General features: G+C 46.0%; 1 protein-coding gene and 2 long non-coding RNA genes across 5 annotated transcripts; all 3 read left to right on the top strand.

Moving 5' to 3' along the window:
• The first annotated feature begins 50,401 nt into the window (after positions 1-50,401).
• Positions 50,402-82,212, top strand: LOC137217816 (matrix-remodeling-associated protein 5-like). 3 transcript variants are annotated; one of them, XM_067724781.1, is made up of 7 exons: positions 50,402-50,550; positions 56,112-56,327; positions 61,632-61,761; positions 62,010-62,400; positions 66,238-71,229; positions 74,583-75,483; positions 79,170-82,212. In XM_067724781.1, exons 2-7 carry the CDS (start codon positions 56,122-56,124, stop codon positions 81,076-81,078), a joined length of 8,529 nt encoding a protein of 2,842 aa, XP_067580882.1. In that variant the 5' UTR covers positions 50,402-50,550; positions 56,112-56,121; the 3' UTR covers positions 81,079-82,212. The 3 variants fall into 3 exon arrangements, with proteins under 3 accessions (XP_067580882.1, XP_067580880.1, XP_067580881.1); XM_067724779.1 differs by lacking the exon at positions 50,402-50,550 and adding an exon at positions 53,538-53,676; XM_067724780.1 differs by lacking the exon at positions 50,402-50,550 and adding an exon at positions 53,770-53,884.
• Positions 82,213-83,291: 1,079 nt separating this feature from the next.
• Positions 83,292-89,863, top strand: LOC137217817 (uncharacterized). The gene is made up of 2 exons (XR_010940274.1): positions 83,292-85,247; positions 85,576-89,863. It is a non-coding gene; the product is annotated as an uncharacterized lncRNA (long non-coding RNA).
• Positions 89,864-105,124: 15,261 nt separating this feature from the next.
• On the top strand, positions 105,125-116,543 carry LOC137217839 (uncharacterized). The gene is made up of 3 exons (XR_010940291.1): positions 105,125-106,195; positions 109,146-109,268; positions 110,020-116,543. It is a non-coding gene; the product is annotated as an uncharacterized lncRNA (long non-coding RNA).
• Positions 116,544-116,895: the final 352 nt, after the last annotated feature.

Below are 116,895 nucleotides of genomic sequence, written 5' to 3'. Positions count from 1 at the left end.
GTTGTGGCACGTGGGCTTCAGTAGTTGCGGCTCACAGGCTCTGCAGCGCAGGCTCAGTAGTTGTGGCGCATGGGCTTAGTGGCTCCGCGGCATGTGGGATCTTCCCGGACCAGGGCTCGAACCCATGTCCCCTGGATTGGCAGGCGGATTCTTAACCGCTGTGCCCCCAGGGAAGTCCCTGGGACACACAGTTTTGAGGGCATTAGCCCACTGTGGCCCCCTTTGCCTGGCAAAGCAATAAAGCTATTCTCTTCTGCTTCACCCCAAACTTGGTCTCCAAAAATTAATTTGGTGTCAGGGCACGGAGGCCGGATTCGGCTTCAGTAGGAAACATCCCATCCACCAGCAATGATGTCCACTTGCGCCAACCAGTGGGAAATGAAATACTGGCTGTTGGAAGCCGGATGTTTTCTCTCAAACCACCTCTGTGGACCAGAAGGATCGGCTGAGAGATCTTAGGAGCAAAAAGGTGCAACTCAATCTTTCTGCCGTAAGATGGGTGCGTGCGTCATTTTATCAGAGGTAGAGATCCATCTTTAAGGCAGTCACAGCTTTGCAAATGTTCCGCTCCATGCTGCTGGCTGAAGAAGGGGTCGCTCATCCTCTTCCATGAAATCAGCCACTGCAACCAAGCTAACGGAAAGGCTGCGGTGGAAAGAATCTTTGATTGGGCTGCTGTGGCATTTCTGGCATGCCAGCCCTCCTGTGTGTATTGCATATTTTGCAGGGATGCCTTTGGCTCCCTTTGGAAAAGGGAGAGACAAAATTCCCTTCAGTTAGCTGGGAATCTGGGTGTCCACAGAAAACACAGACGTTTGTGCGAAAGACAGAAACCATCCCACGACATTCAGGCAATATTTCCTCCCCAAAGACTTTATTTTCAGAGCCAGATCTTTTATCGGGGGGCTGGGGTGGGGGGCGGAGGGCGCCGTGTAGCTTGCGGGATCTTAATTCCCTGACCAAACCTGGGCGCACGGCAGTGAAAGTGCTGAGTCCTAACCGCTGGACCACCGGGAATTCCCTAGGACTGAATCTTCTATAATTTCCTTGTTGCAATCAGAAGATCAGTGTCAAAGTGGTATCAGCTGCTTTACCTCACAGAGCAGTGGAGAGAAGGGAAGTCTTATTTAAATAACACATGTGGTCAGGGACGTGACCTGGCCTGGCTGAAACTCGTACCAGATGCCGCCGTGTTATACGATACAGGAAACACAGGGTCCTTTTTTGGTTTTGTCCTAAACTGTATGCATGGATTTAATATGATATGTGTTAGAAGGTGTATATATATAAACATATTGGCTCGTACACATTAGAATAATCCTGGCAGTGTGCTCATGTTCACATCCGGACTTGTTAAAATGCATTAGTGCTCCTACAGTAATACACTGCACTCTCAAATAGCCAACAAAATTAGGATACTCTGTAGTTTATGGTCATGAACATGATGTTGCCTCAATATTTAACCAAGGGCAAACGCGTGCAAAACCCTGTGCCTGAAAGACATTTCAGTTACAAAATAAACGAGTCGAGAGTGTGAAAAGTGCAGTGTGGCGAATGTAGTCAATGACTATGTGATAACTTTGTATGGTGACATCGTAACAAGACTTAGCATGGTGACCATTTTGAAATGTTTAGAAATACTGAATCACTGTGTTGTGTACCAGAAATAACATAGTGTCGTAAGTCAATTATACTTCAAAAACCCATAGAAAAAAATCGGATGAAGGAAGTCAAAAGGTACGGTTATAAGATAAATAAGTTATAAGATAAGATAAATAAGTACTGTGGTTGTGATGTACAACATGAAAAGTAGAATGAACACCTGTGGGGTCTTCTGTATGAAAGGTGTAAAGATAGTCGATCCTAAGAGTTCTCATCACAAAACGGAATTTTTTTCTATGTCTTTAATTTCGTATCTATAGGAGATGATGGGTGTTCACTAAACTTGTGATAATTATTTCACGATGTATGTAAGTGAAATCATTGTGCTGTACACCTTACACTTATACAGTGCTGTGTGTCAGTTATATCTCAATAAAACAGGAAGAAGAAAAAAATGCTAATTGGAGTAGATTTTTCTTACAGGGAAGTGTAAATCATTAAACTGCTTCCCCAAGAAAAGTGATATGAAAATAGAATTTCAGAGACAAAAAAAATGAAGAACTTCTGACCTGTTAAAATGAGCTTGTTCAAGTATTTTCATATGCATTACGGTGGGAATCCAAATGGATCCATTTCAAAGACTGATGAAATTTTCATGTCAATGTTCACAATTTTCTGTAAACTGTATATTTTACAACTATTGAGACATGATGAGGAATTTTAGAGGTCAACAAAAATTTCTGAGAAGGGATATAAGGTTTCAAAATTTACTTAAGACCACTTATTTAGAATCAACCAAAATAATGTGAAACTTGGTCCTAATTTAACAGCATGAATTTTACATAAGAGATATTTTTGTTTTTAGCTAAAAGAAGGAGCTTCTGAGCACTCTCATATCCTATTCAAGTACAGTTGTTTTTGTTTTTGTTTTTTTTTTGCGGTACGCGGGCCTCTCACTGTTGTGGCCTCTCCCGTTGCGGAGCACAGGCTCCGGATGCGCAGGCTCAGCGGCCATGGCTCACGGGCCCAGCCGCTCCGCGGCATGTGGGATCCTCCCGGACCGGGGCACGAACCCGTGTCCCCTGCATCGGCAGGCGGACTCTCAACCACTGGGCCACCAGGGAAGCCCCAGTTGTTTTTTAAATTGTACGTTATGTATGTAACTGTGAGACAATTTAGCAGAATAGTAAAAGAAGGAAACCTTGTTTTACTAAACTTAGCAGAAAATGGATATGGTTTAACTTTATTATTATGTCTAAGGCTAATTAACTAGAACTGAAAAAAAAATTGCTTCCCCAAGAAGGGGCAGGGTTACGGAACAGAAGAAACAGAGAGGAGAGAAAAGGTGGAAGAAAAAATTCACTTGATTTACAAGGGTTTAAGGCAAGAAAACTGGGGGGGGTCCCACAATGGACTAGAGAGATTACATCTTGCCAGTGGCTGGTTAGAAGCTACCTTGGCTTGGATCACCTGTCCTTTTGTCAAAGGTGAGCATGAAACAGCTCAGGGAGCGAACCATTCTGCTTGAGTGAGTCTAATGTTATTTTCAGATAAGCAGACTCAGCTTGCATGGAGAGACCATGAGCTGGATTTCAGGAAAAGCCCAAGAAGAGTCCACATTTCTCTTAGGATATGCCCGGGAGAGCCTCCCCAAGCCTGGAAACACTTAACCATCCCTTGCTTCCTTGAGAAAAGTCAGAAAGGATTATTGAAACAGATTGGAATGTTGAACCAAACTTATAAGTGTTCCTAAGCTGTGTTCATTAACCAAAAAGGATGCTGAAACAGGAAAAACAATGAACCTGGGAACGTAGCTATGATTATACCCCTCCACCCCCAAAGGGGAAAGGAGCTGTGAATATTTAAGAGAACAGAATATGTTGGTCATTGACAGCGAAGAAAATAAGAGAGAAACCCTCCAAGGAAAATACTTTAAAGGTAATTTTCTTGGAGGGCTGAAAGAAAAGATGCCAAAAAAAATAATAAGCAAACCAAGAACTCTTATCAGTTATGATGTCAGGTCTTTGGGTGACTGTGAAATGCATTTCTTCATCAGATGAAGACAGGGCTTGGAATTCAACACATCTATTGCACAAATACGGTTTGACCACCTAGTGCATATACGTCAGTGTGGGCAGAAGTTTAGTAAAAATGGAAATGTGACCTGTAGGAACGGGAAGGATTCCATGGATGCCTAAATCGTATTGAGAGTGTGATGCCTCCTACTTCGAGAAAGGAGATAGCTTTAAGGTGACATAGTGATTCATTTTCGCAGGCAAAATCCTGCAAGGACTCATAAAAGTTAGGTGGTAGACCAGATATCCCAGTTGGTTCTGCCCATGGAGACTGTACAGATTATGATTTTTGAGCAGGAACAGCTCCTTACCTGTTATCAGTGCCATCAGGGAAAGGAAGAGAATAGGGAATCTGATGAATGTCAAGGGAAAACTCTAGAGGTGGAAGATTTGAATTCCAGTTGCGGCCAAGTGCATCACAACTCTTCGGATGCAACTGGACAGAGAGAAATTAGGAAGTAAATTGCTGTGATGATCTCACATTCAGGGGTTACTCAAATTACCCAAAATGACATGATAGGGACAAAATTGGGAGTAGATCTAGAGTTAAGGTCTGGCAGAGAGGTTTTTCTCATGAAAGCCTGGAGACTCCTGTGCATTGGGAGCCCAAGATCCCCACACCAACCCCAATAGCTCAATGTAAGTGCAAAGATTTTCAAGTAGCAGATGAGGAACTTCCAAGAAAAGTTTCCCGTGGGGGAAGAAAATGCACATTGGAGGAGATGGATTCCCTGGAAATGTTTCTGTTAGGAGGGCAGTCAGATGTCGATTCATCAAACGTCAAACTAGGTCCTTTTGTGTATCCTGAGTCAGAAGCATGCTCCATGATTTTCCTAGAGAGTAAAAGGCATGGTTTTCAACTCAGCCCCGTCGGAGGAGTTTAAAGCACTCTTATTTGAAAGTCACTCCTCTGGTCCCAGGGAAATTCTGAAGCTGAGTTTCCTTCCTCTGATTGTTAGAGAAATTATATTTGGTGGGTATAAACTGGAAGTCATGACAATTCAGGCATTGTTTCTCTGTAACCGTTAGATGTATATTTTAACATGTATTTTTTTTCCCCTCCATGTGTTGGTTTAAATATAGTTGTTTGTTCTAAAGTTGGTGGTAGCTTGAAGGTAACTCACAGACTTGCTGCATCCGGCATGGGAAGCAGTCCTCCCCTGCATGCACAGAGAAGGTCATCCTTTTCCTGGCACTCGGTCCTGAACGGTACTCCAGGTGTGTGTCGGGCAGAGCCGATGTAACAGAGAAAACAGTTGGAGATTCAGGGAGGCGTCTGCTCCTCAGATATGTTGGGTCATAATCAGCTTGATGCATAGCAGTGACCAGAGGGTTCAAGGGGGCATTACCTTGAACGTCAGTTACTGCACTTTCAGAAAGCTCGTAGGACACATCCTGGGGGGCGTAGCCATTTAGTGTCCCCCTTCAGAAAAGTAGGGCTGTGGGCTGGAGTGTCCAGCCCTCTTCCTGCACACCTGGGAGATGCTTTAGGGTTGACCCCCACCATTCTTTGAAATCATCCATAACTCACACTTCAGAGTGCTTAACCCAAATGAAATCTGTGCATGTGGAAGCTCTAACTGACTACATACTGAAGCAGTTTCCATAGTAGGTGTGAATAGATGTATGACTGATAGATGATAGCTAGATGGATAGATGATAGATAAATGATAAATGATTGATGACAGATAATGAGAAGATGATAGAGATAGATGATAGATAAACAAGTAGATGATAGATAGATGATAGATATAGATAGATGAAATAGAGAGAGAGGTATAGATAGATTGTTTGTAGATACATGACAGGGATAGATAAATAGAAGATGATAGGGATGATAACTAGATAGATGATAGATATGGAAGGATAGATGGATGAATAGGTAGATGAATAGATGGGTGGATGAATGGGTGGAGAGAGAGAGATGATGTATGGAGAGATATATAGATGCATAGATATGGATGGATGGACAGATAGACAAATGGATGAAAAGAGATGGATAGATGGATGGATGGATGTATAGATAGATTATATAGAGAGATAGAGGATAGATAGGTAGATAGAGGATAGATAGATAGATACTTAGGTAATAGATGGAGGGATGGATGATAGATAAATGATAGGTAGATAGAAAGATGATGATAAAAAGATGATAGAGATAGATAATAGATAAATAGATAGATGATAGATACAGATAATGATAGATGAAATAGAGAAATAGGTAGAGATAGATAGTTTATAGAGACATGATAGGGATAGCTAAACAGATAAATAGAAAGATGATAGAGATAAGTAAATAGATGATAGATAGATAGATAGAGATTTTCTAGGTCTCCACTGTGCTGTTGTGTTAATTACTTTGGAACCATGGTCGCACTTATATTCAAACCATGCTTATTAAAATTCAAGACGTGAGAGCACAAAGGGTCATGCAGAGTCCTAGGAAGTACATTATATGTAGGGTTACTTTCGTCCAGAACTAAAAGTCCACCACAAAATGGCAGCACCCAAGTGTCCCCCAACCCCTCTGTCTATGACTCTGTCCTCCTGCATCATTGATCTGTCAGTGTCAATTCAAGGAGCATTTTATTAGAGAATCACCCACCACAATGAACAAAGCACAGCCCTCCCACCCGTGAGAGCAGCAAGTCAAGGGCTGCCAGGGTCCAGGCAGGTGTAATTAATTAGAGAATGTTACCCACCCCAGCACCCACCCAGAGAAAACCAGTGAGAAACAAACTCGTGGGTCATCTGGGCAAAAACAAATGCTGAAGAATGTAAAACACAGCCTACACGTGTCCCTATGTGCTTTCCCTTGCTCCTGAGGGCAGAAACCCACTCCAAACACCATAGTCAGGGACAGTCAGGGTCTTTGCAAAGCCTCCGTGTCCAGCCAGTGCTCACTCAGTTTTTTGAGGGGCCTATAACACAAGCATATGGTGGGCTGCAAAATCCATTTGCCCCAGTGATAGAAAATTATAGCGCTAAACACCCAGAGATGGCATGTTACTCAGCTCAGGCTGCCATAATGTAGTACCACACATGGGGGGCCCTTAAACAGCAGACATGTATTTACTCAGTCTTAGAGGCTGGAAGTCTGAGATCAAAGGGCCACAGTGGTTGGGTTCCGGTGGGGACTCTCTCCTCGGTTTGTAGATGGCTGCCTTCCTGTTGTGTCTTCATATTGTGGAGAAAGAGAGAGAGTGAAGGTATCTCTTCTTCTAAGGACACTAATCCTATTGGATCAGGGCCTCACCCTCATGACTTCATTTCACCTTAATTGCTTCCTTTCTCCAAATACACCTGTGCTGGGAGTTAGGGCTTCAACCTATGTATTCCGTAGGAACTCAAACACTCAGTCCATAATAGATGGAAGTATACCACGGTACACCTTCTGTGTGTTGAAAGTGGGATTTCCCCCCCCCAACCCCTTCATTAGCCTAACAAAACACTTTGTAAAGTTTTTGTCAGAAGTAAAAAAAAAGAAAAATCATCCACATCAGGTCGCCCACCTCAAATTTCTTTTGCAAATTTTATTTTCAGTTTCTTTCGTATGTGGGTTCAATGCAGAAGGCAGTCCTGTACATGGTTTTATTTTCTTTTCAGCTGTTAGTGTCTTTCCAGGCATGGCATGTGGGTCAGCGTAGCAGTTTGAACCCAGTAGGAATTCAAATTTAAAAAATTGTTGCTGGGACCTCCGTGGTTAAGACTCTACGCTTCCCCTGCAGGGGGCATGGGTTCTATCCCTGGTCGGGGAACTAAGATCCAAAACAATTGGTGCCCATTTGATTGGGTTTTAACATGAATGTTCACAGCGGTGTATGTGCCTGACTGTGGGATAAAAGTTGAGTCTGCACATGTGCTGGACAGAGGTATCCATGGTAACCATCGGTCACCAATAAGTAGTGGACACTAGTGTTCTTTCCAGGACCACAGTAGGAGCTCGGTTATGATGGGGTCAGATGCCCAGATTACCAGACTCACTTTTAGACATACTCAGCGCCGCTTGTGCTGTGTTTTTATCTGTCAGCTACTCTGATGGGCTTGCCAGCCTCCTGCCAAGCTGGGAGGATGGTAGGTGTAAATTTAGGGTAAACAGGTGATTCTCTTCAGGGGTCCTGGGTGTCTTTTGAATACATGCGTGGTGGTCCTTTATCCATCTCCAGGAGTTCTCCAAGCTGATGTGTGGCCGAGAGATTAGGTGCACAGAGCTGTCCTTCCGACCACAGGACGAAGCCGTGAATCTGGGGCTGGGGTTGGGTTGAGGAGTGGCTGCCCTGAGCTCCTGTTGGAGCCGAGGCCAGCCTCGTCCACCTGCACGTGGCTAGCACTGGGGGCTGCATCCTGCAGTCTGCCTGCCTCCTGGATGTCCTGGTCAGGGCCGAAAGGCCAGCCACGAGAACCCTGCCCTGTCTCAGCCACATCCCACACGTGGCTCTGTCCTGGGTTACCGTCTTTAACCTTTGTGTGTCTGGGTGTCTGAATGTGTATGTTTCTGCATGAGTCTGTATCTGTGTGTTTGTGTATGCACATGTATTTGTGTGCATATGTGTTCTTATGCAGGCATGTGTTTAGGTTTGCGTGTACGCATCTGTGTTTGTACATGCGTTTGGGTGTATGTGTACGCATGCGTTTCTGCATGACTTTATGTATGCATGTATGTACGCATGGGCGGGTGTATTTACCTGTCTGTGTGTATCATCAAAAGCAGTCTTCTCCTTCCCATCTCCATTTTTTCCTGCATTCTGTCTCACTCCCTAAATGCCGTTGCAAATAACAAGGAAAAGAACAAGCTCATTAAAATGTCCCTCGTTTGTGGAGTGAACTGCACATCTCAATGGCATTTGTTATTAGGTTGGGAACAGAGACTTTTGAATCCATCTCCCAGGACAGTTTGAGAGGTTTATGTTAAGATAAATCCTGAGTTCCACCACACCTTCAAACATATTTCCAACAGGAAAAAAAAAATGTTTACCCAAAGAAATGTCTGACAGATAAATGAGAACTTACTTCAATGCCTAGAGACCGTATCTCAAACTTCATGTAACAAACACACCCACAGTAATGTGTTCATGTATAAATATTACGGATGGGTGTGTGTTGGTAATGGATTTCCCTGCAGGACATTTTAAGATTCCGTTGGATATTTCCATGTGCACCCTGGTTAATCTAGTCTAAAGTGTACACTGTCTCATAAACACACACACACACACACACACACACACACACACACAGAGAAGCGTCCTGAAGCCCAAATTCATCACTTCTATCCATCATCCAGCTCATGGTGACCTCTGAGAAAGATAAGAAACACATACTAGGCACTTCCAAATTTTACATATGGTTAAACTCAGAGCCAGGAGATACGTGGATAGCTTTGTCCCATGGATAATATAACTTTGAATCATGCTCTCCTTGCAGAGATAGATTTTGGGGTAATGCAGGTCAGGTCTACAGGAGCAGAAGAAAGAAAAAAAAAAACGCATCATGGTGACAATTATTGTGAGCGTAGCACCTAGTCAGTGAGAGCTACAGAGGATGTGGGAACAGAAAAACCATCCCTAAAAATCACAAGACAGGAATGCGCCCTTGCCCGGGGCGGATGGTGGAGGCAGACAGCTCAGGTATTAGTCACAGCAGCGCCAAGATTTATCATGTTGGAGGAGGTTTGTGCTCAGCTCCGTACCTCTGGGCAGACAGCTGCGCCTTAGCCCTTCCAGGGGAGGTGATGTAATGGGTCCTGGAAAAGGCAGGCGAAGGTTGAGTGGTGTCTGCAGAAAGCTGGGAGGAGACCTCAGCCCCTTTTTCGGCTTTATCTATCACCTTCCTTTCCAAAAGCCCTCCCCCGGGGCGTTTGCATTGCCCTTGTAACATCTCCAAATGTCGCAGCTTCTCCAGGGGAGAAGATGTAGCCTGTTGGAAAATGTTGTTTTTGCAAATGCATCCTTTTTTAAGATAACCTCTTGGGGCCACAAAGAGGGTCTCGTCAGCAGTCCAGACTTACTCATCTCTCTGGAGGAAAAAAAAAAAAAAACCACTCAGGGAACTTTCCCAAAGTGACCCGTGGAGCATTTGGCATGCTTGGCCTATGGTAACTGCAGTGGGGCTATCGTTAAACCGTCTCTTGTCAAGTCACTTCCTGATGGTAAAGGAAGAGCCCACAGTGACCATTTGCACAGTTGCCAAAACCGGCTTCTCTTGCCGCCTCCTGGGGAATCTGCCATCTTCTGGGCTGTGACAGGCAGCAGAGGTAAAGAAGGGACAAAAGTGCCCCTCAACTCGGAAGTCTGGACATCTGGCCGTACCCAGGAATTCCTGGGGAGAGAGACGTCCAACTAGATCTCACTTTTTCCACTCTGGACGCACATCAGCTTGTCTTGAAAAAAAGCGTTTCCAAAAAGTTACGATAATTTTCTGGCTCACACCAAAAGCACAGGCAACAGAAGAAGTAAATAAGTAATTAAATGGGACTTCACCCAAACTAAAAACTTCTGTGCATCAAAAGACACTCTCAGGTGGCCCGGACCTAGATACACTACCAAACGTAAGGTAGATGGCTAGTGGGAAGCAGCCACATAGCACAGGGAGATCGGCTCAGTACCTTGTGACCACCTAGAGGGGTGAGATAAGGTGGGAGGGAGGGAGGGAGATGCAAGAGGGAGGGGATATGGGGACATATGTATACGTATAGCCGATTCACTTTGTTATAGAGCAGAAACTAACACACCATTATAAAGCAGTTATACTCCAATAAAGATGTTAAAAAAAAGAAAAGATACTCTCAAGGAAGTGAAAAGACAACCCCCAGAGTGGGAGAAAATATTTGCAAATCATGTATCTAATAAGGGATTCGTGTCCAGAATATGAACTCCTCCAAGGCAACAACAACAAAACACAAACAACACAATTTTTAAAATGGGCCAAGGACTTGAATAGATGTTTCTCCAAAGAAGATGGGCCAATGAGCACATGATAAGATGTTCAACAGCCATAGTCATTAGAGAAAGGCAGATAAAATCCGCAATGAGATACCACTTCACACAAAGCAAAACACAAACGTGGAAAATAAGAGCTGTCAGTAATGTGGAGAAATCGCAACTTGTGCGTTGCTGGTGGGCGTGTAAAATGGTGCAGTCACTATGGAGAACAGTCTGGCAGTTCCTCAAAAAAGTGAAACAGAATTACCATACGACCCAGCCAATGCTGGGTACATATACCCCAAAGAATTGATAACAGGGACTCAAATAGTCGTGTTCATAGCGGCACTATTCACAAGAGCCAAAAGGCAAAAGCAACCCAAGTGTCCATCGACAGATGAATGGATAAAAAAGGTGGTCTTTCCACACAGTATAACTCAGCCCTGAAAAGGAGGGAAGCAGTGACACAGGCTACAACGTGGCTGAACCCTGAACACACGATGCTCCGTCAGAGCCCTGACCAAGCCATGCAATCCTTGCTAGAGTTCGTCTGCAAACACACACGCGTGCACACACACACACACAAACTCTGCAAACACACACGCGTGCACACGCACACACACAAACACACACACATTTTTTCCCCAGGGAGAGGAGACATTCCTCTTCTGATTCTTTCCATCACTTACACCTTTATCACTTCATCTTGATCATTATTAGTACATTTTTACACAGACTTCATTCAAAGCGCACTCACGGCATTTGCAGACGTGCGATGATTATGGGATAGCGGCGGGGTGAAAATGCACTTGACGGTGATGTCAGGAAGTCCCACCCACTCTGCTTTCTTTGGATGTGGGTAATTCCATCTCCCCAGGGACACAGACAGGGCCAGGAAGTGGGAGATGCGTTGGGACTTTTTGGTTCTTAGGTCCTTTACTTTTTAAAAAAATTTTATTAGGGTTTAATTGATTTGCAATGTTGTATTAGTTTCAGATGTACAGCAAGTGAATCTGTTATACAAACACATCTATCCACTCTTTTTCAGATTTTTTCCCATATAGGCCATTACAGAGTACCGAGTAGAGTTCCCTTGCTGTACAGTAGTAGGTCCTTGTTGGTTATCTATTTTATGTATAGTAGTGTGTGTGTTTGTCAGTCCCAATCTCCCAATTTATCCCTCCCCCGCCCTTACCCCCGGTAACCATAAGTTTATTTTCTACATTTGTAACTCTATTTCAGTTTTGTAGATAAGTTCATTTGTATGTTGGGAATTTAAATGAGAAAGCTGAGTGGAAAATGGGGAGAGGACAGAAAACTTTGGACCCAGAGAACCTTGAAGAATGTGAACTCCTTGGGACCATCATGGTCTGTTTCTACCCAGAGTTGAGAGCCCCGGTGTGTACTGGGGTTGGCCAAGGATGCCTGGCCCGAGGGTGAAATATTGATCCCAGAAATCCTTAACAGTCCCATCGATTAGACGCATGTGCAGGCAGGGTTGATGGACACAGGAGCAGGATGTATCTAGAACATCACTATTGATAAGGCAAAGGTACTAATTTGCTAGGGTAAATACTACAGACGGGGCGGCTTAAACATTAGACATTTATTTCCCCCAGTCCTGGAGGCTGAAATCTGAGATCCAGGCATGGGCAGGGCTGGTCCCTCCCGAGGCCTCTCTCCTGGGCGTGTAGACGGCCGTCTCCTCCCTGTGTCCTCACAGAGTCGTCCCTCTGTGTGCGTCTGGGTCCTGATCTCTCCTTATAAGGACACCAGTCCTTTGGGATCAGGACCCACCCTAATGACCTCATTTTACCTTCGTCCCCTCCTTAAAGACCCCACTTCCAAATCCAGCCACATTCTGAGGTCCTAGGAGTTTGGACTTCACCGTATGAATTTAGGGGGACACAATTCAGTCCATAACAGGAGATCAGGGCATGGCACAGATTTTTCCCTCTGCAAAGCTGCCCATCTGCGTGGGGAATTTAGGTTTGTACAGACACACTGAAATAAACACTTTTTATTTTTGTCTCCATCAAAGAATGCAACCCTTCCCTCTTAATATCATTACGGGGGCCTAGAAGAATTATTTGACAGATGCCAAAGGAAACCAAAAACATGCTTTTATTCTTTGCACTTCCAAGAGAGTGTCCTTGAGTCTCCGTCAGTCCCAGTAAACGGAGGGAAGGAGAGAAAAGTCAGGGGGGAGAACTCACTTACCCTCCTCGCTCAGGGATACATCTCCTCCCGTGGTTACTGTCCATTGAAAGCTCGATAAGCATCTCTTGTCTCCCAGTTGGAGGGACTTGGCTACATGTCTCATTTCACATCAATAACTAGTTCACCAAACAGATAAATGGTAGGCGGACATAGTTTGCACGTGTATCTTTTTTTTTTTTTTAATATATATTTATTTATTTATTTTTGGCTGCATTTGTCTTCGTTGCTGCGTGCGGGCTTCTCACTGTGGTGGCTTCTCTTGTGGCGGAGCACGGGCTTTAGGCATGCAGGCTTCAGTAGTTGTGGCTTGCAGGCTCTAGAGCACAGGCTCAGTAGTTGTGGCACACAGGCTTAGTTGCTCTGTGGCATGTGGGATCTTCCCGGACCAGGGATCGAACCCATGTCCCCTGCATTGGCAGGTGGATTCTTAACACTGTGCCACCAGGGAAGCCCTGCACGTGTATCTTTAAGGCAAAAGGCAAAACGTCAAAAACACCTACTCCGGCATGGGTCTGGGAGATTGGAGCTGTATTTCCATGTTCTAGGAGAACACGGTCATGCCTTCTGCTGAGAGGGGCATGTCTCATAGGAAAATGGCAACTTGAGATTTAAATCCATCTGAGTTGGGTTTGAAACCCTGACCTGCTCCTACAGGACACTCCTTGTCTCTTTTGTGGGTAAGTTTTATCAGTTGCAAAATGGGAACTAAGACCCACCTCGTCAAGGGCGATGAGAATTATCTATACTTGCTGTGAAGCGCCTAGTAAACCCCAGCTTGGGTCATGCCAGACGCCCGCCTGGAGTTGCCGTTGCGTTTTTGCCCATGCGGGTAGGAGAATGTGGGCAGAAGCAGGTGGGCACCCGGGGTGAGTTTTTTGACCTTATAGCATCCTCAGATCTCCCAGAAATTCTCACTGCCTTTACAAAGTTTACACCTCAGTGTTTTAGATATGGATTGCCATCTTTTTCTAATGAAACATCTCATGTAAAACTTTAAAAAAATAATATTTAAACCTTGGCCTAGGGTGGAAAAGATTCATTCTCCCCCAGCTTTCTCGAGGTATAATTGACAAATAAAACTGTAAGATATTTAAAGTGTATACTGGGATGATTTGATATACATGGTGGAAGGATGGAATGCTTTCTTTTTCTTTCTTTTTCTTCCAGTTCTATTGATAAGATGAATTCTTTCATCACACACACACACCCTCAGTGGAGGTCCAAGAACTTGGGAAATATCTGCAAAACATCAGAGAAGGGCAGAGATGGAAGTTCATACAACTGCATGCCTATAGTGGGCACACCACAGTGAGCTTAATTCACGCTTTACAAAGTTACTTCAGAACAAAAACACTATAAAGTGTATTTTACCATAAAGCAGCCGCTAAAAGAACAATCACGTGCATTCATCTTATTATTGCAAACATTTTCTGTGTTTCTGTACAAACATATGAGCATAGTAATTTATTCAACTCATCATTTCACTTATCTAAACCAAAAACCTGCTAAAGCAAGAAAATAATAGGATAAAATCGCGATTAGATTCGAAAAGTAAAGTCTATGATTTACTTAATTGCACTTTAAAGTATTTAATACAACCTACTTTTTCAAAATTTGTTTTTATTGTTGGCTGCGTTGGGTCTTCGTTGCTGCGCGCGGGCTTTCTCCAGTTGCGGCAAGCGGGGGCTGTTCTTTGTTGCGGTGCGCGGGCTTCTCACCGCAGTGGCTTCTCTTGTTGCGGAGCACGGGCTCTAGGCACACGGGCTTCAGTAGTTGTGGCCCGAGGGCTTCAGTAGTTGTGGCTCGTGGGCTCAGAAGCTGTGGCTCACGGGCTCTAGAGCGCAGGTTCAGTAGCTGTGGCGCACGGGCTTAGTTGCTCCGCGGCATGTGGCATCTTCCCGTACCAGGGCTTGAACCCGTGTCCCCTGCATTGGCGGGCAGATTCCTAACCACTGTGCCACCAGGGAAGTCCCCAACCTGCTTTTTTATCCTCACCACTATACGAGTATACTTTCAATGCTTTAATTATACAGTTGAAACCTTTTAAAGCTTGCCATTTAAAATTGAAAATATTGGTTTAAGTTATAATAAACCTGAAATCAGTGTAATCCTTCTGAAGCAAGATGTCATTTAAATGTGTTCACATTTGTTCTTATATCTGTAATATTTTAGGCATGTTAACTTTTGTCTGTCTCTAATTAAAAAGTTAAAATTTAAAATAAAGATACCACCTACTTTGATTCTATAGGATTCAATGCTAGAAATCTTAATGATGGTCTCTTCCCTAAGTCTGACCTTATCAGTTGCTTGTGGTCTTAAAGACAGCTAGAAATACTCTTTTTCAGAGCCAAGCTGTCTTGACTTCCCCAGACTCTGGGTTCCCTTTTTTCCTGTGTCCTCACGTTGGCTTCATCCCAGCTGGGCTGGAGCAACCCTCCAAACTTGTACAGATAGAGAAAACTCAGATTGCAAGAAAAGAACACAAGGGTCTGGTCCTTTCTGATCCCCGAGGGGCCCCTCACTGGGGGGTTGCCTGTCATCAGGGCCAAATTTGTTTTCCATTTATGTTGAAACACAAAAGCCACCTGGGTTGAGTCTTTTGCTTCTGTTTTTTTCTCTTCCTCCTGAAAATTCCTTCCATTGTTCTGTCTGGCACTCTGCCCTGGAGGGAGACTGTAGCAGCCTCTCCCTGTCCAAGTCTGTCTGATTTGGGGCACCTGGAAGAGGCGATGGTCCTTCCCGTGAATTTGGTCGCTACAGCTGTTCACCACAAACGCGGGAAACCCATCTCCCCTCCCGAAGACTTCGGCTTTCTACTTCACAGGAGCACTCAGCCCCGAGGAATTACAGGGCTCCCTTAAATCTCTGCTGAGTCAAGATGAAAACAGTTCTGATACGGAACTTTCACGTCGGAGGCACGAAGGCTTGTGAATGAAAGTCTGAAGATCAACTTTTCACAAAATAACGCTAACCCTGTTTTCTCTCTGGGTTCCTTGAGTCTTATGCATGCAGTCTGGAGTTGCTTGTGGTTTTCCAGAACCACGGGTTATAGTGTTTATGGTATAATTTCCCAACACAAATTATATTACCAAGGAGCGCTGACATTTGAGTGGAGATATACAACTCAAATGATTCTGCGGGTGTTGTTGACGCCAATAGATGTCTTTCATAAAGTCCAGTGTTAGTGCCAAGGTAAGGGGGGAAAATGCCTTCTAATAATCATTTTATGTTGTTCCTGTCTTCTGCTAAGAGCAGATTTTTTTTTTCAAAGTTCTGCTCATTTTACCCTTTACATTTTAATGCTTTATTAAAAACACAAATATAAAATGTAAGCATAAGCTAAATAGATAACATAGTTATATATTAAATTACAGATTATCATTTACCAATCTTGCGCATATATATATAACTTACACATTCAATATGTTTACATAAAATAGAAATATAGGCGTACCTTAAACTGTAAATCTCTCTTGTGGATATTTTTTTCTTTTGTGGATTCTTGACGTTAACTAGATAGGCCCATATCTGCTTGAACTCATTCGTTTAGCAATGTATTTCTCCAGTCATCTAGGGAAATTCCAATGATGCTTCAAGTTTATGACGCGGTATCTTTGATTCCCCTTTTTTTTCCCCATAAGACAGGATCCAGGTGTTACTCTAAAATAAGCCCACGTGTAAGATTTCCACTTAGCATCAGGAAGTGGGTGGATTGTAAGTCTGCACTTGACCATAAACTAATAGAGATTCCTATACATTCACATTCTACCTCGGGAAAAGTTACAGTTATTTTTACATGCTGATAATATGTAAAAGTGTGCTTCTGTTGTTCACAATACAAAAACCGTGAAATCCTGTTGCCTGTGCTAGAAGTATATACTTAGAAAAAGAAGAGTTACTGATCATAAAAGTCTGCTAGATGTCTTAAAGAAAGAAGACCAACTAAAAATATGGTGACCCTTAGTGCTTTATTTTTTGTTTGGTTCACTGCTGTCCTCATTGGAGTCATAACCTCTGGCATCTTGGCTTTGACTTCCCAAGTCTTTCATCTAGCTATCCTTTCCCATATATTTTGTACAGAATACAATAAGGGGAGAAAAATACACATGCCGGAAGAGGAAGATAACAGAATTGCCATTTCCATCTTACCAGAGTCATCTAGAGCATCACCTGAGAAGAAATGGGAATGCAAGACAGCATGTCTTGGGTCTTACGTCCAGCAACAGAATCCCACCGTTTATAAAATCCGTGTACTGCCTGCCTAGGAATTACGTTTTTTCTCCGAGAAATGACTCATTTTATTACTATAACCCATGCATACATTTGTTCTGATTCTTGAATAGGTAAAACTATTTCTGTTTATACCTGAAGACATTTTTTAAAATAACGTTTTTACCAGCTGTGGAGTGTCTACAATAACATATTTATTCAGAATATCTGGAAAATGTTTCAATGGAAATTACGAAATAGGATTTTATTGTAAATAGTAGTCGGTGCATGAGGTATGACATCCTCTGTTGTGGAGTATGTTTTAAAGATCAAGAGGTGGGCTTCCCTGGTGGCGCAGTGGTTGACGGTCCGCCTGCCGATGCAGGGGACACGGGTTCATGCCCCGGCCGGGAGGATCACGGCTGGGCCCGTGAGCCATGGCCGCTGAGCCTGCGCGTCCGGAGCCTGTGCTCCACAACGGGAGAGGCCACAGCAGCGAGAGGCCCGCGTACTGCAAAAAAAAAAAAAAACTTGTAACAAAATAAAGTAAAAAGTGTATGGCAAATTTCTTTCTTACCAAACACTGATTATCGTTGTAGCCTTATCTAGATATCTTTGGTGCTCTTAAAGACATTTGTTAAAACTGAAGGAAAACCCATTTCCATTCAGATGCTCTGAGGGCCCAGTCCCAACATGTCCCTGACAAGCAGAGTTTAACAAGGGATATTTTCATAGATTTCCCTTCATTGCACGAATTCCTGCTGACATGATGCAGAACTAACTGGTGCCCTATATTTCATATCCTCCCCACATGGGACCTGTAAAAACTGGAAAGTCTAAGACTCAGTGTCAGTTAGCAGTTTGGGTAGGATCTGCCATTGTTCTCTCTTGTCACCCAATGAAAAGCGTGCTTTAAGGTTCCACGAACACAATGGCTCTTTTTTTCTTATCTGACACCACTTGGCTTCTCAACTCCAGGCCACATCCACCCACAGACAATGGCAAAACTTAGCATCGCAGAAACCCCAGGCTAAACTGTGTATTGAAAAAACAAAATCCCTTATCCCAGCTTCCGTGTAGCCGTCTGACCGGGTCTTTTTTGAGATTATGTACAGAAAATAACACTATTGTTTGACCAAGTGTCATCAAACCTGAAATGAATATTTATTACGTTCCGAAAGCTCCATTAACCGCTTGCCATTTATCACTACTCCAGGCAGTACTTTTGTTATCATCCCCATTTGCGAGAGGTGCGGCATTGTCATGGCAGTTTGAGTGGACGGCTACACTGTCCGTCGGTCCATCGTGTGTGGTCCAGCAGGGACTCCATCTGATGGCTTTGCTTGCGTAGAACAAGAGAGAACAAGTTCTATACTTGGATGTGGATGAGAGCCTCAGGCTCCCACTGGACTCACTGGGTCCCTGTCTCAGTCCCACGGGTGGTAAATCTCTGGAGACGCGAGTCCGATTTGGGTAATGACCCACGATGCTGTTTCTACTGGGCTGGTTCTAGGTGTGCGTCCGTCGGTGTATGGGTGGGTGGATGGAGGCTGGGCAGAAGAGGAAGATTCTGGTGGGGTCTACGTGGAGTTCCTCATATGGGCTGGACTCCCCATTAAACCTCCCTGAGCACCCCAAGGCTTTGTCTGTGAGGGACACATCTCTGCCTCCACAAACAGACTTTCTGGTCCCGATGAGACTTAGCTGCTATGTACCAGGAGGAAACATTTACCGCGATTAAACTTTTAATAACACTTCATTAAGATTATACCATCTGAAGCAACTTGGCTGCCAAAGACCTAGCTGTTGTCATAACCTTGGGGTCTATTTACAGAGGAAGAAGAATTAAACCAGGCTGCGATTCCCCTGCTGTTTTCTCTTCCTGGATTAAAAAAGATACTCTAAAAAAATAAAGTATTTCTCTGAGAATTAAATTTGTCGAAATGCATGTGCATTCGTTTATTGTGAACGGAATCCAAACATTGAATTTTCAGCATTCCCTCCTACTTCTTTCAGCTTTTGCCTTCGCGTCACCTTTTTTTTTTTTCCTTTTTAGTTCCAAAGGCACAGCCAAAAAGCACACACAGAAAATAATTTAACGTTTTCTGTTCCTAAAGTATTTTCATAATCTAAAGTGTCAGCGCCTTCCTTTTAAGTTTATATATTTCCACAAAGAAAAAATATATGCTCTTACTGGCACACGAAGATATGCTTAACAGTCATCATCATAATAAAGTACACCTACTCCACATGCCAGAGGGATGAAGAAAACAGATTCTTCTCTCTCCGGTAACCTTAGAAATGCGCTCAGTTATTTTTATGGCTTCTTTGAGCCAACTTAAAATGCAAGTGGTATTCAAGTTGCGTCGTTAGAATTCTAATGTTTGCGAAGTTTGTAAAACTCACGCCTGCTACCCCTATGTTGTCTTTGATCTCATGAGCCCCAAGCCGTCTTTCCCTTGGCCTCTCCCACTGCTTCTTTTCTGGGTCACACATAGGATGGTCATCACCAGCACCATGTCTGAAATAATGGTTCCCAGAACTCCACTTTCTAACCCCGACTCTGGGGTCACCATCTCCAGGGTCCTCCCACATCTCTAGGGCGCCGATACGTGGACGAGTCTGGTTGCATTTCCACGACTTACGGTCCACTTCATGGCTGAGAGCCATAATCACTGCCTTGCAAACACCCACCCACTCTTGGACAGCAGAATTCAACACGCAAGCGTGCTCAAATCCGGACTGCCAGTTCCCCATGAGCCGGGTGTGAGACAGGCTGGGAGCTGGGACCCTTTGCTGCAAGGCTTGCACCTGGACACACCTCTCCTCAAGCAGCAAGATACAAAGAAACTAGAAGGGGCTAAAAATAACCGCATGCATGCGCAGTTGGGGCAAATTATAGACAAAAAGATACAAAAAGACCAAAAACAACCCAACTGCCACTTCTGAAGAGCCGGGAGCAAAAGCAGAGGGTCTGGAGCAAAAGCAGGGCACTGCACATGCCCCCTGCACACAAGACCACAGAGGGGTGGGCAGACCCTCCAGCCGGACCCCTGGACACCTACCCACACCCCGTATAAGGAATCCGCTCGTCCCGCCTTGGGAAGCGAGCAAGGGAACCTGTTACCTTTTCCATGCTGTAGCAGGGGTCCCAATAAAGCCTTGCCTGCATTTGTCATCTGGCCTCTGGAGGCCTAGAACTGTGGTCAGTAACAGCTGTGGGCTGGGGAAACATCACACCAGTGTGCCCAGTTGTCTGCTGTATCCTCTTCCTCCCAGTACAGTTCTTTCCCCACTTTTTAAAATCATTGTTTTCCACGTCTCCCCGTTTTCTTAAAACCTCAATGATCCTATGCGAACGATCTCGACTTCAGTCTTACAGAGGAACAGAAATTCTCTCAGCTGAGATCGACCTCACCTCCCCTCCATCAAATCCACCCGCCTTTTCTCTGTTGCCTGCAACTCACGCGAAAGAAGTATCTGAGCGTATTAATGTTGAAACGCCTATATTTTCCTTCCCTGCTCTTGGCAACCCGAGGTAACACCCACAGTCACAAAGGGGTTGGTGTACTGTCCATGGACCCTCTCCTGGGTCATGTCCATCTTCATCGCCTGCTGCCTTGGGTGTTCTGTCTCAGGACTTGTGGAAACTCAAACTTTTGGGGGTGGGGCGGTGATCGTGAATGCCCCCTGTATTATCCACAACAAACAAGGATGGGTTTGGGGCATAGATGTCCCATCCTTGTGGGGGACACGGTCCTGATAACTCATTCTTTTTTAAAAAACTTTTATTGGAGTAGCGTTGATTTACAACGTTGTGTTAGTTTCAGGTGTACAGCAAAGTGAATCAGTTATACATACATCTGTTCTTTGTTGGATTCTTTTCCCATATAGGTTATTATTCTTCTCCCTTATTATAATATTTCAGATTCTTTTCCCAAGATTACAGAATACTGAGGAGAGTTCCCTGTGCTCTACAGTAGGTCCTTGTTACTTACCTATTTCATATACAGTAGTGTGTGTATGTTAATCCCAACTGATAACTCATGCTACAAGGATGCTGAGAGAGTTGCCAGTGGGACCAAAGTCACCTTTGTTCCTTTCCCTTTCTTCCTGGCTCACTTAACACCAGCTTCTTAGGACAACATCCCAAATAAACGACCTCACCCAGGTCCCTGGCTCAGGCTCTGTTTTTGATGGAACCCCAACCTAAGACATCCACCTCCACAGGGAATGCCTCCTTTTCCATCACGGAGAACAAAAACCCTCATCATTCCTCTGAGAGGAAGAAAAGGTTCACCTCAACACAGAAAGGCTGGGGAAGTCTTTTCTTGAGGCGTAGAACTAGGAGCTGGACACCTGTCAATCTTCCCCCCCGCCGCAACCTCCCTACCCCCTGACAACCACTTTTCTACTCTCTGTTTCTATGGGTTTGACTTTTATTTGTATTCCACATATAAATGAAAGTGTGCAGTACTTGTCTTTCTCCATTTGACTTATTTCACTAACCACATTGCCCTCAAGATTCATCCATATTGTCCCGAATGGCAGGATTTTCTTCTTATGACTGAATAATTTTCCATTGCATATATATATATATATACACACACATACATACCACATATATATATACACACACATACATACCACATATATATATACACACACACACCACATATATACACACATACATACCACATATATATACACACATACCACATATATATACACACACATACATACCACATATACATATACATACCACATATATATACACACCACATATATATACATACCACACATATATATATATATACCACATATATATACACACACACATACATACCACATATATATATATACATACCACATATATATATATATATACACATACATACCATACATCTACACATAGCACATCTTCTTTATCCATTCATCTGTTGATAGACACTTAGGTTGCTTCCATGTCTTGGCTAGTGTACATAGTGCTGCTATGAACATAGGGGTGCATGTACTTTTTGGAATTAGTGTTTTGTCCAGATATATGCCCAGGAGTGGGATTGCTGGATCATATGGTAGCTCTATTAATATTTTGAGGAACCTCCATACTGTTTTCCACAGTGACTGCACCAGTTTACATTCCCACCAACAGTGCAGGAGGGTTCCCTTTTCTCCACATCCTCTCCAGCATTTATTATTTATAGACTTTTTGATGATGGCTGTTCTGACCGGTGTGAAGTGATACCTCATTGTGGTTTTGTTTTGATTTCTCTAATAATTAGTGATGTTGAGCCTCTATTCATGAACCTGTTGGCCATCTATATGTCTTTTTTGCAGAAATGTCTCATCAGTTCCTCTGCCCATCTTTAGTCAGATCATTTGTTTTGTTTTCTATTGAGTTATGTAAGGTTATCTTATTTTTCTTGAAAGCACTGGTTTTAAAAATGAAAATTGCAGTAATTTGCAAACGACCTCATATTAGCTCATGGATAGGACACAGCTCAAATGCAAAATAAAGGGTGTTCCAGACACAAGCACTCACGGCTAATGGTTCCTATCCAAGCTATCTGGGAATTATAATGGGGAATCAGAACAATCTTGTGCCCTGGTAGAGTAATTGATCCTAAATTAAAGACTTAGCTGGATCCCAAGGAACTGTTCAAAATTGGCAAGCCACCTAAGCCCTGTATCTTTGTCATCATATTGAAAATGGAAATAGTTAGCAATGGTATGCACTCAAAACATAGTTACAGTTTCTTTTAAAACTTGAATATTGAGTTCGTGGCAACATTTGGGTTAAAGTTATGTTCAAAAACAAGGATTGTCTTCCGAAATGTGGATGGAATGAGAGGCACATATGCACGGCTCTGTTTATATATCCCTCACAATAATTAGTTGAACAGGCAGAGAATTCCTTTTCCAGATTTAACCTGCTAGACAGGACTCCAAGAAATAGAGAAAGTCCATATGCATTTTCATTCTTAGGGGATATTATCCTTTTGGAAATATTACCGAAATGTGGAGGAAGCAGAATTACTCCCTTCTGGAAAACAGGTGTATCTAGTATTACATGTTTTTTCCTCAATTGCCTATCTTTTACCACTGTTCTTAATTTTCTTACAATTTATGGAGCACTAAAGTGACTTTCCCTTCAAGATCGTAAAATATAAGACGACAAGATCTTTACCACTTTATAGGCATTTGCACACACGCTCGTGAAGAAAATGTTTTAGCCAGTGTTAAGAGTTCATTGACCATCTCAAGTCAAGACATTCGCGTACTGCAAAAAAAAAAAAAAAAAAAAAAGGTCCCAGTTTTTATGGGCCTAATATAAACCACCGTCATGGAGCGGAAGCAATATTGGGAAAGCTTTCCTGTGAGAAGCCAGCAGGCTCAGCGGCCATGGCTCACGGGCCCAGTTGCTCCACGGCATGTGCGATCTTCCCGGACCGGGGCACGAACCCATGTTCCCTGCATCGGCAGGCGGACTCTCAACCACTGCGCCACCAGGGAAGCCCGAGAAGCCAGCACTTTGAACTCCAGCTGTGACGTCTCCCTTCTCTTAAACTCCAAAACTTTTCAATGGTTTGAATTGACCCGAGGGTAGACTTTAGGATCTGTACAAGGAGAAATTGATTAAATGTCCCTCAGGAAATCTTTTCAGAGTAAAAATAGTTTACCTGGGATGCGGGATGCTGAAAAAGCCGGAGGGTAAGGACTTCAACATTGACATCTCCGGCAAGAACCCCGAGGCTAGCTATTGAGAACAAACAACCAAAAAGTCAGGACTGTGTCTTTTCATAAAAACGGAGACCTCTGTTGTATATCTAGTAGAAGTCACGTCAATCTTGCATGGAAAGACACTGGAAGATGCCTCTGATTGGGACAAAATTTTCCCTAGAAAAAAGAATTCCGGGTTCGTGCCAATGTACGTACAGTTGTTAAGACCTGAAGACGAATAACATTGGGAAACCTTCCTGTTTCTGGAAGAATTTATTTATGTATTTACACTGATCGAGCTCATTAATTCATTTATTGGCACCATATGCCAAGTTGTACTTTGCCCAGAGGGACTGTCAAGAAAAATTCACAATCACAACACTGGAAATGAAACACCAACAAAGCTTGTCTTGCCTTACAAGGACGTTCTGTGTTCCCAAATGATTGATTTTAATGGTTGGATGTTTCAGTGAAAAAGAAAATCCCTCGTTGACAAAGGTGAAACCACCTGGCTCCTTTCCATCTTACAAAGGTTGGAATAGATACTTTGGCAAGAGAAGGCTTGCAGTTTTCATGTTACAGTTGGTAGACCTTTTTGTTGAAAAATGGTGCCATAAAGTTAAACCGTCTGCTTCTTTTCATACCTGTGCAAGCTTCGCATTTTCTTCTCACGTGAAACACGTATCAAGCACACACACACATATATCAAAGGCAGGAAATGGATATCCAGTAAACATATATATACACACACATACACATACATGTACCGTACATCGCTTCTTGGTTGTTATATATCCTCAGTCACTTCTTGGCTCTGTTTTGGTCTAGAATTAATTACAAGCTTGGTGAGGCCAATCTAGGTGTAGCAGCAAACTTGGGTTTTTAGGGTAAAAATCAATAAAAGGGGTACAGCATGGTGTCAACCCTCTGATCGTCACCTTCTTATAAACGGACGTTTATCTCTGCTAACTGGAACCACCAGTTAACAGAAGCTTTGTGATGAGCTTTGGGTGACTGGGGTGTTTGGTGTCAGCCTCAGGGGATGAGGACAGCCCGGCGCAAATTAAAACTGGCCCTTGCCCTCTGACCTCTACCACGGGCTACCTGGCCAGCCTAGGGCTGTCAACTACTTCCCAGGGTGACATTTTCATCTTCACTCCATCTGCTTGGAGGGATCCAAGTGACTCCATGCTCCTAAGTTTCTGATGACCTTAGTACTGGGAATGACAGCAAAACTTAATACGTGGGGCCCCCCTGGTGGCGCAGTGGTTGGGAGTCCGCCTGCCGATGCAGGGGATGCGGGTTCGTGCCCCGGTCCGGGAAGATCCCACATGCCACGGAGCGGCTGGGCCCGTGAGCCATGGCCGCTGAGCCTGCGCGTCTGGAGCCTGTGCTCCACAACAGGAGGGGCCACAGCAGTGAGAGGCCCGCGTACCGCAAAAAAAGAAACAATACGTGAATTACTTGCCAATTCCTGTTGTGCAAACGTTCACCGCGGCTGATTGCAAGTCATCGGTGACTTGAGAACCTGCAAACAGAGCTTCTATTGGTCTGTCTGGTCTGTTATTCTACAGATTAGAGGGACCCAAAGTTGGCTGCACATTACCCGAGGAGCTCTCAAAAATCCTAATGCCCAAGGATATGGAGAAAAGAGAACCCTCGTACAGTGTTGGTCGGATTGTAAATTGCTGCGGCCACTGTGAGAAACAGTATGGAGCTTCCTGGAAATTTTAAAAATAGGATTACCATATGATCCAGCAATTCTCCTCCTGGGTATGTTTCAGAAAAACAAAAATGCTAATTTCAAAAGATACCTGCACCTCAGCGTTCATAGCAGCTCTATTTACAGTAGCCAAGACATGGAAGCAACCTAAGTGTGCATCAGCAGATGAATGGATAAAGAAGATGTGGTACATGTATACAATGGAATATTACTCAGCCATGAAAAAGAATGAAATAATTCCATCTGCAGAAACAGGGATGGACTTGGAGGGTTTTACGCTAAGTGAAACAAGTCAGAGAGAGAATGACAAATACTATATGATTACACTTATCTGTGGAATCTAAAAACTACAACAAATGTAAAAGAAAAAGAAGCAGACTCACAGTTACAGAGAACAAACTATTGGTTCCCAGTGGGGAGAGGGAAGTGGGGGAGGGGCAAAATAGGGGGAGGGGATTAAGAGGAACAAACTACTAGGTATAAAAGAAATAAGCGACAAGGATATATTATACAGCACAGGGGATAGAACCAATACTTCATAATTACTTTAAATGGGGTATAATCTATAAAACATCAATTCGCTATGTTGTACCCCCGAGACTAATATAGTATTGTAAATCGACTATACTTCAATTAAAAGAATGCTAATGCCCAGTATGAATTGCTGATCAGTGAAGTGGAATATCTGGATTGTGTTTGGGTGCCAGCATCTTTAAAGGTCCCCTGATGACTCCGAGGTTTGATAAGCTTTGAAATCCTCTGCTCCAGTATTAAGCCACTAATCAATTAATTAATTAAACCATTTTGAAGATGCTTGTTTGTTGCCTGCTTGGAAGTGACTGGGTTTTGAGGGTTACCCTTGAGGCCCTTACCCTGAGATCTTTGTACAAGGCGGTCCCCCCAGGCCCCCAGAAGCATCATCAGGAAAGCAACCCAGCGTAATATTGTTTATTATGGGCATGCTTGTATAGTTAGGGAACAAAATTAAATCTAGGGTTTCATATCAATTCATGTACTAGCTTCATGGAAAGTCATTTTTTTAAATTATTTTTTAAATTAAAAAGTTAATTCATGGTAGATGACATGTCATTATACATTTTCCAAAACCCATAGAACGTACAACACCAAAAGGGATCCCTGATGTAAACTGGGGGCTTTGGGTGATGATGACGTGTCAGCGTACGTTCATCAGTGAAAACAGATGTTCTGTCTGGTGGCGGATATGGGCGTTGGAGGAGCCTGTGGGCAGGGGTCGGGGAGCAAGGGGCTGTCGGAAATCTCTGTACCTTCCCCTCAATTTTGCTGTGAATCTAAAACTGCTCTAGAGAAAAAAAAAAAAGTCTTGAAAAAAAAGAGCTAATTAGCCTGATGCAAATTCAATATTTTTCTCCATTTGTAATGACCTTAGAAATAATAGCTGAAGAAAGAGTTGAGCTTTTCAATTACTTTTCTTCAACTTTGACTCTTTGGGGGGTTTCTTTGTTTGTGTTTGAATTATTTTTAACTTTCTCCATTTTAATTGAAGTATAGTTGATTTACAGTGTTGTGTTAGATTCAGATGTACAGCAAAGTGATTCTGTTTCACATCTTTCAGATTTTTCAGATTCTCTTCCATGACAGGTTATTACAAGACATTGAAGGATAGACAATGAGGTCCTACTGTATAGCACAGAGAACTGTATTCAATATCCTATGATAAACTGTCATGGAAAAGAATATTTTAAAAGAATGGATATATACGGATATATGTGTATAACTGAATTACTCTGCTGTATAGCAGTAATTAAAGACAACATTGTAAATCAACTATACTTCAATTTTTTTTTAAGGCATTGAATATAGTTCCCTGTGCTACACAGTAGGTCCTTGTTGTTTATCTGTTTTTTATATAGTTGTGTGTGTTTGTTAATCCCAAACTCAGCTGACTTAGATCCCAAGCACTAGGTTATCAACTGACTATGTACTTCTCTGGGTGAACTGTTCAACCTTCTCCCTACTTCTGCTCTGCTTACCAGTGAGCTCCTTGGGATTACAGATTACGGGATCAGTGTCTACCAGATAAAGCAAAGGTTTGCAGTCTGCTTGACTTCAATTCTTGAGCAAGTGTTTTTATTCAATATCTTTGGACCTTGTTGGGTTATGGACGGGATTCAATAAGACGCCATATGGCAAGGACTTGGCTCAGAGGTTGTATACGACTTATCTTCCTATTTGTGTTCCCTGGGCTTTGAGACGGTGCCTCTCGCTGGATGAAATGAACCCATTCTCACATCATGGGGTTAGATCCAAACCAAATATAGAAACACACATTTCCCCTAATGTTGATGGAATTCCATATGCAAGTATACATATACACACCACCTCCTTCATCTGCTACGTCTTACCAGAGTCTCTAAAATACTGCCGCGGAAGCCATTGGGGAAAATAGAATACTAGGAACCCGTGACTTTGGGATATAACCAGAAGGTCATGGTGGATCAAAGTTACTTTCCTTTTCAAAGAATCTGAAAAAGAATACATACCTATATACACGTGAATCACTTTGCTGTACACCTGAAACGAATACAACATTGTAAATCAATTATACCCAATTGAAAAAATCGAAAACAACACAAGAAATTAATTATTCCATCCAAGGTGAGAAAGGATGTTTAGCGTTCATGAACGACCTCGCGTCCTCCTTGGCATCCGGAACCTGACTGCTGGCAGCTTGAGAAGAGGAATCCTGACGTGCCTCTCAGTCTGAGGCATAAACGGAATCAAGCGGTTATTAGGATTAATAAGATCTGAGACAAGAACAGCATCAAAAGAAGAGTCCTTACGCTCAGAATTCCAACGTTTAGATGAGAAACAAACCTAACATCACAGAAGGTATTAAATACAATATGTTCCCGTGAGCGGAACAAGGAGCTGCTTCAGACGTGGTCATGAACTGTGCGGTCTGAGCTACCCGAGTACATTCTTTGCTTTTCAGAATCGTTGCAAGGAGCCAGAGAACAACCCCCGAGGGACAGAGTTTCCTGTTTAACTTTCTCGTCCAAGACAGGCTTCCTGGTAGCGAACTCTTTAAATAGCTCTGGAGTGCATTACTTGTATCCATTGATTGGTGCGTTTTCGTTGCATGCCTGCTAGGTGACGGGGGTTAACAAGTGAGTACAACCAGAGTACTGGAAGCGAACGGTAATTTAAAAATCAGACGAGTGGACATTTATAGACTGTGGTAGGTGCCACGGTGGAAATAAACAGGATGCTCGGAGAATGCCTAACAGACAGAGTGGGTTGGTCCAGCAGGTCAGGGATGGAGCTTCCGCAGAAGACGCAGTACGTCCAAAGGTCTCCAGCAAACGGAGCTGAGAGTGAAGGAAAGCGGTGTGACGGGAGGGCATGTGGAAAGGGGAGAGAGGTGCGGAATGAAACTGGGGAGGGAAGGAATTTAGCATCCTGGACATCAAGCCAACTATATCGTTCATTGTAACAGCCATGGCAAGCTGTGAAAGCTTTAAGGAAGGAAGGCTGCCTCGAGCACAAGGGAGTTTTGGAAAAGTCACTGCCTGAAGGGTGGAGAATATGGAACAGAGCCAGTCCGTAGGGTGGCCATTCAGGAAGCAAAGCGTCCAGGTGACCGATGATGGTTTCCTAGTGGTGCTGATGGGCACAGAGAGATGCAGGTCAAGGAGAGCTGTCCATGAGGGCCGCTGATGGATAAAACAAGGAGGAATGAAGACTCCTAGGCTCCTGGCTTGTGGGCCTGGACCTGCAAGGCTGCGAGGCAAGTTTGATTTTTGGTCTTGATGACTTTAACGACCATGGAGGTGTTGGAGATGAAATACAGGGGTCTGGAGGGTGTAGACAGAGCCTAGGCTACACCACACATTTGGAATGTTGGAAAGTCTAGAGTGGTGACCGACACTGAGCAAAAGTGGGTCGAATAAGAGAAAGTAGTCCAGGAGAGACCCTAGAGGAAGAATGGAGAAGGTCAAATGCATCCTCTGGGGTCAGTGAAGTTCGTTATCATGTACTCACTGAGAGCTAAGGGTAGATTTCAGATTATATCTGAGGATGAAGAAATAGGACTGTCAATATCAACAACTCAATATGGTTCACTATACTCATCTAGTGATGCTTCCACTTCTTTTTTTAAATAAATTTATGTATTTATGTTTGGCTGCGTTGGGTCTTCGTTGCTGCACGCGGACTTTCTCTAGTTGTGGCGAGAGGTAGCGGGCTTCTCATTGCGGTGGCTTCTCTTGTTGCAGAGTACGGGCTCTAGGCACGCAGGCTTCAGTAGTTGTGGCACGTGGGCTCAGTAGTTGTGGCTCGCGGGCTCTAGAGCGCAGGCTCAGTAGTTGTGGTGCACGGGCTTAGTTGCTCTGTGGCATGTGGGATCTTCCCGGACCAGGGCTTGAACCCGTGTCCCCTGCATTGGCAGGCGGACTCCCAACCACTGCGCCACCAGGGAAGCCCCTTCCACTTCTTCTTCTATCACCTACGCGTAACGTACAATACATTAATCATCTTATCTCATTAGAAACTAGGTCTCCTGCTATTTCTCTTACCAGTGCATAGGGTTTCAATTCAGCAAGAAACTGTAGATTCTGTTTCACTGAAGGAAGTGCAATCTGTATGTCTCTTATCTCCCCTGGAAAAGAATATATTTTAAAGCCCGGAACTGAAACCATGAATATGCAAAAGTACATGTCTTCCATTTAATGGCATGGCCAATTGCCAAAAGGAAGCGTGTGTTTTGGGGGGGAACGTTCCAAAAGTCACCAAGTCTATGAAAAGGAGAAGACCATTCCTGGAAATCTGTTCACAATTTCAGTAAAGTATCGTGCATTCCAGAAGATGTCAGGAGGAAGGTCCTTGCTGCCCCCAAAAATCCGTTCAGTGGGAAGCAGTCCTGTGTTTCCCCAGATGAAGCTGCTTGGTCAGCAATTCTTTGCACAGGCGCTGAGCTGCACAGGCGATTTCCACCACGAGCCTGGTGACGAGGCTGGACCACTTTGAAGGACCTCTTGTCCAGATGGTTCAGGCCGTCCTCTTGTGTGGTCAGCAGCCAGTATTCCTGGGGAGGAAAAGTGACAGATGCCATGGCTGGCGGGTCTGGGGGCGCAAGGGGGGCTTGGGAGGATGAGGCGTCTGCATTCGTCACCAGCCAGGGAAATCCCAAGAAGGTGGTAGACTCTTCTTCCCTGAAAGAACTCAGAGCAGATGCAGTTTTTACACTGTGGTCTCTTGGAGGCCACAGGGAACGTTTCGGGTGGGAATCTGGTGGCTGCCAGAGGGAGCATGTCTGGGGGAGGAAACGCAGTGGATAAAGCACGGAAGGGAGCAAATCAGAAGCTCCTGGGATGGGCTGAGGAAACTCGAGAAGTCCGGCAGCAGGAACAGAAACGCTATAGTCAGAGTCTCATGGGGTTCCTCCCTGCTTTCCCTGTCCTACCCACTCATGTGTCCTCTGCCCTGTAGCATCCTTGGTCCCTGTCTGCCCTCTCTATCCATCCTTTCCACCTCCTAGCTCGCCCTTCCCATCCTCTTTGCGCATCCTCTCTTCTCCACTCTCAGAAAATGACTCTGCTTCCAGCTAACCAACAACTACTTCTCCTTTATCCCTTAGTCTCTTCCGGGGCACATTTCCTTTAAATACAAGACTGTGAAACCCTGCCAACAGAGAGGATTCTTCCCCGGGGACGTTTCAAGATGTGACAGGCAGGTGAAGGGGCTCTGTTGATCCGGAGAAGCTTTTTAGCAAGCCTGAAAGTCAGTCCTCAAATTCTCCCAGACCCCCACAGCTGGCTTCATGTGACGCCGACAAATGTTGGACAGGTTTTTACCACGAGACGTGTATGTATGTTTCTGCAGGTCAGTAAAGAGTGATGAAGATTGAGTGACGAACCCAGATAGAGGGATAGGCATTGTGTGGGGAGCTTAACTCTATGACCGACTGATCTTACTGATCTAGGACACGACTCTGAACCCCAGATTCCATGTGTGTATTTGTGCCCTAGAGCCGCCATAAAGAAGCACCTTCGACTGGGGAGCTTAAACAACAGACATAGATTGTCTCCAGCCCTGGAGGCCGGAATCTGGGATCCAGGTGTGGGCAGGGCTGGTCCCTCCTGAGGCCTCTCTGCTTGGTGTGTAGACGGCCCTCTCATCCCTGTGTCCTCACTTGGTCATGCCTCTGTGTGTGTCCTAAGCTCCTTTTATTATAACGATACTGTCATGCACAGTTTCTGGTTCGTGGTTAAGGCTGCATGGAAGTACAAAAGTGAACGGTGCAGGTTCTTCAAAATGTTCATCAAAGGGCTTCCCCGGTGGCGCAGTGGTTAAGAATCCGCCTGCCAATGAAGGGAACATGGGTTCGAGCCCTGGTCCAGGAAGATCCCACATGCCGTGGAGTAGCTAAGCCCGTGCACCACAAATACTGAGCCCGCGTGCCACAACCACTGAAGCCCATGCACACCTAGAGCCCGTGCTCTGCAACAAGAGAAGCCACCGCAATGAGAAGCCCGCGCACCACAACAGAGTAGCTCCCATTCGCCGCAACTAGAGAAAGCCCACGTGTAGCAACGAAGACCCAACGCAGCCAAGAGTAATAAATAAAATAAATAAATTTTTAAAAATGTTAATCAAAGAAATACTATATGACCCAGCAGTTCCGTTATGGGCTGAATTGTATCCTCCCCCCTGCCCCCAATTCATATGTTGAAGTCCAGGCCCCCAGGACTTCAGAATGTGGTTGGATTTGGAGATGGGGTCTTTAAAGAGGGGATGAAAGTAAAATGAGGTCATTAGGGGGGTCCTGATCCCATAGGACTGCTGTCCTTGTAAGAAGAGGAGATCAGGACACAGACACACACAGAGGGACGACCCTGTGAGGCCACAGGGAGAAGACGGCCGTCTACACGCCCAGGAGAGAGGCCTCAGGAGGGACCAGCCCTGCAGACACCTTGATTTTCAATTTCCAGCCTCCAGGACGGGAGACAATAAATGTCTGTTGTTTAACCCAGCCCATCCATGGCGCTATGCTATGGCGTCCACAGGACATCAATGCACCTATGCACTGGCCATACCTGTCCAGGTAGTCTGCATACCTGAGCTGGACAGTTTCTCTCCCCAGGCGTTTACAATGCTGATGAGAACCATGGCTGCTAACCTCAAGGTATTTGGTTCATGGTTGGTTTTTTTTTTCCATTTTCAACTTAGATTCATTATCTTTAAATCATTTCAAGGCTTATTTTAAAACAATATGGGTCACAGAGTTTTGAGAGTTTCACACAGCGTATCTGTGGCAATGAGTTTCAACTTTTAGGGATTCATATCTTTTGCTCATCTCTCTTCCCATTAACAATAAAGGCTGCCATTCATGAGTGATGTGTGAGAAATAGTGATCGAAGCAATTCTTAGTCATAGCAAATGTCCAGTCCGGTCAAGGATGCCAGAGTCACTCAGAGAGTTTCAACAGGAAAGTTCACTCCCTTGATCAGGGTTGAGGAAATTCATAAGTCACCAACATGTTTTGAAACACAAGGAAAACTGCACGCGGATGAATTGGTATTTTTAGAGCATCGTAATAAAGTACAAAATCAAAACGGGGTCAAGCCCTGAGTAGGTTTGCATTTTTGTCCAATTCACCCAACACCAGTAGATGGTGAAGTGTTTAATAGGGCTAGAACGACAGAGCAGGCAAGTAGGATGAAATACACACACACACACACACACACACACACACACACACACACACACACACACACACACACACACACACACACACACACACACACACACACACACACCCCTGAAAGACTGAGGAGGCATATGAAATATCCCTGCAATGGAATGATGTTCCTGGCTTCAAGAGAAGCCATTCTAAGTTCTTTTTCCTGTGTCTCCTGGAGATGAGCTATGGCAGACGGCATCTGGTGGCTTACGTTTGCAGCTGGCATTCCTACAAAGACGCCATGCTTGGGTCTAGTCAGAAGATGGTCTTCATGCCTAGACACTGAGTTCCGCTCTCCTCCTGCACGCAGAGTAGGCTGGCCCTGTCGACCAGAGCTCTTCGACCACAAAGCCCGGGGACAGCTCTATTGTCTAAGACAAATGGCGTCCATGCCACGAGTTTGCCTTCTGGGAACCCAATAGATACACTGGATATATGTGATGAAGAACCTCCCACGCATAACTTACCTAAAGAGTTGCTCGCTGAGATCATGTTTGGCCAGAGTCATGGATTCTAATAAATCATTATTTTCTACTCTTCCTATTGCTGGTCATTTTTTTTTTTTTGCATGTGTTATTCTGTAATTCTCCAGGGTTGTTTTCGCATCCTAATGGCCCATCTCCTCAGCACACAAATCTTATATTATCTCAGCATCTTGTCGGTCCATAGCATGTCTGGAAGAGGAAGAAGCAAAAGAAAGAGCTAATTGTAAGACCGCGACGAACCGACTTCTGAAAGTGTTATAGAATCATCACGACACTGTCAACTGAATGGCCTCTGTGTGTGCTTGGTCCGGGGCTAATGGCTTCACAGACGTTATGTTTGTGAGTCAGGCACTTATTATCCAAGTGGGAGCTGGAATCTGAGCTCAGGGTTTGGCTTCTGTCTCTGAGTTCTTAACCACTAGTCTACACACAGAGCATTGCAGAGCTCAGCATAATCATTATATGTGGGTTTTTTTTTTTTCTTTTCACATCAGGATCTTGGAATTCTTTCAGCACACAAATAAATGTGGATTTTGTGTGTCTGTGAAACAGAAACTTTTTGCTAGAAATTCTTTTTTTTTCTTTGCTTTTTCTGTTTCATCTCCCTCCAAGCAGAAGACTGTAACTGAAGAAAACAAATGGTGATTCAAGTAAGAACAGCTTAGGATGGGGCAGAAGATACGGACAAGACTTGCATTTTTGTTCCGACGTAAACCAGGAGTGAGGCCATAGGAGGAACCACGCCTAACCACCCTACTTGATTTTGAATCTGCAGGTGTGCTTCCCTGGTGGTTTCTATGAGGTGCCAAAGGACATTTCTCAATGTGAACTCTCCCAACAAGAGAATCTGTGCAAATCTGTTTCTTACATTCCCCTGAAGCCCTCGTAGCTGTGAAAAAGAAATCATCTCTTTCAAGAAGTACAGACTTGTGGACGGCCCTGCCTTTTCCCCTGCTCCGTTTAGCTGCAAATGGATAAGACCGGCTGAAGCTCTGTCCTCCCTGCTCTTTACTCCTCTTTGTTTCACATTTCCGTAACTCTGAGCTGTGAGAAACTGTCTGCCTCTTGAAATCACCCTCACCAGCAAGACATGTTCAGGCCGATCTCATGGTGCGGTTGGTGACAGCTGGACTTCAGGCATGGTTGGTTCTAGCAGCTCTTCAGGAAATTTCTTTTGGAAAAAAAATATCTAGCACTCGTAGTAATAATGTGTTTCAGATGATGCAAGTGGGTATGTCAGGGAATGCAGATGGGTGGACCGGGAATGGGTGCACCGTCCCCGTGGAAACTACGACTCTGCAGAGGTGTCTCTTATGTAGGCGTGAGCCCAGGGAAGCCCTGACTGAAGGCTGTGTCTCGCTTTTCCTCTCCTTCATGGTCCCTATTACCACCTGTCTCCCTATCCTGTCTCGTCCAACTACTGTCATCAAGGATGGGGATGGAAACAACCTAAGTGCCCGTCATCGGATGAATGGATAAAGAAGATGTGGCACATATATACAATGGAATATTACTCAGCCATAAAAAGAAACGAAATTGAGCTATTTGTAATGAGGTGGATAGACCTAGAGTCTGTCATACACAGTGAAGTAAGTCAGAAAGAAAAAGACAAATACCGTATGCTAACACATATATATGGAATTTAAGAAAAAAATGTCATGAAGAACCTAGGGGTAAGGCAGGAATAAAGACGCAGACCTCTTAGAGAACGGACTTGAGGTTATGGGGAGGGGGAAGGGTGAGCTGTGACAGGGCGAGAGAGAGTCATGGGCATATACACACTAACAAACGCAGTAAGGTAGATAGCTAGTGGGAAGCAGCCGCATGGCACAGGGATATTGGCTCGGTGCTTTGTGACAGCCTGGAGGGGTGGGATGGGGAGGGTGGGAGGGAGGGAGACGCAAGAGGGAAGACATATGGGAACATATGTTTATGTATGACTGATTCACTTTGTTATAAAGCAGAAACTAACACACCATTGTAAAGCAATTATACCCCAATAAAGATGTTAAAAAAAAAAAAAAAAAAAAAAAGGATGGGGATGGACCACGTCCCAACTGGCAAGTGGAAACACCACCAAAGAAGGAAAGAAAATGTTTGTGACTGAATTTTTTCCTCCCATCTCTTAGCTGTAGCCTTTGAGACGTGAGTGCACACTTTGTGTTCTCATCCGTCAAAGTTCCTCAGATCAGGGATGCTAAGGTGGTGCAGAATGGAGGCCAACACCTGGGGATCAGGGAAGTGGGCTGCGGTTGCCATGGTTCCTCCTTGTTGTCATGGGAACGTGGCCATGTCCTAAGAACACTAGGTCTTACGTTTCCTCTCCTGGAAAACCAAGGAGTTGGGGTCAATCTGGGTTTTTCGATCCTGACCACATATTAACGTGACCTGGTCCAGTGCTAGGTTCTGGTCCAAGATTCTGCTCTAATGGATCTGCTACTCAAGAGTGTGGTCCATGGACCCACAGCATCAGCATCACCTGGGAGAGTCTGAAATGCAGAATTTGGGGCGCCTACTCCAGATGTACCGAACCAGAATCTGCATTGTAACAAGATCCCGGGTGATTCAAAAGCACATTAAAACTTTAGAAGCGCAGGTCTAGGAAGATCTCTCAGACCCGTCCATTATGGGGTTTTCTTCTTGCAAAGCGTTACGCATGATACTGTATCTCCTAAACTTAGGGAGCACTGATTGTATTTTAAGAAACTCTTAACAGGCCGTCCACCCATGAAACACATTCCCCCAGCACCCTCTTCACATACTCTATAGATATTACATCTGCATTTTTATTTTTAGATTGCTTTAATAGATGGTTGCCCTCACAACCCTTTAATTTAAATCAGGATAAATTAAGAGCCAGAAAGGAGCCTTCAGTCTCTTTCAAAGTAAACAATATTGAGAAAGAATCTTTTGATGACTCATGATTTTTTTCCTAAACCGAAGCTAAACCCCCCAAGAACATCGACTCCAATTCCAGGGCACCATGTGGACTCTTAGAAACAAATTATATGTTAACAATTTGCGACCACAAAGTCCCAGACGACCGGTAACCGGGAAGGTAGGCACAACTTACAAAGAATAAAGAAAAACTTGAAGAAAGGAACCGTTCTTTCAGCCATGGCTTTACTTTTTAATTTGGAAATTGGCTTCCTTTTTGAATTTGTGTTCCAAGATGTGGAGCGACTTAACGGATGGCCCCTTGCCATCTGCTTTATTGAATTTAACACTCCTCTGATCATATTATTTTTTTTTTTGACCACCACTTTTCCTTTCTTCACATCTACCTGCTTAGTGACCGTGAAAACGTGCATTTGCTCTAAAAAGCTGCAATTTTCAAGGTCTTTGCCAAAATCATAAAAGGAGATTCAGTTGCTTCTCTTTATTAAGTTTAAAAGTTTTTTCTTTAGACACTGACATGCTGTAGATCATGGTCTATTCTATTAATCTGTCTTTTGCTTGTAATATTCACCATATGCATTATTTAGTGAAGATGTGTTATGTTTCGCATTTGTGACATAGTCTCGTATAGTACAGTCATGGCAGATTTTTTCTTTTCTGTGCTGAGGTCTGTTTAAGAACTGTTCAGATAAAAATGTCTAAAAATGCCAATTTTTCCCCTTTTGCATGTAGTTGAATTAAAGTTTCCAAGGGTTTATAGATCATCAAAGGTTACGTCTGACTCCAGGGTCAAAACGAAGAAGTTCCAGTGTTTTGAACTGATTTCACTTTTATTTCCAAATGCTAGTCCTGTAACCGTTTGCAAACGCAAAGGACATCCTTTAAAGACACCCAGAAGGCAGGTGGCTGAAAATGATCAAAGAAGGACAGGATGAATACGTTAGTATCACAAATGGAGATGAATTTTTAAAGCACATTCGGGTTAGTTAACATAAATGAATTAATTAAAAGTTAAAAACAAGCAAACAAAAAAATACATTCAGTCCACATTTCTACTTTCAAAGAGAAGCCTCTGTTTCCTGTGGGCTTCATGATTTGTCTCTGCCTCTTGGTATCCTGACCCGGAGATGTGAGAAGAAATGGCAAACGAGAGTCAGCAAGCAGGTTTGACTTTGGGTGGGCATTAGGACGATTCCTAACGCAGCGGGATTTGAGGCAAACGGAGAAATTCTTCCACCGAAAGACAACAATAAAATAATAATAATTATTATTGTTATTAATACATTATATATTTTAAGCAATCAGTAGAATAATAATTTTTATAGAATAATTCCTCTATAAAAGTTATGTATAGTATTCTGTAAATAATACTGATGCAATAGAATAGTAATAATAATTATTACTACTCTATTGATGCCAAAGGGTCCAATATTTGGTCTAATATCAAGCCACTTATCTTTTATTTCTCAAACTCCAAATGGCCAGTGGTAGGGTTGCCAGGTTTAGAGGATTCCAGTGAAAGGTGAGTTTCAGATTAACAATGGATAATTTTTAACATTTTTATTTTGTATTGGAGTATAGTTGATTTACAATGTTGTGTTAGTGTTCAGGTGCACAGCAAGAAGATTTGGTTATCCATATACATGTATCTATTCTTTTTCAGATTCTGTTCCCATTTAGGTTATTAGAGAATACTGAGTAGAGTTCCCTGTGCTCTACAGTAGGTCCTTATTAGGTATCTGTTTTAAATATAATAGTGTGTATATGTCAATCCCAATCTCCCAATCCTTCCCTACCCCACCCTCCTCCCCCTTGGCAATCACTGCTCTGTTCTCCGTGTCTGTGAGTCTGTTTCTGTTTCGTAGATAGGTTCGTTTGTGTCGTATTTTAGATTCCACATAGAAGTGATATCACATGGTATTCGTCTTTCTCTGTCTGACTTACTTCACTTAGTATTGATCATCTCTAGGTCCATCCATGTGGCTGCAAATGGCATTATTTGATTCTTTTCATGGCTGAGTCGTATTCCATTGTGTATAGGCACCACATCTTCTTTATCCATCCCTCTGTCGGTGGACATTTAGGTTGCTTCCATGTCCTGGCTATTGTAAATAGTGCTGCTGTGAACATTGGGGTGCACGTATTCTTTCAAACCATGCTTTTCTCCAGATACATGCCCTGTAGTGGGATTGCTGGGTCATACGGTAGCTCTTCCTTCATACAGTATTACTTCTCTGCCCTTGAATGGTGTAGGTCATCGGGTGCAGACACTGGCTTCCTCTGTTTAGGGTCAGAACTCTTGCTGGCATCTCTTTGGGTACACCCTGATTTTCTAGGTGGCTTCTGGGAATTAAACAAGGCATTCCTTGGGATGGAATTACATGGAAAAAAAATATTTACTGTCCCTTTGGGAGCTAATAGGCAAACACTGCCTACACACTGTTTCTCTTTATAAATTTCAATTTACGTGCGTTCCCACAGACAATTAAAATTCTGTCAGTCCCCCTTATGTCTGGACCACAGCCAAAAAATGGGATTGGCTTCAAATCAGAGAAAATTACATTTTTTCCTCTAGGGCGCTGAGTATAAAACACTGTGAAATAAAACAATTTCAGAAATATAAATTGATAGTATAATGACTCAAGTCCTTAAGGGGTAAACACACACACATGCACACACACGCACACACACTCTAACTCAGGTTAAAACTTGAGTTCTTTTTACCCTGTAGAAGGAAAACATGACCACCTTGATTTTTTAAAATTAATTTATTTATTTATTGGCTGCGCTGGGTCTTCGTTGCTGCGCGCGGGCTTTCTCTAGTTGTGGCGAGCAGGGGCTACTTCCCTGCAGTGCATGGGCTTCTCATTGCAGTGGCTTGTCTTGTTGCAGAGCACGAGCTCTAGGCGTGCAGGCTTCAGAAGTTGTGGCTCGCGGGCTCAGTAGTTGTGGCTCGCGGGCTCTAGAGCGCAGACTCAGTAGTTGTGGCGCACGGGCTTAGTTGCTCCACGGCACGTGGGATCTTCCCGGACCAGGGCTGGAACCCGTGTCCCCTGCACACATCTGGTATGTGGGTGTCCTCTGATTCTGGTTTCCAATAGATGTGCTTCTGCACCCTTCGTAAGAAACCCCATGGCTCTCTCAGTCCGTGATTAAACCTAATTTGTTTTCCCTCCTTCCTGAGACGATACTTTGTACTCATTTAGCACTCCACCCCCTAAACCTGGGCACGCCCATTTCTCCCTCCAATATAGACTGATGGTTCCAGGCACGTTCTTAGAAAAATGCAGTGAGAATGCTGACAATCCCGTTGACCTCATGTTCCAGGGGGAGCGGTTAGAGACGATGCAATAAATACCAAATCCAAGTATTCACGACTGTTTCCAAAAGTCCATCAGGCCACAGGGAGGGGGGAAGCTTATTCTGGAACAAAGGGAAGCAGGAGAGCCACTCTGAAGAGACGGTATCTTTTTTGTTTGTTTGTTTGTTTTTGCGGTACGTGGGCCTCTCACTGTTGCAGCCTCTCCCGTTGCGGAGCACAGGCTCCGGACGCGCAGGCTCAGCGGCCATGGCTCACGGGCCCAGCCGCTCCGCGGCATGTGGGATCTTCCTGGACCGGGGCACAAACCCGTGTCCCCTGCATCGGCAGGCGGACTCTCAACCACTGCACCACCAGGGAAGCCCCAAGAGACGGTATCTTAATAAACCATTCAGCATTTGGAGAAAGAGGCTTCCAGTAGGTTTAAAGGGGCTGAAGGGATCTATCGTGTGCTGTAGCTTGACCGACAGGATTTAAGTCTATTGTCTCCTGGGGCTGCTGTAACAATACCGCCACCGCTTAGCAGCTCAGAACAACACAGATGTATTCTCTTCGCGCTCTGGACACAAAGTTCTGAAATCAAAGTGTGGGCAGGCTTGGTTCCTTTCGCAGGCACCGAGACAGAACCTGTTTCTTATCTTTCCAGCTTGTAAATCTGTCCAGGGACTTCCCTGCTGGTCCAGCTGTTAAGACCGCGCTTCCAAGGCAGGGGACACAGGGTCGATATCCGGTCGGGGAACTGAGATCCCACATGCCGCGCGGCCAAAAAAAAAAAAAAAAAACTCTGTCTGAAGTCCTTGGCTCACGGCCCCTTCGTCACATCAATCCAACCTGTTTCTCAGATCACATGTCCTTTTCAGGCTTTGAGTCTCTGGCCTCCCTTTTCCAAGGACCCCTGTGATGACGTAGGGCCCACCTGGAGAAGACACGTGCTCCCACTCTGCACAGCAGCACTTGTTATCTCCACACCCGATGCCCAGAGACTGAAGCTGAATCCAGCCTCTGTTACCCGGACACTGAATTAATTCTCGGAGACACAGCTTTGGGGTGAAGTAGAAGAGAATAGCTTTCTTGCTTTGCCAGGCAAAGGGGGCCACAGTGGGCTCATACCCTCAAAACTTTGTGTCCTGACCTGGAGGGGGTTAGGAAAGAGTGTAACAGTCATGGTTCAAAGGGGGCGTGGTCAGCTCGTGGACCTTCTTCTCATTGGTTGGTGGGGAGGTAGGTGGGAGTCGGCATCATCAACCTTCTGGTTCCAAGCGTCTGAGGTGTGCGTGCTGGTGGGCAGCATGCAGTTAACGTCTCTTGCCTGGTGGAGGTTTCAGTATCTGCAAGACGGCTCAAAGATATTGTTCTGTGTATCCCTGGAGGGGGAACCAGGACCTGCCCCAAGGCTGCACTGTTGTTTCTTCACTGCTCCTCCCTTGTCTCTGCATCCCCTCCCTTCCCTGATTAACATCTGTCTGAACCTGCCCTTTGGAACTCAGGGAAGGCTGAATGAAGCCTACTTCCTGTAATCAAGAAACGGGGGACACAGAAAGGCTTTTGTGCCCAAGAGCCCCCCAGGGCCCTGCTTAGTATCAAGATTTCTAAATGCCTCTGAAAGCTTTTACAAAAATCTACAACGGATTCAATGAGAATTGGTCATAAGAAACACCTTCCCAGATCAGATGATGTATTTTGGGTTGGCCAAAAAGTTTGGGTTTTTCCGTAAGATGTTACAGAAAAACCCGAATGAACTTTTTGGCCAACACGATACTATGACACTCAGCTCCATCAGCTGAAGTCTATAGATACAGCCCTCGCGTCCCTACCTAGCCCCACCTGGATACCCATGAGCGAAGAGTACTCTTATTTTGAAAGAATATAGAAAAGCGAAGCCTGGTACAAGGGCTTTTAACCAGGACGTGCACGGACATGTATGTATTCTAAAGGAAATAAAACACAGGAAGCACAGGGGTTTTTTTTTTGACTTTCAAAGGGCTGCCATGGAGATGAAGTACCACAGACATCTTAGATGTCCACTTGGGGCATACCTGTGACCCATGAAAGTTACAAAGAGATGGATTGGGGGCTGAATGTGATAGATTTTGGCATGCCTCTCACAGAATCAAGCCCCCACCATTGGAGGCAGTCAACTCATTCAGGAGCTTGGCGAGGATGGTGTGGAATTACTTTAGCCATTAACGGGGTGATAAAATCAGATGGGGACTATCTAAACAAATAGGAAACTGCCCTCCTTGAAGTTTTTCCTTTTGAAGTACACTTATCTGTTCTCTCACTTTTTTCTGAAATAGCCATCCTGAGTTAAGCCCATGGGCTATTATTTCCCTCTCTTTATAGGTTTCCTAACCACTAAAATTAAAGAAGAATCTGGGTCATCTGACTTCCCCTGGATCTGTACCTATTTCCCGCCCCAGTCAAGGTTGTACTTGGTATTGCAGCAGTGTATTCCTTTGCAATTAACTTAGCTCCCTAGATTATACACACAGACTATCATTTCCATACGTGGAAAGTATGTAAATTGTATCTATTCCTTCAAAAAATATACAGTGTGTGTGTGTGTGTGTATATATATATATATATATATATATATATATATATATATAATTTTCCAGGTGTTTAATAGGTGTGTTGGCCCCAGGGTTGAACTTTATGTATGAACATGTTAGTTGCTTTTTCCTTCCTTAACAGTCATGAAATGTTTTGTCTCTCTTGGAAACACTGTTATATAATATCACTGCACGGTGTGTGTCTCTTAAGGATACAGGATATTTGGCTAAGTAAACAAAAGTAGCTTCTCTCAGATACCTTGCAAGACGCGTGGGGAGAAGGTGGGTGGTCCATTTAGAACGCAGACCTCCTATTTCAAGATTCCAATTCACATGCGCTTAGCACTTTTTTCCAGGACGGGCTGAAGGAGGAAACTCAAAGGATGTTCTTAAATTCATGTCGCATTTAACGGTTCAATTATCGAATCGAATTTGCAGTAGCGAGTGGCTCAGTAAGCACTTTTAAAGAAAGAAGGTTTGAGGGGAAACTTGGGAAACTGGAAAACTAGGATCATTAGATTGATGTTGTCCTCCTGACAGTGTGATCCTTAGGTTAGAAGAGTATCCAGGTGGTAAATCATCACCAGTGTTGATAAGTTGGTGTAATTGAATTATATGGGGAGAAGCAAGTCTAGGGCAAAGCTTTACAAAGCTAGATTTAGCAATGATTTCTTGGACAGCGTACCAAAGGCCCAGGCAACAAAAGGAAACATAGACAGAGTGGACCTCATGAGAATTAAGAAATTTTGTGCATCAAAAGGCAATATCAACAGATAAAAAGGCAACCCTCCCAGTGGGAGAAAACATTTGCAAATTAAATACTTGATAAGGGACGCACATCCACCGTACATATCAGACTTCTAAAACTCAACAACAGCAACAAAGCAATGGCAGAGGACGCCACATTGGTGATTTTGACTCAAAATACGCAATTAAAAAACAAGCCAAGGACTTGAATAGACATTTCTCCAAAGAAGATATACAGATGGCCAACAGGCACATGAAAAGATGCTCAACATCGCTAACCATCACGGAAATGCAAATCAAAACTACAATGAGGTATCGGCTCACACTCACTAGGGTGGCTACTGTAAAAACAAACAAAAAAATACAAGCACACAAACAGAAAACGACAAGTGTTGGTGAAGATGTTAAACAATCAGCATTGTCGGTGGGAATGTAGAATAGTACAGTTGGTAGAGAACACACTATGGAAGTTTCACAAAAAATTAAACATAAAACCACCATATGAGCCAACAATTCCACTTCTGGGTGTATAGTCAAAAGAACTGAAAGCAGGATCTCATTTTTTTTTTTAATGTGGAATGCAGTTTATTATTATTTTATTTAAGAAGAAATCATCAGACTCAAAAATTTCGAGCAAACCTTTGGATAAGGCTTATTTTTTTGGTCAAATGAATGGAAATTCGTTGCATTCGTTTATCTTAGGTGTAATAGGTATAGGCAGGTAGGTAGATGAGAGATAGACAGAAATGATGAATCGATTATCTTACTCCATTCAGAAAAAAAATAGACTACATTGAGAAGTAGTAATAGACAAAGTCTGACAAAACCCACACTTGCTGGGGTAACATTGTTTCTACGAGGCTTTCGTTATAACTTGAGTACTTGATTCTGGGGGTAGACCAGTGACGTTGGGAGAACAGCCAACCGGGTGATGACTCTAAATGGGTGCTTCATTGGAGAGCTTCTCTGAGTCCTTTCCAGGAATGCGTATTTCACATGTTAGGAAACCGCAAAATACAGAGTCATCTGCTCGTCCACGACCTCTGCTTGACGGGCTCCTGCCCTCGAAGGTCTTCTGATAGAGGCTGGAAGGAGAAGCTTCCTGTGTATTCCTATGTCATCCTCGTGGGGCCGAGACTTCACCGAGTACCTGGGATTTCAGAGTCTGGTGTTTGGACTCGTTCAATGACAAGATACGTCTGGGATCCTTTTCTCCTCTTGCCAACGCGTACGGCAGCGCAGCGTGGCATCCCTTTGGGTCCAGAATCAGGTCTCAGAGCTCTGAGCTTTTTTGTTTGTTTGTTGCTTTATCATTTTGATGTATTTTATTTTATTTAAAAAAATTTTTTATTGGAGTGTAGTTGATTTACAGTGTTGTATTAGTTTCAGGTGTACAGCAAAGTGAATCAGTTATACATATACATATATCCACTCTTTTTTAGGTTCTTTTCCCATATAGGTCATTACAGAGTATTGAGTAGAATTCCCTGTGCTCTACAGTAGGTCCTTATTAGCTATCTATTTTATGTACAGTGGTGTGTATATGTCAATCCCAATCTCCCAGTTTATCCCTCCGCCTCAGAGCTCTGAGTAGCATCGGGGTTATGTGAGTACGTATCCACCTCAGGACGGATTCTATCTTTATTCTACTGAGACCTTAAAGTCCTGACCATGGCTCATCGGTGTGAACCTTGGTGGTCAAGGCATCCACAGCCATAAAGTATACTTTTCCTTGAACAAGTTACATCTAACTTAAACTACTAGCAAGCAAAGGGATATCTGTGTGCTCTCATTCTCTGTTCTCTGATTTAGAAACTCCTAAAATGGGCAGAATTCCACCTAAGCTATAGAGAAAAGTCTTCATGCCAGACACACTTTGCCAGTTCTTCCTAAATATCGTTTTATCTATGCAAATTGTAAGTTGACATAACCCTTGCCCCTAGGCAGGAAATTCGGAGTCAAACGGCTGTAATTGAGTCAAGTCAGCGGCTAAGTACAAGTCAGCAAAATCCAGCACGACTATGAGAATCTTAAAAATGATTTTGTCGCCAGTAATTCTACGGAATGATGCTGCACGTGGGATCCAGAGAGATTTCTCATGCATTCCATCCCTGTGGAGAGGAGAGACATTAGGAGCAAAGCTTGCCTTTCCCTGCAAAAAATACAAGAACTGTGGGTGCAAGGTGTGAATCGGAGTCTCTGCGTGTCACAGTCACCCGTGGTCATTTGCTGACCTGCAGAACCATGCCTGTTTCACTAGGTCTAAAGCAGAGTCCTACATCTTTGGCTCTTTTCTAAAAAGCATTTCACTGAATTCTACCTATCCACCCGTGCATGAGTGGATAAACAAAACGTGGTCCAGCCATACAGTGGAAAGGTATTCAACCCTAAAAATGAATGAAGTATGAATACAGGCTATAACATAGATGAACCTTGAGGACATTTTGCTGAGTGAAAGAAGCCACACAAAAAAAGACCACATACCCTATGATCCCACTTATATGAAATGTCCCAACTAGGTAAATCTAGGGAGACAGAAAGCAGATGAGCGGTTGCCAGGGGCTGGGGGTGGGAGGAGGTGTGAAAAATGAAGAGTGACCCCTTAATGGGTCTCCTCTGGGGATGACCTAAATGTTTTGGAAGCAGGTAGTGGTGACAGTTGCACAAGATGGTGGACGCTCTAAAGCCACTGAACTGTGCCCTTTAAAGTGGTTTAAATGGTACATTTTGTTTGGTGTGACTTTTACCTTGATAAAATAAAAGTGGAAGTCAAAGAATGACTAAACGTTGGACACGTTTCATTTGAGCAAGAAATAGTCCTTCTTAAAAGATTATTCTAAGTTAAAAGAAAAAGGAATCCCCCAAATTAAAAGCATTATATGTCCTGGATCTTTTAATGGACTGGGCTTTGACTGGGCTCGCATCTTTGACTGGGCTCACATCATAGTCCTTAATAGCTTTACATTTAAATTCCAAGACAATAAAACATTCCACTGTATTGTTATAAAAATCAGGAGACATTTCTAAACCAAACAAAGGCCCCTTTTGGTATAAAACTAAAAACTCATATTGCAAAAAAATAAAGAATACAAACCCTAAACGTTTTTTGTCTACCCCCCTTGTTTTTCGGTCTTAAATGTCAGAAGTAACAATTAACGATTTCTTTTAACTTCTTCAGAATTTTTATATACAGTCAAGCACGTATATATGGGTGTATGCCATTAAAAACACTGTAAAACATGAAAGATAAACATTAATGCATACGCTTATATTCATAACGATTACGCCTGAGAAACAAATGGGGAAGGACCAGTTGTAAACTGTTACCTTAGGAATTATTTTCAGGAAATCCTGAAAACCCTTTTCAGGAAAAAAATGAAACTCATGGATAAATGACTATGTGTTCTAATAATAATAAAACATAGCATCATAATGAAAACAAAGCAAACATACATTTTTCTTTCAACCATACAGGTTTTGTTGATTCAGAAAGTGATGAATCTTACATTATCATTTGTTCTAAGTGGTGCAATTTAAAAAAAAACAAAACTGGGTTAACATTTCAACGGTGATCGTTATATCACTGAGAACTTTTTTCACTGCAAGTAACAAAAACCCAACTCAAGTTAGGAAAGCAATAAAGGTGCCTGTTGGCTAAGTGTGTGCTGAAAGGTGATGGAAAGTTGCCTGAATCAAAGGGAAACTATGCAGTCCGTGGAGATCACAATGACCTTGAAACTCAAAGCTGCCACCCACTTCTATCTGCCTCTCCTCAGGTCCACCTGTCTCTTCTCAGCTCCAACCTGTGGAAGAATAAAGCTGGAAAGACGAGTGAAAAGTATAGGGGGAGTGGTCAGAGGAGGACTTGCTGAAAGGGACCCCCCTGAGCAAAGACCAGGAGAAGGTCCAGAGGAAGGCATGGGGGAATCTGGGGAATGAGCACTCCAGGGAGCAGACACAGTCAGTGCAAAGGTCCTGAGGCAGCGTCTTTTGTGATAGTTAATCTGTAGTTCCCCACAAAAAACCAACGCATCTGAGGGCAGAACATCTGTCTTTATGGGGCTTGGAGTGGAACACCACCCATTGGGCATTTCTGCTTTGATCCATAACAGGAAAAGCTATCAACTCAGCTGAACCAACTCAGGCAAGACAGGGAGGTTACTGGAACCCACATGAACCTTGAGAAGGAAGCAAAGGTGGGAATTCCCTAGTGGTCCAGTGATGAGTACTCTGCGTTCTCACTGCCGAGGCTGCGGGTTCAGTCCCTGGTCGGGAAAGTTAGACCCCCCCCCCCCCAAGCTGCACAGCAAGGCCAAAAAAGAAAGAAAAGAAAAGAAAAAAAAAAGGCAAGTGCTCTCTGCTGCATCTCCCCTTTCTGGTTCTCCAAAATGTTGACCTCACTTTCTTAAACAGCCTTCCTCACCGGGACAAGAAATATGGCGGCCATGGGTCTTCACACGTGCCCACTGGGCATCACCAGGAACTGCATCTCCCTCTCTGTTTGAGAAATTCTGGGCGTGGATCGTGACTGGCCTGGCCTGGGTCATGTGCTCACCTGTGCACCAATCGTTTGTATCCGGGAGCCAGGCATTTTGATTGGTGCAGAAGGTCCATCAGCGATTGCTCACCGTGGTGCCAGCCAATCATGGCCCAGCATTGTAGGATGACGTGAACCTGGCCAATCCCACTTGAACCCAGTTTAGGACTCAGAGAAGAGCAATGCCAGGAAGGACTGTGTTTCTGCTGGGTCTGGAGGTTCTAGATGCTGGAACAAGAAAAAAAAAATCCATCTTATATCAATGTGCCCCACACCAGGGACCTACATTTTCAGGTTGGCACTATGATAGGGTTCTAGTTCCTCTATCGCGATATTTCTATCATTACTTTAAAAACATGACATTTTAAGGTTGTTAGGGGCTGATTTACTGCTTCCGTGGTCGATGTCAATGTGACACATTTTACCCTCTTACAGGGCAAACAGGTAGTGCTGCAAGGCAAACAGTATCCCCTCAAAATTCATGTCCAACTGTGACCTCAGAACGGGACCTTATTTGGAAAGAGGGTCTCGCTCTGCAGATGTGGTGCAGGGAAGGGTCTGAGATGAGGTCCTCCTGGAGGAGGGTGGCCCTACATCCAATGGCAGGGTCCTTCTAAGACACAGAAGAGGAGGGACCCAGACACAGAGGAAAAGCCCTGGGAAGACAGAGGCAGAGACGGGAGGGACGCGGCCACAAGCCCAGGGATGCCTGGAGCCCCCAGGAGCTGGAAGGGACGGGAAGGACCCTCCCCTGGAGCCTCTGGAGGGAGCGCGGTCCTGGGACACCTTGACCTCAGACGTCTGGTCTTCAGAGCGGAGCACAGTCAGATTTCTGTTGTTTTAAACCACAAATTTTATGGTAGTTCATTACAGCAGCCACTGAAAACTCATATAGGTACGATCCAAGTTTGAAGGCTAATTAGGAGTCCTAACGATACCACGCAGTTTCTGTTTCTAAGTATTTTCTTTGCCGTGTTCTTCTTTGGAAAACCATGAACAGAACATGATTTTCTGCTTCACACTTTCTAATCGTTTTGAGTCATGTGTTCCTTCCACTTTATTCCTAAGTAAATTCTCTTTGCATCTTTAAAGACCATGTCCCAAAGCCTGTTGTAACTTCTTTGAACTCAGTTTGGGTTTGGGCGCCTGTCTAAGCTCTTCTGCTTACAACGCGTGCCTGTGTGTTGTCCGTGCCCACGCCACTGACAATTCGGCAAATCCGTGTTTCTCTTCCGCGATGTGCAGGGAGGACTGACGGTCACCAGACACAAGAATGTCTTCCTGCTTGTCTGTTTTCAGAATGACTTAAATTCTCTGCATAACTCATCTGTTGTCCGTAAGTGAGGCTGCCCGTCCTAGTTCATGAAAGAGGCATGTTCCCAAAGCAGAAGGGACCTTACCTGGTGTCTTGAATGCATCCACAGGTGAGAGAAATACCCTGGGATCTAGCCTTATGAGACCCACGGAAGGGCCAGGGATCCAACCCTCGCCCCCTGCAGTGGAAGCGCGGAGTCTTAACCACTGGACCTCCAGGGAAGTCCCAGAAGTAGTTTTTAGTGACCTTTCATTCCAGCCTTTCGTGCACCTGCCGTATGAAATCCCAGAGAAGCTACTTGATTTGTATTCCCAGAGTCAGGATGTAAAATCAGCGTAAATGCAGGTCAAAATGCTTTGTCAAAAAAAAAAAAAAAAACCACCGAAAACCACAAGTCTTGACACTGCGTAGAAGGTTGAATAGTCGCCATCACAGGACATCTCTCCAGCATGAATAGTTTCACCTTGAGGTAGAGACCCCTGGTAACTTTTATTTCGAAACGGAAGCCCGATCTTGGTTTCTGCCGCGTTGCCATCCAGAGCTGAGGTCTTTGAACGGGTGCCGTGGCGTGGGCTGCTGACCCCAGTCTGCATGGGATCCCGTGGTATGGAGGAGAGAGCTGAAATTCCATTATCTTATCCCCCTGCACTTGGTTTCCTACCAAGCAGAATCTGGAGACCCAGAGTGGAAGAGCCTGTGTCTGTGACTTGTTCTAGATGCTTCCGGCTCAGATAAGGGGGAGGGATGGAGAAATAGCTTCCAGTTTGCCGAGCAGTCCCCTTCAGCGCGTCCCCCATGGTGGGTCGGACTGAGGTCACGTCTGTATCTGATGCTTTTTCTGTAGATTTCTACCCTCCCCGCTGAGCAGAATTTGCTCCAGCCCATTTTGCAGATATAATTCAACTGTGCTTGGGAGATCTGGGGAGTTCCTCTGAGGTGTACTTCTTATTTTTTTGTTCTAAAAATTCGCTGTTGAGAAAAATCTGGAAGCATTTTAGTAAATGCAGCAGAATGGGAGACTTCCACTGACTGTGGTATGAAGGAACGAGGTGAAACAAAAATACCCCCTCATTTTCAGAGAGGTTGCCAGTAGCTTGTATTCTCATTTAAGGCTTACCCTAGACAGACCGGGGGCAAGTTTCACATGCAACATTCCTGAAAGCCTCTTTCTGCTCAGATAAAGATACATCCCCACTAGCTATTAGTCTACCCCTGGGATTTCCCAGTTATGCAAGGAGATGTTTCCTGTGCAGACTTTTTTTTTTCCTTTCTCTCCAGTCATCCTAAAATATGTAGGGTCAGTCCTTCATCTGATTATGGAGGCTGGGTAGCCGCCGCTGACGCAGGATTTACTTTTACAATCCCTGTTAAGCAAAAAACCATATAATCCCGTGGTCATGCACAGCCCCCCCTGGAACATGAAACTCTCCCATTCAAGATTCAGAGCGCCTGCTCTAGCAAGAAACAGCCACTGTATCCCCAGAGACCCTGTCTTGGGGAGAAATCAGGTAAGAGGATGAAAGATGTGAGAAAGGAGTAAAAAATAAAGGAGTGTGGGTTCCACAGATCCTGTGTATTAACCACGGGTACGACACAGGTACTGTGTTCGGGTCTTTGTTTACAGGATTGCATCCTGTGGTCACAGCAGCCCTGAAAGATGGGCATCATTGTTTTTATGCTACATTTGGGGAAGCTGATTTTAGGGAAGGTTTCTGCCCAGCCAAGGAAGAGTGGGAAGGAGGAAAGGGGGGCGTAAGCCCAGCTGTCTGTACTCTTTACCAGTGGCTCTGCTGTTAAGGGGGTCCAATGAGAAGAGTGGATGGGAGGGCTCTTACGGTGATGCAGACAGAATCCTTCAAGAAGACAGATGCCGCTAGAATGAGAAAGATGGAGAAGGAATTGCTGATAAAATCGTGGGGCGCACCGTGCAAGGAGCTGCCATCCCCCAAATCACATGGCGTTTGGTGACTCTGATGGACTCCAACCTCTTGTCGCTTTGGAGGTCAAATCACTCCTTGCCTCAGAAAGCACGTTCCGCGCTGTCCTAACTTACCGACCTGGCCCTTGTCCCCTCTACCCTCCGCAGCCTCCACCTTGTGGAATTGTGGGGAAACAGATACATTTAATCCAACCGATATGTATTTAAAACCCTCCGTATTCAAGGAATTTTGTTGGCACTTCTGGGGATCCAACAGTAAATCAAACATGGTTTCTGGAGCTAACCACCGAGGGAGCAGAATAAATGTCAAAACAAAAGGAATAAATACACCAAGCTATTTTTTTTTAAAATTATGGAATCATGGAAAAGCCGTAAGGCTATATTCATGGAGTTGTCATATCCGTTATGCACTGTGACTTTTTATATTTACACATTTCTTAGTAGAATTGAACCTCATTCATTCCCTCACTCACTTATTCATGCATTTGACTGAGCTCCTAGTGTGTGCTAAGCTCTGTGCTAGTTTCCGGGTTTCGAAACGTAACCGTATAATTAGACAAGGGCAAGTAACTGGCCATAAGACAAGCAAAGGGCGACATGGATGGGCAGGAATGTTGGAAAGTGCTATGAGATGGAGGCTGAAGAAGAGATCATCAAACAGCGGCAGGGAAGGGACACACGATGGACTGAAATACGTACCTCAAGATGAGAACGTGCATGGACGTCACAAGAAGGAGGAAGAGAAGAAGGGAGGGGTCTGCTACCATTTCTTCAAAGCCAGAACATCAGCAGATACAAGGTCCCTGGACAGGCTGGCAAGACCCTGCCATGTCATGTGTCACCGTGGACAACTTCAGAACTTGTTTTGAGGATGGGGCAGCCCTCCAGGTTGGTGTGGGACAAAGAAACAATGGATGAAGGAAGAGGCAGGCAGAAGCTAAGACTTGAGCACCAGACTACCGTACCGAGCGGGCAAGGCCGTTGGGCTCAGCAATTCTCAGGAGTCGCAATCCACTAGACTTGGCCACCAGTTGGCTTCAAGGTCCTAGAGGAGAGGCACATGGGGACTTCGGTTTCCAGTTTAGCTGAGTAGGTGGATGGCAAAGCCACGCAAGAAAGCTAAGGAGATGTTCTGGGGACAGGTTTTTAATAAATGTAATTAAAGGGTTTGGGGCATGTCAAGAAAGAGGATCCCTAAAACCAGTCCCTGGAAATATGTCAACGCACATTATTGCTAATGGACGCAGTGAATGGACCCACTTATGACCTGGCCCCTGATCTACCTGGTGGATGCCCGCCGCCTTGGGCAAGGGGCAGTGAGGAATTCCTAGACACTTTTTTGTTGTTGTTTCTGGTTGCAGTGGGTCTTAGTTGCGGCATGCGTGTGGAATCTAACCCAGGCCCCTTGCCCTGGGACCACAGAGTCTTATCCACGGTGCCACCAGGGAAGTCCCTCCTACACACTTTTCAGGAGAAACCAGGCCAGTCCATACTGGGTGCATCAGAAGCAGCTCATCTGAAGGTTCATTTCTGGACACCTCCTAGCAGCTCTTGGACAGGTACCAGGCATGCCGCAGGCTCACTCAGGACACCTGGCATGTTCCCCTCCTGGATGCCGGCCCTGGGACACCCCTGTTTCTTTCTCTTCACAGTGGGTGCTCTTCCTAGCTCTGCCCAGGGGGGCTCTGCTGATGAAAGTCCTCACCTGACCCCTTGGTCCCCTTGCCCAGATCTGATTCCTCCTGGGAACCAGGATACCTCCTTCTCTCCCTTTCCCTTCTGCGTTGGGGACGCAGGGTCCTCGCCAACCTCTGTTATTTCGCCCTGTCCACAAGCGGTTCTCACTTGCCCCAGCAAGTACCACCGGGCTCCCCAGAATGCCGGCAGCGGCCCAGCCCCCCTCGGGCTCTCCAAACGGGACGAGAGCATTCCACCTTTTTGGCAGGAAGATCCTGACAGGGGGAGGGAGGCTGGCGGCCAGGAGCCACAGCAGAGGCGGGAGGGCGTGGCCGCGGGGCTCACGTGGCAGCCGCGCCTGCCCCTCCGGGTCGTGGGGGCGGTGGGATGCCGGCGGGCGCAGCCGGCTCTTGCCAACCCCGGGGTTCGGAGGCGCGGCCAGAGAACACTCCGACCCGCCCGGAAGAGTGCAAACCCTGTTCCCTCTCTCCTCTGCGGAAAGAAGGAGACCCTATCCAACTCTGCTGGGAAGGGCGCTCCGGGTGCGGACTTCGAGCAGCAGTTCGCACCGCGCTCCGGGCCTCTGTCCCTCCCGCGGGTCCCAAGAGTTCGTCTTGGACTCGCAGCCCTCCTTCCCAAAGCCGTGTGCGCTTGGCCCCTGCCGGTCCTCCCGGCGGCGTGGACGAGGCGTGCCCACTCGGGACGCGGCGCCATGAAGAGCCGAGAGGAGGGCTGAGCGCAGAGCGGCGCGGCCAGGGTCCCTGCGCCGGGGCCCGCGCCCCGTCTCCCCGGGGTGGGGCAGGGCGGGGGTGGGCCGAGGCGTGCACTCGGGGAAGTCTCTGGGCGACGCGCATAAAAGGGCGCCGGCTCGCCGCGCCGCGCTGGGAAGCCGCGCCGCCTCGCCCCCGGCCCCGGGAAGGGCATGGCCCCGGCGGACCCCCGGCGGTGACGCGCGCGCGCCGGCCCCGCGGATGCTCTGGGCGCAGCGCTCCCGTGTGCCGCGGCTTCCGAAGGACAGGTGAGGACCGAGGGCGGCCGGGGCGCGCGGCGGGGAGCCGGCTCTGTCTGCCAGGGGCGGGTGACGAGAGTGCGGGACGGACCTGTGCCGCGGGGGGCGAGGGCAAGCAGACGTGTTGAACTGTTTCCTGGCACTACAGTGGAGGGGCCGAGGGGCCGGCTTCCGTCCAGGCGAGAGGCTGACGGAATCCTCCGGGAAGATGCGCTGAGTAGGTCTAAGGAACCCCCGAGCCTTTCTTCTCTCCTCCCTCCCCCTCGCGACCTCTCATTCATCCCTCCCTGGTTTCCAGGGCGTCACCAAGGGGATCCCCCAGCGTAAGCGATTGCGCTGTTGCGTTGGCGGGGGACACCGCCGCTGCAGGGCTGCCTCGCTCCGGGGGCTGAGACTCTCGTCCTTCTCCCCCTTCGTCTTCCCCTGGAAAGGGGGAGACGCGAAGCCCCCCTCAGCCGGGGGCTGAGCCGCGCGGGAGCTGGGGAAGTCACCGTCTGGGAGAGACGTCCTTCGCTGCCCGGGTGCCAGGCCTCAGAGACCCGCGGGGCCACCCGAGCCGCGCTCGGGGAAGGCTCGGCGTTCACCGCGCCGCCTGCCCGCCGCGTGAGCGCGGGCGCTGGAAGCCGGCCAGGGGCGCAGGGCCGCGCGCCCGGCCCCTCCAGGTTGTCTATCGCCTGGTGTCCCGTGGCCAGCCTCCCGGGGTTCTCCGGGCGTGCCGGGAGGTCCTGCAGGCTCAGGGCGCTTTCCCTCGAGACCTCGGGACCAGGGTTCCCGGGGGAGCGTTCCTGCGGTCTTCCGGGGGGAGCCGGGTGGAAGGCAGGATGCGGAGCGCGGCTGGGGAGGGGGCATCGGGAGGCCGTCGGCAGAAAACCAGGGCGGAGGTCAAGCGCGCAGGCGGGAGCGGGGGAGGCCTGGGCTCAGCAGAGCCAGCCGGCTGCTCTCCGCAAAGCGGCAGCGGAGGAAGCTGCGCTTGCCTGTTGCGCGGCCGCCTGCACCGACAGCTCTGGAGGGGCAGCTGAAAGGCGAGACGCGTCCGGATTTTAGAGAGCATCTCTTTGGAGGCCCTGTAACGGATGGAAGGGCTGCGGCCTCGGGGTGTCCCTACCGCGTTGTCAGCGGAGGGAGAGTTTATGATCAGAAGTGAGGGCTTGCCCAGAGCAGGGACGAACCGACAGGCGCGTTTCTCTTCCGTGCCCTTTACTCTCCATGTGTGTTACTTATCTGCAAATAAACTTCATGCAAGAGTTGACAGAAATATGAGTCGATGAAGGAAGGCATGACCGATGCATGAAAAAATAATCACGGACGTTCTAAATGAGGTAGCTGATGCAACCTAATTTTTTTTTTTTTTTTCCGGTACGCGGGCCTCTCACTGTTGTGGCCTCTCCCGTGGCGGAGCACAGGCTCCGCAGCCATGGCTCACGGGCCCAGCCGCTCCGCGGCATGTGGGATCTTCCCGGACCGGGGCACGAACCCACGTCCCCTGCATCGGCAGGCGTACTCTCAACCACTGTGCCACCAGGGAAGCCCACAACCTAACATTTATCTGACCGTTTCTTTCCTTCCCTCCCTTCCTTGCTTCCTTCCTTCCTTCTCTCTTTCTCCTTCTTCCTTTTTTTTTTTCTTTTGTCTTACTGATCTTTTTTGTTTGCCTCAAGATTCTTCATCAGGAAATAATTCCTTTCCTCTTTCTCTAGTGGCAGATTTTTCAGAGGTTTGCCCCAAATTTCCTCTCCGGTAACTATGGTGCTGCACCATCTCAACATTTGGGCTCTTCCAAGGAAAAAACAATTAAGGGTCATAAACAAAACCACATATAATGGAACATATTTCGCTTTAGTGAATGCCTCTGTAAGCACTTGAAGAAGATATAATTAAAACTTTAAGGAATGGCATTAAAAGAAGGAAACCCTTCTGATAATAACGGCCTTCCTGAGAAGCTTTTTATGCCGATATATACAATAAGCAACGGCTCGGCAATAACGTTGGAGGCGGACGCATAACATTTACTTTTATTATTCATTTTATTATAGAAACATGAATGTATCTCTCCTCTCTCTGTATCTATAAGCACACACATATATACACATTTATACAAATATATATGTCTGTGTATGTATACCTTTATACACGCAGATATGTATGTAAGTACATTTATGGGCGTGTATGTGGGCATGTGTATTCCGTACCCTCCTACACAGCATAGGGAGATCTCCAAGTCATCCCAAAGTCAGGAGGGAAGGTTATATTCTATAGCAGCGATTAAAGTGAATGGCGGAAGATTTTAAAAAATAAATTTTCTGTTTCTTGATGCACATGTTTTGTGTCACTGACATATACTGTGTGATGTCTTGCGAAGCTTACCCCCATGGTGCACCTTCAAGTAAGATCCGCTGGAAATACGGAAGCGCTACCTGACATCTGGTTTTGTGGTTCCACGACAGGTGCCCTGGGATGACCCACCCCGACAAGATGCCAACGCGGGCGCAGTGGCGAGCACTCTCCGTGGTGCTGATTCTGCTGTGGGGACATCCGCGCGCCGCGCTGGCCTGTCCGTATCCTTGCGCCTGCTATGTCCCCAGCGAGGTCCACTGCACGTTCCGCTCTTTGGCTTCCGTGCCCGCTGGGATTTCTAAACATGTGGAAAGAATCAATCTGGGGTTTGTACCACGTTCTTTCTGAGCCATCGCAGCCTCCTCGCGTGCGTGTTGATTTGGTTTTTCGTTATGTGTGTGTGCGTTTACGTAACTGCGAATACATGCTCCTTTATGTGTCACTGTGTCTTGCGTTATGTGCTCCTATATGGGCTGAATCGAGGGGGCATTTGTAACTATACTAAATGTGGTCCTTTGGGGGCTGTTACCTGAATTGATCCGTCACCGGAAGCTTCTATCACAAGGCTGAATAACGAACCGTCTCGGACAGCTTCAGTTCCTTGCTAAGTCTCCGTTGATAACAGTTCTTTAATGCAGATATGAAAGCATATGACACACACATAAATATACTAATAGTATTCTAAATGGACTTCAGGAACTATTACATAATAATAAGAGGAATAAGTGAGGCATCTGTGACACTTTGTAGGTTATCTGCATGACGCAGTTGTGACATTGAGGAAATAAGAGTTCTTTCAGATTTTGCCTATTTAAAATATTAGTATCTTTTTTTTTTTTTTTTTCGGTACGCGGGCCTCTTACTGTTGTGGCCTCTCCCATTGCGGAGCACAGGCTCCGGACGCGCAGGCTCAGCGACCATGGCTCACGGGCCCAGCCGCTGCGCGGCATGTGGGACCTTCCCGGACCGGGGCATGAACCCGTGTCCCCTGCATCGGCAGGCAGACTCTCAACCACTGCGCCACTAGGGAAGCCCAATATTAGTATCTTTTAAACAGATATTTTAATGCAGCATTTCAGGGTAGAATTTTTGTATTTTTAGTTTCCTTTTGTACCCATATATGCTTTCTGTACATTAGTGTACGTTGCTATGAATTACAGGTACTCATGTGCAATTTCATATTAAACAATGTACAACTTCAATAGTAAACAATCATTTGGACTGCTTCAACAAAACCTATTCGCTACTTTCTACCACCCATAAAACAACAAAATTATTTAGGGTTTGATGAATAGCCACTGTGGGGACATTTTCATAAGATGAAACAAAAAATTGTAAACCTGCCTAGACATCTCTGAGTACAGAGCTTCAACCGTTCTTGCATTTATCGATTATAAAGTCCAGTAGTAGAATAAAAGAACGGGAAGTTAAGACAATAAGAAAAAACACTGAATCCGTAGCAGTAGACCATTAAATAGCCTTCTCCAAAAAAGTTTGGCAAACTTTACGATTTGACACTCTGAAAAATCTAACACAGTGATGATGGTTCCATGGGGAAAACAATTTGGCTTTGCCAGCAGAGAGAACAGTAACAGTTTTCTTGTTGCCATCTTTAAATCATTTTACAATTTTAAAACCAGTTTCCTTTTCACAATCTTATAATTCATTCAGAAGGGGAACTGGGGCTGCTTTGAGTCAGGCCAGGATGGGCTGTGCTAGTTTGTGGAAAGGAAAATAGAGCTTATCTATGATTTCTCTTCTTTCTTACACCTCCTGGGGTGCAAAAGAGCTCTGTCTATAGGGGTCGCCCCTTTCATGAGGCATTTTCAGCATAGTGTCCCTCTTGCGGGTTAACCACCTAATCCCTCAAGGCTGACCCCTTGTCAGGGCACAGAATCGGGGCTACTGTTAGGCCTTAGGGGAGCCCCCTAGACAGTGTGAGATTGAAGGTGCAGGGGGACTGTCTTCTGCTGTGTTTCCTGTGTAGGAGCCCCGAATGCCTCACCTGTTGTGTGTTGAGGGTCTGGGCTGTCAGGTTGGCTGGGGGGTTGGGGAAGACACCGCATGCATCCTCTCCCAAAAGTTAGCTGTGTGATAGCTTGAGACTTGCAAGACCTATAAACTGTTTTTTTGTGGAGCTGTTTGCATCTCATTCACAGTTTCCAGGAGGGTTCTCTTCCGCCCATCTTTAAAATGACGTGTTTTGTAAGCGTGGAACCTACGTCACGTCTCAATGAGAACATAGTTCTTGGTGGTTTCATTTTAAACAATTAATGCTGAAGATAGTGAATTACAGTGTCCTAAAGACTTTGCCACTCGAATGAAAGACAGATATCAAAATTATTCTTTTTCCTACCATCTCCAATAAGATCTTGAGATGGTTTTGTGTGATATTAAAGATAAAGGAAAAAAAAAAAGGAATAGCTTCACTGCACCCACATATATTACTTCCATCTGGCTTAATTTGTAACATTATTCAATGTGCCACATTTTAAAAATCACTCTTATAATATCACAGCACTATTTCTGGAAACCAGTCTCAAAGCAGATAAGGAGGCTGGCATTGTGCCTTTTGTTGGGGGAAAAACAAAAAACAAAAAACAAAAAAACAATAGCAACGTCTAATACAGATAGAACTCAGGGTCTGAGTTGTCTGTTCGCGGTCTGGAAAGGGTTTAAAACTCTCAAGGAATGAGGGATTATTGGCAGAGCAGTAATGAAAAATTTTCATTCCCACACAGATGTTTTTAGGGTTCTCACTCAGCACTGAAAGAAAGATCTGCTGTTTCCTGTTTGGACAGCCCCAAAGCTTTTTCAGAAATCACTTTCCAAAGATTTCTGAGTAAGAACATATCATGAAGTTAAATGTCTGATTTATAGACCTTTAAAGATTTTCCCCCCTTTGATTGAAAGATGAGTTTTGATGACATCTTGCTGAAATTTCTCCCATGCCCATTAGCTCTTTTTCATTTAAAATTTTGCTTGGGATCCTAACGGGTATCCGTGAAGCAATTTTACATATATTTGTTTTTTTATTGGCGACATCATTGACACCCTTATATGAGTTTCGGGTGTAGAACATGATGATTTGATATGTGTATATATTGCAAAACGGTTCTGTGTTTCTGATATAAAAATCATTCCAGTTAGCTGGTTATGTAGTCAGTTATTGCCTGTCAACAGATGAGGAAGACGCTTTGGAGAGAAGGATGGGTAGCTGACCAGTTAAAGGATGGGACTGTACACCAGGTCCTTTCAGTCTGCCGGTCAAATTGTTTTCCTGACTGCCACGTGAGTTTCCCCGTCTCTCTGCCGGCTTTTAGACAGATGCGGAGAGAATTCACCCACACCCCTTGGGTGTGCAGAGAGAATACAATGCTTCCTGCATTTGCCATTCACGTGATTCCCTTGTCTTTTGTCTGTCCTGGAAATGTCCCCCCCCGCTCCCCCCCACCCCGCATTCGTAACCTTGACACCAGCAGCTCCTGCATCTGTCACTCTCTTAAAAGGAAGCACCAGGAAGGTGATGCAGGAAGGAGGATTCCTGAGCTGACATGCCCCCCATCCAGGACTTTGAGGGGATTTACTCAGGTGGGGAGGGAATCCAAACAAGGTGACCTTCTGCACCCAAACATCTTCCTCCCCTTTATCTTCCGCCCACCGCGGCATCCACCGTTGTAGCTGGACGTCAAGTTGGAAGTGAGGCTCTGGGGAGACAAAAAAATTCCAGGAGAGGAATAGCACAGCCTTGAACGAAAATGTGCTGCGGAACATCAGACTCTTTCTGACCCACCTGAGAGATGGAGCCTTTGACTTGCACCCCCGCTGCCTCCGAGTCCAGACCTGCCTCTTCCCTCTGGCCTCTCTACTCTTCTTTACCTCTGGGGTCTTCGCAGGTGGTGTCACCTCCCCCCAAGCCCTTAGTGCATGCGTCCGTTCGGGAATGCTTCCTGCATGTGCACATCTCAGGTCTTGACGTGCCTGCTGGGTCCCACCCTCACCGTGGCGTCTGCCAAGCCTCTTCAACATCCCATGGCAAATAGAACTTGCAAGTGTTTCCCCTGCAAGCCTTTCCTTATCTGCAGTTCCACCCCTCAGCCATGCCTGTGGCCTCTTGCTCTAAGCACGTCTGGAAACTTCCCACGTACGTTGATCTCCACGGCGGCCACCCTGCCCGCGGACACCGGCGTCCCTCCCCGGGATTCACGTGGTCTCCTCGTTCCCCTCTTGTCTGTCTCTGACCCATTCTGCACAGATTGGAGTTTTGCTGTTTTACCACGTGACTTTCTTCATGCCACAGCCTTCCTGAAAACCCTCTAGTGACTTCCCGGTGGACTTGGAACAAAGGAAGCTCTTTCCTCTCTACATCCTCCCAATTCTGAGATTACCTGGTCCCTGCCAGCCTCACCGACTTCCCCTGAGAATATTCTCCCACAAACTGTTTCCAGACGAGCGTCAGGCAACAAGGAATGGAAAAAGGTTTACGGGCTGATACTCATCCCCTCTTGGGTGTTCACCCTCTCGGGCAGGTTTCTTGGTAGCGTCCAAATAATGATGAACAAATGAGGCAGCACGCCAACCCCCCATCCTGTCCCAACCTGGGTTAAGGCAGGGACTCTCCACTTCAGCACATGACGTTTGGGGCCCACTTACCGTTTGGGACACCACGGTTCCTTGTCATGGGGGCTGGCCAGTGCATTGCAGGATGTTGAGCTCTGGGGTGGACCTCACCTCCCTAGAGGCTGTGATCACCGAGGTGTGGGGCACGTATGTGTCTCAGGAGGAAACTGGACCTGGCCATCACCTGCCGAGTTAGCTCTGAGCTGTTACCGGCCTCCTCTACAGACGCATTTCCTTTTGTTGAGGCGATAAGGGGAAGTACAGAAATCATGTCAGGATAGATGTGTTGGATTTCCACAGAAGCCCTGACCCCAGGTTCCTGCCCTACGACACAGCAAGGTACAGGATTCTCTGTTCATCTTATAATTGGTTCTCCAGGGATTCACTTTGGGGATTCCCTGGTGTCACTAACCATGGAGCAGTGAGGGATTTCCAGACCGGTCGAGGAAGCGTCTTTACCAATCTCTCTGCAAAAACAACACCCCAAACGCACCAGAACGTTTACAGATAACTTCCATCACCCATCAGAAATGGGAGCTTGTCTTCGCGAAATAAGGGTGTCTGTTTCATTTGGTCCTTTATTTCAGAGAACGTCCTTGTCTTACTATATGCAAAGCCACTTCCAAAGCTGTGTTTTGGTTTTCTGGTTTCCATGCGTGCTGGCCACGTGTCTTTGTTATGATTTCCAATGAGGGGCCCTTTCGACCAGCTGTGTTTAAAGGTCTAAGTCTTATGTATCTCCCCAAATAGCCTGTGACCACGTAAGTGTACTCCCAGTCAGAATTCCCAGCGATCATGCCTTCACTGAACGAAGGCTAATAAAAATGTGTGGGTTTCTTTGCAACCTTAGAAATAGACAAGGACACGGAGAGAGAGGATTATGCTTTGCGCGTGGCACCAGTACAACCTTAGAATCAACATTTTGCTTAGTCGCCCCTGGGTGGGCTGGGAAATCCTCCCCAGCTGGGATTTAACTTCACTGCTCCTCATTCCAGCTACTTATTTTCCAGGTTCAATAGCATCCAGGCTTTGTCGGAAACCTCGTTTGCGGGACTGACCAAGTTGGAGCTGCTTATGATTCACGGCAATGACATTCCCAGCATCCCCGACGGGGCTTTGAGAGACCTCATTTCTCTCCAGGTAAACCCACGCATTTATGAACAGCGCGACTAGCAGCCTCTAGGACCCGTCGTGAAGAGGGGAAGCTGTAGCATGTTCCCTAACAATGATTTAAATGGCCTTTTTTTTTTTTTAACATAAGAGACGAGCTTAATGTCATTACTTTCCTGCCCTTTGTTCTGGTTTCTCTTCCTGGTTGTGGGTTGGTTGGTTTTCAGTTTTTTTTATTTAATCTTAGACAGGATTTCCCGTCCTCCCTGTCTTTGTAGGTTTTCAAGTTCAGCTACAATAAGCTTCGAGTGATCACAGGAGAGACCCTGCGGGGGCTCTGGAACCTAATAAGGCTACACATGGACCACAACAAGATCGAGTTTATCCACCCACAAGCGTTCAGCGGCTTAACGTCCCTAAGGCTACTCCACTTAGAGGGAAACATGCTTCACCAGCTGCACCCCGCCACGTTCTCCACGTTCACGTTTCTGGATTATTTCAGACTCTCCACCGTGAGACACCTCTACTTAGCCGAGAACATGATTACAACCCTTCCCCCCGGCGTGCTTCAGAGCATGCCGCTTCTGGAGAACCTTTACCTGCACGGGAATCCGTGGTCCTGTGGTTGTGACATGAAGTGGTTTCTGGAATGGGATGCAAAATCGAGAGGTAAGGACAGGAGAGCGGCTGCGTGACCCTTAGCTGTCCAACCTTCACCTCTCTGGACAAATTACGTTCTGCGCCATTGCTTCATCTTAGGTCGGGTGAAATCACGTCCTCAAACCAGTGAGGCAGGAGATGATATAACTGAAATGTCAAGACAGCTCCGTGGCATAATTCAAACGCATGGATCCTTTATCGAAATGTAGAGCGATTATCATTTAATGAGTGATCGACAGGTGACTCTGGTTGGCATAGCAAGCACGTTTGGAGGATTCTTTTCGACCTTGGGTTACAGCTAAAGGTTGGATTTTCCGTGCGTCCTCGTCCTACAGGAAGTGTTCAGGGATGCTCGGAAAAGAGAACACTGGGCTGGCTATGTGATTATTCTTCTGTGATGGGGGATACAGGCGTTCTGTACTGAACCAGAGGGGGGAAAAAAACCAGGATTGATAGGTAGAAGTTGCAAGAAAGTAGATTTTGCATCAAAATAAGAAAGATTTTTTTTCCTTTTTCTTTTACACCCCCTTCCCCAAGCCCCACGTTGGAACCTATCCTCAGAGCCCGTTGAGCTTATCCTACCTGAGTCTCGTGGCTCATCTCCAACCTCACAGCCACCAGCCTGGGTCTAACTCCTTTCTCCTGTCTCTAAGGAGGCAAATGGAGTGCTCTGAGTAGGTCTTTTTCTTTTCTTTTTTTAAAAACATTTCTTACTTTATTATTTTATTTATGTTGGGCTGTGTTGGGTCTTTGTTGCTGCGCGTGGGCTTTTCTCTAGTTGTGATGAGTGGGGGCTACTCTTTGTTGCGGTGCACGGGCTTCTCATTGCGGTGGCTTCTCTTGTTGCGGAGCACGGACCCTAGCCGTGCAGGCTTCAGTAGTTGTGGCGCGTGGGCTCTAGAGCGCAGGCTCAGTAGTTGTGGCTCGCGGGCTCAGTAGTTGTGGCGCGTGGGCTCTAGAGCGCAGGCTCAGTAGTTGTGGCTCGCGGGCTCAGTAGTTGTGGCGCGTGGGCTCTAGAGCGCAGGCTCAGTAGTTGTGGCTCGCGGGCTCAGTAGTTGTGGCGCGTGGGCTCTAGAGCGCAGGCTCAGTAGTTGTGGCTCGCGGGCTCAGTAGTTGTGGCACGTGGGCTCTAGAGCGCAGGCTCAGTAGTTGTGGCTCGCGGGCTCAGTAGTTGTGGCGCGTGGGCTCTAGAGTGCAGGCTAGTGCAGTGCCTGCCCTCCTGCGATGGGCTGGTCCCACTGTTCCCTGTACTCACTCTGCTCTAGCCACACTGCGCTGCTTTCTGTTCCAGGCACCGTCTGAACCGATTTGTAGCTCAGCATCATTGGACCTGGTCATCATCTACCAAGAAAACTCTTCTGTTAGATGTTCAAGGGTCTGGCTTCTTTTCAGCGTTCAGATTTTCACTGAAAGCTCTCCTCCTCTGAGAGGTCTTGCTACCCTTAATTTCAGCTTAGCCTCTCAGCCTGTGGCCATCGAGGAACTTCCAGCCCACACACCTTAGGTCACAATTTTGTTTTCATTTATACATGTCACAATTTTGTTTTCACATATATATATATATATATATATATATATATATATATAACATGTATGTATATATATTCTTTTTCAGATTCTTTTCCGTTGTAGGTTATTTACTGAGTAGAGTTCCCTGTGCTATACAGTAGGTCCTTGCTGTTTATCTATTTTATATATGGTCCTGTGCATGTGTTAATCCCAAACTCCTAATGTACCCTCTCCCCCCTTTCCCCTTTGGTAACCGTAAGTTTGTTCTCTATGTCTGTGAGTCTGTTTCTGTTTTATAAATAAGTTCTTTTGTATCATTTTTTTAGACTCCATATACAAGCGATATCATGTGATATTTGTCTTTCTCCTTCTGACTTGCTTCACTCAGTATGATCATCTCTAGATCCCTCCATGTTGCTGCAAATGGCATTATTTCATTCTTTTTCATGGCCGAGTAATATTCCATTGTATATATGTGTCACATCTTCTTTATCCATTCATCTGTTGATGGGCCTTTGGGTTGTTTCCATGTCTTGGCTGTTGTAAATAGTGCTGCAGTGAACACTGGGGTGCATGTGTCTTTTTGAATTATGGTTTTCTCCAGATATATGCCCAGAAGCGGGATTGCTGGGTCATATAGTAGCTCTCTTTTTAGTTTTTTAAGGAACCTCCATCCTGTTCTCCACAGTGGCTGTATCAATTTACACTCCCACCAGCAAGGCAGGAGGGTTCCCTTTTCTGCACACCCTCTCCAGCGTTTATTGTTGGTAGGCTTTCTAACGATGGCCGTTCTGACTGGTGTGAGTTGGTGCCTCCCTGTCGTTTTGGTTTCATGGGCCGCAGTTTCCTTTAGGCGCGTGCAGTGGCCAGGTGTCTTTCCTCCACCTGGAGATGCTGAGATTCAGGTTCTTTCATGGATGGTTCCACTTCATGTTTGATACCAGATTTGCTAAATCAGGCAGAGGATGAGGAAGGACAGGTATACTGACCTCTTAATTTTCTTAATCAGAAAAGACACACGTCACCTCTGTTCGTATTTCAGTGCGCAGACCCCACTGGGTCCAGGACAGGCTGAAAACCGTCATTTCCCAGCAGGAACACTACACGCTGGTGGTGGAATCATGAAGCTTCTGGGGGGTAGAGAGCCGCAGCCATTCTGGAGATGCCGCCTGTGCCTTTGCGTGCCCATGTGTGTGCATTATGTCTGCATATGTTAGAGTGTGTCCATATGTGTGTCTGTGTGGTATGTCTTGTATCTGTGTGTATGTGTGTTGGGGGGGGGGTATGTGAAACCATCCTCTTTGCATCTCGAGATGTTTATTTTGAAACTCAAATAGAAAACTGCATTCAGAGAAGCAAAAGTAGACATAGTGACATTGGTTGGAAGGTTTGTAATGCTCCGGGTGACGGCAGTTTGGCTGTTTTATTCCCAGCGTGGACGGAAAGCAGTGGACACGTGCCACGAAGACTGTCAGAAAGCATCCTAGTTTTCTAGTCTCCCCAGTTACGACTACAGAAAAGCCCCGAGACGTCTAGCAGGGAGAAAACATAATGTGGTCCTATAGGTGTCAGTTCGAGGAACCCTTGTGCTCTTTAATAGACGTGTCAAGTAGGGCGTTGGGTGTGGGACTCATAAGAATGAGTCTGGGCTGGAGAAGCACAGCTGGAACTCATCACTGGCGAGTGAACGGTAACTGAAACCATGCACGTGGGCGAGGCCATCTGAGACCTCGGCACAAGAAGGGAAAGGGCCGAGACCGACTCAAGGAACACATCATCCGTAACGAGTTGGGCAGAGAAGGAGGAAACAGTGAAAGAGTCAGTGTTGACCAGAGAAGGAGAAAATTCTGGAGGACTTAATGTCTGGGAAGCCAAGAGTAGAATGTGAATCCAAAAAGTAAACACTGCCTGAAATGAATAATTCTAGCAAGAGAAAACATAATTATAAAAGGTAGACACGATACGATCCATGCCAACGGTCGATCCTATAACCTGGAAATATATTCACGGGTTGCAGTGACTTCACGTAGATTCTCCTGGGCCCTCATAAAAGGTTACTTGTATAATACGTATGAATAGCCATTCTTTTTTAACTTAAAAATACCTTTTAGAAAAGTACTCATCACTCACCGTCCAGAAGTTCCAAAACCCCGGTGAGGTACCACGCACTGTGCTAAGCTGACTTCAAGTCAGAGGTGACGTCACAGAGCGAGGTGGGTGAGGTCCTAAGTCGTGGTGGAAGTGCATCCGGGTGATAAAGATGCAGAGGCGTTAACCCTCTGGCCGTTCTTTGCGTCACTGACTTACAGCATGTTTGTGTGTGATTGCGTGTTTCAGGGATTCTGAAGTGCAAGAAGGACAAAACCTACGAAGGGGGTCAGCTGTGCTCCACGTGCTTCAGTCCCAGGAAGCTGCACAAACAAGAGCTTCAGAGGCTGCAGGACATCGCCTGTGAGAAGCCTTCTATCGAGTCCCCTCTGAGACAGAACGGGAGCGGGAGTAGTGAGGAAAATCAGAGTCAAGAGCAGGACGGCGACAGCCCGTCCTCCCTGCAGGGCTTCCAGTATCCTGCGTGGAACGTCTCTCTGAATATGAGCGACGAACACGGGAACACAGTGAACTTGGTCTGTGACATCAAGAAGCCCGTGGACGTGTACCAGCTACACTTGAACCAGACAGACCCTCAAGAGATAGAGATAAACGCCACGGTCGCCTTGGATTTTGAGTGTCCGATGACGCGAGAAAACTATGAGAAACTCTGGAAGCTGATTGCCTATTACAGCGAGGTCCCTGTGACGCTACACCGGGAGCTCACGCTCAGCAGAGACCCCAGACTCGGCTACCAGTACAGGCAAGACGCCGACGACGAGACCCTCTACTACACGGGCGTCAGAGCCCACATCCTGGCAGAGCCGGAGTGGGTTACGCAGCCGTCCATACACCTCCAGCTCAACCGGCGTCAGAGCACGGCCCAAACAGTGCTGCTGTCCTATTCCTCTCAACATGCTGTCACCGTGTCCGCCAAAGACGCGAGACCGTCTCGGAGCAGAAGCTGGGTAATGATTGAGCCTAGCAGAGCGGTGCAGAGAGCCCAGACCGTCTTGGAAGGGAGTCCATGCCAGCTGAGCTGCAACGTGAAGGCTTCTGAGAGCCCGTCCATCTCCTGGGTGCTCCCAGATGGCTCTGTCCTGAAGGCACCCATGGAAGACGAGGACGGGAGATTCTCCATCCTCACCAGCGGCTGGCTGAAGATCAAATCCACGGAGCAGTCAGACGCTGGTTTGTACCAGTGCATCGCGCAGGTGAGGGATGAAATGGATCGAATGGTCTATAGGGTCCTTGTGCAACCACCTGTCACTCAGCCCCCTGACGGACATACCGTGACCATTCAGAAGAGCCCAGGGGAGCCGGTGACGCTGCCTTGCAATGCTCTGGCCATACCTGAAGCCGAGATCAGCTGGATCCTTCCAAACAGAAGGATAATTAACGCTATGGCTAACACGTCACACGCATACATGTTGGCCGATGGAACTCTTTACATCCCAAAGGTCCAAGGAAGCGACAGTGGTTACTACAGATGCGTGGCTGTCAACCAGCAAGGGGCAGATCATTTTACGGTGGGGATCACGGTGAGTAAGAAGGGATCTGCCAGGTCATCGAAAAGAGGCAGACGCCCAGGTGGGAAGACCCTTTCCAGAGGAAGAGGAGATGTCGTGGAGGATGAAGGGGGATCTGGCCTAGGAGATGAGGGTAACACCATGAGGAGAGTTCTCCATCCAAAGGACCAAGAGATGTTCATCAAAGCAAAGGACGATGCCATCGCTGGAGGTCAGAAAACCAAGAAAGGGCGCAGAAAACTGAAACACTGGAAGACTTCCGAAAAGGAACCAGACACAAACATCGCAGAAGGTCGCAGAGTGTTTGAGTCCAGACGAAGGATAAACGTGGCAAACAAACAGATCAGTCCAGAGCAGTGGGCAGATATTCTCGCCAGAGTGCGTGGGAGAAATCTCCCTAAGGGAACAGAAGTACCCCAGGTCGTTAGAACCAGCACTCCTCCATCGGAGAGTCTAGAAGTGACACCCCTTTTGCCTGCAGCTGCTCCCCGCTCAGTATCACCTGTGCAGACCACAACCAGTGCAGAAGAGTCCTCAGGAGATGTCTCTTTATTTGGCAAGGAAGAGCAGGTTTCCGGCACTGTTTCTTCCACCAGGATGGCTCTGGTCCAGTCTGGCCACGACGGAGTGATTCTTGCTGACCCCGAAGTGACAAGCGCACACCTGGAAGAATTGATTGATGAAGAGTTTTCTGAGAAGACCAAGCCTGCAGCTCCCACTGCAGTTGACTCGAATTGGGCTACAGCCACGACACCGCTACCTGTGCCTTACGAATCTTCTACTCTACAGACCCTGGATATGGTCCGTGAAGAGCCCACTGACAGAAACATGGCCACAGAGGGCTGGTCTACACTAGACGCTGGGTCCATGCCAGGGTCTCCGTCCAGTGAGTATGAGTCGCCACTGGATGCCATCTCCCTGGCAGAGTCCGAGACCCTGCCATACTTTTACCAAGATCTGGAGACAAATTCACAACCAGGTGAAAGTACGACGAAAGGACACACCTCCGCACACGTTACTCCAGTGCCTGCCTCATGGGTTGCTGACACCAGGACCTCTGAGCCATTTGAAGATCCCATTTTAGGGGACCCCGAAGTCCCAGCACACACAGCTCTGCAAGAGCAAACAGAGAGCCCCGAGCTTGTGGAAAGTGGTTTAAGCACTCAGGGCCACCCACGGATTCCCAAGGGCACAGAGGAGAATTCTCAGACACTGCAGGAAGGAGGTCTGCGAGAGAGAGACCCCAAACTCTCCAGAATTCCTGAGAGTAAGAGGCAAGGCATCGAATCCACCACTCTGCTGGACTCAGCCCTGGAAGCCGTGACGAGCATCACTGCCGTGAAGCACCCCAAGGGAACCACGCTTGGCGTTCTGCTCGACAGGGACACCAGCACGGTAGCCATGATGAGGCCAACCCCAAAGGCCACGTCCCCGTCAGCGCTGACCACTCATCCTTCCCGAAGGAGACCCAGTGGGAGGAGGCGATTACGCCCCCACCGATTCCGGCACCGGCATAAACAAACCCCGCCCACGACGTTCGCCCCAGCGGCCACGTTCTTGGCACCACTGACTCAGGCACCTGAAGTGAAGACTTCAAGCCAAGCGGAAAGCTTGCTGGTTCCTACATCTTGGGTTGACAGCACCGTTGGTACCCCAAAACTGATGGACGTGGAGAAGCATGCAGAACCGGTATCCAGGGGCACCCCACGCAGGAAACATGGGAAGAGGCCAAAGAAACAGCGATACCTCACCTCTACCCTGAGCTCTATAGCGTCTGAGTCCAAGCCCAACCCTTCCCCAGAAAATAAATATACAAACACTGTTACCTCCAGTTCGGAAGTTGTACTTTCACCCACCACCGTTTCTCTCACAACTGGAGACCCACGTGAGATAACCAGAGTGGAAGATTACAGGACAGCCGCCACCGAAACACATTTATCTCGTGATAAATTCCAAGAGACAATTCCAGTCACAGACGAGCCTGTATCGGACGGAAAGGAAATTAAGAATTACGATGTCACAAACATCAAGGACTCTAAAACCGACGGTCTGGTCCCTGGCGAGTCAGTCACTCATGTGGCCTCACCTTCTGGGGCCAAGGTCTCCAGTGTGGGAGTATTTAAGGAGGCATCCCCTCCTTCTGGCTTTCCAGGAAGTGCAAGGTGGACTCCTCCAAGGGCAGCCCAGCCTGGGCGGCTACAGACAGACCCACCTGTTACCAGCTCTTCAGAAGCTCTTACAGACTCACCCTTCTTAAAAGAGTCGGAGGACCTAGGTTTTCCTTCTGAGTTTTCACCTTCTGCCGCCGTCTCAATGCTCTCGCAACGGGAAGAAGCGGTCCCTTCAACTACTCTCGCCATCCTAAAAGTAGAGGCATCTTCAAGTCAGGTGGAAACCACCATCAGTGGTCAGAGTCATCGTGAAACCACTCCAGCCACTCTCCGCTCTGAAATCAGACACCGGAATGAAGTCTCCACACGTGCCCTGGTGGGGGAACCAGCAACCCCACTCCCACCCACGACTCGTGTGTCTCTGGCTGAAACCACCGCAAAGCCCACACCTCTTACGTCAGAAACACTGCCAACGTCAGACGCTTCCAAACAAAACATTTTCTTCCATTATGCCGGGGGGACCCCAGCCACCGGAACACCTTCAATAAATAACGAAGGAACTCAGCATGGATCGAAGCCAAACGAATTATCCACTCCCTCTTCCCACCAGGACAAATTTACCTTCGCTCCAAAGCAGGAGTTGCGAAAGGAAGCCTTGGACGGTACGACCAAAAACGGCCTTCCAGGGCGTCCAGATACTCACCACGAGGCTGGGAGGGTCCAAGGTTTCCACCAACCAGCCAGAGTCGCTGCCACAGCGGTCCCCCAGAGAGGAACCGTGAGGCGGCCACACACGGCCACAGAAAGCTCCTTCAGATACGTGGTCACTCGCCAGCCCCACCTGACCAGCAGACCGGAAATCACTGCATATCCGTCCAGGGATCCGCCGGAGAATAGGCACTTTACGGCTCCAGTATTACCAAGTTCAACAACTCCTGTGGTTCCGTTGCCGAGGTCCAATCCTAGCATTCCTAGTAAGTCGACTGACCGGGGAACTGACCCATTCAACGGCAGCCCCACATTGTTTGGAGACAGCAGCATCCCTGACTCAAGAGACCCAGCTGGCAAGCTTCCAGATTCGAGAGTCCCTTATTACCCCGATGGAAGAGTCCCTTTCTTTTTCAACAGGACCCTCTCTTTTCCACAGTTGACAGTTACTCCGAAGCCTCAGGTCCCCACCTCTCCTGCCCCAGGGACGAGAGGGAGAAAAGTCAACCCAGGTCCCTACAACAGGATACATTCACAGAGCGTCACCCATGCGGACTTTGGTCCCCCAGCACCTCCTGTACTGCACCTTCCCCGGACCGTGACACCACCCTCAACAAACTTAAGAAACATCCCTCTGGTCTACTCCACCCGGAGCTCCATCCCTTTCCTAACATCTTCTGCCCAGCCTTCCAGAAGCTTCCATCCGAGCAGCTCAAAGCTCTTCTCTTCCAGAGGACCACCTGCATCCAAATTCTGGGCGCTCGGGGAAAAGCCCCAGATTGTCACCAAATCCCCCCAGACCGTGTCCGTCGCTGCCGGGACAGATGTCACGTTCCCGTGTGAGGCTGTGGGGAAACCCAAGCCTTTCGTGACTTGGACAAAGCCGCCCACAGGTAGGGCGTTTAAACACCTGCATTTTAACCAGGGCTTGTGTAGGGGAGGGGCTTACTGGAGTCCGTGAGTGCAGGTAGAACCAGAGATTCCGGGCAGAGGGACAGGCAGATGGGATGGCAAAGGACATCTGAGAATCCGCCGACAGGTGTATTCCTTTACGGGCACGGGAAGTGAGGAATGAAAATGGGTGTCGGGTTTTAATGGAGTCATGGAAACACGTGCGAGCTTCTCTGGGTAGGGCATTCCTAACCGAGGCTCAGGGCCGTGCCACTCTTGCCTCCTCCCAGTGAGGTCCAGCACAGAGCCATGTCGGGGTGCAGAGGGGCGTGAGGGGAACTGTGCCAACCCCTTTTGTCCTCGCGCTGGCCTGAAAGGTCAGTGAAGCTTGGTGTGAGCTCATCAGGCATTGCTTTGACTTGAACCTAGAGATAGGATCATATGAGTCCGCTCGGGCTGCCGTCGCGAAGCGCCGGAACAGCTGATGCGGCTGGAACAGCACATGTATTTCCTTTCAGTGTGGGGAGGTTGAAATCCAAGATCAAGGTGTCACTAAGGCTGGTCCCTCCCGAGGCCTCTCTCCTTGGTGTGTAGACAGCCATCTCCTCCCTGTGTCCTCATAGGGTCGCCCCTCTGTGTGCGTCTGTGTCCTAATCCCCTCTTCTTACAAGGACACCAGTCCTGTGGGATCAGGACCCACCCTAATGACTTCATTGTACCTCCATCCCCTCTTTAAAGACCCCCAACTCCAAATACAGCCACATTCTGAGGTCCTGGGGGGTCAGGGCGTTCACATATGAATTGTGGTGGGAACGCAGTTCAGTCCGTAACAAGGCTCTATACAGTGGTCTCTACTTAGCAGGCTGGGACGCCCAAAGACCACTGTGCTTCATAAAATGACCGTCGGCTTTCCCGATGGCGAAAGAGATTCTAGGAGACGGAAGAAAGTAATAGCAGAGGGCCTACAGCCTCCACGAACGGACCTCCCTTTTCCCCTTTCTCTTCCCTTCTCTCTCAACATGGCTGAGTCCGTCAGGCTCGCATCCTGTTCAGAGGGTTGGGTTTTCTTCGGTTGCCATTTAGATAATCCAGGAAGTGACAAGTGCTGCTATCACTAGAGAGAACTGTACATTCCCTGCTTATCTCACACACGTTGGCTGTGCCCCAGTGGTGAGCAGAGAGCACTGAGCACGGGGAACTTACCAGCATCTTGATCAGCTCCGCATTTGACAGCAAACGCTTTCGTAATGATCTAATAAGGAACCTGCTTGAAATAGCAAATGGGGAACACCACGGGGTTTTCATTCTAGAAGGACTGTGCCTTCGAAGGAAGGCGTGTTCCTCCCCTGGGAGATCCCATTTGCATTCATCCTTAGGGTCTACCATACCCTGTGCCATTTAGGGCATCCCTGGACCACGCCCCCTCCCTAGACAGTCACGCACCTTCCTCTACCTGACCAGGAATCTGTTTCTGCTGCTGGCTTCTCCTTTGTTAGCTAGCTCCAGTTTTCAGAAAGTTCTTCCTCATTTCATGCCCAAACCAGACAGTCTCCCATCCAGCCAGCGTTGTTTTCTGGAGCTGCACGATGTCTCTTATTGTATTGAACCTTTTCTACCCAGTAAACCAAATCATCTCATCGAGTGCTAACAGGAGGCCACCTTCTACCTGTCCATCGTGATCTGCAGGCGATTTTAGTGGGCCTTCTCTCCCACCTGAAACCCAGTGAAATAGACAAGCGCTTTGGGGTCTCTGCATCATAAAATCCCTCAATGGGGAAGTGGTTGAGGGGCAGCAGGAGGCCTTCCACGCCCATAGTCACCTGTCATCCAGGAGGGCTTGGACCCAGACCAGAAGGACCTGCATCTCCTCGAAGGCAGGGAGGTTATACTGTCGTCAACCAACACCTGTTTCCCTATGAGCAGGTGGGCTGGGAAGACTCACCTGCCATACCCCGTGCACGGCGGAAAGCCTTGTCGTGGGAAGTTTCAGGTAACTTAGGAGGTCGAGGACATGAATCCGCAGCACTAGGGCTGGGAATAGCGTCCAGGGTTCCAGGGTTCCATGCAAAGGCAGGACTCCCAGCTTAGAGAAAATGACGAGGAAAAGAAGCAGAGGAGTTTGTCAAAACTAAAATGAATAGCCCACTGACGGGCGCATGGACCCGGGAACCGAGCAGCGTGGGATAGGGTGGGAGGATTGAAACTCAGGGTTTGCTGGGGCTTTTCCCAGTCTTTCAATATAGGATTTGTTATTATTCAGGTATAGCGAGGCTAACAGGTCAGGAGGTGACTGCCACTGAAGAGACACTTGGTCGCTCACGGTTGCCAAGAGGAAGGGGCACAGCACACCAAGCAGGGTTACACGGGGAAGCACCAGGGTCGGTCAGGAGGCAGAGGGAAAGGGGGAAACCAGACGAGAGCCTTTACTGTGATTTTCGCAGGAAGGAACAGGTGAGGCAGGGCGAGCGGGTTTAGGACGGCCTGGTGTGAATAATTCCAGCAGGTCCTGGGTGCACGGGCTGCCCTAGTTGTCTGGTACCTGTCCTGGGGGGATGAGGGCAGGTGGATGGTGGCCAGAGTATGGGAGCCTCTCAGAGCAGGGAGTGGGGGGCAGGCTCTGGATGGGTGAGTTTGCATTTGGAAGGGGGGTCCTCTGCTATATCTCTAGGAATTGGCCGTCCCTGGAAGGTCAGCAAGGCCCCAACACGTCAAAACATCAGAAACTCTTGATTATTACAGACCCCGACCGTGGCAGAGTCCTGAGGGATGGGCTATGAAATACAGGGAGTGTAGGCAGTGGGGAGGAGGACGGGTGTGTGCCCTCTGTCTGTAGAGGTGGGGCTGTCGGGCACCGGCAGGAAGCCTGCGTCAGCCTGCAACTCAACCAGGCGGGGCACAGCACGACCAGCCCCATGTCGCGCTCAGGACCCTGGCCGGACAGAGGCGGGCGGTGACTGAGAACCTGGGGCATCCCTGCAGCCGACCTGGGACCTCAGGAGGACAGCCTCCACGCGGCGAGGCAGAGGCTGAGCGAAGTGGGGCTGCCTCTCCAGTACCTAAAGTAAATGAAGAGGCCACCCTGGGAGACCCTGGGCTTCATGACGGGTTCTGGCGGCTTCCAGAACCCTCTCTGAAAACCACGCCTGCTGCCTTGGCCTGAAGGTGGCATATGCCCTGATCTGGGGATCAGTGTAACATCCAAGACGAATATCAGAGGCACTGGGGGGTGGGTCTTTTTTTGCTTTCACTGTCTGGACATAAAGAGGAGAATCAGATTAACTCATAATCCTTGTTTCGCCCCTTTGGCAAGACCGTGTTTGCACTGAACCTGACGGTGCCTGTGTTTGGTTTCCAGGGGCTCTCATGACCCCCAACACCAGAGTGCAGCGGTTTGAAGTCCTGAAGAACGGCACGTTCGTCATCCGAAACGTACAGGTGCAGGACCGCGGCCAGTACCTGTGCACAGCCACAAACCTGCACGGAGCAGACAGGATGCTGGTCCTGCTGTCAGTCACGGTGCAACAGCCTCAGATCCTAGCCGCCCACTACAAGGATGTCACCGTCTACCTGGGCGACACCATCGCCATGGAGTGCCTGGCCAAGGGGACCCCGGCTCCCCAGATCTCCTGGATCTTCCCCGACAGGAGGGTGTGGCAGACCGTCTCCCCCGTCGAGGGCAGGATCACGCTGCACGAAAACCGGACCCTGTCCATCAAGGAGGCGTCCTTCTCAGACAGGGGCGTGTACAAGTGCGTGGCCAGCAACGCCGCCGGCGCGGACAGCCTCGCCATCCGCCTGCACGTGGCGGCCCTCCCACCCGTCATCCACCAGGAGGAGCTGGAGAACATCTCGCTGCCCCCTGGCCTCAGCATTCACATCCACTGCACCGCCAAGGCCGCGCCCCTGCCCAGCGTGCGCTGGGCGCTGGGGGACGGGACGCAGATCCGCCCTTCGCAGTTCATCCACGACAACCTCTTCGTCTTCCCCAACGGGACCCTCTACATCCGCAACCTGGCGCCCAAGGACAGCGGACGCTACGAGTGCGTGGCCGCCAACCTGGTGGGCTCGGCGCGCAGGACCGTGCAGCTCACCGTGCAGCGCGCCGCCGCCAACGCGCGCATCACGGGCACCTCCCCGCAGAGGACCGACGTCCGCTACGGGGGGACCCTCCGGCTGGACTGCAGCGCCTCCGGAGAGCCCTGGCCGCGCATCCTCTGGAGGCTGCCGTCCAAGAGGATGATAGACGCGCTCTTCAGGTACGTGGTGCTCCTGCCTCGCCAGCAGTCCCGGGGCTCCTGAGCCTGTCTCCCCTCTGGGGGCTGGGGAAACCTCCTCATGGGGTCGGGCGGAAAAAGGAATGACTCCTTGTCGGCAGTGCTGACGCGCAGATGTTGCTTCCTGTGTGGGCCGGGTGGGGGGCATTTCTTTCTCACACGATGCAATCTTGTCTTTTTTCTTTGTTTCCCACCCCACCCGGGGCGGCATGTGGGATCTTCCTTCCCCGCCCGGGGATCGAACCCTTGCCCCCGGCACTGGGAACGCAGAGTGTTGACCACTGGACCGCCAGGGAAGTCCCAATCTTGTCTTTATCAGTTGAGATGCAGAGCAAACACCTAGCCCTTAGCCCTGCTTTTCTACTCCCCGCCTCCAAAGAAAGATAAAGCAATAGCTTTTGTTTTCATGCTCGTAGTTTTAACTGTATTTAAATAATTAGATAAAACAATTTCTTGTCTTATTCTAATCTCAACAAAACACATAGGAGCTTCAGATCGTATCTCAAAATGTGTTAGCAATAGAAGGAAAGGAGATAAAACAAAGAAATTAAAGGCAAATGGCAGCACAAAGGTAGCACATCTGCAATTCTAAGAGTTCATCTTGGCTAGGAAAAAAAGCACCTTGCCCTGCCCCGTCTTCAATTCGCAGATGTATGACTCTAGAGCAGTGGGTCTCAACCATGCGGGATTTTGTCCCCCAGGGACATTGAGCCATGTTTGGAGACATTTTTGGTTGATGAGACTTGGGGAGCAAGGAGGGGATGCTACTGGCACGTGGTGTGTACAGACCAGAGATGCTGCTGAACACCCCACAGTGCACAGCACAGCCCCACGTCAGAGAGTCGTCTAGCCCCAAATATCAGTAGTGCTGACGCTGAGAAATGCTGTCTTAGCAAGGAAAACTATCATCTATCTATTTATCTATCTATCGTTTATTTTTATCTGTCATCACCTATCTGATATCTATCGTTTATCTATCTAGTACCTTTCCATCTGCCTATCTATCCTCTATTCTATGTATCTGTCTGGCATCCCTCACCTTTCCATATCTAGCTCAAACCCTTTACCTATTTACCAATCATCTGTTTTTATATATCTAGCATCACCTATCTGATATCTATCGTTTATCTAGTATCTTTGCATCTGCCTGTCATCTATTCTATGTATCTATATATATCATCTGTCATTTATCTTATCATCTATCTTCATCTGTCTCTAGCTCTATCTACCTACCTAGCCATCCATCTTACCTCTCTCTCTATCATCTGTGTCTATCTGTCTATCATTTATTTTTATCTATCTGTCATCACCTATGTGATATGTATTATTTATCTCTATAGTATCTTTCCATGTGTCTCTATCATGTATTCTCCGTATATCATCTGTCATTTATCTCTTCTGTGATCTTTCTCTATCTCTAACCCTCTGTCGCCTGTCTGTCTATGGAAATTGTTCTCAACTAGACGGTTCTGTCTACCAGGCCTGCACTCATCCATGTCTGGACACATTTTCAGTAGTCACAGCTCGTGGGGAAGGGTTGATCCTCTTTGATTAGTGGAGACCCAGGAGGCTGCTCGAAACCCCACCATGCACAGGACGCCTCACCACGGAGAGTCATCCAGCCCCTGCTATCAGTAGTGCCGAGGCTGAGAAACCCTGAGGTAGACCCCAAAAGCCACTGTCTCTTTAATAAGTGTTTCAAGATGCAGAGGAAAGAGACAGTGATTGGCAACAGGAAGCAAAGACACATCCGTGGCGTCATGTTGGAAACCCCCTGGCTTGTGGTGCGTCTCCAGCCCACACAGCCTGGCAGCTCAGACAGGAACCCACCTCGGCGCGGGTTCCTCCCTGGGACGTGACCCAAAGCAGCGCCCAAGGCTCTGCGCAGCTGTGTCTGGTCTGCCCAGTCTCCTTCCAGCGCAGGAGAAGGGCCAAGTCGCCGTATTTTAACTTCAGATGGCTGGGTGGTGCCTAGTGAGCCCTGCACCGTCGATCCGGAATACCACATGCCCGATTTTCCCCGCAGTATCTTCCAGCTGAGCCGGTGTCCTGCCACGCAGAGGGTTGTTTTCCATCGACACTGGCGAGGCTGAGGCAGTGCTGACTGAACACTGAAGGGAAAGAATGTAGTTCCGGTGTGCATTGGGGCCATGCTACTGGCATCTCGCTATAAACCAGAAGCCACAGTCTCTGTAGCTTCATTATTCCTAGCTTCTGGCTAATGACATTCTCAGAAAAGTGTAATGAAACAGCCCATGTGAGTTTTTTAAAAGAACGGGCTGTTTGCCCTGCCTACACACCGGGACTGCTGTAAAACAGGGCTACTGGACTTTCCTGTCTCGAAGCTACGTCTCCTGTAGTGTGTAGCCATGCATCTTTTTCAGAGTCGCTCTGCTGATTCAGATAATGACCAAGGTTAGGATTTGCTGCTATAGAAGTTTCTACATGTTTACAGACATGTGCTACTGTATACATTTTTGGATTCTAACTCCAAGACTCATTATAATACCTCTGTCTGCTCCACGCCTATCGAACGACCTGCTGATTCAGGTTGACTGGACTCTCGCTCGTGGCCAACAAAACACGTTACGTGGTCCTTGTTGGTAGGTGCTTTGATGAACGATAATCAGGCTTGAATTCCATCATAGGCAGACACTTCTCTTTTTTTAAATCAGTGACACGGTTCCAGACGTGCTATTAGAATGACACAGTGTGCAGGAAATATTTAGGGATAATAGTCAAGCTCTCCCTGCAGATGCCAGAATTATAAGTAATTGAGATTTTCAATCTGGACACGTCTAAAGTAGGAACCTCCCAAATCTCTTCGCCCCGTTATTCAAAACATTAGTTCTGCGTTGCTGGAGGACATATCGATGTATATTTATAAAAAGGTCACACCCCTAGTGAAGATATTTCTGTCTTTCTTTCCATGTTGCCTTTTTAAACTGAAAATTCTTTCTCGAATACTGACTCAGCAGTGTGTGAGTTTAGGTCTGCCACGTGCAGAAACGGAAAGTCAGCAGGAGGGTACGAGCTGGTGAGGGTCATGACGCTTTCGTTACAGATTCTAGGGAAGAAGCTTGTACACCAGTAGCACCAAGTTCTGAAGAATCCAATCGTAGCCTCGAAACTCTGGGTATAACCACAACTACGCGATCCATACTGTAGCTGCTTTGCTGCCTGTTTGCCTCATGATGGGATACAACATCATAAAAATGGTCAAGAGTAAACATCGTCTCTAAAACTTTTAGGAAAAATGTCACCTCTTCCTAAGGTTAATGCACATTCATTCTGTCCAGGACGCTAGAATTTTATCTGCTTTTATCATTACAACAAGCTCCACGCTGACAACAGGCAAATATTTGATCCACACACGCCCACACAAACCGGGCTGATGTCTTAGACTGCGTTTCACATCTTCGAATCAGAGGCCAGGCCAGCCAAAGGTCAGGCTCCACCGGGGAGTTCTTAACTGGTAAATAAATCACTTCTACGTTTGGATGGCCGTCCCCTCCGGGCTGCAAAATCCATCCAAAGTTTTTGAGCGGCAGCCCTGTGCGCCCAGAGTTCTGAGATCCACGCGTTTTGTTTCGTTCCGGTGACCTCAAGCCGGGAGAGACAGCGTTCGGGAGACTGACATCTCATTCTGTTTTCTTTCTCTCGGTCAGCTTTGACACCAGGATCAAGGCGTTTGCCAACGGGACCCTGGTGGTGAAATCCGTCACGGACAAAGATGCGGGGGATTACCTGTGCGTCGCCCGGAATAAGGTGGGCGATGACTTCGTCATGCTTAAGGTCAACGTGGTCATGAAAGCAGCCAAGATCCAGCACAAAGAGGAGAACGACCACAGGGTCTTCTATGGGGGCGACCTCAAAGTGGACTGCATGGCCACCGGGCTCCCCAACCCCGAGATCTCCTGGGGCCTCCCGGACGGCAGCCTGGTCAACTCTTTCATGCAGTCCGACGACAGCGGTGGACGGACCAAGCGCTACGTCGTTTTCAACAACGGAACCCTCTACTTCAACGAGGTCGGGTTGCGAGAGGAAGGTGACTATACCTGCTTTGCCGAAAATCAGGTTGGCAAGGATGAGATGAGGGTGCGCGTCAAGGTGGTGACCGAGCCCGCCGTCATCCGGAATAAGACGTACTCCGTGGTCCAGGTCCCCTACGGGGACGTGGTCACCGTGGCTTGTGAGGCCAAAGGGGAACCCACGCCCAGGGTGACCTGGCTTTCTCCAACCAGCAGGCAGATCCCCACCTCCTCCGACAAGTACCAGATATATCAGGACGGCACTCTCCTTATCCAGAAAGCCCAGCGCTCGGACAGCGGCAACTACACCTGCGTGGTCAGGAACAGCGCCGGGGAGGACAGGAAGACGGTCTGGATTCACGTCAACGTCCAGTCGCCCAAGATCAACGGGCACCCCAATGCCATCACCACGGTGCGGGAGATTGCCCCGGGAGGGAGTCGCAAACTCATCGACTGCAAGGCGGAAGGCATCCCCACGCCGAGAGTGCTGTGGGCCTTTCCCGAGGGCGTGGTCCTGCCGGCCCCTTACTATGGCAACCGCATCACCATCCATCGCAATGGTACCCTGGACATCAAGAGTCTGAGGAAGAGCGACTCTGTTCAGCTGGCGTGCATTGGGCGTAACGAGGGCGGGGAAGCCAGACTCATCGTGCAACTTACAGTCTTGGAGCCCGTGGAGAAGCCCATCTTCCACGACCCGGTCAGCGAGAAGATCACCGCCATGGCCGGCCACACCATCAGTCTCAACTGCTCCGCAGCCGGGACCCCGACGCCCACCCTGCTGTGGGTCCTTCCCAACGGGACGGAGCTGCAGAGCGGCCACCAGCTGCAGAGGTTCTACCACAAGGGCGACGGGATGCTCCACATCAGCGGCCTTTCCTCCGTGGACGCCGGGGCGTACCGCTGCGTGGCCAGGAACTCGGCGGGCTACACGGAGAGGCTGGTGTCTCTGAAGGTGGGGCTGAAACCCGAAACGAGCAACCAGTACCACAACCTGGTCAGCATCATCAACGGGGAGACCCTGCAGCTGCCCTGCATCCTCCCGGGGGCCCGGCAGACCCACTCCTCCTGGACGCTGCCCAACGGCATGGTGTTGGAGGGTCCCCAGGTCCGAGGACGCTTCACCCTTTGGGAAAACGGTACCCTCACCGTGCGTGACGCGTCCGTCTTCGACAGGGGCACCTACGTGTGCAAGGCGGACACGGAGTATGGACCCTCCGTCGTGAACGTCCCGGTGATCGTGATTGCCTATCCTCCCCGGATCACCAGTGAACCCACACCTGTCATCTACACCCGGCCCGGGAGCACCGTGAAGATGAACTGCTTGGCCGTGGGCATTCCCAAAGCCGAGATAAGCTGGGAGCTGCCGGACAAATCGCACCTGACCGCGGGGACGCAGCCCCGTCTCTACGGGAACAGGTTTCTTCACCCACAGGGGTCGTTAATCATCCAACAAGCCACCCAGAGGGACGCGGGCTTCTACAAGTGCACCGCCAAAAACCTCCTGGGCCGGGACTCAAAAACAACCTACGTCCACGTCTACTGAAACCCCGGGAGCACACCCTGGCCTCCACGGCCGCTGCTTCCGAAGTTAGAACAAAGCCTCCTCTGGGTTCACAGCGGGGGCCGGAGAGTCAGGGCTCTAAAAGGATTTGTCCCGGGGCACGGTGGCCCCCTCCGGCTTGGGTTCGAGGCCCACTGTCGACCTTGACCTGTGCTCGTTGACGAAAGGAAGCAATGCAGACACGGGAAGCGGGTGTCGGCCTCTCTGGGGGACTTCCTTTCATGTTTACAGGATGCTGTATGCTCTTGCCTTCCATTTCACAGGACTTGGGCGCAAATTACAAATTCTGCGTTGCTGGTACCATCTTGATGCTTGAACGGGCGTCTGTAGGATATCTAAGGAGCCTTCACTGCAAAGAAGCTGTAGAGGTTCACAGTGCCTTGCTACCCCCGCGGAAGATGCATTCCCTAGTTAACCCGCTGCCGTTGTAACATGATAGAACGTTCTAGAATGAGTATCCGTCTTTCCGTTACTCCTTCTGTCACTTCAGAACTCCAGTGTGCCCGACAAGGGCTGAGAACCAGAGAGCTTGTTTGTTTGTTTGTGTCTCACGTACAAGTGTCCTACAGTACAGCTCCCATTTTATAGGAAAGGACGCTTTCTCCCTGGAACTCACTTTTTATATAGTGTTTTATATATATATATTTTTTCTTTCTAATCAGACGATGAGAGTAGAAAGAGAAAGACATCCTTTCTGTCTCGTTAAAAATAATAAATTATTGGTGTTTACAAGGCTTGTATACATTAGAGCAGGCACGGAAATGCAATTAAAACCAGGTTCCTTCCCGACTTCCTTCAGATTCATAAACCACTGTTATATTACCTTTCCCAGCCACCCTCCGGTAGGGGATGCTGAGATATTGGATTTCCCTGTTGATAATAAAATTTATCCGGAGAGAGCCGTGCGGGACCGGGGAGACGACAGGAGAGGGAGGACAGAGCGAAGTTGTGACCGCACGGAATAAACCCAGAGCCTTCCAGAGGAGCCCAGAAATATCTTTCCTCCTGTCAATTTGTGTCCTCGAAAAATAGATCTGTTACTTCCACGACTGCTTTGCTGTATTTTTAAAGTCAAACTAATGTACATTGGATAATAAAATAATATTTTCCAAAGAACCAGGAAGTCATGACAGTGATATTTTCAAGGGCAAAAGCCACTTCAAGTGAGTCTGCGCTTAGATCAGATTGGTTGAAAAACTGCTTTTATCCACCACGTTGGAATTATTCTCTTCTCTGTGAGTATTTCACCAGCAAGGAAACTAAGTCCAAGGTGCCAGCTCCAGCCGAGTCTCTGACAGGAAGGTAAGGTGGGACCAGCTCCAGTGTGAATCAGGATTACTGGAGGCTGAAGAAAGAGCGCCACAGCAGTCCTGCAGCCAGTTTTCTTTAGGGAGGAGACATCTCGGGTGCCTATAGCAGTATTCCTCAAATATGCACTCTTTGGCTTCCCGCGAGAGGAAGGAAGAAAGCAAATGCAAGATAAATATTGGGCAAGCATGTGACTTTTGTCCGTGCTGCCAATCTGGAAAGAGTGGCAGTCACTGAAGGGAAAGAGAGCTTGGGTTTTCAAGACTGTGGGAAGCACGGACACTGTCTCACTCATGAATCCGTTTATTTGCTTAAGGGTGACTACACAGCCCCTTGGGGTGTGCCAGGTAGCGGGATGGGCATCAGGGTACCCTCATGTGTAGGAAACACATCCTGCTTGAAGAGTTCATCCTCCATAGACAAACCCTTCATCCAGGACAGGGTTTCTCAACAGTAGGACTACAGACATTTGGGGCTGGATCATTTTCTGGGGTGAGGGCTGTCCTGTGCACGGTAGCGTTTTTAGTGGCATCTGTAGGCTGTATCCACGAGATGCCACTAGCATCCTCCCCTCCAGGGCTGACAATCAAAGAATGGCTCCGGATATTTTCAATGTCCCCTCATCACCCTTAGTTGAGAACCACCACCATAGATGTAGATACAATTTGATAGATAGATAGATAGGAAGAAAATAGGTAGATGATATGATAGATAGGTAAGAAAATAGATAGGAAGAAAATAGGTAGATCATATGATAGATAGGTAAGAAAATAGATAGGAAGAAAATAGGTAGATGATATGATAGATAGGTAAGAAAATAGATAGGAAGAAAATAGGTAGATGATATGATAGATAGGTAAGAAAATAGATAGGTAAGAAAATAGGTAGATGATATGATAGATAAGACAGATGAATGATAGATAGATAAATAGGTGTGTGGATGGATGGATAGATGATTGATAGCTATGTACATAAATATAGATGATATGATTGATAGGTAGACAATAGATGATAAGATACATGAGATAGATGATAGAGATAAGTAGATGATATATATGTGGATGGATGGATGGATAGAGATGATTGATATGTAAATATATAGTAGATAATAATAGCTAGCTAGATGATGAAGATAGATTGTAGACAGATACATGACATACATGATACATAGATGGATGATAGGTGACTGATAGATACATCAGTAGATAGTAGATAGATAATAGCTAGATGATGATGGTGGTGATGATAGATTAGACAGATGATAGATACATAGATAGGGAAGGTAGATGACAAATGGATGAATGGACAGGCGCGTAGAGAGAGACAGAGAGACCAACAGACTGAGTCTCTCATGCGAAGGCAGTCTCGTCACTCTTTCTGGGACTGAGTCACCCTCCATGGTGGGGACCGTCCTTCACTGTGGGACGTGGCTTCCACCCACTACGTGCCAATATCACATTGCACCCTCCTCTCCCCCAGCTGGACAACCAGAAATGTCTCCAGACGTTGCCAGATGCCCTCTGAGTTGCAGAATCACTCCTGGTTGGAAACCACTGTGCTAGAGAAATAAATGCAGCAAGGCATTTTAGGAACAGACTCATTTGGACTGACTGCCTCAGAAAAGGAGACCCAGGATGGTACAGAAACCAAGACATAGGCTGCTACATACACGTCACCTAGAAAAACATGGTAAAGCGTCTCACTGTCCCATCATTCTGGGTTCATGTAAGGTTAAGAACTGGTGGTAAACTTCTGTGGGTGAACTCAACATACATTCTTTTTTTTTTTTTTTTTTTTTTGGCCACGCTGTGTGGCTGGCGAGATCTTAGTTCCCCAACCAGGGATGGAACCTGTGCCCCCTGCGGTGGAAGCACGAAGTCCTAACCACTGGACCGCCAGGGGTTTCCTTCAACATACATTCTTAAGGGCTTGCCTTGTCCTGATGTAGGTGAGGTAGCATGACATGAAGAGGTATATGGTGGTATATGGTGGTCTACACGCTCCATCTTCTCAAAAGACATAAGACTACAAGTCAGGTTGCTACAAGGCTGAGACACTCAGAAGCATTAATGGTGGTTCTAGGGGGTGTTCCTGTCCCAGGGGACTCAAAGGCCACGTCATATGGAAGTCTAAGGGCTAGTTATTTGTGGAGAAGCCATTTTTACTGGGCTAAGAAAGAGGGCTGTCTGGGCAGGATAACATGCATAGGAGGGAAGCACTGCTCTCCCTGCAGCAAAAACATTTCTAAGAAAGTTCTAGCCTCCAGCAAGGTGACCTCGGGTCAAGCAACAGATAAAAAGTAATAGGTATATTTGGGCTAGAGTTTAAATAAGTGTTTACTTTTTGGTTGAAAATGCTATGATATCATAGTTGGTTGAATAATGTTCTCCAAAAATCCATGTCCACCTGAAATGTCAGAAAGGGACCATACATGGAAATAGGGTCTCTGCAGACCTGATGAAGTGAAGGATCTGATCTGAGGTCCTCCTGGATGAGGGTGGCCCTACATCCAGTGACAGGGTCCTTATAAGACACAGAAGAGGAGAGATACACAGAGGAGAAGCCCTGTGAAGACAGAGGCAGAGACGGGAGGGATGAGGCCACAAGCCCAGAGACGCCCGGAGCCCCCAGAAGCTGGAAGGGGCAGGAAGGACCCTCCCCTGGAGCCTCCGGAAGGAACCGACCCTGATGACTCCTTGATCTTAGACTTTTGGTCTCCAGGACTGAGAGAGAATGAATCCCTTTTGTTTTAAGACAACCCGTTTGATATAATTGGTTATAGCATCCGTGGAAAACAAACACAAATCTTAAAAATTTTCTGGTGGATTCAGTCACAATGACAGGTACTCGAGTACTTTGAGATTTCGTCATCCTGAGTCTTTTAAAATAGTTTGCTCAGAATGGGGGTGTATGTGGTTTGAGATCATTCATTGCAATCACATACGGTTCTGTTGTGATTTGTAAATAATATACTAACTAAAAGATAGGAGGTTTTTTTTCCTCCCAAACGTCTCACATCTGGTATATGTGCTTGTGAATCTGTGTGCCCAAGCACACATCCTCGCTTAGCAGTCAACGGTCACTCTTCGACTGCTCCCAGGTCCTCACGGAAAAACGAAACCCAAACCAGGCTTTCAAACCCACTCTTTAAGATTTGGTGTGTAATTGCAGACGCAGCTCTCATTCTGAAGAATCTGGACAGGACTTCAGTCCTCGTGAGGGGTGACCTGCTACTGAATTCACGCTGCAAGATGCCGAGCCCTGCAGGAGACTTTGCGGCACTTCTAATCGTGTAAGACCAGACTAAGGATGGGCAGCCTGGTGAGTTCCTGGTGCTATTTCCATGATCCTTGCTACTTTTCTCCAGGGTTTAAAATATATAACTATGGTTTCCAGAACACGTTCACACACTGTATTCCACTGCAGCTTCCCCACTGCTCTTGGAAGAGGTGATTTCTGGGGAAGGGCGCATAGAGATGATATGGTTCGATCCTACACCATGCGACATTGGCTGTGACTTGTCCATCCAAAGCCATGTTGCAGAACCAGAATCAGAATCAGAACCAACCTGCGTACTGTGCTGGGCTCCGCTCAACCATGAGGCTGATTAGAAGTTTATGGCAGAACCAACGAAGGCTTGAGTAGCTGAGAAGTGGGCTGGAATTTAGGTTCTGCCCCTTAACAGCCGTGGGAACCTTGGTGTCATCTACATCAACTTCCGTTTCTGTATGTGTCCGATGGCACTGATACCACTCACTTTATAGGATTACTGGGAAAACCACTGAGATAACATATGGATGGTGGAACAAAGGTCAAAAGTCATATTTTTAAAAATCCAACAGTTGTGCCCCCCCCAAGTAGGGTAGCATAAATCATCGGAAAGATATGTTTTTGTTTTAGAAAACTCGCTAGGACACTTCTAGATTATGTAAAAAGTTTCCCATGGCTGAACTGTCAGAAGGAAGTTGAGATAGAGGGCAAAGTAGTGAGGACACAAACGGGAAATCAGAATAGATAGAGAGAGATAGACGATAAATAGATAGATGATAGTTACATTGATAGATAGATAATAGACGATAGATACATAGATAGAGAGAGTTACACAGATACGTACGTACATACATAGACACAGATAGATACATTGATAGATAGGTGACAGATAGATATAGATAGACAGGTATAGTATATAATATATAAATGTATACAAATTAATATAAAATTGTATATGTGAATATGTATTGGAGTTCAAGGACTCACATGTAAGCATGCTATACAATCAATTTTAAATGACTGGCCGAATTGTTTACTACACAAAATATTTACATAAATCTCACACTCTGCTCACCACTGCCCGCCTGGGCCTGGTCCACACACCATAAAAATATCATACAGGATCCATTTGTCCCAGTTACAGCTTCTCATCTGTTTACAAAAACTCTTCCATCCATAGAAGAGAATGTCACAATCCTTCATGGTATCCAGGTCCTTTCTCACGTCCTAACATCACCTTAAAAGTTATTTCTTATTTTAAATGTCTTTTCTCTTTGTCTTTGGAGTGTCTGTAGTGACACATGGAGAAGTAAACAGATGGGATTCCAGCTGTAGAGTCGGATAACCCAAAAAGTCACACAGAGGAGGGAACACATAACTTAGGGGACATTTTCAACCCCAAAAAATGAATTTTAAAAATCTTGGTCCAATTTTTTTGGTATGCCACTCACATTTTAGTGCCCAGAAGACATATTTTTCAGAAGCAATCCTACCACATTGTAGCCTGGGTCTAAATCTGGCTCCTAATTATCTCAATTCCTTCACTGCTAAAATGTTAAGAGCAATGCAAGCTCCCTGAGGCAGAGGTGCTTGGTTACCCGTCCCCCAAGCCTCAAGCACCAGCTGCCGGATGGCAGAATGTTGGTGGGAGTACAGCATCCCAGGCAGAGTCTATATTTCCCAGGATCCCTTGCTTGGAGGTGGGGTCACGTGACTAATTCTCACCAATGACGTGTGTCCCTTCCAGGCTGAGAAGGTGAAGATGCAGAGATGCCCTTCTGGCTCTTTTCCCATGCCCCAACTGAGTAAAGGGGTTACAAGGGACCAGGGAATGGAGGAGCCACAAGATAGGAAGGACCTGAGTTCCTGAATCACCATGGGCACAAACACCTGGCATGGGCTGCCCTGTGGGTTCCGTTGGGCTCTGGTCTCCATCACCTTTCCTCTTATGGCCACCATGGCTCTCGAGGACCATCCTTGCTCTTGAAAGTGGAAAACCGTGCTTATTGTGTTACGCGTCTGCAAGCCTGGGGTTTATCTCAGCCGTACCATCGTCCCACGTGAAACATTAAGCCATTTATTTATCTTACCTATAGCATTGTCCCACGTGACACGTTAAGCCATAAAAACGCTGTGATGTTTAAATAAGATAACATTTCTCAAGAGCGTGCCATGGAAATTGTTTTTTAAAAAGTCATTAGTATTATTGTTATTATCATCTTGATGGATTGATAGTGGAACTCAAATTGGCACAAGAGTGGCAATTTTCAAAATCTTTCATATACACTGTGACTTTAGCAACGGAACTTCCACTATTATGTCTTTATTCTAGTTCATGGGATTCCGTGGCCAGCCCCAATTCTTGCCGTCTGCGAGCGGCAGAGAAAGACTGTCTGAAGTCCAGCTCAACATTTCAGTTGTATTATTAAACGTGGCATACGTTAAAATTTTGTACAATGTTGCAGTGAAGACATCTGGACTCTGAGGACCCCTTTATCATTTAAGAGACAGAATGAGTAAAGTATATTTTAATTCTTACAAAGTCCTAGAAAGATTGGGAGTCATGATGCATTGTTAGTGAAAAACCCAATTCAGCGTTTTGTTATTAAAAAAAAAGTGTGGACGTGCTGCTTTTGGAAGGAAAAAACAAGACTATTTTCCATTAATGTCTGGCGACGTGCACTGAAAAACAATGACAAAAAAAAACACCAACAAGCACATCTAAGAGAACTCATGTGTACCATGGAGGTTCCTGCAGTCTCTTTTTACTATTTTGTGTTGTATAGCATCTATGAAATATGTCAAAACAATTCAGTGATACATTTTCTGGGTCTGGGTGAAGAATTGGAGTTTATGGACTTCCTTGGCTCTGAGTAATTATAAAAATAGATTCTGAATAAAAGCTCTCTTTCTATTTTCTTTCTGAACGATGGCAGGAGCTGGAGGTCTATTTTAAATCAATAGTTAAAGGAAGAGACTAAAAACACAGTTTTCAGAGAACTGGATTAGTATCCACTGCCTTTTCATTTTCTTATTGTTGATTCTGGAAAGTGAGACATTTTGTCAAAGCTGGGATTTAAGCTAATAATTAAAAAAAAATAACCACTGAGATTTTTCCTGCAGAAAATACCACATTGAGTACATTTCAAAATGGAGGAAAATCATCTTTCTTGACATCTTTCCAGCAGAAACCAGAAAAGTGCACACAAGACCACCCACCATGAGGCCAGGTTGCTCAAGGGACAGAAGGAATTGGCCGGAAGGAAGGTGGATCTGGGAGTTGGGGGCCTTTGGGGAGGAAAAGACCAAGTTTCTAATGTTGTCACATAGCAAGCTTGTACTCTACTGAGATTTAAACCCTTATTTTACAGTATACATTTTATAAATAACTAAAAGTAATACAGAAATATAGGAACAAATGGAAATGATTCATACACAAAAATTCACAATCCCATTACCCAAGGATAAACTCTCTGAACATGTTCAGATTTTGTGAAAATATATACATATATATATTCTATTTATAAGCTTAACTATATGGTTTTAAGTCCATTTATTTTCCACGTAACAATATGATTTGCATCTCCCCATGTCATTAGTCAGGCTAATACCCCATTCAGCGGATGTGCCGTTAAGTATCTCATCCTATCTTGGTGGAGATCTACATTGTTTTCCATTTTGGGCTGTCTCTGCAAAGACTGTCCCATAAATCTCTGAATTCTGAGACATATCATTGCAACAGTGAAGGGTGTGAACATTTTTAAGGCCCTTGCAAACCGTTTTGGAAGTGCTGTCGAAAACCTTAAAAGGCTTTCCCCTTCCCACGGCCACCGAACTGGCACGTAAGGATGCTACCTTTCCACCCTTTATGCCTCAGAACTGCTCTCGCTTTAACAATTCCTAATTTTATACTCAAAGGTGGCTCTGTGTTTTCCTTCTTTCATACTTTTGAATTAATGGTCAAAATACATAAGTTGGCCATTTCATGGAGGAATTAGTTATTAGTTTTTGAGCTGTTTATGCCTTCTTGCTTGAGCAATGGAATAATTTACCTAACAAGGCCTTAACGCACCCTAAGTGCAGCAAATACACAAGGCATCAATACTTGTTCTAAATATAGCACATGTTTTTTTTCCACTCATCATTTTTTTTCAGTTGTTTGGAGAACTGCAGTCATTGGAAGCACAGGCCTTTTGAAATTGTTTGTAGCTGTGTCTCTCTTTTTCCCTCTATTTTTTTAATCCTTTTGTATGTTTAGAAAGTCGTCCTTCACTCTGAGATTAGGCAATTCTCCTACATACTTTAAAAATATTTCTCATTTGTAAATATCAAAACTCAAAACATTTGTAACTCACTTGGCTCTACGGTATGAGATGAAAAAAACTAACTTTTTTGACTCATTAAGCCAGTTTTTCTAACGCCACGTATTGATGTGTTATTTTCCCAGTAATAAGAAGTTTCCCTCACATTAAATACCCCTGCGGGTTTTGGTTCTCTCGCTTATTGGAGGGTATTTTATATCATATTTTAACATGACAGGGCAAGTTTCTTAGTATTTCCCATATTTTTTTTTTTTTCCGGTACGTGGGCCTCTCACTGCTGTGGCCTCTCCCGTTGCGGAGCACAGGCTCCGGACGCGCAGGCTCAGCGGCCATGGCTCACGGGCCCAGCCGCTCCGCGGCCTGTGGGATCTTCCCGGACCGGGGCACGAACCCGGGTCCCCTGCATCGGCAGGCGGACTCTCAACCACTGCGCCACCAGGGAAGCCCAGTATTTCCCTTATTGCCATCTGCATTCTGGCTCAATTTTGCCTTGAGATAAATTTTATTTTCCAAGATTTCATAACAAAAAGTCATCAATATTTCAGTTGGAATGTTTAGAAAATATGAAGTAGTTTTGCAATATTTGTATTTTATGAGATTGAGTCTTCCCACACAAGGACATGAATTGTTCCTATTAATAAGCTGATTTTATATCTGCCAGAAACGCTGTGATCCTTTTTTCGTGGAAGCCTTGAATCCTTTTGCTAAATCTTCTCATGGAGGTCTTTTTTACATACATCATTTTCAGCAGAGCTACTTAATTGATCTCATTGTCTGTGAAAAATATAGCTTATTCTCTTCCCCAATTGTTAGATCTCGTATTTATGTTTCTTGTGCTGTTCTATTGACTCTACGTCCTAAAGCCACCGGTTGACAACATTTCTGATTGTTAACAGAAGGACAGTGTGTCTGGAGCAGCATTTCTTAGGTAGAGCTCAAAACTCTGGTTCTGACAGATGCCCTAAAAAAGAAACAAGGGCTTTTCTACCTGAGAAAATCTGCATCAGGCAACACAAAGCAAATATTTATTTAAGAAGAATCTTTCTAGAGATACAAATGGCCAATAGGCACATGAAAAGATGCTCAGCATCACTAATTATTAGAGGAATGCAAGTCAAAACCACAATGAGGTGTCACCTCACACCGGTCAGAATGGCCATCCTTAAAAAGTCTACAGATAACAAATGCCGGAGAGGGTGTGGATAAAATGGAACCTCCTGCACTGTTGGTGGGAATGTAAGCTGGTGGAGAACAGTATAAAGGGTCCTCAAAAAACTAAAAATATAACTACCATATAATCCAGCACTCCCACTCCTGGGCATATATCCAGACAAAACACTAATTCAAAAAGATAAATGCACCCCTATTTTCATAGCAGCATTATTTACAATAGCCAAGACATGGAAGCCACCTAAATGTCCATCCACAGATAAATGGATAAAGAACATGTGAGATATATATATATATAATGGAATATTACTCAGTCATAAAAATGAATGAAATCATGTCATTTGCAGCAACATGATGCAACTAGAGATTATCGTATTGAGTGAAGTAAGTCAGAAAGAGAAAGATAAATATTATATGATATAACTTGTACGTGGAATCTAAAATATGACACAAAGGAACTGATCTACGAAAGAGAAACAGACTCAAAGACATAGAGAACAGACTTGTGGTTGCCAAGGGGGAGGGGGAAGGGAGGGATGGATTGGGAGTTTGGGGTTAGCAGATGCAAAGTATCTATAGGATGGATAAACAGCAAGGTCCTACTGTGGAGCACAGGGAACTATATTCAATATCCTGTGATAAACCATAATGGAAAAGAATATTTTTAAAAAGAATGCTTATATATGTATACCTGAATCACCTTGCTCTACAGCAGAAATTAACACAACATTGTAAATCTACTATACTTCAGTAAAAAAATTAAATCGAGAAGAATCCTTCTGATCCTAAGTTACTAACCATGTTCTTTTGTTGAGAAGGGGTGTTTCCATGCACCAACGACCTTTCTCACACACGGTGGATGAACTGCCTATGCAGTGGCTCACCTTGGCTCTAAGAAGCCAAGTCAAACAGCCAGGAATTCTGAGAGCCATCTGGTCAACCATGGATAGCTTGGCCTCAACTCTAGTGGAGTATTTACACCATGGAAATTGTCAAGCTCTACAAATCTGAGTGCATGTGTTTGAAAGACAGTCCACGTCACACACCACTTATTATATAGCTTATCTCCTTCATGCATTCATTAAATACATACTTTTGAGCATATCCTATGTGCCAAACAAGGTGAAAAGAGCATAATAAAAACGTCAAAAATGGAGGCGAAAATTTAATGAATAACTACACAGTAATCCATGGATAAACACAGTCGTGATACATCTCATAAAGAAGAACAGGACGCGATCAGAGTTTGGAAAGCAGGTATCTCGCCAAAACTGAGCTCCCAAGTGTTCCCCGAGGACATGACGCCTCGGCTTTGACCGAGTTACTCACCAGGACTCTGGACCTTATAAATATATAAACAGTTCTTTTCTGACTGGAATTCCCTACATCAAACGCAGAGAGACAACTTTCTTAAAAAACAGCTCACCACAATAAACAGAACCCGCCTCAGTATGCAATCCAAGCCTCAGAATTGAATAATAAAGACTCACTCATATGGGAGAGATCTGAGATCAAAGGACGGGACAGAGCATTTATAGTGGACTCTACAGGAGCTCCTCAGAACCCACCATGTTTCCTGAAAGATTCTCCAGGTCAAAGCTTCCCAGGTCTAATTCTCACACATCAACCTACCACCAATTTTGGTCCTTTTGGTTCCCAGTTACATTATTGTCTCTGTGTAGCAGAGTGCTGCATGGAAAAGAAATCTAATGAGTTCCACATGGTTTGAAAAGAAGCAAAATAATAAAAGCATAACTTGGAATACTTCATATTCTCTCACTTACTGCCCAAATTCTGCATGTGTCTGTGTTTAGGAACTTGGAAACGTTTCTTTCCCCCCTGACTCTGTGTCTTGGGTTTATAAGCAGTACAAGGTGGCAATAGGTTTCGCCCTATCGAGTGTTGTTTACGTTAGCTTTATGTGACAGAAGTGCCATTTGTATTGTGTTTGCTATTAAAATAGCCGATAAAACGGTGTGCCAACTTGTTTACGAATTGAGTTTCCTTTTGAGATCCAACCTTTATTCTTAGCTGTAGAGGTCCACGGGCAGTCAGATTCACATGGACTTCTGAGAGAGAGATGATAATTCCATGTCCTTACGTATGTATCCGTGACATTGCTTTACGTCTTGTCATATTTAGGGAAGACCTACTATTGATCATCGATTCACAATTCGGTGGAGAAAAACGAGTGAGATAACCCAATGACCCCAAGGACAGAATGGACCACCAACTAAATGCTCATTAACAGGGGTTGTTGAAAGAGTTTTAAAGAGGGTATACAATTGGATGAGAAAAGGGTCTTAGAAGAAGCGTCAGTCAAGGAGGGTTATGATTTGATCAAGCACAGATGGCCGACAAACATCCTTGGAAGAAAATGATCTTAAGGAAGACACAAGGATGTGGATTCCTGGGTCTCTGAGAAACAGTGAATGGCTCGGTTTAGCTTAGGGCTGCGGTTCACGGAGTGTGGGGTATAAGAGGAAGCTGAGTATGCCCGTTGTGCTGTGTTATGATGAATTGTCCGTGATGAGATGAATGGCACAGTCGATATGGAACAGTTCTAGGGGTTTTGTTTGTTTTTTGACGACATACCATAGATTCTTTGACTTCTGAGAAACTTCAAGAAAGTTAATGGGGACATGGTAAATTGGCATGATTCCCATTGGGAAAAATTAATGGGGCTCCTGGTAAGATTCGTTGGGAGGAGATTGTCACCATCCAGACAAGAATTAATGAAGGCTTGATTGAAGGGGGTCGACCAAAAAGAGAAAGGAGAAAAGGTGGTTGTGAAATACGACAGGAAGATTCTCTAAGAGGTGGTGATTGCTTGCATGTCAAAGAGGAAATATCCCCACCTAAAAATAGTTGGATGAGTGCCTAACAGGAATGTATCTCCTTCAGCAAGAAGGGCTAAGTCCAAAGGTGAAGCTGCCTTTTTCCAGATGGTGAATTGAAGTTATCTGGCCAATAATTAGAAATTAACTAGACTCTATTCAATATCACCAGATTCAGAAATAATTACATTTTTAAAAATGTATCCCATTATTTCGAAGTTTAACGTTTTTGACTGTTAGACGCTCATTGATAGGATCTGAGCTAAAGATACCAAAAGAAGAATGGATAAACAACAGGACCTACTGCACAGCACAGAGAACTATATTCAGTATCCTATGATAAACCATAATGGAAAATAATATAAAAAAAAAGAATGTGTGTGTGTGTGTGTGTGTATGTGTGTATATATATATATATATATATATATATATATATATATATGCAAAAGTGAGTCACTTTGCTGTACAGTGGTAATTAACATAGCATTGTAAATCAAGTATAATTCAATTAAAAATATATATATACCAAAAGAAGGAACATAGAGGTATTGGGGCAAAAATCCAACCCTAGCTGGCACGGTAGGAATGCGGAGCGTCGGCCCGAGGCATACAAGGGGGTAAACTGGAGATTTTCATTTTGATTTAAAGCTGCATCGTCATACCCCCAAGTGCGTGCCGGTCGGAGATTGGTGAAAGGTTTCTTAGCCTCCTATAAAGCCTTTGTTACTTGGCCCAAGTGGGGGCAATAAAGACCCAACCCAGAAAACCTACGCAAAGTTGCTGCAAAGCCCAGTAAAATCCACTCAGAGCACAGTCCCAGCTGGCCTGCAGGGCTGTGTGCCTGGACGTAGAGGACCCAGGGTGATTGGTTGCATATGGGGCTGGTGGGTGGGACCGGCTCTCCACCAGGAGGCCCAGACGCAGACCCCCTCCCCATTCTTTCTTTTCCTGTCAGCAAGAAGGAATCGCAGACGCACAAAGACAGCTCTGGAGCTCGGACTTCCCTCTCAGCACATGGCAGCCATGTGCTGACTGCTGCCGCCACTGCCCCCAGCCACAGAAGCCAGCACGAGAAAACACGCGGGGAGGGGGGCGGATCACAAGTTTCCTTTGCCCAGCCAGGGACACGAGCAAAAACGAGAAGACCCAGTAGGTACAGGTTTAAGAATCACAAAGGACCATGAATTCCATCCATGGTCAATGAATGGAATTCTCATTAGGCTAAACGCCGAAGTGACCTGATATGGTCTCCGTGCCAACTAAATAGCCAACTGCCAACCAATTTGCCAGGATAAATAAAGCAGGCTGGGCCCGTCCAGGTTTGGTGAATGGCTTTTGTCCTAAGGGTGGTACCTAGGAAAGCTTGGGCTTCTACCAAGAGCTCATTAAAGCTCGGTCCACATGCCTATAGGATGAATCAGGCTGAAGCCAAACCTGCAGTAAACGCGCCAGCAGACCAGGAAACAGGATGACTTACATGCGTGGGCCGTGGCGGGCCTGGCAGATTTTTATTTTATTTTTCGGGGACTGTCCCCATGGGATCACAAAGGAAGGGTCAGGCGGAACAACGAATACTGCCATACGTTTTGGAAAACCCTCCATTATAATTTTCTTATCTTACTACGAGAGTAAAACGATGCATAATTTCAGAAGCCACAGACACCAGGGATACAGAAACATGTAAACGGAAGTCGTGCAACAGAGCACGGGGAGACGTCAGTAACCCAGGAGAAAGGAGACGTGCGTTCCGAACGACAGAAGGGAACGCTGTGATTAGGGGAGAGACCGGCATTATTCAGACAAAAACTTGCATCAGAATCATACCTGTAAATACTGCAAATCGTTACCTTCATGAAGCTAAGATTGCCGTGTACATAGCTGACTAATGAGAGGCTTGAATGGCCGTGGACATGGCTGACATTAACAAAATGTTTGAAACCTAGGTGAATGCTGTAACGTTTTACCACAAATCATCAATATATTCTTTGGACAACAAAGGGGTGAAGCTTTTCTTCATTTGTAAATTGTATAATTTATAAGGGGCATTGACAACAAAAGATCGTGCCGCACCATGTAGTGCTTTTGGTCAGAGGTCATTAAAAAAACAACTACAAAAAAAAAAAAAAATTAGTACCGCAAAAAAAAAAAAAAAAAAAAAAAAAACCGACTACAATACTTCACAGGAAAACAGGGTCGTCAGATTAAGACAGTGGAAGGTAACTCAGGTGTCCGGAGGGGCCAAGGCTGGCTCAACCCCAGGCTCACCCTTTCTCTAGATTCTCAGGAACGCCTGGTACAAGAGATATTATTTCCCTGTTTGCCAGGTGGGGACTGGGGCTTTCGGAGGCCAGGTGATACTCATAACGGTCAAACCTGGACCTCTGGAGTCAGAGCTGGGACACCTAAGCTCTGCCACTCCCCACGTCGGCGACATGGTCCATTGTCGAGCAACGTGCACAGCCGTGAGCTGCAGATCTTGAATCAGAAATGAGGTCACACCAAGTGCAGACACTCTGCTCTGTCCACTGTACCGTGATGTCCCTGCAGAGGGTCTGAAATGGAAACGGGAGAGTTAAGGTCTGTACGTACCTCTGCATTTTAGTGCCATCTACCATCAATGCCTACCGGGTTTCCCAAGACTTAAAGCATAGAGAAGGCTTCTAACCCTTGCCGATGAAATAGAATGGCCACATTCTGCAATTTTCCTTAATTCCCTCTCTCTCTTTCCCTCTCTCTCCCTCCTTCTCTCCCTCTGTATATTTTTAGGAAGGATTTACAGTCCTACAATATTATTCCAACTTCTCACTGCAGCTCCACTTCTTGCCTGCACATACGGTCATTCACTATGGAAAATGTACGTAGAACTGACCTATGTACCGGCTGTCCAGAGAACCACACAGGCATTTCTTATAAACTGTCCAGCTTCAGCTCACCTTCCCCGGGGTTGCCTTTTCACTGAGTAGCCAGGAGAGCTCCCATGAATCCCCGACTACACAAATCCCCACAGGCACAGCTGCTCTGTGGTCTTTATTTGCTGCATCCCACGTAACCTCTTCTTCTGCTCGAAATATAAACCCCTTCAGCCAGATGGCAGGGATGACAAGCTTCAACATGCAGGGCGCTGTCAGTTCAGGGGCTGATTTTACCGCGGGGACGTTTGATTGTGCGGTGATTCAGGGCCGCTGAAGAGACACCACGGGAAGACAGAAGGTCACCTTAGAATGAACGTTCCTTCAGGGATTATCTGGATGAGGGCACACTGGGAAGGGCTGTGTCAACATTCAGTTAAGCATCCTTCTTGCATGGCTCTAACACCAGCTAACGGGCAGAAGTCGGGGCTTCTCTAGCAAACCAAAGGGACAGTGAATTAAAGACATTGCCAGAGATGTTGGGGAAAGCCTCAAGAAGAAGCATGTATCTGGAGAAAACCATAATTCAAAAGGATGCGTGCACCCCGGTGTTCACAGCAACACTACTCACAATAACCAGGACATGGAAGCAACGTCAGCATCCATCGACAGAGGAATGGAGAAAGACGTGGTACATGTACACAATGGAGTATTACTCAGCCATAAAAAAGAATGGAATAATGCCATTTGCAGCAACAAGGATGGACCTAGAGATGGTCACACTGAGTGAAGTAAGTCTGACAGACAAAGGCAAATATCATAGGATATCACTTCTACGTGGAATCTAAAAAAAGGGTACAAATGAACGTATTTGCAAGACAGAAATAGAGTCGCAGGTGGAGAAAACAAACTTACCGTTACCAAAGGGGAAAGGGGGTGGGGGAGGGATAACCTGGGAGATGGGGACTGACATATACACACTACTATATATGAAATAGATCACTAAGAAAGACCTGCTGAATAGCACAGGCAGCTCTACTCAATACTCTGTAATGACCTATATGGGAACGGAAACTAAAAAAAGAATAGATATATGTGTATATATAACTGATTCACTTTGTTGTACAGCAGAAACTAACACAACATTGTAAATCAACGATACGCCAATAAAAAAAACTAATTAAAAAAAGAAGCAAACCTGTCCAGGGATGCCTGTAGGAAGATGCTGACAATGTCAGCTTCCCATCTTCACCCACTAGGGCGGGGCACGAACACCAGGCTTGTGACTGGACCTATAATTCATCTCGGGGTTTGACTGTGTTACTCGAGCAGGTTCTAAGTGACAGCGTCCAACTTACGAACGGTCTAGTTTCAACAGGAAAGTTCTAATTACAAACAGGATGGCACTGGGTTCGCACGCTGGGAAAAACATGGCACAAAAAAGGCTGCAAATAGGACACTTGTTTTCAGTAGGAGACCTGATACAAGAAGGTAGGGTGTCACCCCATTCAAACTCAACTGGGAACAACAACACCCACTTGGGGAGACAGACAACAGACAGGGCGTGTATCAAAACAAAAACAAAAGCCAATAGCACAGGGAGATCAGCTTGGTGCTCTGTGACCACCTGGAGGGGTGGGATAGGGAGGGTGGGAGGGAGGGAGGCGCAAGAAGGAGGGAATATGGGGATATATGTATATGTATAGCTGATACTAACACACCATTGTAAAGCAATTATACTCCAATAAAGATGTTAAAAAAAAAAGAAACTAACACACCATTGTAAAGCAATTATACTCCAATAAAGATGTTAAAAAAAAAAAAGAAACTAACACACCACTGTAAAGCAATTATACTCCAATAAAGATGTTAAAAAAAAAAAAGAAACTAACACACCATTGTAAAGCAGTTATACTCCAATAAAGATGTTAAAAAAGAAGGCGAAGACCAATAAAATATGTTAAGCACATAAAAAAGAATGAGGTAGTTGCAGCTGTATGGTATTGACACTGCACAGACCGAGATCGGTTTGGAAAGGGACAGCTTATGTGTACTTTCTTTACTAATAAGATGGTGCAACTGTCATACTTATTGAAACAGAGCAGGACCCTGTGGTCCTTGCCCCCCATGTCCTTGGCCTGCCTTCTGTCTGTGGAAAAAATTTTAGCCAAAGAAAAGGTTTAATCAGAGAAGCGAGAAAATGCAGGGACAAAGGAAAACAGTCCAACAGGACAAAATAGTAACAGTTTAGTCAGTCAAGGACCTTTAGTTCCTCCTCAAGGGCTATAGATCATCTTCTGAGCCACGTCCTGTGAGCTGTCTTGTAGACACCGAAACACCCACCACGTGGAAGGAGTGAACTGCATGATGACCAGGCTGTAGCCATGATATAACCTGCCACAATTCCGAGAACTGGCCTCGAAGAAGTGGAAACAAACCAACCCTGGAACTGAAGATTAACTGTGCTTAAAACAGTCAAGATGACGCAGAGCAGACCACCGCAGGGCCAATTTCAAGACGATGGTCAGAGCTGACTGCGCTGTTTCTGCCTGGGGCCCCGTCCGTCCGCCTATAAAAGCCCTTGCCCCCTGATTGTCGGGGAGGAGAGGGGGAATCGGCCTCTGGACTGGCGTCCACGCTGCCCCCTCCTCCCCGATCGCCGGCCTCCAAAATAAAGCAAGCTTTCCTTTCCCCCAACCTGGCCTTTTATTGGCTTTGGAGTGGCAACCAGCCAGACCCGACTTTCGGTAACATTATAACAACAAAATTTTAAGTTTTTACCTTATCCAGATGTTTAGTATGCTAGAAATAAGGCACCTTAATTGATTATTCAATCAATCCATTCACTTTCGGGCAAAAGGCTCAGTTTAGTGAGTGGGGATACCATACGATACCCCAACCCTAACCCTAACTATATTATATGGTATCCTGACAATGCTTCTTCTATGGGTTCGGTCACCTGGATGAAGGAGGCTATGAGCTCCAAGGAGGAATTTCCATCCTGAAAAGTGCTCTGTTGCAAAGACCACTATTCCCCAGAAGACGCCCGAACCCCACCCTCTTGGACAAACAGAAAAGGGGGAGCTATGAGTCCAAACCCTCCCAACCTCGTCTGAAGCTTAACTTTTAATCTGATATTTTGAGTGAAGACAGGTCTTTGTTCCCGTAGAACTGGTCTACCTGCCCTTTGCAGGACTCTGGGGCTGTACTCAGACACAGAAATCCCTTCACCAATCCCATGAATACACCTGCCAACGTCAAGATTCTTTTCACTGTGTAGAGAACAGTCTATACGTGAGTCTTCTTGGGAAACACAGGACACTGGGAGGACTATTTAAATTTGGTCTTGACAGATCAGTAGGTAATTCAAGTAGGTTCTCAAGCCTTCTTCCCTCACTTTTACCTGTCTCTTCTGCATCGTCCTCTGCAAACTCCCAAACTAGGCAAGACAGTCCTTGGGAGGGAGAGTCCAAGTTGAAACTCACTATTAGTTCTCTCCAAAACTCACACACATACACGCACACACACACACACACAGTCCATCCTCATTATTCATGGATTCCATATTTGTTTTTTTTTGTAGGGGGGAGACTTATTTTTTTTTGGTCACACCATGCAGCTTGTGGGATCTTACTTCCCCAACCAGGGACTGAACCGAGGTCTACCGCAGTGAGAGTGCAGAGTCCTAACCACTGGACTGCCAGGGAATTCCTGGGGTAGACTCTTGTTTTTTTTTTAAGAAATAAACATACTTACCTTATTTATTCCCACAGAGGTTCACAGGAACATTTGCAAATTTTAAGAAGAGAAATATAAAAGTTTATATTGAAAAGAATATACAGTTATTTCCCTGATTGACTATTTAGACCTAGCTATCCTTCTTTTGTTTTCATTGAAGTGTAGTTGATTTACAAGGTTGTGTTAGTTTCCAGTGTATAGTAAAGTGATTCGGATATATATATTTTTTTCAGATTATTTTCCATTATAGGTTATTACAAGCTATTGAATATTGTTCTCTGTGCTCTACAGTAAAAAAGAAATCAATATTTGTGCGTTCACTTATTCTCTAAAATCCGTTTGTAATGCCCAGATCAATACTATTGATTGCACAGCTGTTTGTGGCCACATGCTGCGTAGTGAAAAGCTTGTGTGGCCAAAGCTGAGGTTAAATGGTGACACTGTCTTCTTGTGTCATCTCTCTTACCGAAAACAAGTGTCCCTGTTGCAGCCTATGGAGTGCATTGTTTTTCCCATGTTTTGGTGCTTTTTTTGGTGAGTTTTGCTGTTTAAAGTGGGCCCCAAGCATAGCACTAAATACCTGCCCCGTGGTCATGAAGCATGAGAAGGTCGTGATGTGTCTTCGGGAAAAAAATGCTTGTGTTAGAAAAGCTTCCTTCAGGCATACGTTTCAGCGCTGTTGGCTGTGAGTTCAATATGAATGAATGAAAATATGTACTCTACACAGTGTCTTTAAAAAGAAAAACACATAAAACCAGGGTGTGTTACGGATCGGCTGATGAAAATATTGTAACTGGAGACTCACAAGACCCTAACTCTGTATTTCCCCAGAAGCCATGGTTTAGAATGCACTAATTCAGAGTTTGCAGTGATCTCACTGAACATAACTACTGTGAATAATGAGAAAAATATACATATTCTCTCATTTATATTCTCATATGTATGCTCACGTATATGTTGTAATATATATTCTCATATATGTGTTTTAAATTATATGTTGTCATACATGTTCTCATATATTTTCTCACATATTCTTTTATATCTTTCTCATATATGTATTCATGTATATATTCTCATACATATTTTATATATTCTCATATATATTTTATATATATTGTTATATATATTGTCATATACATATTCTCATATACATTTCTCCCATATTCTTATATATATATTTGTCAAATATATGCTCGTGTATATACTCTCATATATATTTTATCCATATTCCTATACATATGCTCATATGCTTTTCTAATATATTGTTATATATTCTCATATGTATTTTATCATATATTCTTGTATATATTGTCATATATTCTCATACATATTCTCATATATATTTCCTCATATATTCTTATACATATTCTCATATGTATTTTCTCATATATTCTTGTATATATTGTCATATATTCTCATACATATTCTCGTATATATTTCCTCATATATTCTTATACATATTCTCATATGTATTTTCTCATATATTCTTGCATATATTCTCATATATATTTCCTCATATATTCTTATACATATTCTCATATATATATGCTGATGATATAGGCTCATGTATATTCTTACATGTATGTATATGCACACACCATTTCATACACAGATGAACGGCTCTGAAGCCCCACCGTGATCGTGATCTTCACAGCCATTCCCCGCTGACATGTCTCCCGATTTTGTAACAATAACACAACCGTCACATCTTGGGTGGCCCCCTGCTGACTAAGGATAAGTTCCCAGCGCTCACCCCTGGGGCTGGCATGCCCTGGCCCCCAGCTCATCTCTTCTTGTCCTCCCAGCTGCCTCGTGCCTGCCCACTGCCCCAAGCACACTGCAGCTCGCCCTGTGTTCTGAACAACTCAGGGTCACTCCCAGCTGCAAATCTCACACGTTCCTCTGTCCCGGACCTTCTCGCCCAATGGCTCCATCTCGTAAGCTCCAGTTCATCCTCTGAGGTCTGGTAGCAGCAGGGCCTCTTCCGTAAGCTCGCATCACACCCACCCTGCTCGGTTTCCCCTTGACGATGTCCCTCTTACCTGTGGAACGAGTCAAGGGTTCCTGCTGTTCTCCCACTGTTGTGTTCCCAGCACTTAGCAGAGTTCCCTCTAGGTATTTTATGGCCACACTCATTCTAGGTACATTTATTGTCGTCTCTTCTTGGACCGGCTATGAAGCACACATCGCAAAGGTTGCTTTCAAGGGTCTAAGACCCAAGAGAGTCCCCAGAATGTGGTACCAGCAATGGTCCTATTATGGGACCACATCACCTGTTTTACTAAAATCAAAGACAAGGTCTTTGGGGAAAATATAAAATGCTATACGTAGGAGTGTAAGGTAAGACCAGGAAAAAGTACTGTGTCACCAAATGTATCACATCACGTCGAATGTACACCATCTGGGACCTAAGACAGTGGGTATGTTAAGGAAACTGTATTTGAAATATCTTCGGATGCGGCCCAAATTCCAGTAACTTTGCTTCCCTTGTGAATCACACGGCCTTCGTAATCCGTGTTGACCATTTTTCACATTACAAGACGTTTCGTGTGTTTGGATCTTATATCCTAGGCCAACCTCTAAGCCACCAGAATACACCACCCCAAAACAGGCCAGTTTAGTTTAAGGATTATTTTGAGCTGAAAACAATTGAGAAACAGCAGATGCAAGACAGACAAACAAAAACAAACCAAACCAAAAAAAACCCAATAAAACAACTGTCTGCCTTCCCCTTGTATGCCAAAAAGGAAGGCATTAATTTCCCTTTGTGTTAGAGCAGAATGAGAAGATTATAGACTTTCATCACCCCCAGAGACAGCACCGAAAGGAATCTGTATAACAAACCTTACTAAGATAACCCTTATCTCCTATTCATGTCCCCCGTATACTTACCTTCCCACATCTTGCTGTCCCTAAAACTCTAAACTTCTTTCCTTTTGCCTTGTGACTTCTCTACAAATGTATGGTTCTTTGTCAAAATGGTATATTATCTCTCAAGCCTAACTGCTTCTCTGGGGTTCTCACTTCTTTCTAGAGAGGTCTCCATGCCACCTAAGAATATTAATATCAAATGAAATGGGTATGCCTTTTCTCCTGCTAATCTGCCTTTTGTCAGTTTCATTTACAGGGTCCCAGACATAGAACCTAAGAAGGTAGGGTAAGTGTTTTCCTTCCCCTAATAGGCCTCTAAAGGATGAACAATGTTATGAATGTGTGTTATGTGTTACGAACAATGTGTTATGAACAACGTTATGTACGTGTGCACACATGTATATCTGTGTGTTTTCATGCCCTTCACAATCTTCAACAATTTACACAAACTTTTACACTCTTTTTGTAATCAGACCCAATAATCAAATGTTGGAGTGATCTGAGAATGTTTTTCTGGAACTCTGGAAATGTGCTTTACTTATATGGTGTGTTTCTGCAGTCTTATTTTATACAATTATGTACTATTTTTTTAAAAACCCTCTTGATCTATTGTATGCTTAGTTATTTTGGAAACCTCAGCATTTTTTTATAGATTATCAAGAATATTGGTCCTATCTTCCACTCCTCTGAGACCTCGCTATATACCAAGGGGGATGAGAGCTTGAACAAGCATTTGAATATTTTTCTCTCCATCAGAGCTTAGGGGGTGTCTATTTGAGGTAATTTTGGTGGGTAAGCTGGCTTTTGTAACTTCTGCTAAGTTAAGGGTAAAGGTTATACAAGGTTTCCAGCTAGAAGGTCAGGAGAATGTCCATAAATGTTTTCACGTTGGCGTGTACAGAATTAGACTGACTCAGAGAATATGATTCATCCCTTGGTCCAACCCTTTTTCGCCCTTCCTCTTCCCTGCCTTGTCCTAGCTATCACCCCGTTCTTGAATTAGAGTTTAATAAGCAACTTTGTCTTCCTTGTAGCCTACAGATACACACCCACATCTCCTTGACAGGGGTAACTATGCCATCTTCTGCTTTTGAATCTTTGTGGAATGTCACACGTGAGGTAGACCAGTATTTTAACACAGCATTTGGTGGACGTGTGTGGCATTTTAGAGTACGCAGCCCCTACCGGCAATGCCCACATTTATACTCTGAGCGGTATATACCGCGTGTCTAAGGAGCAAACGCTTCTTTCTGAAAAGTTATTAAAAATAATTCTTTTCACTTTTTAAGGAGCAAGCATACATTTAGAAGTAAATTGCAAAGGGGGAGGAGGGATAGATTAGGAGCTTGAGATTAACATATACACACTACTATATGTAAAATAAATAAGCAACAAGGACCTACTGTAGAGCACAGGCAACTACATTCAATATCTTGCAATAACGTAGAATTGAAAAGAATCTGAAAAAGAATATATCTACATATAGATACAGATGTATACATCTGACTCACTTTGCTGTAAGGCTGAAACTAACACAACATTGTAAATCAACTATACTTCAATAAAAAAATTAAAATGAAAAGAAAATGTGAAAATGAAAGCAAATGGCATGTGTGGGTATAGAGTTTCATGTTTGCAAGAGGACACATGTATGGATTGGGCGTTAACAGTACAATACTGAACAGCACATATAAAAATGGTTCAGAGGGTACCTTGTACGTTGTGTGTGTTTTACCACAATTTAAAAAATGGGCAACCCTGAAAAAACATGACACATTGTAACAAAACTAAACTAAACTAAAAATGTCCTCCCTCTGGCTCCCCCCCACACACAAGATAATAGCAGATATATGTTGCTGTGTGCATTTTGCTGTCAACGCCCCTTGGAAGGTTGCCCACCAAATGCTTTAAATCCCCCTTTTCTCGTTCAGTGAGAGACAGAGAAAACAATCCCGTGCTTCTGTCAGAGCCAAGGAGACGGTGATCAACGCAGGTGTGTGTCACGGGTCAGAACCAGCAGAGACACCTGGATCTCACTTACCTGAGCACATAGATGTTCCATTTGAGAGACTCCAATGAAAAGCCAATTTTGAAAACCACATTCATTTCTTTTAGCCTAGCAGTTGAAATCAGAACCTCCTTTCCGATAAGATAAGACAGCTTTAAAATACGTGCCCCCCAGGCAAACGATCACTGTTAATATGATACTCACGGCTGCGTCAGCCAACATGGGCAGAGTGCTCGTAATACAAAAGGCAGTGTAGGCGTGTGATGCTTACCTGTTCTCTTTAAGTCTTACGGTCAACGGTGAGGTAGGGGTTCTCGCTACCTCTCTTTTTTGGTTCTGAGACTGTTCCAAGTAGCCCCGAGTCACCCAGTCAGAAAATGTGCCGTCAGAATTCCAACGCAAGGAGCTCGTGTTCCATCCCGGGGTCTGTAACAACTCCAGCAACATCCTGGCCTTCACGTCTCCAGGTGGAAAAACAGTCCTTTGGTGGCGTTTTCCCAGGATGCATAATCATACCCTTCTTCCTCGTAGATTAGGTGACTTCACATATGTGAAACCTGGAATTAAGTGTTTTAAGCCCATGTTGTGTGTTTCTGTCTTTACGATGTTAGGTTTCAATCGGTGCAACAAGTATGCGGGACTGCACGTATATTGTGATATGTGAAGAGCTTATCCAAGCATGCACAACACAATCGTTGCCTCTGCAATGGAGTCACCTGCACACAGGTAACTGACACAAGGGAGACTGGGGAGGACCATGTAACGTGTGAGTGAAGCGTGTGGAAGAAGGAAAGAGGACAAGTTTATCTGGGGTGGAGGAACTTGGTAAGGTTTCAGGGGCAAAATGATTTTTGGAAGCTGGGACTTCCAATTGTAGGAGTCGGTCCTCGAGAGAAGAGGGTGTGGTCCGAGAGAAGGGGCAGGGAATGGGCAAAGCAAATGGACCCCAGGAGGGCTTGCAGAAGTGAGACTGGGGGAAAACCAACAGGAAACCTAGAAAAACAGACGGAGGTCGGGGACCCTTTCATCCCTAATAGTAACTTCTGGGTGTTTGTCTGACCTGGGATCGAGTCCCAGAGCAACCGCTTTCAAGGTTAGCCAAGTTTCCTAATTCCTTCCGGTGTCATCTTTAAAAACCAAAAAAAAACAGTAGCGACTATTTCACAGAGTTTGTGTGGAGTAAATAAAAACAAGCAAACAAACAAAAAATGGCATGTAAAACGCTTAACACCATGGCTCTCCCACAACACGCTTTTCACAGAATAGCTCAACACAGCAAAACTCCGAAGGCATAGAATTGACTAACGGCCCAAACAGTTAATGATGTGTATTAAAAAAAAAAGTTGACGGACCTGAGCTTTATGGCTGTTCTCTAGTTGCTTTCTAAACACAACGCATCCTTATTATTCACAGATCCCATGTTCGTGAATTCACCTACTTGTTAAAGTGGATTTGTAATCCCCAGATCAATACCCCTGGTGCTTTTGCTGTCCTTGGCCGACACACAGAGAGCAGCCCCCCCAAAAAAAAGAAGGCTGCCATGTGCCCAGTGGAGAAAATCCACACGTTGCATAAGCTTGGTTCGGGCTTGAGTGATTATCTAGCACTGTTGACCATGAAAGCAACATGGATGAATCACTAATATCTATTCAATACGCTGTCTTTAAACAAAAACACACGTCAAACAAGGTTAGCTATTGGGGCGTTCCCTGGCGGTCCAGTGGTTAGGACTCAGCACTTTCACTGCCGTGGCCTGGGTTCAGTCCCTGGTCGGGGAACTGAGATCCCACAACACCACAGACAAAATTAAAAAAAAAAAAAAAAAAAGTTAGGTATTGACCATTGATGAAAATGTAATCAGAGGCTGTAGGAACCTAATCTTGCATTTCCCTTAAGGACACCGGTGGTAGCTTTTTAGGACTTAGCTACTGCAAATAACAAGAATTGACTGAAATCCCAGTTTTTCTTTCTCCTGAACGGTGACCTCCAACGTGGGACGTGCGGAGTCTGCACATCCTTGCAATTCCGGTGCCCAGGCTGGGCTCGTTGTAGGCACTTGTTAAATATTGGGTGACACGGTGAGATTAATGGTCTACATGCAGTCTTACGAGAAGCATTTACTAGCATGCAAAAGGCGTCGCATTTGTTGAAGAAGCGGGATGCGGAGAAACAAAATGCATGGAATTTCTGTACTAAATCATGGCTGAATATCACGTGAACTAGCCATGACAGGAAAAGAATGGTCCTTTGTGCACCGACATCATGACAAACGATGCTTGAGGGAAGCAGTCACGTTATTCCTGTTGACTTTCACCAAACGTCTGTTTCCGACGGAAGAATGCATGACATCATCACAACCTAAAGAATGCAGTCACCTCCCGTGTTAGCTTCCTGCTGCTGTGGTAACAAATGACCACAAACAGGGTGATGTCAGACAGCAGGAATTTATCCTCTCACAGCTCTGGGGGCCAGACGTCTTCAATCAAGCTGTGGGTAGGAATGCACCGGCCCCTGGGGACCCCAGAAGTAGAAACTCTTCTTTGCCTCCTACAGCTTCTGAGACCTGCTGGCATGTTTTTTGACTTGTGACCGTGTCTCTCCACCATCTGCCTTCACGGCCACATGGCCTTGTCCCGTCTGTCTTGTCCTCTGTGCCTGTCATATAAAGACGTTTGTCATTGAATTTAGAGCCACCTGGACAATCCACAATGATTTGTTTGTCTAAAGAGCTTTAGCTGAATTACACCTGCAAAGACTGTTTTGTCCTAAAGTCCCGTTCACCAGTTCCGGGGATTAGGAGAGAAACATCCTTTTAGGGACCGTCATTCAACCCACTACACCCCCTATGCAGAGAAACACAAAATTATAGGAAAGGAGCACATAACGTGTATTGGTTTTTTTTAATTGAGATACGTTGACACAAAACATTATGCAGATGACATTTCTCGTTTTAAAGCTGAGATACAATTGACATAAAACATTGTATGAGTTGCTGGTGTCAACAGGATGATTTGAAATTTGTATGTGCAGTTGACGTTTATGATTCAACCCAAGAGTAGAGAGAACAGCCACACAAATGCCCAGAGAAGTAAAAGAAAATAAACCCAAGCCCTTCCAGCAGGCAACATGGGAGGATCCCATTGCAGTACCGTACCAAATTCCTACCCTCGTGTGTTCCCAGAATCTAGTTACAACGGCACTCATTCCACAAAAACTCATTCAACGGCAGTGAGTTAGAGCGAAAAGGAACGGGGTGGAATGTAGAAATCTGCATTCAGTGGAAACTGTACCAGAAACACATGCGGACCAGCTCTTACCATCGGCGTTTCAGAATCGTGGCAGACAGACGGCGTGCATAAATCCCGCCCTTCTTCTCGAAGACAATAAATGTAGAAGCCCAGCTAACACACAGTGAAGACGACAAGCCAGAAGGGTCTGGAAAGGATAAGGTAAAACCTGGACTTGTCCTCAGGGGTGGGAACTATCGATATATTTAGAGAGAGCGCCTGGTGATCACTTTCACATGTTTGGTTTCTGGCAAGGAACATGTTTACACACTGGGTTGACGTGTGTGAACGCTGAACGCCCTGTTTGGAACTGTCTGCAATGCCTTGAAGGGTTTGGGTTATGTGATGCCAAGTGCATTCATTCGTTGTTGGTTTGACTCATTTTATAGGAGCTCCTGGAGTATGTGAGATACACCAGCATCATGCTGGACAGCTCAGACAGACATGGATAAACACCACGAAAGAGTTCCATGCCCAGATCAACTAAGTCTTAACTCTGTGCTCCATCCAAGGTACGTGGACTCCTTGACCTTCTGTCCCCCAGGGGATGGAGGAGGGTAGAATCATTTTTTTTATTTTAATTTTTTACTATTTTTTAAAAGCTTTTATTGGAGTAGAATTGGCTTACAATGTTGTGTTAGTTTCAGGTGTACAGCAAAGTGAGTCAGTTATACATACACACAGATCCACTCTTTCTTAGATTCTTTTCCCATATAGGTCATTACAGAGCATTGAATAGAGTTCCCTGTGCTATATGGTAGGTCCTTATTAGTTATCTATTTTATATATAGTAGTGTGTATGTGTCAGTCCCAATCTCCCAATTTATCCCTCCACACCCCTTCCCCCGGTAATAATAAGTTTGTTTTCTACATCTGTAGCTCTATTTCTGTTTTGTAGATAAGTTCATTTGTGTCATATTTTAGATTCCACATACAAGTGCTAGCATGTGGTATTTGTCTTTCTCTGTCTGACTTACTTCACTCAGTATGATCATCTCTAGGTCCATCCATGTTGCTACAAATGGCATTGTTTCATTCTTCTTTATGGCCGAGTAATATTCCATTGTATATATGCACCACATCTTCTTTATCCATTCATCTGTCGATGGACACTTAGGTTGCTTCCATGACCTGGCTATTGTAAATGGTGCTGCAGTGAACATAGGGGTGCATGACTCTTTTCGAATTATGGTTTTCTCAGGGTATATGTCCAGGAGTGGAATTGCTGGGTCGTATGGTAGTTCTAGTTTTCGTTTTTTTAAGGAACCTCATACTGTTCTCCATACTGGCTGCACCAACTTATAGAGGGTAGAATCATTCCTAAGCACAGAATTGGACAACCACCCAGAGACCACGCACGGAGAAACACAAGGGCTCGCGGAACGTGCCACGGCCCTACGCAGCCCCACCACAGGCAGAGGTGTTGCTGGAGGAGCACGTGGTAACGCTCCTGTGTTTTCTGGGGGAAATTCCTCTCCTGAACAGCATCCAGATTGGCGAAAACGTCTCCCTCTTCCACCACCTTAGGAAGAGCTAGGACTCCTTATAAGAACTGGGCAATTATTTGGGCCTTCCCAGCTCTGAAATTTAGATCTATGGTCCTTCAGTTGAATTACTTTATACTCTGGGCAAATATCTAGTGCTACCAAGGTGCAAATCTTTATAAAAACTCTTAGACACCCATTTCCTACTCTAACCTTGCAGTGACCGTAAGTGGATGATTTTGGCAAGTGGGGAACGTCATCTAGATTTAAGACAAGCTGACATGTCATCGTTGCTTGTGCTGCTGTTATTATTGTTTGGTTTCAGTACAAGGGCATTGGTGAAAAAACAGTGCTGGTGGTGATATAATCGACTCTGACAATGTGTGACCTACTCCTCGGGGAATTAGCAATGGTATAGACGCCCCAGCGTGAGAAAAAGGAAAGAAAGCAGGAATAATAAGACTTCACGTCATTTAAACACATCCTTGGGAGAAGATCAAAGGAGAGAGTTCAGTAAGAGCTAAGTTCCTTAGAACGGGTGGAGCTTTGAATGGGAAGATGCCCTCGTATCCCCAAAGCTCGCAACCTGTCAAAGCACCGGGCAGCCGGTATGCACCTCCCTTAGTGAGCAACCAGAGTACAGTGGGTTGAATGGTGGCCACAGAGAGACATATGAACACCCTGACACCAGGGACCTGGGAACGGGACCTTTTTAGGACCCAGAGTCTCTGCAGAGGTGATGAAGGGAAGGGTCTGAGATGAGGTCCTCCTGGAGGAAGGCGGCCCTACATCCAGTGACAGGGTCCTTCTAAGACACAGAAGAGGAGAGACACAGACACAGAGGAGAAGCCCCGGGAAGACGGAGGAAGTGATTTAGAATCCCTCTGTGGCCACAAGTCAAGGAGTGCCTGGAGCCCGGGACAAAAAAAAAAAAAAAAAGCTAAAAGCCTAAAATTACTAAGAAACATAAATACAGTCATATGTCTAAAGACACTTATTTCCAGTTCTTGAAGCATGCTTGGTATGGCCTCGTTTGTGGGACCTCACCAAACACACTGCTTGCTCTTACCCTGGAGAGAGAGTTCCTTATCACTGCATCAGTAGGAATGCAGGCTGCTGAAACCCCACCGAGGCAGAGAGGCACACATATTGTGCTAATTTAAGACGTTTCTGGCTCCCCTACATTTCATAGGAAAAAAGAAGGCACAGGACCAAGAACGATTTTTGCCCAACTTCACTGATTTTTATCTGGGACAGAGGGTGGAGGATTAACCTCCCCAGTGAGGACCCCATTAACATCGGTTTGTCTTTGGAACCAGATTTTTGTGATGTGTCCCAGGGCCTTGCTCTTTCCTTTCTGGAGAAGTTTGCAATTCGCTCTCCCCTGAGATTCCGGGGAGGGAGAAACCGCGGTTCCCACCCGGCTCTCTCACATGGCTTGAGCAAAACGATAAAATCCCACAGCCCAGGGTCTCAGAGCGCTGGTAGAATGCCACGGAAGGGAAAAACGGTGAAAGGGGGATCCCCCCAAGGGCAGCCACGTGGTATAGAAGATTCTAGTGCTCTTGGTGCCGGAATCCTTTTCACCGTCGGTTATGGGTCGTGGAACAAAATATTTCAAAGCAAAGAACTTGAGTTGTTGCTTTTTTAATGGGTTCCGGAACTCGGCGGGAAGAGGTGAAAGGATTCCATGGTCCACTTCCGATCATGTTTCATTCTTTCGAGGCACGTGCAAGAGCCTGACTCCGCGCAGCCTTCAGGGATTTACGTGCAAACAAAACCTAGACAGGAGTTTTCTGGCCACGTCCATGAGCAACCAGCCGAGCCTCAACTAACGGCAAGTTTCCTGACCATCAAAGGCGATGTTTTCGAGTAGCGCACGCGCAGTTTTCAACCTGGACCCGTAGACCAAACAGGACAGGGGACCACATCCTCACCAGGTCAGGTCTCTTCTCTATATCAGCTGCAGCCTCCACAGCAGAGAAATGACCCAAAGCCCTCATCTCACCCAATAACCCCCTGTCCTTAAAGAGAGGCATCCCCGATCTGAGCAGACGTTTCACGTCCTGCAAACCAGCCCCGGTTCCTCACGTCGGTTCCGTCTCTGCTTGGTCTCGAATCCACCACGCTGGCCTCTGCATCTCCCCTCTCTAGTCCCAGTTTGAAGAATCTCCAGCCTTCTCATAGTATTGAAATTTTAAAACCCAACCGTAGAGGCTTAGTTGGTGCAAGCTCTTCCTTGAAATGTCTGGTAATCCCCCCAAATCAGGATGAAATTCTCTGTCCTCCTAACTCCCACGGTGAATGTTTATAACCTCTCTTACTGCACTTGTGTTCTTTGATTACTTGCCGGTTGCAGAAATGCCTCCTTTTCCAGCTAGATTCTAAGACACTGAAGAATAAGCGTCCTTTCTTCTCTTCAGGACCTCCGCTGTCACCATCGTATTCTTGCTTTGAATCTGTGCCGTTGTCACATACACGTATTCTGGCGTTCACTGGCTTTTCTCTGGGGGTAGGACAATGACATTCGATCAGAAACATTAGCAACTGGATAGGAAAGGTCATTGCTCGGAGGTGTGAACCCAAAATAAACATGACTTCGCTTCCCTGGGGGGCAACGTGAAACAACACAATCGCTAAATTTAGCACGAAGCAGAGAGGAAAAAATGCTGTCATTCCCATTGAATCAGACACTCACGCCCTGCTTCCAGGGGTCATTTTATCCCTGGCGGGATGCTGGCCCCATGGTACCTCCGAGCAGGGAGCTGACACGTGGCCACACTCACAGAGATGTCACAGACACACGTCCTCTTTCTTCCCTCCAATCGTTGAAAGTATATGAAGGTCAGAACGCATATCGTAAAGGCAGCTTTGACACAAGCCAACGGAGCCATATCGACCTTGGGTGAAACCTAAACCAAGAAAATGGGTGGGTTTATATGAGCGACACACCAGATCCCTTCCTGAATTAAACGTTCTTTCACTTCACACATAGTTTAGTATCCGTTATGGACTAGACGGTGAAACTCAGGCAGGGAACAGGGTCCCACCCTAGACTTCTATTTCCCAGATGAAGACCCTGTAGATAATTTACTACGTATTATAAAATGATGCTCAAAACCAAAGGCAAACTGGGATCTACTGCCTTACCCCTAAATTCACCGTCGATATTGTGTGTGTGTCACGCATTAGCGTCTATAAATATTAGTATACACATTTATATATTATTTATTTATATTACATCTAGGTACGTAAATATATTTAATAGGTGCATCTTATTTTATATATGTACATATATATAAATATATTTATATATGTTGCATATATACTTCTACCTGTAGATAACGTACGTGTATGTGTACATATAAATTTGTTACTGTTTCTATTCATTCCAATTTATACAGGAATTTGTCGTTCCAACTAAACCTCTGAAATTTTGCCCAAGAAAGATTTGCAGCTACAAATAATAAAAAGTGGGTTCAAATTAGGTTTAAGGCTCTAGGGGATGTAGTCATGGCATCCACCGCTTTTAATGAAATGGAATAATGTTTTTATAAAAGCTACCCTTAAGAAATGAAGGTTGACACAACCTTGTAATTAATAACTGCATCTCAATTTCTTACGGCTGGCGGATTTTCTCTGGTTATCTCTGAAATGACTCTTAGTCTATACCTGCCACATGTTCCTTCCAGCAGCCATGGGGGTGGAGAAAACATGGGCTGGATTTAGAGACTAGCCTTCCATCTGGAAACAAGCCAGCTGACCTCTCTTTCTAGATGTGGGACGAGCCATTATGTTCTCAGGGGACTTCTCCGTTCCTAACATTTTGGTGTGTGGACATGACCTCTGGGATTTATCTTACCCTCGCACAGCAGGATTAAATAGAAGGGGTATTTGTATCGCCTCTGCTCCAAGAGGGCTCACTTCCTGAGACCTCAAGATGATGTCTTATAAGGTTATTTCAGCCGGCAGGCAAGCCCACCACCTACAGCCAAGAGATGTTATCCCAGAGCATCCCCGTGGAGCTAGGATCAGGTTTCTCTCCAGGTATGAGAAAAAGGGATCTGACAGCCAAGCGACCAAAGACATCACTTCTCAAGGTCATCTTCATGACATGGTCATCGGAAAAGAGGCATCTCATGAGTGTTTCCTTCGTGGTCCTATCGGTCTTCTAGCTCTAACTAAGCCTCACTCCATGCCCTGCCCTGTGACGAACGTTAAGCAGCTTGGGATTCCAGTCCGAGGAAGGTGCGGGGTGCAGGCTCCCCTCCGCTACTCACCCTGTTAATCATACATCCAACACGTGCCCCTTTTGCCCCTTTTCTAATTAGTCAAGGAAGCACGACTTTCCTTTCCTCCAAAAACTATCGGAAAATTCAGCAAAGGAATCAGTACACAGCATGAGTCGCACGAGACCTCTTTGTGTATGCCACACCTCGCTGAAAGTTTGGGGAATGACGGAGAGAGCAATCGCAAACCTGCCCGTATAGTTAAAACTTGAATATGAAAGTGTCCTTTCCGATCCCTTCAGCTTCCCTGTGAGTGGCAATTCGTCCTGGGTGCCCTCACCCCAGGACAGTCCCCTGGCAACCGATGCCTAGCTATTCCCTCTCGCTCTCTCTCTCTCTCTCTCTCCTCTGCCCTCCTTTCACGCAGATGCAAAACAAAAGCAGAGAATACCTCCAGGGACATCTCTCGGGATTCCTCCATCGGTGTTGCCCACGTGGTCCACGTCTTATATTTTCTTAGCCGTGTCATCCCTCAAACAGGCTTTCTTGACCTCAACACAACTCACACTTTGGCCTGGATAATTCTTTACTCTGGACGGGGTGGGGCGGGGGGTCCCCCGTGCATGGGAGGGCTTTGAGAGGCCTCCTTGCCCCCCCACACCTATGAAACGCCAGCTGGTCAATGATGACAGTTGTAATGCTTCTAAACTGTCCCCAGATGTTACCAAATGTCCCCTGGAAGGAAAATTTGCCCCTGGGCTGTGAATCGCCACCATAGATAAATAGACAGATAAACAGGTAGCAGGAGAGTCTCCCGTGCTAAAGCAGGGTTGCGCAACCTCAGTAAGGGTGACATTTAGGGCCAGATGACGCTGGGGTGAGGCATCCTGTGCCCTGTGGGCTGTGGAGCGCATCCCTGGTCTCCACCCACCACGTGCCAGGAGCACCCCTCCCCCCAGCATGACAGCCATAAGTGTCCGCAGACATCGTCACGTGTCCCAGGGAGGTGGAAGTACAGCTCCTGCTTGGGGACGAGTGCTCAAAACCCCACAGAACTCCTTAACAGCCATAGGCAGCACCTCTGTTCTGTTTCTCAAGACTGCACCCTGAATGTTTTCCACTCTGTGGGTTGAACTGACCTTGTAAATGTCCTCACGAGTTTTGTGTACATTTGCCAAATTAAAGACGATACAGGGTGAGCGCTCACCCTTCCTAAAAGTTTCCTACGTTCCTTATTTTGATTTCGTGTGACAACAAACACGTCTAAACCAGGCTTGCGTTCGAATGTGTGTCGCTGAGGGGATGAAGAATGTTTTGCTCTCCACGTTTGACGAAGCCACAAGCATGACACAGCTGTGCAGCCTGATCAAAGCTCCTTAGAATTTTCAAGCTAATTATATAGATCTCCTCTTTGCATACCGGAAGATCGGGCTTTCAGGAGAGCTAAACAACCCGCGTCCAGATGTTACACTCAACCCTGAAACTGAACTAATTTCTGCCAGGATGAAAGAAATCCACTGGATCTGCCTCAGTCCCACAGTTAAACTTAACCATGGGGCAATAGTTCTCCGAGACCCCTGGGCATGGGTACTGACCAACAAGGGGAGTGGAGAATTGGCAATGATCCATTTAACCCACTGTGAATCACCAAACTGAATAATTCAGAGCCCAAAATAGATTCACGCTACACTGTAACCGCTTGGGTTTATCCTTCTCAAATGCCCATGTGTATGGGCTCCACTGTAAGGATTTGAATCCAAGTTTTTATAGTGTTGTGAATATGTTTCCCAAACAAAGACCTACAGGATGGATGCTTTGAAAATTCAGGGGCTATGGGAGAGAAACACCCCGTCCCCATTTTATTTCTGTACAAATTCAGCTTCAATGAAGAGACATTCATCAAGGAACCCCCCCAACAGGGGGAGAAATCCTATTCTTCCATTGGGTTACTGTTGGGTGCTTGTGAGGCCAATAAAAGTAACTGATCCTCAGAAAACTGGCCTGTCATGTCTTTAAAAGCCCATGATCCCAGCAGGTCGTTATTCCGTAAAACAAAATCGTTTTCTCCCCAAAATCATGTGGCCAACGTTTTTGCTATGCTTTTTTTAATGCAAGAAAAAATATACACTCAGTAGATTCATAGATACATAGATATAGATGATACACTATATATGTAGATGGATGGTTAAATGGATGGATGGATGTACAGATAGATGCTAGACAGACAGATACATAGGTGGGGATAGAGAGATATGATTGGGTGTCTCAAAGTGCCAACAATTCCATCTCTCTTTATCCTCTGTGTTGGAAACTGCATGGGATTTCAAAGTGGGTTTTTTCAATTAGAAAAAGAATCCAGCTTCTAAGCTACATGCCGTTTAGTAATTAAGTCTGTTAGCTTGAAGAGTTGGAAGTCAGTAGGTTGA

The sequence above is a fragment of the Pseudorca crassidens genome, chromosome Y (assembly GCF_039906515.1).
Source record: "Pseudorca crassidens isolate mPseCra1 chromosome Y, mPseCra1.hap1, whole genome shotgun sequence".
NCBI classification, from domain to species: domain Eukaryota; kingdom Metazoa; phylum Chordata; class Mammalia; order Artiodactyla; family Delphinidae; genus Pseudorca; species Pseudorca crassidens.
The sequence above is the reverse complement of the archived record's forward strand: the minus strand, read 5'-3'. Positions and strand labels throughout refer to the sequence as shown.

What these genes read in the sequence shown, in the direction of transcription:
- LOC137217816 (XM_067724779.1), top strand. Translation starts at nt 53,630, where the DNA reads ATGCTCTGGGCGCAGCGCTCCCGTGTGCCGCGGCTTCCGAAGGACAG. An exon ending in TTGGACAAAGCCGCCCACAG is followed by an intron (nt 71,230 to 74,582) that starts GTAGGGCGTTTA and finishes TTTGGTTTCCAG; the next exon opens with GGGCTCTCATGACCCCCAAC. An exon ending in ATGATAGACGCGCTCTTCAG is followed by an intron (nt 75,484 to 79,169) that starts GTACGTGGTGCT and finishes TCTCTCGGTCAG; the next exon opens with CTTTGACACCAGGATCAAGG.